The sequence below is a fragment of the Tinamus guttatus genome, unplaced genomic scaffold (genome assembly GCF_059628265.1).
Source record: "Tinamus guttatus ecotype Peru unplaced genomic scaffold, ASM5962826v1 Tinamus_guttatus_pri_ptg000563l, whole genome shotgun sequence".
NCBI classification, from domain to species: Eukaryota; Metazoa; Chordata; class Aves; order Tinamiformes; family Tinamidae; genus Tinamus; species Tinamus guttatus.
In genome coordinates this window covers 489,082-628,144 of record NW_028289097.1, presented here as the reverse complement: position 1 = coordinate 628,144, position 139,063 = coordinate 489,082, and the positions used below count along the sequence as shown (strand labels likewise).

Sequence of the window (139,063 nt, the reverse complement as noted above, 5' to 3'; positions counted from 1 at the left end):
TGGGGAGCGCAGGTGTCACAGCCACCCTGCACCCACGGGAGCACGCAGTGCTCAGAGGGTGCCCAGGGACCCGCGATAGCTGCAGAGAAAGCTGCTTCCAACCAGGCTGCCGCCCCAGGGCCCTCTCCCTGCTCCCCTGCCCCGGGCAGACCCTCTTGCCCAACCTCCCTTTCTGCACCCAAGTGAGGGGGCTGCTCTTGGAGTTGGAACAGCCCCAGCTAGCGCTGCAGCAGCAGCAGTGATGACGACCCTGTGCTTTAATTTAGCAATGCTTGCTCATTAAAGCCAGGGCGAAGCCTGCCTTGGCTCAGGGCCGCTGCAGGGGCGCAAGGAAATCAATCCTGTTATTAGAGGCTCTGGCTGGAGCAGCCTGTCACGTCCCGGCTCCTGCCCAGACGGCCGCCCTGGTGCAGCCCGTGGGTGCTCAGCACAGCCGGCTGCTCGGAGCCCTTGGGGCCGCGGGGCCAGCGGCCGGGAGCCGCTGCGCCGCGGTCTGCCCGCGTGCCAGGGACACAGGCTCCAGGGCGAGATGAGCGCGTGACTCCCAGCAGAGCTGGGGACGCTCGCCTGCTCCCTATCTGCAGCATCCAGCCGCCCCCGGCACCTTCCAGCGGTGGCAGGAGACAAACCCGGCACACCGAGGTCCCCCCATGCCCATGGGTTTCCCCCCGTGCACCCAGCTCTGGTGGAGAAGGGGATCCTGATAGCCTCGAGTCTTCATGGATGCCCCGGAGTGGTGCAGGAGCACAGGACATCTGGTTTGGAGAGGAGATGGAGGTGGTGGGGCAGGAAGCAGCAGCATCTTCACCCATGATGTGCCATGAGCCCCAAGTCCGCAGAACTTCTGGGGAGCTGGCTTGGAAATGAAGGTCAAGATAGCAATAACAGAGTGGATAAAAACTGAGTAATGAACTAGACTCCAGGGATGCATGGGATGCACATTGGCACGCAGGCAAGTTTCAGGATGGGTCTATGTCATCAGTTCTGCTCTGCATTGTGTGTTATGTGCCCCAGTCAGGCTGAGGGGACCGCTCTGAGGTGACGGGCACCATGAAGGGGACTGGCATGGGACTCGCTCTGAGGTGACCGCTCTGAGGTAACGGGCGCTGTGAAGGGGACTGGCACCGCACTCGCTCTGAGGTGACCGCTCTGAGGTAACCACTCTGAGGTGACAGGCGCTGTGAAGGGGACTGTCACGGTGACCACTCTGAGGTGACTGCTCTGAGGGGACCGCTCTGAGGCGACGGGCGCTCTGAAGTGACTGCTCTGAGGTGACTGCTCTGAGGTGACCGCTCTGAGGTGACCGCTCTGAGGTGACGGGCGCTATGAAGGGACGGTCGCGGGGACCGCTCTGAGGTGACGGTTGGCGGCGCGCGGGAACCGCCGGCGGGGGCTGCCCGGGCGGGGCGGGCCCGGGGGCGGGGCCTCGCGGCGGGGCGGGGCGGCCCCTCGGCAGTGGGCGGAGCAGCGCGGAGCCGCCGCACGCGAGCCCGGAGGGGCCGGGGCTGCCGCAGCGCCCGCGCCCGCCCGCAGCGCCCTGCGCCCCGCAGCGCCCCGCGCCCCGCAGCGCCCCGCGCCCCGCAGCGCCCGCGCCGCCCCGGCCCGGCCCGGCCCGGCCCGGAACGTCCCCTCTCCGCCGCGCCCGGTAAGTTTGCGCCTCCCGCCCGCGGCGCCCGCACTCCCGGAGAAGTTTCTCCGGGGCGGGGCGGCGGAGCCGGGGGGCAGCGGGCGCGGGGCCGGGAGCGGAGCGGCGGCGGGAGCGGCTCCCCGCGCCTTGCGCCGCGGCCGGGAGCGGGGCAGCAGCGGCGATGCGGGATGCCCGGGCCCCTCCTGTCCCCCTCCCGGGCGGGGGAGCGGTGCGGGACGCCTGGGTCCCTCTCCTCGGGGGGCTCCGCACCGGGGCTGCCCCGGGGCGCTGCTCCCCCTCCATTCCCCCAAGCCAAGTTGGTGCCGAAGCAGCTCGGGGCGCTTTGCCCGGTGCGGGGGGTGCTGCGGGGCTGCCGGGCGCTGCGGGGCCGGGGCGAAGGTGCCCTCGGGCAGCGGAGGCGACACTCGGGTCCCGGGCGCCCGCACGGCTCGGTCGCAGGGGACCCGTTGTCCAGGTAAAAGTGCCGCTGCTCCCGCAGGCCCCGCGGCTCGTCCGTAGTGTCCTGGCCAGCTGCCAGCTCCGGCGGGTTCCTCGTGTGGGGGCAAATCCTGCCGCGGCACCGACGGGATCGCCCTGCGCTCCGCGGCGGGCAGGAGGTGCCGGTGCCGTGGGATAGCGGAGCCCCGGCATCCCCAGCTGCATCCGAGCCGTCCGCTTGCACCCGCCTCGCCGCTTCCCTGCCGCCCGCTTCCCAGAAGCACAGGGAGAAGCTGAGGACATGTCCTGGGGGCACCCGCAGAGCCTTTCTGCAAGGTGACCGCGGCGCCCTGCAAGGGGCACCCATCGCTTTGGGACCCCCCAGCCCCGCGCCGCCCTGGGGTGCCTCTTCCCCAGCGAGCAGCACGCGCGTCGCCTCCCCCCTTCCCGCCCCACGCCCGGGCTGTGGCAGCCGCAGGTCCCCCGCAGCAGCGAAACTTCAGTCCTTGAGCGAAGGCGCCCGCGCGCCCCGCGCCGAGGTGCTGCTGCTGCTGCGGCTGTTGGAGTCTGGAGCACGAGCTGCCGGCAGGAGTCGTCGCCCGCCTGCTGCATTGCTGCTCGCTAGCGCAGCGGCCTCGCCGCGCGCCGCCCTGCGCTCCTGGACACCCGAGCTGCGGTGATGCAGCCCGTGTGGACGGTGCTTTCGGCCTCGGCTGCCTCCTGGGGTTCTTTTCTTTCTTTCTTTTATTTTTTCCTTTTTGCCAGGGTGGTGATGAACATGCCTTGTGGTGTTTTCCGTGTTGGGGAGGCACCGAGTGAGGTGACGCGGCCAAGGTCATTGAGCCCGGCCGTGGTGGCGGTGGTGGCAGTGGGTGCCTGTCACCTGCGCCGCTGCCAAGAGCCTGAGCTGGCAAAACACTGATGCTCTGCTGCAGCCCGAACCCCCCAGGCGCTCTTGGAGCGCTGCCCCATCCCCTCGTTGCGGCCGGGGAAGTGCTGAAATGAGACTGACCTTGCCCCAAAGAGCCGGAGTTTCCCCTTCTTCTGCCTGGCGCAGGAAAACTGGGAACGGGTGACTGCGATGCCCAGATGCGGCATCGCGGCCCAAAGCAGCGCAACAGACTTGGTGCTTGGCGTCTGCCCTCTCGCCCTTGGGTGCCGAGGGACTTATCCTCTGCTGCTGGTCCCCTGGGTGCCGCTGCCCTCCGCTCAGCGCCCACATCCTCGAGGTGCCCTTTGCGATGGCAGCGACTGCACTGGTGCGGCTGCTCTTCACGCCTCCCTTTATCTCTAATGAGCTCTCGATAACGCTGCTCGGCCCCAAATATTGGATGCCCCTGGCACCGACCCCTGATTATTAATCAAGCCTAAAACAAGGCAGTGAGTGGCTGGGAGCTGAGGTGCCCCCGTGCTGGTGTGACGAGGCTCCCGCGGCAGCAGGGTGCCCAAGGGCCCCGTGCCCCTCTTAGCGGGTCCCTGGCTGGACCCCTTTGAGCTTGTGCCAGCAGGGCCTGACTCGGCGCCGTGCAGGGACCTGCGACACTGCTGGAGCCGGTGGCGGGGCTGGACAGGGCGAGCGGCTGCAATTGCCGCATGCCGGGAGCCTTGGAGCTCTGCTTGTGCCTGCGGCTTCCTGAGTGCCCAGCGTTTGTGCTGGGGGAATGTCATGTCCCAAAGCGGTGCGGGGGCCGAGCTGGAGCTAGGAGCAAGGTCCAGGTGTCCCGTCCCTTACGGTGCTTTATTTCATCTGTGCAATGAGGCTGAGCCGCGTTAGCTCTCCAAGTGCCCTGGGAGGTGCTTGGTGCTGCATTTCAGATGCGCTGGGAATGCTGCAGCTGCGCAGGCTGAGCTGCATCCCTGGAAATCGCCCTTCAAAGCTGCTTGTGGCTGCAAGGGGGGATGACACTGTGTTTGTTGGGATGGAGAGCTGTGCAGGGCTGGAGCTGCTCCTCGGTGGGTGCTCACCCGCCGTCCTCTCCCCTCCAATCGATCCGGCTCGTCTTGCTTCCCTCCTGGATCAGCTTCTGGCTCTTCCCCAAGTGTCGCCTGGCTTGCATTTCCTTCCCTATTGATCAGGAGCCGTTGCTGTTTCGTGGGACTGCGCTGGCTCTGAGTTGGGGAGCAGGGAGACTCAGAGACCTCGAGGGCCCCCGTGGCGGCTCCGCACGGTTTTAATAGCTCGGCCCGACTCCTTCTGCTGCCCTATTTAGCTGCGCTCGCCGGCTGAGCCCGCGTCACCCGCGCGGGGCCGGGCTGGCAGCACCCGCTTCCTTGGGAGCTGCTGGCCCTGCTGGCTGGTGCAGCCGGGATCCGCGCGACCCAGAAAGCTCCCGCGCCCGGACGTCTCTGCACCTCCTTGCCCTGGTCCCGGCTGGCCAAGCAGGACACTGTCCCGCGCGCTCTCCCGGGTGTCCTAGTGCCCGGATGCTTCTCCAGGACTTGGGACACTGCTCATCGCCAGCCTGCGGCAGGGCCAGGGGCTGAGGATGGGTCCCCGGGTCCCCGGCCGGCTGTGCCTTTGCCTCTGCAGGTGTCTGCCCATAAGCTGTAGGAATCTCAGCACTCCCTTGTGCTTCGGTAGGAATCTTGGCGCTCCCTTGCAGCTAATTAGTATCTCCCCTGCATGGGGTGTCTGAAGCTCCATGAGCATTGCAATAGCACCTGATGGAAAGGGAAAGCTGGGAGCGGAGGGAGGGGGAAGCGAAAGCGGTTCTGGCCCGTTTGCTGCTGCAGCGGCTCAGCGGGCAGCGGCTGCGGCAGCCGCCACGGCTCCCGCGGGAGCTCCTGCACCAGCCCCACTTTCATCTTCCCGGCCTCCTTCCCTCGGTGCCTCCCGCAGCTCCAGGTGCTCGCGTGGGCCGGGGAGAAGCGGCAATGGGGAGCAGGGAGGTTCGGAGCCCCGGCTCTCCCTGCTCCTCCTCCTCGGAGTGGATGTGCGGGAAAGACGTGGTTTGGGAGAGACTGGGGAGAGCAAGCGCTGCCCATGGGTGCTGCCTGGATACCCAGGGAGGCTGTTTCACCAGCCAGAGGGTTGTGGGGCTAGGAAGAAGTTGCTGCAGAGGATGAAATCGCCCTTCCTCAGAGGTGGCACCTCTGCCCGCGGCCTTCCCGGCTGCCTCGCGGCCTCCTCCTTTGCCCAGAGGCCTGAGGCACCGTGGTGCGATGCGACCTTCCCTCCGAGGTGGCCGCTCTTCGAGGAGGAGCCAAGGATCCGTCTCGTGTGGGGCGGCGGGTGGCCTGGGCTGCCCTTGGACAACGGCGATGCCCGTTTTGCTGAAGTTTTACTATCCCACGTGCCAAGTCTCCCGCTTTGAACTCCTTTAGGCATTCAAACCACCTCAGCAGGGCTGACGGGAGCCGCCGTAGCGCATGGCAGTGCTTTGAGGAAGCAGCAGTCGCTCATTTTGACTTAGGGACAGCATAAACCATCAATCTGGTATCCAAATGATGGATTAAGGCTACCTTTAAGATGGTATTTTACTGTTGCTTCTCATTTTTGCTCTCAATCATGTTGCCGCTGTGACAGGACCCTTGTAAAAGGAAGGCGACCTGCCTTTAATGCACCTGGTCCTTAAATTACTTTTATGCAGTCTCCCGTGGGAGCTGAGGCCTCGTTCCCCTTCCCGCCAGCGCTCTTGGCTCCGTCATGGGGAGGAATCGGGAGCTGGTCCTGGCCCTGGGAGCCTTAGGGGCTGCAAGGCCACGGCAGGGGTGGTCGGGCCAGGAATTGGTGCTGGGCTTGGGGATCATGAGTCCGGGCTAGGGGACAAGGTCACCCTTAATTCCCTCTGTGCTGCTGCAGCTTCTCTTCCTGCTTCTGGTTAGCTCAGGCCCCTCGGCCGTGTCCTCGGGGTGTGCGTCCCAGGGGGCCGAGCGACTCCGCTCCCGTGCAGGGTGGGAAGTGCCATCCTTTTCCAAGCAGTTTTCCCCAGAGTGAAACATCCCAGCAGCCCATGTCTCGTGAGGACACTTGGTGCTACCGGGGCCGCAGCATCTCTCCACCAAACGTGCTCCATTAGCCGAGTAGCTTCTGTTTTCCAGCTCCAGGTATGAATATCCTTCCTGAAAAGCCCATCAAGGAGCACCAGGGCTGGAAGGGTTGGAAACCCCTCTCCTCTAGGTGTGTAACCCGGGAGAGCAGCACGGGCAGCAGCAGGATGCTGGGTTAAGGCACTGTCGGAGCTGACGGTGCCTGGGCACCAGGCCAGCACCTCGGTGGAGTGGGTTGTGCTGACGGAGGAGCCGATCCGGTGACACTAATGCAGTCACTCCATTTGTGTGTGTGGCGGGGAGTCACGGAGGGTTTTGCCACAGTGCCGGAATGAACCATCCCTGTGTCATGGGCCACTGTTTTGGGGTGCGGTGCCACATCCCCTGCACCCCGCGGACCTGGGGCAGGTCTGGAGCCCTCAGGGCTCCTGCAGATTCCCCACGTGCTACAGATCCTGCATCAGAGGGGGCTTGGATGCCTTTGCTGGAGAGGGAGATGCTCCATGTCGGCCCATTCCTTCCTGGGGACTGTCCCTGTTGTCTTGGGAGCACCAATGAACCGGCAAAACTGCAGGTGACTCAGCCCAACCATGGGATCTCGGTGAACGGGAGCTGTGGTCTCCTGGGGCTGGATGTGAGCGGGTCTATGACAGGGCTGGTCGCAGGGTGGTGGGAGCAGTTCCTGCCATCTCCAAGGAGGATCCAGGTAGGCTCCCTGAGGATCAAGTTTGTAATTTTGGCTTCTTCCACAGCTGGAAACTTGGAAAGCTTTGGAAGGACCAAAAATCCTCTGTTAATTAAATGACCATTAGAAGCCAAGTCATGTTTTCCCTTAATTAGACTCTGTTCCCCGTTAGGAGCAAAGTCATACAAATGGGTTCAGCAGGCACAGTGCATCTCTGTAAACGCCACAGCCTGAATCATTAAACCTTCTTCATCTCTCCAAGCCTAGTGGACTTCGTCCTTGCAAAGGGTCAGCTCCAGGCTCCAGCCCGGGAGAGCCGGATCCCTGGATAGTGCTGGGAGATGACAAGTGGATCTCGGGTGGAGCGGGACTTGCAGGTGATGTCTTTGATGGCCTTGCAGAGCCTTGTGAGCCCAGTTAGCAGGTGGGATCCAGGGAAGGAGGAAGTTGGGTATCTGGTCTGATGTCTCTGGGGAGCAGCACTGGGAAGGCTCTGTCTCCTCTGATGCTCGTCTACCTGTTGATGTGCTGTTTGACACGAGATGTGCAGGACCCAAGCAGTGTGGGAGCTTTCCTGGTATCTTTCTGCTTGTGCAAAAGGCCAGCGAGGTGCCCAGGCATCACACCAGTGGGACTTCGGGCTGAGCTTGATCATCTCCTTCTTGGTCTTCTTAATTGCATTAAAATTAGTTTCTTAATTTGATGTGTCTGGAGTGATGGGGGTTGCCCAGGTCTCCTGGGGCTGCTGCCATCCCCAGGAGGATGATTTATAGCCCGTTGGCCCAGGAGCAGTGCTGAGCTCAGGCTCTGGGTTTGCCATCCCAGACGATAACTCATTGCTCCAAGCCCAAGTTTGGAGGAGCTGTTCATTATATAATGACCTCCGGGTATGCATGGACAGCTCCATGTCTCCAGGTGCCAAGGGCACCAACTGCTGCTGCAGCCAACAGCCTCTGGGCGCAAACTCGGGATGGACTTTGCTGCATTTGGAGAGCAGAAATAAGGCACCAGCCTACCCGGGCTGCCCAAAACACGACCCAAATGTGATTAATTGCTGCATCTCGCTCCCCTAACCATTTTCCAAAACGTGCCGCCGCTAATTACTGCCTGCACTTCATTAAGCTTAATTTAATTCTTTTCAGGATTGCTGTTTTCTGCCCTTCTCCCCAGCTCCCCAGCAGTGAGGATGGGAGGGCGGGTGGAAAACCTCCCAGTTCCGCAGCAGCCGGGATCGCCTGCCGGCAGCGAGGGAGAGGTTCAGGATGCGCGCCGGCCGCGGCCGCCCCCGCACCGCGAGCGAGCGGGGCTTTTCCAGCAGCTGCATCGCGCTGCCCGCGGAGCCGCATCCTGCACCGGGCAGCCGCGATGCGGAGCCGCGGGCCGGTACGAGACCCCCGCGCGCCCTGCAGCCCCCCGGAACGTCCCCGCGCCCCGGAGGGGAGCGCGGAGCCGGCTCGGCGCCCCTCGGCCGCCCTCCCGCGCGCTGCGGGACCTGCCGTGGGCTCTGCGGCTGCGCTGCAGCGAGCGGCGCGTGTTCAGAGGGGCCCTGGGACCCCACGTGTCAACCTGCTGGGGGTTAAATAACCATTTATTTAAAAACAGAGCTCAGCACCATTGCATGGGGGTGCTGGTGATGCCCCCAGAGCCCTGTTCTGGCTTGCAAGGGTGGCTGGATGTGTCCTGTGATGGGGTCCTTTGCCATGGGAGTGGGAGGGATGCTGGGGGTGCCAGCGGGATTTCCCTTGGCCAAAACCACTCTCAGGATGCTGGAAACACCCCGGTCCGGTGCCTCGGGCTGAGGAACGGTGCCTGCTTGTGGCAGAGCATGAAGGAGCCCCCTTCAAAAGTGGGATCTCCAGCCCGACGCCGCAGCGGGTGCCCAGCAGCGCCTGTAAACAAAATCCATCACAACCCTGTAGCCGCTACCCTGGGTTTTTAATTAAACCAGCTGCAAGGGCTGGGGAAATGGAGAGACCGGGACTCTCCACAGCTGAGCCGCAGCCAGCTCCGCCGGCGCTGCAGAGTAGTGACGGGATGCAGGAGCCGGGAAAGCACCAAAGTACATTCAGGGCTAATTCTAAGTCACCCTGTGTCTGATTCCAGACCTCTGTCACAAGGTTTTGGTGGGTACCACTGCACACAGGACTGGGACAAGGATTTTGGGCACGGCTGTGTTTGCTCCGTGCCTCCGGCACGCTGTTCCCTGTTGGAGACGGGAACCAGGGGGAGCTGAAAGCGGGGAGCAGCTCCCGCTGGTTCCCGTCTCCAACAGGGAAACCTTGCTAATGCCTTCTCCTCCTCACATCCCTGCCGTGTGGCGCTCAAGGTCACGGGGAGACCGGCCGCTTCATCTCGCAGCGCTGCAGGCTGCTTTGCAGACACGCATCTCCCCCCTTCCCCGTGCGGGCGGTGCTGGACGCTGCTGAGCGCTGCCGGGGCCGGGTTTGCGGGTGCTCGGCCTCCTGCAGCGGGTTTTCCGGGCGCTACGGCTCGTTCGCTGGCTGTTTGCTCTGTTGTTTGATGGTCTCGCAGGGTGCTCGGGGCTCCAAGGGGAGGCAGAGGGTTGAAACCAGGTTGGATCCCAGCCAGCATCCGCCCAGTGTGGAAAGGATCTGGGCTCTTGGTGGCAGGAGGGGAGGGGACGACATGTCGCTGGGTGCAGGATAAGGCACTGGGGAGGACTGGGGGCATCGTGGTGGGGAGGATGGCAATAGCACGGGAGGGATTTGGGGTAAAACTCTGGGAGATCTGGCACGATGTGCTGCAGCGTGGGGTGCAGGGTCATGCCTGGGGACCTGGGGGTACAGGGTAGACCTAGTGGTCATGCAGTGTGAGGCACAGGGTGGACCTGGTGTCCTTGCAGTGTGGGGCACAGGGTGGACCTGGTGGCCTTGCAATGTGTGGCACAGGATGGACCTGGTAACCATGCAGTGATGTGGGATGCCAGGTAGACCTGGTGGCTGTGCAGGGTGGACCTGGTAGGGTGCAGGTTTGTTGGTGCTTCTTTAACCCATCTTTGGTCTTGGACCAAGGTTGGGTATGGTTAATCATTTATAACCATCTTTATTTCTTTAAGATACGTTCATCTTTCTTGGCACAGAGTGATGGTAGGGGGACAGTGTGTGTGTGGGATTAGCTCCAAAAGATGTGGTTTTGTCAAATAAACAGAAGCCTTTAAGAATCTGGAGGAGTAACAGCAGTTTCTCTTGAGCAATGAAATTCTCAGAGGATGGTGGGACTTCTAGAACACCTACCCAGGGGGTTCCTTGCGAGTGGGGTGACATGTGTCAACCCACAGGACTAAGCAGGGATTGAGCTTCCCTCTGTTTTGGAGCCCTGCTACCTCCATGTGTGCAAACCTGGAGACAATGTCAAATCCCTCACGGCAGTGAGATGCCATCCTGGTAGCTCCAGCCTTGATGTTGCTGGTGGTTTCTGTAGGACCTGAGTGGTGTTGCCCTGATCTGACAGCAATCCCCTTCATCAGCCTCCCCTCCTTTGGCCTGGGGCACCCTGAATCAAGTCCTGCGGGAAGCTCCTCTGTAGTTAAATCCCCTTGGGCCTTGGTGTCTTGGTCCCCTGGGTGGGACTTGGTCCCTCTGGAGCGACCGCAGGCTCAGGGATGTGGTTGACAACCTCATCTGCTTAGAAAAGACCTTGGGTTGTCTTTGCCGGGCTTTGGGGGCTGCAGGAGGTCACGGGGTGACATGGGTCCTCAGCACTGACGCTCCTGCTCTCCTGGGGCTCCACCAGCAAACCAAGCTGCAGGGGCAAAGCTCTGGGCTGGAGGGAGCAGAAGGTGCCTTAACCCAGGTGGCCGATTGTACCGGGTCCTGGCAGGCGGGTGCCAGAGCCAGGAGGGTGCCCGGGCGCTAAGTGGCGGTGGGGACGGCCAGACAGTTCTGTGGGCACATGACAAGGGACCTCATCCCTCATTCTGAAACCTCCTGCCGCAACTTTTGAAGGGGAAAAAAAAAGAGAGAGGAGAAAAAAAAAAAAGAAAAAAGAGAGAAGAAAGAAGCCCTACGATCACTGCATTGCAGTGCCTGCTGCGAGCGCGCCCGCCGCCCGCCCCCGGCTCGAGCTGCTCCCGCGGCCCCGCGCGCCCCAGCGTGAGCCCCGCGGCGGCCTCATCCCGGCACGGAGCAGAGGGCGGCCCAGGGGAGGCCGAGGGGGGACTCGAGCCCGGCGGGGCAGGCGGCTGCGGCTGCGTCTTGGGTCAGCGGGTGCCAAAGCCAGGCAGCTGCGGGGGGATGGAGGTGGTGGCCGGCTAGGATGGTTGTCCTGGGATTTCCGCTGTGGTGCCGCTTCTGAAGGGCACCGGGTGATGAGGATGGACCTGCTACTCTTCAGCCCCTGGAGGATCTGCTGCTCCGGGTGGTGGGAGCTGCTGCTCTCCGGCCTCAGAGCCTGGGCTTCCCCGCTGCAGCTGGGGAGGGGACACGGCCAAGGTCACCCCGCAGCGGTGCTGGAGGTGGCGTCAAGCACTCAGCATTTCCGAAAGCCCTGATGAGGTGGTTAAGTGCTGATCAGCTCCTCTTTTATACCCGCTGGTGTGGAAGCGGCACGAAAGTAGTTCCCTTTTGGGGGCCAGAATTGGTTCGCTTTCAAGGTGAGCAAAAGTCAGCTTCTACCCAAGGTCACAAGGCTTGGCCTTCACGTGAAAGGCCTTGCTTTTCCTCGGGCTCCCTTTTAACCCCCAAAAATGGATCTGGGAGGACTCCAGGGTGCTGAGGCCCCTTTTCCTGGAAAATTTCTCCAAACCAACCCTTCCCCATTGAGGTTTAAGAAGAAGTTGTCGTCGTGATGGTTTGTTCCTTGCATGGCATTGGTAGGTGGTGGAGTGGACAGTGGCTCCTTGCTCTGCTGCTCCCTCCAGCTTCTCCTGTGACCTGCTTTGAGCTCCTCAAGCTTCCATGGGACTGTCCAGATTTAGCTAGGACAAAAAGGACCAGAAGAGCAATTTTGGGAATTTTCAAGTTGGGCATCAGCAAAGACTGGGTCACCCTCTGGAGGGCAATGGGCTCCATTGCTGCCCAGGACATGGCTGTGCCAGCAGCCTTGCTGCACCATGTGCACCAGGGGGGGTTCCTTGAACGTCCAGAGGAACCTTCTGGAGATGATGCAGCAATGAGCTGTGAAGCTTTAGAATGGGGAGAAGTGGTAGAGATGCTCCAAGTTTTCTGTGGAGATGTTTTGGGCAATATATCTTGCTTTCTGGCTTAGGGAGGTTGGTATTTACAAGAAGAAATTGGAGAAAGGAAGTTTTATTAAACTTCCTTTGCTCAGATCCTCAAGACTGAGACCTCCAGGTGCCCCTGGAGAAACCTTCCAGGTGTCACCAACAGAACGGGGCCTTCACGGCTGCCCCCATTCCAGAGCCCCTCCTGCCCCACGTGCTGCTCTCCTGCCCCCTACACTGCCCCTGTTGCCCCATGTGCCACCCTACCCTGCCCTCCGGAGCACCCACAGCCCCACACTGACATCCAACTTGCACATCCCCATGCCGGTGCAATGGCCCCTCGGTGACACTTGGCGCCGATGGCCCCATTGAGGACCGAGAAGCCCCTTGGTGCTTGCTGGGGTGTCGCGACCCCCTGGCCCTGCCGTGGCTCCGTGCCCTGGGCAGCACCACGGTGATTCCTGGCCCTCTTCCAGGGGTTCATTAGGAGTGTGTGGCTTTCTTGGCACCCAGCTGGGAGGTGGGACTGGGCCACGGATGGACCCGAACGCTGAAGTGCGCGGCAGCAAAATGAGCCCTCCGGAGCAATTAGCTCAGTTAATTAGCTGGGGAGCAGCTAAAGCAGCGTGGCCTGAAGACACAGCGGTGCTGGCAGCAGCTCCCTGGAGCCTCCAGCCCCCAGGTCGGTTTTCACAACACTTGCAGTCCCCGCTGCGCCCTGCGCCAACACTCGATGCTTGCGGAGCCGCTCGGGCACCGCGCGCGCGGGCTGCAGCCTCAGCTGCCTCCTCCCGACCACAGGGATCAGCGCCCATGCCCAGCCCCTCTCCTGAGCAAAGCTGCCCGCCAAAGAGGGTCCCTCTCCCTCTCCCTGCTTTGACTACGGCCAAGACCATGGTGCAAGAAGTTGTCGTGGTCCATGCTGTAGCGACGAGGTGTTAAAGTCAAGGCCCGGCCATGCACGCTGGATTTTAGCAGGACTTTATGGACTGCTTTTCCCAGCAAGTCACGCTGTTTTGGTAGCACCAAGTGGTGGCTGACGCCTCCCCTTGGAGAAGGGCATTTCTCCCAGGCATGTGGGGCCACCAAGCTGCAGGGCTCCGAGACCATGTGCCGTGCGGGGATGCCCGTGGTGCATTCCCGTGTCCTGGCCGAGGCCCACATGGGTGCTGGCTTTGGCAAGAACACAGATGTCAACTTGGTGCCCTGTCTTTGCAGGCCCTTCCAGACCCTCTCCAGATCTTGACCGCTCCTCACATCCCTCCGGGGACATTTTCTACCAGCGCCTCTCTGCCCTCCTTAACCCGGGTCCAGCTGCTGCTCAGCCCTGCCGAGCTGCCTTCCTTTTAAAAAAACAGCTGATGCCTGCAGAGCTTTTTCAGGACATTATGCAAACAAATCGAAGGTGATTTCGTGGGCTGCGCTCTCCCGGCAAGGGGCTGTGCGCTGACAAAGTCATCGCGGGGCTTCGCTGCGTTTGAAGAGCTCCAGCGCGTCCTTCACCGCTCTGGTGCCAGCAAAAGTCCTTAAAGCAGGAAAGGGCCAGGAGGGCCATTTATTTCACCTATATTCTCAGTGGCACAGAAATACAGGTCAGATCGTTATGGGAGTGTTGCAAAAACCTCCTTCTTCTGCATTAAACTGGAAACGCTCCAGGTTTGCTAAGCTCAGCTCTTCCCTCCCGGCTTGCGCGGCTGCGTTCGCTCCGGCAGCTTGGCCCGTGCTTGGCAAACCGCAGGGCTGCGATGGCGAGGCGGGTGTCCCGCTCCTCCTGCCACTGCCCCACCGCAGGAAAACCCTCCAGCGGGACGATGGGGCGGCTGCGTTTCCAGCAACGCGGCGGCGCGTCGGAGTTCGCAATTGCGATTTTGTGGTGTGACTTTATACGCTGAGACACTCCGTTGCGGAGCCACTGGCAGGGTGGGCGCCCTTGGGGGGCTCTGCCGCGACGCAGCAGCTTATCGCACCCCAAAGGTTGTCTGCTGGCCACCCGGGCTCTGCTCTGCGCCTGCAGCTTTGCAAAGCTCCTGGTTTTGCTCCTGTTTGCAGAGCTCCCGTTTGCCCAGGGCACTGAGGCTGGGGCACGGCCCCTCGCCACGCAGAAGAGGTGGCTGGTGAGTTGGCACCTGCGAATCCTGCAAAGGACCTCAAGCAAGTCCCCGGCCGAGGGCAGAGCAGGTTGTGGGTGCCCAGGGCATCGCTGGCAGCGAGGGTGGGAGTCTGGTGTAAAAATTAGACGCCCGTGTGAGCAAGAGTGCCGTGATGCTGGCTCTAGAGCCCAGGAGGAGGGCTGGTGGTGCAAAGGGCTGTGTGGGGAGGAAGGCTGCACCAACCTTCCCCCGTCTGTCATGCCTGTGCCCTGGAGACCAGATGGAGTTTGGAAACGTTTGCACGGATCATGATTAACCTTCAGAGGAGCCAGGCAAAGCTCAGTAGCTGCAGGGCGTTGAGAGTGCTTATTAAGCTGATCCTCCCAACTTAGCCCTGCTCTGTTTGCGGCTGAATTACAGGAGGTGCCAACAGCCGGTGATGCCCCTTCTGACTCCTCCACTCCATGAGGGTGGTTGTGTCCATGGTTCGGAGGCGGGAGGAGGTGGTTGAACTTGGAGAGCCACCAGTGGGCCTGGGTGCAGGGTTGGGGCATGCCGTGGTGGACAGGGGAAGGGGAGGCTGTTCTCATCATTGCTGGTGTCTTTTCCCATCCTAAAGGATTTGGAGACATTCGAAGACCATTTGTGGGATTTAGGTGCCATTTGCCCTTTGGGCTATGGTGCTTTTTTGCTGTTGCTTGCATGGAACTCGCCAGGTTGGATGCCCAGGGCCAGCATGGCCACGGTAGCTCGTGCATTGGCCATGAGCCCAATCACGGGGCTTTCCGACCCCACGTGCATCCGCAGCCTGAGAAACTGTGATGTCTGCTCTGGGCACATGCACGGTGGCATCACGATGGTCACCTAACCCCTGCCGTGTCCCTGGCACCGAGTTGGGCTCCCGCGCGGGCTGCTCTTGTCCCCATGCGCAGCCGTGAAGCCCAGCAGTAATTACCTTCCCGGGGCCCGGCGACACCGGCCATGGGAATTTTTCCAGGGAGCCGCGCTGAGCTCGGGCTCATCCGTCTTGCTCCTGTCAAGCCTCCGCCGCGGCCAGCTCAGCTCCTGCTGCTGACAGCCACCCAAAGGCGTGATGAACGCGCTCGGCGCCGCCGCTTTGTCCCCTTGCTGTAACTGCTAACCTGCCGCCTGCCGCAATGAATTCTCGCCGCCAGCTTATTCCCTTTGGACGGCACCAAATTCCAACAAACAGCAGCCCTTTGACTGCTGTCAGCGTGAAGTGAAGCTGGCGCTCCCGGCGGGCTGGCACTCCAGCGGCAATGGGAATGGATCAGTCAGCCGGGTCCTGAGCGGCTCCGGTCCCCACCGATCTGCCTTCTGCTTGGGCAGCGGGATGGTTTTGGTCCTGTCCATCCCCGGCCTCGTGGGCTGGGGGAGAGCAGCACCCTGCGGCCTTCGAACCTTCGATAAGCTGGGCTGAGGGATGCAAGGTGTCTGCATGTGCCCGTGCGAATGCTGACACGTGTGTGTGCCTGACCCAACGGGAAGCGTGTGAGGTTGGAAAGAGTTTCCAGGAAGATACTGAGATGTTGGTGCCCCAGTTGGTCTCTCGCAGCCTCCGCCTGCACCCACGTCATGGGGGCACTGCTAGCCATAGCCCAGAGCACTTCCAAGAGGGAGCAGCTGGGATGTTAGCGTGCAGCGGCACGGGGTGAGCTTATGGCCATGCCAAGGCATGGGGTGACAGGGCAGTTGGTGGCTTTGATGGGCAACAGTGGGTCTTGGGAAAGAGAGTTTGATCTGAAACCTGGGTGACGGGAGGTGAGGGTTGAGCCTTGGCTGAACTTCTGAAGAGCTTCCCATGCCTGACTGTTGTTGCTGGTGACATTTCCCAGCGTGTTCTTGATTCTTCGTCAATGCAAAATTGTGGGCTCATACCCTCAAGCGATCAAAATTCATGACCCAAATCTCTCAAACCCTGGAACCACGAGGTTGACCAAAACCATGTCTTTTGGGATTTGCTTCTTTTCGCCTTCCTCTTAACCCGCATCCAAAATGCTTAAGGGCTCATTTGAGCAAGGGAGAAAGAAAGAATTGATGCATCCTGCCATCAGGTGACTCCAGGGGCTGGAAGATTGCGTGCCAGCCCTAAATTCCGAAATTTCAGCCGAGGATGGTGGCTTTGCTTCGCCGTGCTGCTCGCCTGGCGCCGGCGCACCCTCCTCGCCCTGCAGCTGATCTGTTGCTCCATCTGGCCAGGGCCAGGTTTGCTCCTGGAGGCGCCGCGTCTTGGGCACCAGCTCTGCTCTCCACCCTGTCTTGCAGACACTGCTCGGCTGGCAAAAAGCAGCAACACTCGGGGATGGCACAGAGACAGCGTCCTCAAACCCGTTGTTTTCTCCTGGGCTGATGGACGCCCATAGTGTTTTCTACCCACCTGTCCCCTCATCTCTCAGTGATCATCAACTTGCATCAATTGGTGCAGTTTTCCTATCGAGTCCTGATTCTTCATGCCATTGCCCTCTGCCTCCATCGCTGGCAATAAGTTGATCCTAAAGGAGATAGATAACTCCAGTTCTTACTTCCAGTTCGAGATATTCCCTCCTCTCCCGTGATCCCGTATTTCTGGGCATCACCTTGCTTGCTTGCACAGATGATGATCTTTCGTGGTGCAAATCCAGATGTGCTTCACCTCGAGGGGTCCCGAGGCTCCCTGCACCCTGGGCTGAGCTGGATGTGTCCCGGCACGAGGCAGCGACAGGGATTTTCCTCCCAGCGCAGCGTGCAGGAGCACGGCAGAGGCACAACCCTGCACCTGCACGTTGCCTTTTTCCCCGTGCATTGCACGGTCCTGTTTTCTCCCCTTGGTGACACAGTTTTTGGTGCTTTCTGTGACAGATGGCCAGAAACTCTTTTGATCAGCAGTTCAGGGAGAAAAATAACACAGGAGGTGGGTACCACCATGGCCCTGTTCCCTTGTGCTGGTTTCTGGATGATAACAAAGGTTGGACTCGTGCTTTCTTCCTTCTGAAGGCAGCGAGGATGGATGGCGGAGGGAGGAATTGCATCTCCACCAGCAGCGCTGCTGCCGGGCGAGAGGGGGCCCGTTTCTCCAGGCAGCTCCGCGTGCGGCTGCGGCAGCCCTTGGAGCGGTGCCGGGATCTGCCCGGGGCCCTGCAAGGAGGATGCGATGCCGCCCTGCGCTGGGGCAGCCTCTTCCCAGTGTGCCCGGGGCTGCTGCTGTATTTTTATTAAGAAGTCAAGTAGCCGTGGAAATCTCAGCTGGGCCTATGGGTTTCAGAGCTTTTTAGAAAAGGCAGTGAAGTGCACGGCGCTTGCTGTTAATGGCCGTGACCTTGGGCTGCTCATGGCGTTTGTCTTGTGGGTCTAGTTCGGGTTGGCTTTTTGAGACAAGGATGCTCATCTCCAAGTCCGTTTTTTCCCATGGTTTCCTAAAGCCCGTGCAGGCTGTGCTGGCCATAACCCCTCATCACTGGGCTCCAGTGGGATGAGGGCAGCATAGCCCGGCTCGCTCGGATGAACCCGAGCTGATGGCTTACGGCTCGAATGCACTAGCGAAGGTTATTGTCCCTGTTGGAGTTATTTATGGCATTATTAACAGAATTATCTCTCTGCAGTCTTTCCAGTGCTGGAATATCTGCAGGGGACACAGGGGACGGAGGAGCTGTGGGGGCAGCAGCATCGGGTTTCTTGTCGAGGGGGGAAAGGGGCTTCCTGCCCTGCCAGGGAGGTCCCTTGCCCCAGCAAGCCCAGCTCTCTCCTCGGTTATTCCCCTGCGGAATATCCTTTCATTCTCCTTAGCCCCCTGGCACTGTTAATTTGCCTGGCTTGCGGCCACCTCTTATCTTTCCTTTGCAAGCTCGTTGCTGACTCTGCTCTGCCTCTTTTTGGAGGAGCCCTATGGGATGGAGGAGTGCAGGGGGTGCTGTCATCCCTCAAGGGTCATCTCCAAAACTGCTGAGAGCTTCTCCCTGTGACACGTCCATGAGCAACCACCGCACAAATGTCCCTGTAGCTCCCTCCTGGCTGGGGCGCCAGGGCCACCAGGCCTGTCCCAGAGGGCTCTGGCAAAGGGCGCTCGGCTCCACAGTGCTCGGAAGGTGGGAAGGAGCCTGGAGCCCTGTGAGGACATGGCACCCAGCTGGCAATGAGCCTGCAGACTTCACTGTCCTGCTGACACTGCCAGAAAGAGGTTAATGATCAGGCAAATGAGATGTCTCACCTTCACATGGCCCCGCAGAGGCTCCAGCATTTTTTGTGCTATGATCTGATAAAAGGGAGGGATAGGATCAGCTCCCACAAGAGGCCATGATGTTGTGCAACCTCATCCGTGCGTGGGGACCAGGAGGGCCAAGTGCCCTTGCGGTCTCCATGGGAGAGGGTTGATGGACACGCGATGCATGTGCTGGTCTGCACCGGCACCTGCGGGCATGGCCGAGGGGGCAGCCTCAGGCCCTCGCCTGCTCTTTCCCAGCCCGGTGCATAATCCACATGGATCGCCAGGGTCTGGCTGGAAGAACACCCACAACGGGCAGGTCCCCTGTGCTGGCCGGGTCTTCATCAGTGCTGTCGGTGCAGGAACGGCTTCAAGCTGAGCTCACTGTCCAAGCTGAAAGGGTCACGCGTCCAATGTCCTCATGCCATTCAGGGCAGCTTCTCCCCATCACTTCTTTCTAGCTTATAGAAGAGCCATTGACAAGCAGGGGGTGCAGCTGTCCCATGTCCCCCTCCCTGGGAGCGTGACACCAGGAGCATGCCTCAGGGCACATCACAGCGGTCTAACTCACCCTCTTGATGTGCTGCCCTTGCCAGGCATGGGCTTGCTGATGCTCAGCACCCCATCCCACTCATCCTTCCTTGGATGAAAGTGCCCCTTCCCACATGGATTCTCCAGGCAAACCTCCTCCTTAGCAGCATCGCGGATGTCTGCAGGAGGCTCCAAGCACCAGGGTCAATGTGTTTCCAAGGAAGGCTGAGACAGGGCTGCTAGAAAGGAGAGGTGGAAAGGGCCGGGAAACCAAACATCATCTTGACTTCCCAGAGCCACGAGGGTACCGAGGAGCCCTGACTCTCATAGCCTTCCTTGCTCTAACAATTAGACTCCACAGCCATGAGAAAGAGATCAAGCACCTAACTGTCACCCTTGCTGTAAATGCAGATGTTGTCCTTGGTGCAGACAGGTGGATATCCTGCAGGATGAGCACAAGGTGACATTGTGTTTCAGGGAATCCTTGACCCACCATGACGTTCAAGCAAGCCTCCATGATGGCTCCGGAGGCCGTGGCCACCACGATGCCCATGGCAACGATGGAGAACTCCACCGAGGCCGCGGGCCCGGGTGAGAGCAAAGAGGACATGTTCGCCAAGCTGAGGGAGAAGTTCATGAATGAGCTGAACAAGATTCCCTGTGAGTAGCCGGTTCGTTTTCTGGGAGCAGCCTCCGTGGGGAGGCTGACGTGGGGAGGGAGCTGTGAGGCTGACTGGGGCACTGGGTTTTGTCCACAGTGCCACCCTGGGCCCTCATCGCCATTGCTGTGGTGGCTGGGCTGCTTATCCTCACCTGTTGCTTCTGCATCTGCAAGAAGTGCTGCTGCAAGAAGAAGAAGAACAAGAAGGAGAAGGGCAAAGGCATGAAGAATGCCATGAACATGAAGGACATGAAATCGGGGAACCAGGTAATGCTCTTCTTGATGGCTCAGCTGTGTCTCACAGCTGTGGTTTTATAACTATCCTTTTGGTTGAATTATGAACCACACTGAGCCTATTGGTCAGGCAGCATCTCCAGGATGGAGCAATTTAGCCTCTCCTAATGTGAGGTGTCAGTGTCCTCCCTTCTCTTCCCCAGGGCCACGTGAGCACCCTGCCCATCAGCCGTGATTGCCTCCTGGTTTGAGGCTTCCTGGTTTGAGGCTCCTGCTGCTGTCTCTCCCCTTTCAGTTCCCAGTGGTCCAGCACAGGACCAGCTTCTGGCTGGGCTGGACAGACTGAAAACTGAAGTTGAATCAGTAATACTTAATTAATTTAATACCTTTCTGTGCATTTATTAATTTAATACTTTTGTACTCAGAGGTGGTCTCTCATTTCATGAAGCTCAGCCAGGCACTGCTTTTAGGAGAGGGAGGAGAACCATCAGGCCAGAAGTCCCACTTCATTTTGGCATCCCAAGCAAGTAATGATCAAAAGGCATGTGCTGGTCTGAAGAGCAGAGCTGGGACTGTCTCCTTGTCAGAGGAAGTGACAACTGGAAGAAGGCTTTGATGCCACCAAGTTTGGGATGATCCTGGCCGTTTAGACTCATCGGCTCAGCACAGGGCGATCAGAGAAGGACAGGAGTTCTGGGGAGACTGTTCCTGCTGTTTAGAGCCACGCAGGATGATGTGGACACCATGGGCACCCAGGCAGGACCAGACAGATGGGTGTTGAGTAGAGACACTGTGAGGAACCTTCCTCCACCAGACCATCTGCACCCTTCCATAGCAATAGGAGATACAGGGGTGCTTCCCCAAAGGAGATGATGCTGTCTGCTGTCCTCCCCAGCCCCCTTCTGACCTTGGGTCATCACTGTGTCCTGCGGCAGACAGCCCATCACCACCCCTGGTGCTAGTTGTGGTCCATGTTGCCTGTAACGTCATTCTCTTCCCTCCCTGTGCTCTCGTTGCCCACCTTCTGTGTCGTTCCGTGTTCTCACTGTCCTGGGATGCTCTTCACGGTAGGTGCCACGCTGAATGTCCCCTCTCTACCAGCTCCTCTCAAGGTGGCATCGAGGAGCCACCAGCTGCAGGCATGTCCACGCGCTGAGGAGCTGAGCGGCTCCCGCTGCGGGGCCGTTGCTCGAAGGCACCAAACACATCCTGGCATCTGCTCTGGAGCGCAAAGAGGAAGCTCTGATGAGCGGCTCCTCTGCTTGCCTGCTTTTCCGTAGGCTCTTGGCGTGTGGCTGCTCTGTGCTACCGTCCTGGCTGTGCTGCGTGTCAGCCTGGCGGAGAGACGTGGCCTTCTCTCAGATGCAGGAGAATTAGGCTGTATCTCTACTCCCATGTCTGAGGATGGCCCTGCTGAGCCACCCGCACAGGCTGTAGCTCTCTCCCTAGCACAAGTCGGGAGCGTCACCCATTTGCAACAGGTTGTTTGCATGCAGCGGCCCCGTGCAAGGACCAAACCTCCCTGGCTGTGGTTGGCCCCAAGCTCCTGGCACCCCGTGGCATCCCTCTGCCTCCACATCATCCGTGTGGCTGTGAGCACAACCGGGGCCACCTTGGGCTGCTCCACGGCTGCTTTATTTCCTGCTGGGTCTCCTTGCCCCTCCTGTGGAGGACCCAGGGCCTCTCTGCGCAGAGATGCTGAGATGCCAGTCGTGCTGGAGATCCCCAGGGGTGTCCCCGCTCTTGTGGTGTGGGTGTTGGGATGGGCTGTGACCCTCCTGGTGAGGAGCCGCTGTACTCGTTGCTCCCGGCTGAGCTGGGCGCTGCTGCTGCTGTTGCAGGACCAACAGGATGACGATGATGCGGAAATGGGCCTGACAGAAGGGGAAGGTGAGGAGGAGGAGAAGGAGCCGGAGAACCTGGGCAAGCTGCAGTTCTCGCTGGACTATGATTTCCAGGCAAACCAGGTGATGAAGGGGAAGTGGGTGCTTAAGGAAATGCAGGAGTGGGGTTTGCGCTGGGTGTGTGGGAAGTTTGAAGAGGAGAAATCTTCCTGTCCCATGAGGATTCCACCATGGTGGCTTGGGAGGGAGCTCAGTGCTGCCCCACAAGACATCCTGCTCCGTCTTGCGCTGGAGGCGACACAGGAGCCGAAGTGGGGTCAGGGAGTTAAGCGCGTAGCTGGGCTGTCTTGCTGAAGACTCCCCTCTTTCTTCCCAGCTGACAGTGGGGATCCTCCAAGCTGCCGAACTGCCAGCTCTGGACATGGGTGGCACCTCGGACCCATACGTCAAGGTGTTCCTGCTCCCTGACAAGAAGAAGAAATATGAGACCAAAGTGCAGAAGAAGACACTCAATCCTGCCTTCAATGAGACCTTCACCTTCAAGGTGAACCCCTTTGTTTCCCACAACATGGGACTACATCTTCTCCATCCTCCCCTTGTTTGTCAGACTTCCCTGTCAGCAAGACATGAGGTGCCAGGCTGCTCCCTGGTCTGAAGTCCTCTGAGCCCATTGCCAGCCTGATGGCTCTTTTTGTGCAGGTCCCCTACCAGGAGCTTGGTGGGAAGACGCTGGTGATGGCCATCTATGACTTTGATCGCTTCTCCAAGCACGACATCATTGGTGAAGTGAAAGTGCCCATGAACACAGTGGACCTGGGCCAGCCCATCGAGGAATGGCGGGACCTGCAGAGTGGTGAGAAGGAGGAGGTGAGAACTGGGCCAGCGTGAGGCCCTCCACTGGCTCCTACCCTTGCCCTGCAGAGCTGAGCTGTGGGGTGACCTTGATCACCAGGGGAATGCTGCTTTCTGGGCCATTCCCACAGGTGCTGTGATGGGACTGGCCTGCCTCAGACCCAAGGGAACAAATTTTGTGGCAGGACATGGGGTGCCCGCTTATGGTGGCCTCACATTTGTGCAGGCTTGAAGGTTAAGCCGGGTTTGGGAGGAGCTGCATGCAGGACTGCGTCCTCCCTCTGCAGTATCATAGCAAAGCTTTAATATCTGCTTCCTGCTCTGCTTGGCAGCCAGAGAAGCTTGGGGATATTTGCATCTCCCTCCGGTACGTGCCCACTGCTGGGAAACTCACTGTCTGCATCCTGGAGGCCAAGAACCTGAAGAAGATGGACGTTGGGGGTCTCTCAGGTGAGTGCAGACTCGGAGTCACCCCACTGCTGGGAGCATGAGCCCTCGTGCCCCACCGTGGTGCTCGCAGCACCCTTTGCTAAGGGAGGACCTGGGTAACATTTATGGGAAGGGCTTAGGGCAGCTGTCTCCAGAGTCTGAGGCCTCCGGAGTCGGCGGGAGCTGAAGGTCTGGTTGGGGCTATGGGGTGAGGAGAGAAGAGGTGGTGGGATGAACCTGCTGTCCCTTCAGAAGGATGAACTGAGTGGGGTCTGCTGGTATGCATGGGAGGAGGATGGCGCAGGAGCTGGGTGCTAAATGGCTATTCTGCCATTTGCTGCTGGTCCCGTTCTTCTTGCCTTGGGGCTGTGGACAGAAGTAAGGGGCAACCCAAGTCAGTGGCATGTTTTGTGTCAGAAGAGGCATCTCAAATCCATTGCAGGCTGAAATCTTTCACCAGGAGTCCTCATCTCTTTCCAGGCCTGGCTTAACCACAAGAATGGCAGTATTTGCATGACCAGGAAGGTTTAGCTTTATTGCTGGGGGTCCTACACTGGAAATGGTGAAGGGATGATAGGCAGAATGTAGGCCAGCACCCATCAGTCTCACTCCATCACCTCCAGACCTCCTACATGGAGGCCCATAGTCCTTGGGATACAGAAGAGCCCCATTCCTTGGCCAGTTGCTCCTGTAAATGCTCTCCAGCCCAAATATTTAGGTTTTGGTCTCAGACACCAGCCTTAGACACCTTTATCTGCCAGACAGCAGGGCCTGGGAGGTGCCCAGAGTCAAGGAAAGAGAAGGACTTTGCTTACCCCACTGTTGTGAGAGCTAGTCAGGGTTCCTTCCCTCACAGTGAATCTTGTCCCGGGCTAGAACATGTCCCAGATCATCCCGTGGGCACCTCAGCCCTGACTGACACACCTCCCCACTCCCCCAGATCCCTACGTGAAGATCCATCTGCTGCAGAATGGCAAGAGGTTGAAGAAGAAGAAGACTACAGTCAAGAAGAAGACTTTGAACCCCTACTTCAATGAGTCTTTCAGCTTCGAGATCCCCTTCGAGCAGATACAGGTTCATATGCTGAATTTATTGGGGGATGATGGGGGGTAGAGAGCGCCTGGCTGGTCCCATGGCTGCCCTGAGCACCTCTTGCTGTGGGGGCTTCCTGAGGCCTGGCAGGACGCCGGCCACTTCTTAGCATCAGGGTGCCCTGTGGATCTCCTGATCCGGCCACCCATGGAATACAGCTGGTCTCAGCCTGACCTGGGGCAGATGCTGAGGGCGGTTGGGGCAGAGATGGGGTACCAGCCATGGGAGAAGCAATCCCAGATGCAGGCCCCAGCTCGTGGCTGGAATGGAGCTTTCCTCTGCTGCTCTTCCCGCAGTGCCCAGCGCTGAGCAGCAGGGACCTGGGGTGGCCCCGGGGGTGTTTTGGACATTTGGTATGAGCCCAAGCTCCGTGCACAGCGGTTCCCCTGCACATGTGTTGGGTGTCCCGCGCTCAGCAACCCTCTGCCAGCCCCTCCATGGTCCATCTCAGCCTCTGCACTTGCCTCTCGGCCCAGCCCAGCCTCAGCCAGGCAGCATAGCCCATGGCTTGTTCCCTGTCCCACGCTGTCCCTTGGGCCCCTTTCCCAGGTGGCCACATCAGGATGAGCAGGGTCCAGCTGTGGCTGGAAGGAAGCTGAGGTCACTGTGGACATGGAGGGCACCCTGTCCCCAGTGGGGGTCGTGGGGGGCTCCATGTTTCAGCATTCCCGGGACACCCCTCAGAGCTGCCCCAGGGCCTGGGCCAGGCCTTGGAGGCAGCGCAGAGGCTGTGGAGCAAACCCGGCTCTGTGCCTTTCCGAACCTCTAAACCTCGGCTTCCTCTTCAGAAAGTGCAGGTCGTCATCACAGTCCTCGATTACGACAAGCTGGGGAAGAACGAAGCCATCGGCAAGATCTTCACGGGCTGCAACTCCACGGGCACGGAGCTGCGGCACTGGTCCGACATGCTGGCCAACCCCCGGCGGCCCATTGCCCAGTGGCACTCGCTGAAGCCGGAGGAGGAAGTAGATGCAGCTCTTGGGAAAAACAAATAGGAAAAATCTGCTGGCCAGCACGGCACGGGCCTGTGGACATTTTAAGTGACCCCGAGCTACTGATACCTCAGTTACGCAACCTTTGGTTTTGTTGTTTTTTGTTTTAAGCTGAAATACCCTTTGAAGGCTGTGGAAGGGTTTTCAAACAGTCCCAATAGCTTCAGGGGAAGAGGTGAAAGACATGGATTTATTTTTTGTTTGTCAGCATCGCTCTGTTCTGCTGCATGTCCCATTGCCTCCCCTCGCTGTCCCGTCCAGGGTGCAAAGCAACCGTCAGTCCTGGGGCCTTCCCAGGTTGCAGCATCACCAGCCCACAGCAACGTTTCCTCCATCCTCCCTCTCGGGTTCACACGGGGAACCGTCGAACATTGCATGGAGACGATACCAGAGCCTGGTAATGTGAGATGACCAGACCCACTGTGCTTGCTTGGGGCATGCAAACCTCCGTGGACATCAAAGCGATGGAGAGACCTGGATGCCTCCCCTCTCTTGCTCTGCCTCCCTTCACCCTTCCTCGTTGGGAAGGGACAGAGACCTGGTGGTAGGATGAGAACACCTTAGTCCCACAGCCAGCTCCAGGTTCAGCTTTTTCTGCTGGGAGTTGCGCAGAGCTGGTGGGAGAGGCGTTGAAACAGCCCCGCGTGGGCTGATAGCCCGAGCACTGGTGGCCCTGACGCCCTGCTTGGAGGAGCAGCCTTGTGGGCTGTGCACGGCCACCACCTCCGCCGAGCGCTGGCCTGCGCCAGAGGCCGAACGAGGACAGCTCTGGGGCAGTTTGCATGCATGTCCCGCTGTGCTTTGCACTGCCACGTGGCTTCTGAAGACACTTGATAAAACCCAAGGATCCAGCTGTTTCCACGAGGAAGGTTTGCACCGAGAGGTCTCCAGGCGCAAGGACGGGAAGCCGGCAGCCCCGTGGTGCAGGTCTGAGCTCGGCCCTGTGCTTGACACGAACCGCGGCCATTCCAAAGGCCAAGCGCTTGTCCCCGTGGAGCTCCCACCGCACCGCGACGTCCCACCACCGACGGCCACATCGGTGCCCGTGGGGAGGGTGACAGCGAGGCCATGCCCAGCAAGGGACCAAAGACCTGGAAAGGCCATCGGGCAGCTGCTCCACACAAAGCTGTTTGTTAGTTGCCAAATGCACCCGTGTCCCTCTGCCCTGGGGGGTTTAAGCCATATCCACGTTGCTAATGTCAGCCCTGGTTGGGAGGAGCTGCTCCAGGCTGCCCCGTCCCCGCGGCTCCTCGCTCGTCCCGCACCCAGTGGGGGCCCCGGCTGCCCCCGGCCCCTGCTGCAGGTGGAGGAGCCATCAACCCGGCCCGGTTCAGCATGGGCCGTCCTGGAGCACCGACCGCATGAGCTGCCGGCCCCGATCCCCCACGCACGGCGCTTGGCTTCGCTCTCGTGGGTGCTGGGCTCCTCCTCCAGCCTTCAAGCCTGTGGCTGCTCTAAGGACTTTTCACCCCTCACTAAGGTCCCTCCAGTGTTTGCCGCAACATCCCGTCCTCCTGCCAAGAAAGCCCAAGGAGCCACGAGGTTCCTTGCATCCCTTTGGGGACAAGTTGGCTGAGCCTCTGGCCAAGGTCCCTGGGGCTGGCCCTCCCCTTGTGGGGACTGCTCAAGGTTTTGGCAAAGGTCCTGGTGGGAAGAGCCCGGTGTCTGCGTGGCCCCAGTGCTTGGAGCTTTATCTTGTGCAGTCGGTGGGTCCTGCACGGCCGCCTTGGTGAGCAGGGCTGGCATTCCACAGAGCTCCGGGGTGCAGGCGGGGATGGCACTGGGGACACCTGCACCTTGCACAAGGTGGTCACCCCCACGGGCTACTCGCAGCGGGGGGAGCACGTGCCCAAGCTGAGCTCACCCCAGCGCCGTCCCCATGCAGCCCCCGCTCCCGCGCGAGCCCTGGGGCGGGCGCCGGGTGGTCCCTCCGTGGGTTGGATGTTGCTGCACCCACTTTGGCTCCTGCACCTCCTCCCCTGCTGGGGGCCCCCCATGGAGAAGTGGAGGGACCTGGGAGCTTCAGTCCAGTGACGAGGAGAGGCCAAGGGGATGCAATTGGCAGCTAAGGAGCAGGTGATGGAGGCAGATCTTGGTGGCAGATCTTGGCAGGTAGCGGACACAGGCTGCAGAGTGGGCAGCAGCATCAGGCACCCCTGGGAGGGAGGTTCAGCCCTCGGACAGGTCTACAAAGAGCAGAAGCTCCATCCTGGGAAGGGTTCCAAAGCTCCACTAGCCAAAGCCATGGCCTGATGTTGGGAATAATCCTGCTCTGAGCATGTGGTCAGATCTGGGACCTGCAGGAACCACTGGTTGGACCAGAGACCTCTGCAAACTGCTTCCCCCCGACCTTCTGCTGTGCTCGGGCTGTGCCCACAGGCTCGGGCAGCCCCACGCTCACCCTGCGGTGCTGCCGCCAGCATCCCCCAGTGCCACCCTTGGCTCCAAGCAGGAGCAGCTCCCGGCGTGGCCGGGGGGCCATGATGGGGGTCCAAAGGGCCCCTGCAGCATCACCAGGCTGTGGGGGGTGACCCCCACCCCGGCCGCCGTGGGGCCGTGCAGGAGCTGCTGGGTGCAGGGCGGCAGCGCGTGGAGCCGCGGTGCCCCAGGGCAAAGCGGGGGGACCCGCAGGGCAAAACGGGGCTTTACCGAGTCCCTGCTGCCCCGCGGCTGTGTCAGGGTGTTAGCAAGGCCCTGCCTGGGGCTGCACCTGCCTGTAGCCAGAGGGAGAAAGAAAACACGGATTTTTCGTAGCTGGAAAGATCAGGTGGTGGGTGCTGCCCATGGCACCGGGCCCGGCAGGACTTGTTCTCACTCCCTGCAGCCGGGGTTTGGCCTGGCTCGTGTTTGTATGCGGGGGAGCAGGAGAAGGACAATGCCAGGAGCTGGTGAGAGCCCCAGAACCTGCTGTTCGTGGTATGCGAGCGCGCATGGGCCGCATACGCACGCGCACCCTCCGGTTTCCCACCGCTCCCCGCATCGCCCCGCGTCCTGCGGGCACCGCTCTGCCCGTGAGAGCAGCGTCCCGGCCCTGCTGTTTTCCATTCGGACTCAAAGCCTTTGGGGTGGGTGGGGGGTCTACCAAATACATAATAATTCTTTTTTTTTTTTTTTTTTTTATAAAAAAGGGGAATACAACCAACATATTAAAGCCATCTGCGCTGCCTCTGATCCCCCTCCTGCCCCTTAGCTGTATGTACTTAAATATAGGAAGACGTAGGTATATATCCCCACCATGAGCAGTGCATGAGCCGCAGCCATAGATAAGTAGCCGCATGGCCAGCGCGGCGGGCGCCATCGCGAGCTCTGCCCAGCGCTGGCCCGCGCGCCCCGGCCACGTCGCTCCCCGCGGGGCCGAGCCGCTGGCGAGCAGGAATTCCTCCTTGCCAGAGTGCTCTCCACCGTCCTCATTCTTTTCTATTAAAAAAGAAAAATAAAGACAAAAATAATGCAAAAGAAGAAAAATAACGCCAAGAAACTAAGCATGCCTAGGCCAATGCAGCTCTCGGCGGGCGAGTTGCCGCCGCCGTGTCTTCCATGTGTGTCTCGTGCCTGTATCTCGTCGCCTTGCGCCCGTGGCCGGGCAGCGGCACCATCGTGGCTTCGGTGTCCTGTGTCGTGTTGGTGCATCTCACCGTGAAAGCAACTTTAGAAGCCATATGAGACCCCGGCGCGGCGGGACCCCGGCGGGGAAGGGCCCGCGGGACAGCCGTGACCGACCCCAATCCCAGATTTCCCACCTCCGTGTGTCAGCCGTTTCCTGGGTCCCGCAGGGCTTGGCCATGGAGCCGGGTGGCACCTGCTGCTGCCTCCTGTCCGGGGCTGCCACTGGGCAGAGCCGCAGGGCTGGGAGAGGAGGTTTGGATCGGGAAACGGCCAGGAGCTCCCAGTGGAAAGGGCTTTCTGGAGCCATCTGGGGCGTTTCTGAGGGTCTCCGTGAGCACAGCTTGCTGCAAGGGACTGGCCAAGTGTCCGTCTCCAGCATGATGGTGGTGGTGATGGTGGGGAAAGACCCACCGGTTCCGTTCCTGGTGGCACCCGGAGCGCCCAGCGGCAAAGCCGAGGCCGGAGGGAGCAGCGGGTCCAGGCAGGACCCTGCGCTGCCCTGGCTGGTGCTCGGGGCGGCTCCGTGTCCCGGTGCTGCCGCCCGTGGCGCTCAGCTCCGCAGGAAGCTGCTTTTAAAGCCCTTCCCTCTCGTGTGGACTCCTCGGTTCTGTCTCGATGTCGGATCGTTATTTTGTAACAATATCTGTCTCCTTATTAAAGAAATGAGCTGAAAGGAGCCCCTGGCCTCGTCCTGCTTCACTCTCACACACGGCGCCGCTGCGGGGAGGGACCGGCCTGGAGGCCGCCAGCCGGGGCCGAGGGAGGGAGGCTGGAGCCGAGGGGGCCGGGACGGGGCCGGAGCGACGGCCACGGTCCCCGCTGAGCTCCCACACCCCAACTGCCACCGTTTGGGTCCTGGCGCGCACATCGGGCTCACATTCAGGATGCGGATTTGGCCTGGGCACCCACGACCCCCCAGCGCAGGCGCTCGGGTTGCAGTAACCGCCTCCACGCGGAGCTTCCCAGCAACCTCCCTTGAGCCCCAGGGTGCAGACGGGGCTGCGGCGCTCACGGTTCAGCCGGAGCTCCCGCGGGGAGCGCGAGCTCCAGCATCGCGGCGGGACGGCGCCGTTGGCAGGGAAACGCTTGGCCGTTTTAGTGGTTTGCATCTGGCTCCTAAACCCTCCAATTCCATGTCCAAGAGGCCTCCCGCATTGCAGTCCCTTGTCCCGTGTGTCCCTGTCCCGTGTGTCCCTGTCCTGGGTGTCCCTGTCCCGGGTGTCCCTGTCCCGTGACCTCGGCGGCTCTGCTGGGACTCGAGGGCTTCGCAGCCGGCTCAGAGCAGCTCCCCGCGCTCGGCCCTCGGGTCGGCGCTGACGTTTCAGCCGATCTGGGACGAGGCTCTCGCAGCGACGCCGCGACGACAAGAGCCCGAATTGCAGGTGGCCCTTGGGAGACAGATGCTCAGATACCCCTACTGCAAAACAGGCGCTGAATAAAGCAAAGCTCTGGAGAAAACGGGGACATAGGGAAAAGAACGAGGAGCTCACAAGGATCCTCTGGGCTTTTAGTTTCGTCTTGGAAGTTACAGGTTAATGAACCCAACTGGCCACCACCAGACCCGCGGCCGGCTCTGCTCCTCATCCGTGCTCACCGCCTGCTCCTTCGTGGGGAAAGACAGAAGCAAAGTCCAAGTTTCTATTTTATCAACTCTTATTTTATTCATTTATAAATACTGTCGTGTTTACAAGCATCATAGATGTGAATATTATTCCCAAACTTTCAAACACGTAATACTTATAATACTATATAACAACAACCAGTAAAACAAATCATTCATCTCAGGGTTTGAAAGGCCACTCAAAGTTGCATAAAAATACATTCTCTCCCCATCTCATAAGCTCAGTCCTGCTTTCTCCAAGGAGTTTATTTACAACGAGCCCTCAAACTCGCAGCTGCGATAGGTGGGTTCACCCCAAGCAATAAAAAGGAATTCACCCCAAGCAATTGCTTAGAAAAAAAAACAAAGAACAAAAAAAACTTCCGTGCTCTCCAAGGGAGAGCACCTCTGGCAAATGCTCTGGATTCAAACAGGGATCAGGTTTAAAACCGGCTTGCTCTGCACTCTGTCCCAAGTGCAGACACAAGGTATCCTACTATTTTAGCTCCTCAGTGCACTGGTTAGGTCAGCCAGGGTTAACTGAGACCAAAAGTCATTTGCAAGAATTTGGTTTTCACTTAACTTTTGTCCTTAGAAAATACTCACAGCTTTGGCTAGTCACTGAGACTACATATTGGTGGGTCCTATCAGCTAATCAGAGCTTAAGGATGCGAATCCAGTGCGAAGCAGACACTTCATCTAAAGTGGTTTGGCTTTGGAAGGTGCCACGCAGGGAGATTCAGCCCTCTGCACCCTTTGCCTATTGTCCCTTAGGATAAAACGCAACAGGAGTCGCCTGGTAGGAAGGGGCAAAATGTCAGTGCAAGAGGGATTTGCCAGAGAGGGTTGAACCCTCTCCCTAGACAGGTACCAGGTTCCTTCACCCCTCCAGCGACCTCCCTCATGAGATCGGGCTCCCTGCGCCGCTCCTGTCCCTCGTCCCGCTGGGGAGGCACAACCCGAGCTCCAGGTGTTGCCGACGCCGCCGGCCGCAGCAGCCCCGGGGGCAGCGGCTCCGTCCCCGCGCGGGAGCGACGGGAGCCGGGAACGCCCGCGGCGGCAGCGGGGAGCAGAGCCGCAACGCGGCAGCGTCACCAAACGCAGAGGTGAAATCAAGCAGGGTCGAGGTAAAGGAGGCGGAAAGGATGCCTGGACTTGCCCGTGCGCTGCAGAACCCTGATGCCATCGAGCTGCTCTGGTCTCTTCCTCTCCAACGCGCCACGCCAGGGGCTCCGCGGGCCGCGCGGCGGGACACGAAGCTCCGGCTAGACCTGCCCTGGGAAAACTGGCAGCTCTCGAGGGACCAGAGGGGGTAACAGGCAGGGTGGGGAGGGGAAGGACAAAAAATGGAGATTTAGGAAGGAAAAAAAAGCCAGGGAGCAGAAAATTCATGTATTTCCTGAAGCAATAACCAGCGGTCTCCAAAAGCCCAGGAGCTTTTACCCTGCTGAGCAAGCTCAGGAGTTACACTCGTGTTCAGGTATCACATCCATGTTGCTCGTAGCAGAAAGATCCCGACCACCCCTCGGGATCTGCATGCCAAAGTCAGCAGAAACCTGGGAACGTAGGGAACGGTTCTTCATGGCGACCTACAAGTTCAATGACTGCGACCCTAAGCCTCAGCCTCACGGAACTGGGTCATCAAAGGGCAAAGGAAAGAACGTGTGGAAGTGGTGGGGAAAGAGGCCTGGATACGGGAAGAAGTCTCTGAAAAGGGAAGGTCTCTTTTGCGAGGAGTTTATGAGGAGGAAGCTCAGCGGGTCTGATGACGGATTACTGCTGCTAGTCATCAAAATCACGCGGAGGAGGCACCATCCAAATGCCCATGGGGGAACAGAATCAAACCCTTCCGAGTCCGGATAACGCAAAAGAGCCTTTTGAGGCCTCCCTCAAGGTCAAGTCTTACTGCCAGCCTCTGACTTCCACCCTAGAGATAGGGCTACCAACACGCCCGGGGTCGCTCCTTCCTGCCCTGATGCCCGCACACCTTTGCGAGGCCAACGGCCCCTGCTCCACGTTCCTGTGCCTTGACACCGGCCGTGTCCCGTCCTTCTCGCTGAGGGATGCGCGGCGGACGCTGCCTCCATCGTCCCCTCTCTCATCTCCATTCCCCGAACCACAGCAGCGCTGCGTTTCCTTTGGTTAGTCTCACGCTGAACATCGAGGCCAAGCACCTGAAATACCTGACCCGACTCCTCTACACGGCTCTTCCTCCATGTAACAGCTTATCGGGAACAAATTCCAGACCACCGTCAGGAAAGGGAGGTTGGATTCTTGTGCTGACACAGCTACCTGCAAGGTGATTCACGCCCAGCTCAAACAGATGGATGTGGAAGTTGCAGATGATCCCTACTGGTTTAAGCTCCTCCTTGGGAAACCTTGGCCAGTGTCTGTGACACCTCCAACCCAAGGGACAAGAGTCCAGGCACCATTAGCAGATGCTGCTGACTGCACAGCACCGGAGACAGGAAAGCCTGGAGCCCTGGAAAGATGGTACCGAATCACCCGGACGGCAGAGCCCGAGCAGGGTGAGAGCCACGGGGGCTGATGCTGAGATGCGGCACTGACGATACTGAGCAGATTCAACACCTTACATTAAATAAAAAGACTTGGTCTACCGGGGCAAGAGGAGAAGGTCTCTGTGCAAAGCAGCTCTCACCAGCCTGTCTCAGAAATCAGCCTCGTGTCTTTCACGGCATCTTTTTTTTAAGCAGAGTCCTACATTTTAGGTGGGCAGCTGACATGCATTCACAGAGCCACGGCTCCTGTTCACATTCCTCACCTATGAAGGGTTTGGACACGCTGGATCCCTTCCTTAGGTATTTCTGCATCGCTTCGAAAAGCAGAAGCTACCTGCTCCAGACCGGAGTCGGGCACTGAACACTGGGCTTCGGGAAGAAAAAAATTTGGCAGCTCAAACCCAGTCCTGACGTTTCTCTTCTCCCCCGAATAAAATGTTCGAGATACCACGACGTGCTTAAATTAAAAATAATAAAATGGCAAGGGCGTGTGTTGTGGGGGAAGCAAGGGCAATAGGGGAATGCACAGCAAAGGGCAGGGCGAGGCAGGCGTGACACATTGATCCCATGGCTGAAATGCTCGCTGCACTTTGGGCAGGAGGAAGAGGGCTGGGGAGGGCTTGGTGGCAGGGTTGGCAGCTTGTGTAGGACACCCCTCCTCGTCCTGCCTTTGCTCGGGCTTCCTATTTGGAGAGCTTGCTGATGACCCGGATGAGCGCCCCGTTCTCGTCCTTCAGCCGCTGGTTGTCCGACTTCAGCTCTGTCAAAATCTGCACAAAGAGAAAGACAAGAGAAGGACAGAGCCGGGTGAGAGCGGGTGACACCAGGGCGTGGGGACAGCGCGGAGGCGCCGGGGCCGCGGCCACCACCTTCCCAATACGGTTGCGCCTTGGAGCGCGGGGCTTCCTGCACCTCGGAGCGCCCGGGGCCTTCCAAGCTGCTGGAATCTCCCTGGGACGTCCCCATGTTTTTTCAGGCCTGGCTCTCAGGGAGACCTAAGGGTGGAGGGGACACGGGGACCTCGGGCCCAGGAGCCAAGGGAGCCCTTGGAATCGCTGCAGCACCAGGTCAGGACCAGGCTGGGAGGACAAGGACCTTCCCCAAGTTGTCTCATCCCCAAGTTGTTCCCAGGGTCTAGTCAGGGCTCAGCAGAAAAGCAAACCATCAGGACAATTTTCTCAAATAACTTCTTTTCAATTTTGTCAGGAAAGAAAATATCTTTCCACTCTGGATTTCTGGCTCAAAACTGGACCGACCTTGGGTTGCAAAGTCTCTTTTAGAATAAAAACAAATCTCCTTGGGCTCCCACAGATACTTAATGCAAACACTCATGCTGTGGCTGAAGGACTGGAAGAACATACTGACATGGGAGACACTTCGGGGGTGCTCAGTGTCCAGTCTTGGAGTTAAAACAGGGGTTGCAACAAAACCCCAATTGAGAATGCTTTTTTATGGGAAATGTAGGAAGAAATCACTTGGACAAAACCTTTCCAGCATTTCCTATTGGCCAAACAAGCCCCAATCCCCCCATTTCCCACAATGTAGGCGCTTCAGTGGACGGCTCCACGGGACTGTCCCCATCCGTTCGGGAATGGGAAGGAGATTCCCGAGAGCCCACGTGCCCTGTCTCAGGGTGTAACACCAAAGGAGCAACACGAAAGACGTAACGTGAAAGGTGCAGCACTCATGAGGGGTGCCAGAGCCCCGCGGGCGGCTGGCAGGAACACGCAGGGTGGCTGGGGTCACATGCAGGCACGAACGGCCCTGGCACAAGCAGCGCGATGACTTGTCTACATCATTGCGGATCTCAGAGACAGGGGGATCTCCGCAAACACGAAATCCTGGTTGTTATTCCCCACGGAACAGCCCTGTCCTCTCCCGTGTCCTCCGGTACCGATGCTGTGGGATGAGGCAGCTCCCCAGGGGGAGGCACACGCAGTCCCCACTGCGCGACAGGCATCGGCCCTCACCAAAGTGCTAAGGGGCTACAGTGAAACGGGGAGAACACCCGCTGTGTCCCTGCGTGTCTCCACGTGCTCCTCAGCCTCTTCTAAACTCCCCACAAAAGTGCAGGGCCTTCAAGTCCAACATCCTGGAGGTATTTTAACCCCCAGCACAGTCTGACGTCGGACTGTTCCTCTCCTCTCTACATCCCTGCTCGGGGAGCCCTGTCAGCTTGAACGTGTCCCTCGCTCTGGTAAGAGAGTGCTCTGAAATCCTGATCGTTCTTTCCAGGCTTTGGAAGAGCCAACTCTGCCACGGGTTCCCGTAGGCAACGTCAGAGAGCCACGAGTCCAATCCCAATCAATGGGGATAGCAAGGACCGAAACCACGCGCAAAGCATTCCCGTCGGGAAAAGTCTCACGGCTGCAGCGGGACTCCATCAGCTCGCAGGGAAGCATTTGGGAAGCGAAGGCCAACCTGGTGATATTTCATTCCTCCCAAGAGGAGGAAAAAGTGACGCGGATTTTAGGAAAAACGAGATCCTTGAGGAAGCAGCGCGGCTGCGGCGCAGCAGTGGAGCTGTCACAGTGTCACGGCTGCGACGGCCAAGGGCCCAAGCGAGACAAGGTCTACGGGGAGCAGTAACACCCTTTATTACATCTGCTAGAAGAGATTAAAAACAATAACCAGGTGAGCTGGCAGATGCACAACCCTGCTTCAGCTCGGCCCGAAGCAGCAAACTGCAAAGCACAAGCTGTGAACATTTCTATAGGGCTGCAGTCTGCACGGGAGAAAGGGAGGAGGCACCTTCGGAGGAGAGAGGACGTTAGCGGTGATAATGTGATTATATCCAAGCAGAAAAAGCAAAATATGTGACTTAAATTTGCAAAATACCTTTTCCCCAAGTCTGGAGGGAATTTGGTAAATTCTCCTTCCGGGATCTCAAAGCAAGGTAGGCAAGAGAGTAACTTAAAGTCACCGTTAATGATAATAAATGAGTCTGTGACAAACTCAAGAATGTTTTCGGAGATTTGAAGCAGAAAGATGATTAGATCATTGAATGTGACCATCTGCACTATTTGGGCTAGAAAATGTTGAACGCTGGCTCACGTACTCAGCCCACAAGCATGTGTATGAAAAAACAGTTTGTCTTGATTTGAGACTCCTGGAAATGGGAAGCCACAGCTCCCCTGGTGGGTTTGTTTCTATGATTAATCATTTTTGCTATAATTTGTATTCTAAGAATAGATTTGTTCCATACCCTAGTGCCACTTCCAGCCCATTAGAGCACACTGCTTCATTTCTTTAAATAAAATAGCTGTCCAAAGGGGCCTGGACACCTCCCTACTAACCTGCAAAATCCTGGTAGGCTTGGAGGAAGAAGCTTTTTTCTGTGCTACTTCAGCACTGAAGCAAGGATGCAGCAAGAAAGGATGAAATTTCACTGCAGTGCACATGAGCATCAAGCTTACCGAAGGCTCATCCTTGGGTTTCAAACACTAATTATTCTGCGGTGAATTTAAAACACAAGACGAAAGATGAAAAAGCACCCGGTCTGCCTCCTATCTCTTTACCTTCCTTGTAGCCAGCCCGCAGAAGGCAGAGGAGATGCTGCAGCATATAATTTCAGAGAGAAAAACTCTTTAAAATGAGGGGAGGATCTTGTTTCTTTACTCAAATGATCAAGAAAATCTGCTGAGAAGTGGATTTTTTTTTTAAATCGCCTTCCTGCTCAAGATGTGCATATTTCATAATATCCCCCGAAATGCATTAAATTATTAATTCTGGCTTTGGATAAGCTTATTTCCTAGGTGCCGGTTTCTCACTGAAGTAAGTCAAATTAAGTGAGAGTTCCATTATGATCAGACACTTGCCATGAAACACACACATTTGGAGATAAAGTTGTGGGGAAGGGGATGTTGTCTGACCTCTTGGCACTTACAAGTCACCCCACAGCCATCAGCCAGGGCTAAGGGACCGGGAAGCTGCCGACCTCCTGCTCCTCAGGACCCTTTTTGGTGCCATCTGCTCCAGCGTCTCCGCCGGAGCAGGGATGGACACGTCCTCCTTGATCTCCTCGAGATGATGTGCTCCAAAAGGGAAAACCTTTGGCAGCGGGTGGTTAGTAAAATGGCCAAGCTCAGCATCTTCTAAGCCGAGCCCAAATCAGCACAGCTCAATGCAAACGGTCTGCGCCGAGACCCTCTGCCCAAGCCGGGAGGGAACACCAGGCTTTGGGTTTTCTAGCTGCCAAAAACTCCTTTGCCACATGCCGGGTTGGAGCCACAAGCTTCATGAGACCCCCATGAGCAGCGAGGTGGGGGACACCTCGGAGAAGCAGAGCGGAGACCTGCCTGGAAGGGTGGAAGAGGGAGGCGAGATGAGCCGGAGGGAAAGCAGCTACAGCTCCTCTGATTCGGGGGACCTGGCAGACACCGAGAGTCTGGCCACGACCCGGGTCAGAGCCCTGTTTTCCGCCAGCAGTTGCTCATTCATCTGCCTCAGAGTGTGAATCTGTTTGAGCTGGTGGAGATTCTGCAGAGTGACAGGAAAGGACAGAAAGAAAATACAGAGAAAACGGCACGGAGACAAAAGGGGCACAGAAACGTGGATTTAGTTCACCAGCAGTGAAGGAGGAATAATAAAAGAAAAGTCAGCAGCAGTGAGTGCAAGACGGGCAGCAGCTCGCATGTACGCAAGGGAAGCCCAACACCACGCCGAGGACACGGCAGCCTTCAGAAAGGTCTAGCAAAGCCTGGCAATTGCACATTGCTCTAAAACTCTTTCTTTTTAATTCCTTTGCTAAAGCTAAAGCAGTCCTGTGTAGTGAAGAGTGGTCACAGCTCACATCCCTCCTCGCTGGGTCACCTGAATTACGGCTCTGATGCTGGCTCTGTTTTCAATGCAGCCAAAGGGGGTGTGTGTGAGTGTGTATGTGTGTTTTTCTGTAGATCTTTGCCCCAATTCAACTCTTCTCTGCCATTCTTCTCCATTAAATTTCTCTCTGCTCTTCAGAGGGGAAAATTTAGGGATTTAAACTACTCCTGTGAACTTGAATGGCAGCTTCAATGGCAGCATCTTAAATGGGAGGCGTTATGGACAGAGGGCAATCGATCAACAGGCAGAGGACACGGCACAAATAAAGCCCGGCGAGGCAGGGCGAGCACAGTCAGAGCTGCAACAGGGAGATACAGAACATAAAAGCAGAAGGCAAAACAGCAAAGCAGTAAAAGCCACATGGACACCAGCCATTTTTGGGGACACAGGAGACTTCTTCCCAGTGAGACTAAAGCCAAACCCTGTGCTGGGGATTTATATGGCGAGTGTCAAGAAATAGGGAGGGCTGGAAAGCTGCTTTTTGGACAGGCTCCGTCCCTGCTCCCTCTTGGTAGGGAGAGCACAGACACCGAGTAGAGGGAAGGCAGGAAGGGAAACATCCGAGAAGAGCAATCCTGAGGTCGAGCACAGAAAAACCACCCTAGCTTGCCACCAAAGCAGCTTCCATCCTGTCAGGAAACCCACGTGCTCTTCCCTGTGCATGCCTGGGAGACGAAGGAAGGAATGACTGCTGATTGAATTCTGGTTTTTTAAATCATTTAAGCAGTCACAGACAAGTCGCTTATCTGATGGACTAACCACTTTCCTTAACCAGCAGGACTGTTGATGCAGCTGTTGGGAGAGGAAGGATTCGGAGCTGACTTGCATGGCATGGAGCTGGCTACACTACGGAGGGACTCGCTGCATCCCGGCACCTTTTTGTCCCAGGGCTCCTACCTGTTTGGAAGAAAAGTGTTCCACGTCGCCTCTACCCTTCAGGTCCTTCCTAACTACTCCAAATCACTCTATGCCCAGCTAAGGAAACAAGATATCTCATCTAAAAGCCTCACAAAACCAACTGAAGGAAGACAGATGGTGGCAAGAAGCTGGCTAAAAAGTTGCCTACTGCTACTTACCCTTCCATAGTAACCAAGCCTATCAACTTCAGCCTCCAGCAAACTTTTGACACCAGATAAAGTGAGAGCTCCTGAGACAAGAGCTGCAGCCGGCGAAGTGCCAAAAGCTTCAGAGAAATCTCGATGGTGAAATTTTTTTTTTTTTTTTTTTTACCAAATTTTAGTCCAGCTCTCCATCACTTCATCTACCCTATCTGGGCAGGCTGCCCCAGTGTCCAGTAAGGAGATGCTCATCCATGTTTTGAGGTGTCGATCTTGTGATGAATTAGACCTGGAGGGGCAGGAGGAAGACTCATACCAGAAGAGCCCTCTATTTTTGAGCTGTTACAGGTTATAAAATCTCTCTGTTTAACGGCAGAGAACTCACTTGAGCATCTGGCTGGCAGAAACTGCCAAAGACCTGAACACATGTGGAACAGGGAGCAGGGAGACACAAGATGGAAAGGAAGAGGGTTGTTTCAGAGACCACCTGTATTTTGCAACACAGCACTAAGGTTCCAAGCGGCAGGATCAAACACACGTGGTGGCGGGAGCATCCGAGATGCGGGTGCTCCAGCCAGGACTGCCTCTGCTTATCACGCTCGGAGAAAACCAGCAGCAGCCAGAAAGCTGGGCTTGATGCCAAGGGCAAAGAGCAGAACCTGGACGATCCTGCTGGGACTGCTTATCTCTCTGCTTGAAACTTGGCCTACACAAAGCCAGCTTCTCGGTTCAGCCCTCAATTAAAGGATATGGTGCCCAGGGCACGAGGGGAGATAATGGTGCGCGAGGCCAGGAGGGGCAGGGCTGCTGCAGAATAAAGAAGCTTCTGTGACCTTCAAGGGAAACTGCAGTGTGAAGTTGAGACCTCAGGCACTTGGCATTGCATTCTGTTCAGTGCAAATGCTAATTTTCTTTCTCCTTTTTCCTGTACCTCCAGCCAAATTCTGGGATCACCTAGGTAAATGCAGTACTATCCTGTCACCTTTGCAGGAGCAGGTCTGCAGGAGCAACTCTGGCACCAAAGAGTTCTTTGAGACCACTTGTTTTGTCTCACTCTGTTTCTTGATGGCTTCATTAGTGGTGGTTAAACTCAGGCAGGGGACAAAGATCTTATCTCAAGCATAGGATGAAGTACAAAGTATTTCTTTCATAGAAACCCAGGATTTTCCTGTAAGCTGTACCTCCTCTTCCTAAGAAGTCACCTGCAAGGAGAGGAAAACCACTCACATCGCTCTGGCCAGGGTACCTGATAGATAGAACTGGACACAGTGCTTGACACAAACACTCCAGACTCAAACCTCATGTGGGCCTCAAATGTCTGATTTACTTCAAAGCTGAGTGGGAAAAAATGCAGAAAACTGCAATATTCCCAGATGATGTTTGCTTATTCCCCTCTGTGCTCTTCATGCTAAATGCAACTAATGGATTTGCTTAAGCTACTTCTTCCTTCTTATTTTGCTCAATAGCTATCCAATTAGATGAAGTAATCGGACTGCAAGTCTAACCAGAATTAATAGATCGGTTTTCATGGCTCTGCATATACGACTGGGATTAACACGGACGTTCTCTGAGGTTATCTCAGTCTGTGCAAACTGATTCTCTGGCTTTAGGGCAAGTGGATGCAGAAAGTCTGCTTTCCTTACGGAGCTGAGCACGCCGAGCTGCGTCTGGCTGAACATTTTTATCTTCACAGACTTTCAACCGCTTTCTGGTGAGTGGCTGTCAAGAAAGAAATGCCACAGAGCACAAAAGGATGCTCAAGTTTTTGCAGAGTGATGGAAAATGCAGCAGTACCCCAGGAGAGATCTTTTCAAATTTCACATCTTTTAGTCTACTAAAGAGTAAGGGTCAGTCTAGGGGATCTGATAGCTCACTATCCATCAGCTTTGGGGTCTTCTGTTAATAGCAAATACATTGATCAAACCAAAGGCTCTTCTAGCTCATGTCCTGTCTCCAACAGGACCAGTAGCTTTGGGGACACTATAACAACAAGTCAAGTTTCCAGCAGTGTTTTTCCCATTGCACCATCTTGGTTTCTGCTGATCTGCAGCTCTGGGCTACCTGAGCCCGAGGCAATTTCTGTGCATCCAACAGTCCCCACAGGCACCTTCTCTCATTAATTGCTTTCTGAACTAAAGGAAATGCTCAAAACTGACGGGCCACTAGAGGACACCAATTTGTCTTTTTACTCTATGGACTGAACTGTTTTTTGGTGTGATCAACACAGCTACAGAAACATTTCTTCCTGCTGAAAAATATGCAGACTGCTTTTGTCTGTGTTTTCTCCTGAAGGTCATGTTTTTGTATTTACAGAGAAGTCTCCCTGGAACTGAAAGCTGCCACCTGCTAAGTGAACACAGAATACTGAATTCAGGCACCTTGAGTCCTTTGTCCTTCTGGCTCATACGTCCACATTTACTCTCTGCTCATTGAAGGAACACAGGAGCCTGTATAGCACGACTCCCACAGACTGTTCTGTTACTTATTGCAGCTGAAGAGCGCAGCACAAGCCAACGGTTCCTCTCAAAGATGTGCTCCTGGTAGAGACGCAGCTTCAAACAGAAACACGAAGCTGGAACCTCTTCCAGGCTGGCAGGAAACTGCTTCCATCAGTGCACTGTGCTGGAGAGGTCTGCGCTCTCAGCCCTGAGCTGGCTCCTTCCTTGCTCAAGGGAGGCAGTTTGGTCCCACCTGGATCATGCTCAAAACCACAAGGCGCAGAACAAAGAGCATTCGGTGACCACGAGCAGTAGAGGAGCACAGAGCACAAACTGACGTAACGCTGGTGCGGCCCCAGGCAGCCAACCGTCCCGTTCCTGGCTCTGCGGTGCTCCCCGCTAGCCCGGTGCTCGCAGGGCATCCAAGCCATGGCAGCAGGACGACTGTCCTCTGAAGTGACCACACAAGAGAGAGGAGAACGCGAAGGAGCAGTCTGTGGGGCACGTCTGTGACAGTAAGCCATGCCACACACTTCACCAGGAAGCAAATCCCTCCTTGCTGCAAGCCTTCCTGGCTGGCTTACTGACACAGCCTCCCTTCAACATGCTTTAGGAAAGGAATACAGAAACATCCGTGTTTTCCCCTGGCTAGTGTGCGTGATCTCCAAAGCCAGCTTCGCCTTCTTACCCATCTGGAGGGAAGCACAGGGGCTTAACTTGGGCCGCAGACTTTTCAGCGCACAGAGGATCAGCACACTGAAACTCATCGATGCCACAAAAGGTTAGTTTGGGAATGCATTTAGGGAGAAACAGCTTTCACAGTTCTGAGATCAATCAGCGTAACAAATAAACATATGGTGCAATCAGATGAATGGTAACAGAGCAGTTTTATTAGTACTGCGTGTTCAGAGAACACGGCCATTCATGTAAACTCCGACTGCGTAAAGGGACACACTCAGAGGTGACACACGAGTCCCTTCCCATGTATACCTTAACTAACCTATTTCTATGCCACATTTATTGGCATGACAATCTCAAAAGATGTTAAGACAAAGCATAAAAAAATGGATTAGACAGAGGTATTAGATTACTTCATACCTTCATCTCCTCTTCCATTTCAGAGAGTTTCCGCTCCAGGGCTCGCTTCTCCTGTTTGGAAGGATTTGAAACACAGATGATCACGTGGGTTTAGAAGAAAAATTCACAGTACATTTTTTTAAAAAACAAACAAACAAAGCAAACACCCACAGTCCTGTATTTCTATAGGGGCATTCACTGCAAAGCATCTCAAATCCTATACCTTGAGAAGCTTAATCAAGGGTTTCAGACAGGCGTAAGGATGCTCAGCTGAGCATCTGAGCAGTGCCATGAGCCCACGGGGCACTTCAGGAACCTGCCTAACTTCAACCTGTGCACTATACGGGGAGGTAAATCACGCGCTTGTAGAGGGTGCTGATGTGCTGTGCCTAATTCTGCTCCGGACCTTTGAATATCTTGAATGTGATCTACTCTGGAATACCCCTAGCAAATCCCCAGAAGAGTTTACATATAAATAATCACAGTCTTTCATGGTAGGAACTTAAACATTTGGTTTGAGAAAGCAAAAAAAAATCTTAAAAATTCAGCTATGAAGCATTTTAGGAGGATCTAACAGCAGTTTTCCAGTACCTATGATCATTTACGACAGTGATTTAACAAGGTTGGCTTAACTTACTGCAAGGTAGGCTTAACTTACTGCAATAATTTGACTGCTCAATTAGGAAGAAGGAGCATCAAACACTCAGATTTCAAGTATAATCACACAACCCAGCTAGTGTTATGTTTTAGTTCCCTTTTGCCTTCTCCATTGAAACAGTCTTTCTATTTATCAGGATGAAAAGACTTTAAAGCACAATGGATCAGCAGTTAGGATTAGCACCACAAAATGTAATTTGTAAGCCTGCAGCTTCTTGTAACAAAAGAAAGAAATTAGATTTAGTTGATCTAAAGGCTAAGCAAAAAAGTCTCAGACCCAGGAAAGGTCAGAACACAATTATCACTGTGCACCACTCCATGAGGCAAAAATACAACTCATCTTTTAATCAGCATTTCCTTCCCAGAAATTACTATGCCCACCACAGCAATATGAGGCAAAGACTGCAGGGATGCTCACCCGTTTTTCCATCTCCAGCATGCTAGATCGGTCAGAAGTTTTCTCCTGTTTCTGCTACACAAAATAAAAGTAGGAAACTGTTAAAACAATTCCCCATGCTAGAACTCACCTTGGCTGGTCATCAGCCAATGCTCATTTTTTCTCAGTCTAAAGAGCCCTCTTTTGCCTTACCTGGGCTGCTTTTTCCAACTTTGATTTGATGTCAGCCAACTCAAGCTGGGCTTCCTGCAGTTTCGATTTAAGTTTTTGATTTTCAGACAGGGCACTTTCATATAACTGCAGAAACAAACAGCATATTTGAATTAACAAAGCTGCTCTTCAACGGACCCTGTCCTGCCCACACTGCTCCAGGTAGACGTGTGTCACCCTCAGCGCTGAACAGACACAGCTGCAGGGTTTGGATTGCTCCTCCCTGTCAGGACGGTAAATGAAGGGCAAACAGGCCCAGTCTGAATGTTCTACTACTGGTTTCACAATTCCCATGAAATAAGAGTTGGTCAATTTTACGAATTCTTTAAGCATAGCCAAGAAGCAATGAAAAGTGGGGATTTAATCTAGGTAAGCCAGCAACACCATAAAGAACTGCAGTATTCCATACAGAATGTATGTATGTTGAACGTATCTAAATCTATGACTCTACTGTGCTCCCAGCACAGCACACTTTAGGTGCTTTTCTGTGCTTTTACTTCAAAAAGGAGGAAAATTCAGGATAATTTTAGGCCATCCCTAAATAGAAGATGATAATATTTTTCCTTCAGTTGCCTCAAACCAGTAGAATTTCCATTGCTTTGAGAAGACAAATTAGGCAGAGTGCCTGTTTCTGCTGGAGAAACCTGATCATAAGGAAGAGCGGAGAGCTGTTTATCATGCAAGACTTTCAGGTACCATAATTTTTAGTTTAATAACCACTTAACAATTCAGGTCATCTTAATCTGTTTCCTTTTTGCATCCTCTTTACATTGTCCTTTCTGGTCCCTTTGAAAGGCTGATGCATTCAAAAAAGTGTGATTTCCAAAGGCCATGGAAACAGAAACAGGCCTTATGTTGGCTTGGCTGATAGCTTGCAGACTACATGATTTTTTCATTTGCAATGAATGGAAGATAAAAACAACCTTTTCCTTTCCAAAGACTCTCAGTACAGGTTTCTGCAGCAACAGGCAGCTTCTAAGGTACATGCAGTATCAGTGGTACTTTGAAGCAGTCCTACTTTTTTGTAGTCCCTGTTACTCTCCTCTTCTGTTCTGGCGCTGAGGGAGGCTAAGCGGTTCTCTCTCCGCGCGTAGGCACTGGAGCGGCTGGAAGCGCGATCGCCGTAGGAGGAGTCGCTCGTGGTGGGATTCGTAGCTGCTTCCAACCTAAACGCAAGGACAATTTAGCACCAGGGAGGGGCATCAGGGTGGATCATCATTAAAAGACTGGTTGGGTCTCAGGGCTGTGCCGGAGAAGGCAGAGAACAAGCAGTGGGATTGCTGAGAGCACTCTCCACCCTGCAGGGCAGGATGTGGCCAAAAGGAGGGTAAGGAACCACCACCATTTAAAAAGAAAAGAAGAAAAATCCGGTGGGTCTCAGTCCAAACCCCAATAGGGTAGTGATTTTCCATGCATTTCCCATCCTCATGATAGGAAGGGGCCCATTCCCATAGTACATAAATGGTTTCTCCTCTACAGAGTAGCAGTGAAGTAATTTGGGGAGCAAAGGATGAAGGAAGGACCAACAGTTCAGTCAAGGAAAGAACTGAATGGCCAATTCCAATCGCAGCTTATGCCTTTGGCTTGAAGTACTGGGAACCCCCAAAGCAAACCAATAATACACTGCCCATAAATCTTCAGAAAAAAAAAAAGAAAGAAAATTCTTACCTGGAAAGTCTTTCATGCTGAAGGAAGAATTTAAAAAAAAAAAAGAAAAGAAAAAGACAATTAATTACCAGGAGAATTAAACATCGAATTCAAGAACTGCAGAGATACTGCACGGGGGCACTTTCCTATCTCTGATACAAGTAGCATCTTTTCAATTGCTCTAAACTATTTCAGATCTCATTTCTTCTCCTAACCTAAAAATTACTGAACCTTGCTGTTCAAATCCTCCTTTCCAGAACTGAAACCCATTCCTCGGACCAAAACTAATCTCTATCTTCCTTTCTAAATCAAACATACGCTCTCTGACTTTGATCACTGTTCTATACGTGATGCGGCTGAGACCGATTAACAGACCATGCAAAGACCAAAGCTCTTGGCATATTTGTGTTTAACTCCATTAAATCACAAACGGTCTTTTTTCTTCCTGGCCAAGGAAATGAGAGTTTCATTGCAGCAAGGAGAAAACAGTAGAAGCGACATGTGGAAAGGAGAGGAGCTGGCCAAAATGTTCTCCTTTTCCCTATCCACGGCCAAATCACTGCGGTACAATCCTTAACACCATCTTTGCTGCAGCCCTCTTGTGCTTATAAACCAAAGACCAGCTGGGCCAACTTATACATGGAGTAGGTTAGAGAGAAGTTTTGCTTGGCATAATAACACCCTAAAGGGGCTAGTTGTGGTAAACCACGCTCGTTAATACGAGTTTTCTGGATTGGACAGTGTGATACGGGATACAAGGCACAAATCCGTCGCTTCCTTCTCAGCCAGCTTTCCCTCGGTCCAGCAGATGTTCCTGCAGACTTGGAGTCCAGTCTAATGCTTTTGCAGGCCCTTCAGCTGGAAACTGGGGCCAACAGTCCCCTGAGAGTATCTACAAGTGAGTCCAAACCACCATTAAGCTCTACAAGTTATTACTCTAGATGCTTTTTAATAAGTGCAAGAGTCATCACAACAACAACACCACGGGGAACAACAGGCATTAGATTTTTAGCATCCAGACACGCTCGTGTTGGGCTTCATGTTGTCTAGATACACCACTAAATGTAGCGCTAAACACCTGCTGGGGAGACACACTGCGGCCTGCCCAGCGCCCGCTGAAACAGCAACAGCTAAATCCAAAGCTCACCAGGAAGGAGGACAACCCAGCAGCACGTTCACGCTCCGGCCGTGCCTGCCGGGTCCCCCGCGGGGTCCTCGGGTAGGTCTGGGTGCCAGGGACACGGAGACGCGGAGCCCGCGCGCCGGCAGGGAGCCCGGCCGCAGGGTTCACCCTGAGCCTCTCCGCAGCCCCGAGGAAGCCGCCGTATGGGTGAGGGGGCAGCAGGAGGGCACCTCAGAATCATGGAATCACAGAATGCTTAAGGTTGGAAGGGACCTCTCGAGGTCATCTAGTCCAACCCCCTGCACACACAGGGTCACCTAGAGCACGTGGCACAGGACTGCGTCCAAGCGGGTTTGAAGGTCTCCAGAGAAGGAGACTCCACAACCTCTCTGGGCAGCCTGTTCCAGGGCTCTGGCACTCTCACTGTGGGTGCTTCAGTTTGTGGCCATTACCTCTAGTTCTGTCGGTGGCCACCACTGAAAAGAGGCCGCCCCATCCTCCTCACGGCCTCCCTTGAGGTACTTCTAGACACTGCTCAGGTCCCCTCTCAGCCTTCTCTTCTCCAGCTGAACAGGCCCAGCTCCCTCAGCCTCTCCTCACAGGGCAGATGTTCCAGGCCCCTGATCATCCTTGTAGCCCTGCGCTGGCCTCTCTCCAGCAGCTCCACATCCCTCTTGTACTTACACCTTCCGCCACAGCCGAGCCTGCTGCACTCCATGAGTGATCTAGGACGTGGTGCAGGAAGCACCACAAACCCACCTGCTTACGGACTCCGTGCTGAGCAAAACCTTCATGGCAGCAGAAACCAAGCAAGAAAAGCAGAACCCGAGCAGGTCTCAAGCGTGCTCAGGCACTGGCAAAAGGACGGCAGAATTGTTTTTATCTTCCCCAGTTTTATCCCGTAGGTAGCGAGCGCAGCAGCGCGCTTGTGCAAAGGAAGGCCGGGATAAGAGAATCGTTTCAAATGCAGCTATTGGGGACCACAAAAGATCCAGCAAACCAGATTCTTGAGGTTGTTTAATGACAGCCTTGCTGTGATGGATGCTGAGCTGCAGCTTGACTGCTTGGGGCTGCAGTTATCTCTTGGTAGAAGGTTAGACCAGAAGACCTATCACTTAGCTCCATTCCTCCACCCTGGATAAAGGTTTGATGTAGAAAGCACTGCCTGAACACGAGGTTGCAGCAGCTGGTGGAAACAGCCCTGCTGCAATGAAAGCTGCTGAACAGTTTTCATCAGCAGTCGGTCTTCCCTGTGCTGCTACCTGCAGGGCAGAGAGGGAGATTTACTGACTGGAAAGCAGGTTTTGACTCAATAGTTCCCTGGGTTTTGCATAAAGGCCAGTGTTCAGGCTGATGTTTGAAGGAGCAGTTTATTCCATTCAGCTTTTTTAAAAAATGATGATAGAGGAGGGAAAAAATGCCTGAATGCAGGAAAAAAAAAGCAGTTCCACTTTCCACCTTCAAAAAAAAAAGCTCCATCTAAAAGAGGTGATGTAAAAAGCAGCGGTTCTTAGCAAGAAGAAAGACTTTGAAGCCAATAAGCTAAAAGGGTGATTGAGAACTTGCAAACTCAGGATCCAGTTGTGTCATTCAAGAGAGATCTGATGGAGAGACAGGCCAGTCTTCTCCAACCACCGGTCCTCGTGTAAAGCCACTTCCAAAGGACAAAAATCCAACGTTTAGGCTCAGGAATCATTAACAGCCTCACTGCGTGGCCTGTGTAAATAAGGAAGAAGGTGGCTCCGCTTTGGGATGCCGACCCAGCCCGGCGCACCTGGAAACTTGGGAATCCAAACGTGAAGGTCAAAACTTTCCCACCTTGATGTCCTGAAAGGAGGCAAACAAAAGCAGAGGCTACCAACGAACGCTGCACAACCTGCTATGGTTAGAAGGGGATGCCGGGAGGCAAGGTGGATGAACAGCAACAATTTATTTTGTTCTTTTTTTTTTCTGTTAAAATGACACATTTGGAATTTGGACCGTCAGTTTTACTCAGCCTTTTCTAGCAGCCAGTGTCGAGCCAATATCCTGCTATTCCCCAAAAAAAGAGCACCGAGACCTGACAGAGGATGTGTTTTAAAGGAAATCTTAAAAGTCGAGAGCACCTGGGGCACGTTCAGCAGCTCTCCTGCATGGGGTCAAGACAAATGCAACTCATCCGAGATGGGCTGCAGAAAGAAAGGAGGAAAGGGGCAAATAGCAGCAAACCGGAGTCTCCCATGGGTGCTCTGCTCCTCCTCCTGCACAAGCCGCTTCCTTCTGGGCTCCCTGTTTGGCTCTGATTAAAAGGCCATGCTCCGTATTGGCAGCTTTATTCCCTTTGGAAAACTGGGAGGGTGAAAAGCCCTCGGGTGGGATTTTTGAAATGGGTTTGGAAACACAGGACACCTCCCAGAAAACAACAACAAAACCAACCTGCAAAGCTTTCGCAGCGATTGGAAATGCAGTAAATTGCAATTCAACCCAAATCCTGCGTGCAAGGGTTAAGAGAAAACGCGGCCCTGAAAGGCAGGGCCAAGAGGAGGCTCAGCCGCCTCCCCAGCGCCAAGTCGCAGAAGGGGCCTAATCGCTTTCAGTTGCGTTTTTCTGCGGCTAGGATCCGACCCAGCAAAGCCGGGAGAAGTCAACTGTTTACAGCTTTATTCTCCAAAAAAATAATAAAAAAAATAAATAAAAGCAGCTTTGAGAACATTTTATGCTTCTTCATCTGGCCAACCTTGGGAAATTGTGCACTATTTTAAGACAGTTCTCGGGGCATTTATTTTGGTGTGTTTTGCTCCAGAGATCGACGCTCCCAGTTAAATAACCACCGTTTAACGGGATGCTTCCCGCTCTGCTCCTAACCAAAGGTGGAAGTTTTAGGGACCTCTCGAATTCTGCTCTTCTGTTGGCAAATAACCTCTTGGTGAGTCCCGTTTGTTTAAGAAATTAAACGTAAAATAAAGCCAGCTGCTTGTCGGGTCGGTTTTTGCCCACATCTGTGCAAAAAGGCCGCCGATGCAGGGGGAAGCGGCTTGCCAAGAAGTCATCGCGCGGCCTCCCGTCTCCTGCACCCGCCGAAGGTTTCTGCACTTGGCCCCACTGCTGTAGAGCAGCTATAAGAAGGACAAGCTCCCCCGTGGGTTGTGTTGTAAGAGCTCAAAGTCTTATGGCAGCTGCAAGGGAAGAGCTGGAGCGAGGAGGAAGAGCGGGGAGGAAGGCCCCCTGCTCCACATTCAAGCCCTCGGACAGGTGGAGCAACCCTCCTGGCAGACACAAATCAGATCGGTGTTTCACGGTTCTTCAACCCAGATATTTTCAAGCTCAGGTTTTCTGGTGCCTGGAAAAGTTTGCCTTTTAATCGGGTACAAACGTAATTAGTAGATTTGCTCTGACTTTTGGAATCGATAGCGGGTTTTGAGGTTGCTGCCTCCCTGGGAAAGCTGCCCTGCTGCTGTTTGCTATAGCTGAGGTGACAAATGTTGCTGGCTTCCACGTAAAGTTTGTATTTGTGCAAACCCCAGGATTACAAGCCCTGTCCATATAATTAACGAACCAGCCTAGCCAAACCACCTCCACCTAAAAGCTTCCACTCTCCAAAGCCCGGCGCAAACTGTGCTTGCGCAAACTGTAAATCAATAAAATGTAATGCAAACTGCTCTCGCTGAAGCGTAATATTAAAAGATCCTCCGAGAAGGAAGAGTGGCTTTGGCAGCTGGCTGCAGCGGGGATCACGTTGTTTGCTATTAGGATAGCCCTGATTTAATGGGAACCAAAGCCCTGGGGCTCTCCGGAAGCGGCGACCGCCTCTCCTGCGATCCCAGACACATCTCAACATTTTGCAGCTTGACAGGGGTTTGTGTTAGCGCCAGCCCGGGCCCCTCGCACAGGGCCCTTCGGCTTCGCAGCAGCTGCACTTTATTACCGCCGTCTCTCGGGGATAAAAACCAACCCTCCATGTAAAACGACAGGCTGGACTGCATTTTCATTTAGCCAAGGCCACCATTCACAAACCTGAATGTTGCTCTCAGTTCTCCCCCTTTTCTAAGAGATCAAGTTTTACTGGGGAAAAAATTGAATTTTGCAAAGCGATGCGATCTCGCAGAAAACTCTGCAGACAGGAGGAAATAACAGGCAGGCAGGCAGGGGACACGAGGAGAGCCCGACTCCCAAAGCCCTGCAGGGCGAGAAGGCCCTGGGGCTGCAGGCAGCTTCTTGCCCCTGCACACACTTTGCTGGGACATTTCCAGGTGTTATCATTGGGTTTTGGAGCACCTCTTTGGAGAATGGCCAGAAGTTGAGTGGTGGAAAACCAACCTGGCAGCTTTTCTGTGTGAAGCCCTTTCTAAAGCAGCCTGGCAGTTACCTCCTCCATCCTGCGGCCACACGGCATTCCCGTGACAACTGCGACAGCCACAGGGAACGCTTGCATGGAAAAGTGATTAGGGCTGCTTTAAGCACGCTGAACTGTCTATATCAAGCTAAGCATCCCGGGCTTTTAGAGCTGAGACGGTTATGCAGCCTCCTTCCCTTCTCATTTGTTCCAGGCTAAAATAACTCCGGACCAACTGTCAGCAGTGTGAACCTGCTGGGTCTCGCTGACCACCCTGAGGACTCTGCTCCAAAGAGGATGGCAACCTCGGCAATGCCGAGTCATTAGAAACAACGTGCGATTCCCTGCAGAAGTGTAACAATTCCCCAAAGCGAGTCCAGATGTGGTAGGAACAGATAAGAGGTAAGAAACACCCCTTGCAGCACTAGACACCATCTCCACGAGCAGAAGCCTCCAAGTCCAAGATGTGGCTGCAGAGAACAGCACAGCTACAGCTGCTCGAGCCTTGGGGACATGGATGGATGAGCTCTGTGTCTCTCCTCGCCCTGTTTTCTATGGGTCTGTAGTTGATTTATGAAAGACAACACTGTCTGGAGGTGGTTCCTGAAAAGCAAACACTGGTTTCCAGTTGAGCAGTGTGAAGAATTTGGTGGTTTCCTGCCTACAAGGTTTCAATCCACCCTCACTATCACTTCTCTCAGCCACTTGTTCCCATCCCATAGCACCTCCCCATCCTGGCTGAGCCATCCCACTTGGTTTTGCTCTACGAACTGACCCAAATTACAGACAACTCCTTTCTCCTGATCCTCTCCTCCTCTTTCACAACACAGACCCATTCCCTGAGGTGACTCCTGCTGCATCCTCGTGTTGTCACTCACACGTCCTCTGAACCTCCAGCTCCTCATCCATCTAAAGGCACCAGTTAAAAGGCAGAGTGATGACAAGTCATTTCTCTCTGGCTGCTAAACCAGCTTCTTTAAAGGCACCATTGCAGCGATAGGGAGGCAAAGGGAGAGTTTTTAAATGACACTGGAGTAGCAGGTTGCACATTTCTTTCTCTGCGACCAGTTACCAACATAGCCGAACCAGCCCACAAAGCTGGCGAGATGCCTCCAGGACTTGGGATGCTCCATGCGAAGCTGCACCCTGTTCCTCCAGTCTCAATGCTCCCGATGAATCCTCACCCCCAGAAGCTGTGCGCGTATTCACAGCGGTGGACGAAACCACGAGCTATTTCAGGACGACCGAGTTTCATCTGTCCTATTAAACGCAGCAGAGCCAGGGCACTGGGGCCATGACCACGGGCCTGTTTGCTTTGCTAACAGGCTCCCTGGTAGGACTTGGCTTGGATTAACTTGCTGTATTCCTCGGAGGGGAGGAGAGTTGAGGCAGACCATTTAGCCAGAGGGAGGCAAGCTGGAACGTGCTGTTTCAGGTCCGAAAATGAGCCCCAACCCCTTTGTAATTAAATGTTTAGATGTAGTCAGTGATAGAAGAGAGGTTCACAGGGGAGAACACCTTGCTGATGGATGATCCATGAAAGACCAGAAGATCACGGTATCCCTCTAGCTGCAGAGACAGAGGACAACACAAAAACGAGGGACTAAACTGAATACAGAAGGACTTGGCCCTGATATCCACTGAGGAACATGATACTTGCGAAATAACCAAGGATCAGATGTGATAAACAAAACAGGGGACTGCAGAACACAGGCCAAGGTTAATTATCTTAACATTCAAGTTTCAGGATGCCGCATATTATCCTGGCTAAATGGAGAGAGGGGGTGAGCGAACACGTATGTATATACACATATATGCATACATGTATACTGTAACTAGTCAGCAATGCAGAAATCAAAAAGAAATATGTCATGAGACAACTTATTTGACTCCATTTCAATTTATGCAGCACCATTTTTTTTATCCCAGCTAGAACAAGTTCAAGGCACTAACGGGAAAACCGGGACGATAAAAGTTTCCGGGATAAACGTTTACTGAAGACGCTTTATTCTCTAACACCCTTGCAGCAGCAGCAGAGGCAGCCAAATGATTCACATGGTTCTAGCTAATGTGAGAATAAACCTGTTACCATTAATATCTGGAACAGGATTAAGCTTGCTGCAAAAGGAATGGCCATTCCAAGAGCAAACCGGCTGCCAGGCACATCCATATTCAAACCTCTCCGGAGGCTGCGATCCCATCAAGCGCCTCTACCTACGGCTCTCCCTCTCCGATGGAAAGCAGCCTGTTTTGGCCGCATTACTGGACCTCTTAAGATTTTAGGCCATTATTTAGATTTTAATATCCAAAGCCTGCTGGGTTATTTACATAAAAAGCATCCACAGCTCAAGCGGCTAATGATTTTGTGCATTTTTTTTTTTCCCCCTCACTTTAAGACTTGGTTTGGACTCTAAAAGCACACGGCCACATCAGGCACAGATTAAAACCATTTGCTGCCATGGTAATCACTCTTTAGAACAACTGCAGACTTCATTCAGAGACAAGCTACCAGACACTGCGAGTTGGGAGCCTTGTTTTCTACGCCCAAGTGTTACTATTGAGCGGTTTAAGTGAAAACATATGGCCCGTGCAAGGTGGCAGCGCTGGCATCACATCCACCGCGCCGCACGCGACTGCTCAACGCGCAAGGTAGATTAAAATCAATCGGCACGGACGGCTGAGGGCTCTCACTGCTTTATTACCGAGCTCACGCTGCCAAAAACCTGCCCGGGAGAGGCTAAGCTGGAGACTTAGCGGAGGGCTCATCCACCAGCGGAGGGAAGCGGCCGCGTGCGGAGGTAGCGGGAGCGCACGGAGCAGCGAGCAGGCGGCTCCTCAGCGGGGACGGCTGCCCGAAGAAGCACAACTGCTGCTAAGGGTAAGAAGCGGGAGGTTTTAAGGATTTGATGTTCTTTCTGCAGGACAAAGGGACAAGAAGCGCTCTGTGAAGCGAGGAAGGTTGGCAAAGAGGTAGGAAAGAGCCAAAAAGCTGCGTTTTTGGTCGGTGGAGTGGTTGGTGAGTGCTCCTCCTCTTTGGTGTTCATGGGCCTGCCTTACCTGGGTCACCTGGAGGAATGCAAGGGTTATGGAGCACCAAGAAACGGAGGGGTGAGCCTAAAATAGAAACATGGGGGCCTTGCTACGAAAAATCAGCTGCCCTGCTCTGAATAGAGTCTTAAATAAATAAATAAAACTCATCCCCGCTTCTACTCTAGTCCCTTCAGTGCTCCCATCAATTTGCAAAGCCCTCACGCTCCTCGGCTGTGCAGTTGAGGATATCCCATCAGTTAAACCAAGGGGAAAATAAACGCATGCAGTATTACCCGCAGGCGCAAGGAGGAAGGCTGCAACCAGCAGGGCCAGCACAGCAGAAAGCGCTTTGCAAACGACTCCTGACTGCAGCTCTTTGCCCGTGGGAGCTTCATAAGCAAGATCTTCTCCGAGAGATTTACCTACATGTCCTGCAGAGGGGAAGGTTTCCTATCTGCCCATCCGTTTTCTCCCCTCATGCCCAGCTGGGAACTCCAGGTCGCCGGGTGAGTTGGTATCAAATTGAACTGGACCAAGAGAGAAGGGCTCGAAGCTGCTGCGTTCCTACCTGGTTTATCAGAGCTGGTGGTTAGGGGTGCCTTGCTGCAAGGGCTGCCAATATTGTGGGCATGGGGAGACACACGCACAGACACCTCCCCACTACCTACAGGTCACGAATCAATAGGAAAACGTACTTTATTGCTGCTCTTGCTCACAGCAGACCTAACTCTCCCGGAGAAATAGTTAACTAAGATGCCTTGTCCTAGCCTCAAGTCAACCCTTCCCGAATTAGCCTTTTAAGGCATCGGCTATTTCCATAACCCTGATGGGATAGCTGCTTCCTACGCGGACTCGTGAGCAACCGCTGCCACTGCTGGACCCTTCCACGGCAACGCCCTGGGCACTGCCCAGGCGGGAGGAACCAAGACCTTTGCCCTCAGGTGTTCCCTTCTGCCACCACCGCAAGGCCACGAGAGGCTTTGGACAGCCCTTTGCCAGGTTTTTGATGTTCTTTAGGGTCTTCTCCATCCTTAGCAGCTGCATCTGCCACCCCTGGGAGCTCCGCTGCTTCCCTTGGCTCTCTTTGGCCTGTACGAGAGCTTGCAGACTCATCACCGCTACCGCCCGAGGAGGTCTTAGCTTGGACCAAGGTGCCCACGCAATGGGCGAGCCAGTGCCACCAGCCGTAGCCATGACGAGATGTTTGTCACTTGTTTCTATGCCTACAAACATATATGGACGGGAAAAAATGAGTCAATCTGAGCCTGCAGGGCAGGAGTGCTTTCAAAGCACTCCAGAAGTTAAAAAACTCTTGGTTTTTAAGAACGTATCTGAAGGGTTCCCCACTGACTGTGAAGCTGCTGGTCAGCAGATTGGTGATTTACCAGGGAATGGAAAGCCCAGCCGTACAAAACTGCTGAAGATGGAGCATTTCAGCAGGCGACGGACAGCTCTAGGTTATCTAAAAACTCCCAAACACCCCCAGCAAAAGCAGGGGCTCCTGCCCCTCCTGGGTTAAAGCGTGCACAGCCCAGGGACGAGCAGCAGCCGCTGCAGACCGCAAAGCTGAAGCTTCCCGAGGTCAGGGCCACTTTCCCTTGGCAAAGCGGCAGCGAGTTCAACGCCCTTTTGCAGATTTAGGGCCGTGCTTTCTCTCCAGACAGCGATTTGACACTAAAAACGAGCAGGCAGAGCATATCTGAGGGGAGCAAATGCAGCGCTCGGATTAATGCAATGCCTGCAACTAAAATTAGCCGGCCTTCTTATTTCCCCCCAACTAATTCCTCTGAGCTTGACGACGGCAGGATAACTTTTCCCGCCTCGGAAGAGGGCACCCGGCTAACGACACAGACTGTGGAGAGGTCCATGACAGCCCAAGCTGTTAATGACACTGTTGGAAATGGCGCTGCTCGGAGCCACCTCACAGTGTGGTGGAGGAGCTGCCCCGACGTGGCTGCGGCTCCCGCAAACACGGCACGGTTCAGCACGGCCCCGAGGAGGAACACCCCGCTGGGGAACAAACCGCGCTTCCACAGCGGTACCAAACCGCTTGGGAGAGAGGGCAGCTTAACAAGCTGGACAGGTTTTGCCTCATTGCCATCCAGGTTTCTCCTAGCAAGAGATGCTTCTGCCTCCTGGGAGAGCAGGACGGGAGGAAGCTCCTCGTCCAACACCTCCCTCTAAGCCCCAACGCCAACAACCCCAGGGCGAGACCTCCAGGAACTCACGGCTCTACGACCCGTTGCCGCAGGGGAACCTTCCCGAGCATTTCTGCCAAGGAGCCGGCGCGAAGCTCCCGCGCGGGTTCTCTGAGGGGAAGACACCAAGGCAGCAGCCAGAGGCTCCCCTCGGAGCTGCGGCTGAGCGGGACTCGTGCGGTACAGAAAGGAAAAGGCTGCTTACTTTGAGCGTCTTTGCAATCGGGGAGGGAGAGGCCGGGGGAGAATCGGACTGAGATTTCCTGCTCCGGGTATAGTCCTTGCTCCGGGTGTACAGGGACGACATGGCCTCTCAGGCTGGCGATGGCTTTGAGCAGAGTCTTGGCTTTGCCCTGGCTGGGCAGCTCCTTCTTCTGAGGTCAGAACTAACCAATTAAACCATTCCCAACTCCTGGAATTAAAGACCGCTGTCTGGGGGGCAATTTTAGGCATTCATCTGCTGCAGGGTGAGCTGAGGCTCCGCGAGGTTTCTTGTCGGTGCTGAGGAGAAAGCGTCAAGGGCCGGCGTCGCGCCACCCTCAGCAGCCAGGCCCGCTGCCGGCGTTCCTGCTACGGGACATCTCCCTCTCCTACGGAGTCCCGATGTTCCCGACGCCCTTCCCTTGTCTCGCAGGTGGTGACGACTCCAGCCTCCAAGAAGCTGCCGAATCGGCCGGGTTAAGGCAGCGCGAAGCTTTGGCGGGACAACGCGGCTGCCTGCCGGGCCGGGCCGCGGGCTCTCCGGCGGGGCTGCGCCGAGCCGCGCGGCTCCAGCGAAAGGCGAGAGCATAAATCAGGAAGCAAGCAGGGCTTTGGGAAAGGGGCAGGCCCGCCGGAGCGGTGTTTTGGTCCGGCCTCCTCCTCCTCCTCGCGGCCGCCTTTCCACGCGCGCACGGGCGCTCGCCTCTTCCCGCCCCTGCGCCGCGCTCGGACGTTCCAGCTCCTTACGCGCGCCGCGAGGAATGCTGGCGGCTGGCCAGCAGCCCGGGTTCGCTTTCAGCTCGGGATTCGGGCTGCCACTTGTAGGAAAAGAAGGGGGAAAAAAACAGAAAGAGCTTACAAAGCTCCCGCAGGCCCGGCGGGCTCCGAGCTGGAGGCTGGGGACAGCTTCGATGCACTTTGCCAAGCCGGGATGGTGGCGCGAGCGGGCGTCTTGTGGCCGTGGTATCTGAATGTTCACACCATGAAAAGTTCACAGGTGGCACAACAGGATTGGGGTGTTTGCTCACATCTTGCTCGGAGCCAGGAGAAGGCGACACTTTGCTTAGGCAATACATCCTCCTCCACGCCAAAAGCTCTTCTAGACAGAGGGGAATGGCACTTGGAGAAGAGGAAAATGGGTACAGGGAGCCTGCACCTCATTCTGGCAGCTCTCTGGACTGCCGGACAGCTGGAAAGAGGCTCCTGGCACCATTAACCGCGTCTCGGAGGCCACGAGACCGTCCACTCGATGGGCAGAGCGCCGCTCGCATGCCCGCTGAGCAGAGGCGCAGCGCGGTCCTTTGGTAAGTGCGGGGGAAACCTGCCCCGTAGCACGCGGGGTGCAATGATTTAAGAGCCCTAAATGCTAAACTCCATCCGGGAGTATCGCAGGAGCTGTAAGGTTGCGAACTACTTAGCTGGAGCGGCTCAGGTGTCCGTGCTGGAGCAGCTCCAGCAAACCCGTTAATTTTACTTAAATACATAGCTGGGGAACGGTGCCTGGAGTAGTGGCTGCATTTGTTTCTCCCACTGTGCAGCACCTTGACCACCCAGGAGCGATGCAGCATTGCTGTGCGGCCACGGAGAGAAGGAAACGCGGCAGTGGGGTTGTCCCTGTCACGCAAAATCACTTTGAAATCAGTTTCTGCTTGATACCCCATCAAGAGGGAGGACGGGGCTTGTCACCCAGTGCAGGTGAGGAGGGTTTGGAGAGGTCTAGTTTTGCCTAGGGATATTTTTGTGTTCCCTTTTACAGGTACAGAAATGAAGCCAAGGCACATAAGAAGCCAGTGACAGGCACCCTGCTGCTCCAGGAGACCATGGCAGGACCTTGATCTTCAGAGCCTCCCTATGCTGCACCCATCAGGCCCATCCTTCTGCGTTCGCCACAGTGTGGAGTTTGACTGTACCTTACAGCAGCAATAAAGTAATTTGGACATTTTAAAATGCATATTTCCAGAAGGTGCACACAAATGTTAGCCTTTCTCACCAGGCAGATTCACATTGATACATATCACCGAAACCGGGCTAACCTGTGTGACAACCTGCACACTGGAGTGGCACAATAACAAGTCCAAGTCTGACAAAGTCCAGCTTAGTCACTGAGGTGGGGTTAAATAATTCTATATTGCCTGTTTTTAAGCTTTCTCTCCAGGCTGGTCCTAGACCCACACTTGCTGCATCTCTCCATAGTCAGTTTTCTACTGAGGAGGTGGCATGAGCTCTGAAATCAATATTAAAGTACAGAACTCACAGCTTGAATCTCAAACCAAAACAAAAACTAGCTTTCTATTCCCTACTAATTAGAAGTTAATTAGTCATCCAGTGCAGATGCCTCGCAGATGGACAAAATGCATCTTGGTGGACAATAACTCATTTTCAAGACAAGGGATAGCAGGAAAATTAGCACCCTTATTAGCTAGCAGAAAGAGTGCAGAACGGGATGCAATATGGCAAAATATGCCAGGTTTCACCACCACTTCAATGAAAGTGCCTAATTTATGAATTTCTTCCTGTCATTCTGCACAGCTTCCTTTCAAGTCTTCCCCTGTGTAAGTATGAAACCTGACTCCTCCTTTGCAGCTCTGCTGTCCTCACATCCTCATGTTTGTATATTCAAGGTCATGGTTCGGATCTGGCTGTTTCTGTCTCTCGAGAATGTTCCTAAGTTAGCAGCAACAGCCTGCTCTGTGTTGTAGATGTGAAGGTGCTCGTTCTGCTCAGGAATACTTAGAGAGCCATCAAGGAGTACATGCAAATCAATCCTTCTCGAATGCTGGACACAAACCCCACCAAGAGATTCTGCAGAGGCTCATGTCATGCTGCAAGGCATTTGTGGGCAATATCACCTTGAAGTGTCTTCTCATTCTCGAGGAGCAGCACAAATAGGCTCTGCACTTAGAGCGATGGTCTTGATGATCACCACTCTTCCAAAACCAGTCCTTTCCCTGTAAAATGGTTGGCCTTTCCCTTCCTAGATATTTCAGACAAAGACAGGAAGCAGATGCATAAACGAACCTGGTAAGAATACCTGTGTACATATCCAACTACACCGTATTTTTGTAATTAATTTGAGAGGAGGACCCATATCCAGGAAGGCTGTGTAGGATTCCAGCTGATGCGAGCCCATGGCATGTTGATGGCAGCACAGTGGAGAAAGAAAGAAGGTTCCTTGGGAGACGAGAACTCTAATAAATCTCACATTGAAGGATGACACAGATTATTTGGTAGCCTTGGGATAATTTGTTCCATAAATATCTCCTCAAGGTCCTGTCATTTTCCAATGTCAGGTTTACTGCAACCTCTTGAACACCTGCAAACATCCACATAGGCACGGAATTACTCCCCTTTCGGCTGACTTCTCTTTCATGCCTAGCCAAAGCTCCCTATCTCCTCGAAGCAGGCACGGAGCAGATTCCCTTCTCCAGCGACGCAGGGGTGGCCGGCAAGGCTCAAGAGCTCAGCTGACAGCAGCTGTATGAGGACAGGAACGGGGCCACGCAGCACCAGGACGATGACTTTGGGTACCTCCTGGCAGGTCCCTTATAAATTACACAAAACTAACTGCAAGCAATGCAAGGTGAGAACGATGGTGCTGCACTGCAGAGAGGAAAGATGTGAGTTTTAAGTGAGAAACGGAGCAAAGTGGGAGAAGCAGGCATGGGCTTCAAGTTTCCCTTCGAATCACTCGGGCCATTTTGCTCACTTGGCTTTGAGAACCCTAACAGGACTGCAACGAACCTCAGGACGCGGCTGGCACCTCTTCCTATGGAATTTAGCTGATTGCTATTTAATTAAAAAACTTTGCAAGCCTCTTCTCTGGAAGTTACACCTGCAGGAGGAGAGGGCACTCTGTATGTTTAGTCATGCTCTAGCTCATGGAAATACTGAAATCTATAATTCATATTTTATGCAATACTTAAATCAATTCTAAAGTCACATTTATTCCCAGGATATTTCTGCAAAGAAACTCAGTGAAATAAACTATCATGGCAGGAGTTTCCAGGAGCCAGGCTACAAAACCACTGTGCCTGTAAAATAACTCTTCTGGGTCTAAAGTAGTTTGTAAAAATGCCAGAGAAATTCAGTTTAAACATGAAATACCCATTAACTATTGAACTATTGGTGCAGGCCAGAGAGAACAGACTCAAGATTAGATTACCAGTTGCTTTCATGTTACTCATTTGGCATACAAAACAGCAACCCATAGTGCAAGGGTATTTATTGCACCTCTCCTCCATATGAACAGGAATTTAAGGATAGTTTATACTGTGGGAAAAATTCAATAAATCCTATGACTGCATCCACCACATGATATCTCCTATATTTGTGATTATTTAAGCCCTAAATAACAGGCAGTCTTCGCACATGCTAAACTGCACCATTGCTTTCTCCCAGAAGGCAGATCTTATGCCTTGCATTTGTGTTTTGACTGCACTCAGAGCGGATGCAGGTCTTGCTGCTTGCAAAGGGAGAGCCCACGATGAACGAGAGATTTGCTCTGCTCTTAGCCAGAAATCCTGTCCTGCTCCATCATTAAGGGCCCCACTGCCAGATGCCAGGTTGCAGAGGTAGCTGATTGCTCTATTGCAGTAACGAGGCACAAACCATTTGCTCCCCTACAAGGGATCTCACAGGGAAAACACCAGAACATTACCCCAAATTCTGAAGCAGAACTCAGGCAAAGAAAGGCCTGAATTATAGACAAGCCGCTGCTCTTGGACATCTGTATCCAGAGGTCCCATCACGTTTTGTGTACAGAATTCCTGCTGGTTCTCCAGGCAAACTGCTCATCACACTGCACAACCGATTGCTTTAAAAGCACAGCACAATTATTTGGTCCCAGAAATAGGAGGAAAAGTCTGTCTTAAAAGTTGCAGTGCCAAACCTTGTTACTTGTGCAGCAGCCCTCCATTTTCCCCGAACTCTAATCCAGCTCGCAGAAATACTGCCACAATCAAGGGCATCGAGTGCTGGTTACGTGGGACAATCCCGGGTCAAAGCTCAGCAGCTGTATTGACTACCCTACCCACCCCCTGCTATTCTGCATAATGAAAAGCTGACTGTGAATACACACTATATAAAAACCACTTTGAAACACTGTAAATAAATCACTGCAAAATTATATGCAAGCCTTAACAGGTTCAATTACAGCTTCCCAAGGCTTATTTGGAGCTGCAAAAGGCAGCAGTGGGTTTGTTCGGCAACAGAAGGCTCAAGGACCGGAGCAAAGAAGCGACTGGGCAGGCAATAAAAGCGCCGTTGTAAACGTGATGTAAAGGCAGGCGCTGCAGCAGTTTGCCATAAATGGAATCCAAGCCGGGAAGCGGAGAGGCTGCTCATGGGCAGCGCCCTGCCCGGGATTCCCGGGAGCAGACTTGGCGGCGGGTCTTGCGGATCCGAAGCTCTGCAGAAGGAGAGGATCTTCCCAGCCTCCTAAAGGCACCCATCTGATTATCAGCTGACAATCTATATTTGCCCGTTACACTATCATACTTCCCCCGCTGCTTTATTCCCATTGCTAAATTTATCATAAAAAGGCTGGAAGCTTTACCCCCTCACACATACCTGGATTAGCACTGAGCAGTAGAAGCAGATAATTTTAGTGGGGGCTGAGAATAGCATGTTTTAAATATAAAACTTCAGGATTCTTTTCTTTTTTTCTTACAAACACAGAAAGTAAAAGACAGGAGCGATGAGAATTAAAAAAGCATCAATCTGAGCACAGAAACTTAATTTTAGCACTTGCAAGGGTCAAATGAGGCATGCAGGAGAAAAGTATTCCAACAGTTCTGCGGAGCAGAATTCACTTTTGGAAGAAAGGATGAAGCACCTCGAACATTCAAACAGCAGCAACCGAAACGGAGGGGTGTTTCACTAAGTGGTGAAGGGTTTTCCCTAGCTTCAGAGGTAGGGAACTGAACAGGATGATGGCAGGAGGCTACAGAACTAGATGACAAAACGGAACCAATAATCAGAAACAACCAACGCCTCTGCTGCAGCCGACTGTTGTTGGAGGGAGACAGATGTGGCAGTGACTACTTTGCCTAAAATAAATGTCTCCAAGACCACAGATTTGATTCCATTCATGGCTGTAATTGCAATGGTGGTGATGAGCCCGGAGGCCCAAGGCAACCTCAGCAACAGGATATTTTCATGCTGTAACTCTCAGTGTACATGTCCAAACACCGGTGGGAAGACTGATGCCTACAGTTATTTTGCTTCATGGCCATGCGAATCCGGGTCCTAGGACGTCCAGGCACTGCCTGTGCAAAAATCTTGGGATTTCATCAAATTACTGCCGTTATGGAAAACACAGGGCTAGCGCATAATATTTTCCAGTAAAGGTCATTCAGAAGTTGCACTTGGGAAATGTTTACTGATCATTTCTCTACTCCTGATTCAGTCTTCCCTCCCCATTGAAAAGGCGGGAGCAGCACAAACATGTTGAGTTACAAAAGAAGCCTGGAGCAGCAAGTCCCAGAGATACCAGCAGGCCAACAGAGCAAATGAACACCCGTGCGAGAAGCAGATGCAAACACCATTCCAAGTTAACGGGGACTTTCCAGAATGTGACATGAAGACAGAGGTGACAACCTCAGAGGGCACTCGGAAGGCAGACGTGCTCCTTTCTGCTCTCTAACCCACGTTCATCAGATGCTGTGTATTTCCCACCCAAGCCAGCTGCCCTGTGGTTATAAAACCTTTGTATGAACTTGTGCATGGAGCCAAGCTGACACTTGCCAAAAGTTTAGTGTCACTGGCCAAACAAATGTATAACTTCAACACATTCCTATCTTACTGTGCTTCAAGCCTATTTCTGGCCTTCTTTCTCAGAAGCAACAGGCTCTGGTGCAGTGTTCGAAGGTTATGTTCACTCTCAAGGATGAAATCTAGGAGCAGTGGAAAAAAAAGATTATATAAAAGCAGTGTCCAGCACTAGCTATGTACTAGATACTTACTGAAATGAGTAAGGAAAATGAATTGAGGAGTGGAAGCCAAAGCTGGTGACAAATTTCTGCCAGGAAGGAGTTTATAGCTTAAGGACTCTACATATCTTCACATACTAAATAATAAAGCAGCTTCTGCCAAACATTATTTACAGGAGGGAAACTCCATGTTGAAAAGCAAACAAAAAACATGACATTTCAAATACGACGCTTCTTTCTGAACAGAAGCACGCAGGAGAATATAAACTGAGAGTAAAAAAGCAACCTTTTAAAGACAAGGGTGACAAACAGCATCAACAAGCTTGAGTCACTGGAAGGCACAATTTTTTCCTACAGGGGCAGTTTCCAAAAGGGTACTTTATTCTCAGAGGATTTGCCTGCAGTTTTCCAAACAAACGTAGATTATTCTTCCCTCCTTGTTGGTCACATGGCAATGCAGCTGCTGCTTTTTCACTCCTTCTGGCCATATGTGGGAGAACAGATCATTCACTCACTAAACAGGAGACTGCACCATTCTGCTGGGGCCTTGTGAGCTTCACAGGGGCTTGGCTATGGACTCAAGGAAAAGCATTTGCCAGTAGGTTGGTGAATGAAGAACAGAAAGAAAGGAGCGCGATGCATCCGAGCTAGACCCGCTGAAGACACCTCCATTTCCTGCACCCACAATTCATGTTCTCCGCGTAAACGTGACCCAGTCATTGACGCTATGCAGACATCTACTGTTGTTTCCAGGGATTCTTCAGCTAATTGGATTTTTTGGAGGATGTCTCCAATTACATCAGGACAGATCCTCCGGCCTACTGGAGGGCTGACAATGAAGTATGATGGTCAGCTCCCCGAGGGATGGAGAACCTGCGACAAGTTAAGCGGTTAGAGACACTTTTCCTTTCCATAAAGGAAACTTTCAAAGTAAAAAAATATTAACACAGATATAAAAAAAGGTGACATGTGTGCCAGGGAGCAATCCTGTTCCTCAGGCCCACTGCTCTAAGCTAACAGTCACCCTAGCCATGACCAGAGCCCTCTCGAGGAGGAGCCGTGGATGCATCCACACTGCAGGGAAGATGTTGAGAACACACACATACTCATGGCACGAACTTGCCCCATGCTGCCACCCTACCCAGACACGGCCATCGTGTTGCTCTCGGTCCCACCTGGATCCCAGGACACCTACGAGATGGCTCCTATGCAGACTCAGGGCCACAGCTTTAAAAGGAATTACTGACGACTTGGGAAGATCAACCACTTTGGACTAAGCCAGAATTTTGAGGTAATTTCCTAAACAAAAAGCTACAGTTAAATAGTTAAGGCTACATGACCTTGCAAATCATTCCTGGAGGTCTCGCTGTTTTGCCTCGTCCTCCCAGGACTTGATTGGTTTTTAGCCGGTTTTGTGTTATTCAGCTCTATTGCAGGCACCGCTTCACATGACACCTTCTAATTCAGCAATCCAAGGAATTACAGGAGTTAACGTGGCCGTATTTTGCCGCAGCCTTGCGGGCTGCACAGCCCGCCTGGACCGCTTGGCTTTAGGTGCCGGGTGCCCTCCTGGCACTGCGGGCAGCAGCGGGGCAGCCGCGCGGGCGGCTTCGATGCTGCATCCTGGGGAGAGCAGAGAGCAAGTCTCACAGCCCTCCCGGAACACCCTCAGGTTAAGAAATACCAACCGAGGCTTATTTGGCTACAGAAACCATGAGACAAATTATCTGTGCAGATGTGAGACAGCTTTTGTGGAAATATTTGCAGGATGCATCTTCATTTCTATAGTGTCTCCTGCCTCCAGCTCCCAAAGAATCCAGGGCACTGCAAATGCAATAAAACTTCCCCAGCAGACTAACAACTCTGGGAAAATGCTAACTCATGTCCTTGCAGCAATTTTCTGCTATTTTAGACTCAGCTTTACATTGCTAGCTGCATGCATATTTAAAAATCTCCTTTCCTCCCAGCATACTCAACCCATTATAGCATTTTGTTTATAACCAGGACTAAACAGAAGCAATCTCTCTTAGAATTAGTTTAAACATAATTAAATGCCCTATAATTTTGCTATAGCCTTGCAAGTGACACCACCTACGCTACCTTGGACATGGGCCAGATGGCTTCCCTCCCACGTCACACTGCATCTATGCTAGAAGTAAATATTCAAGGGTAAAACCAGGGAAAAAACGCTTGTGTCCTTAATTCCCCCAAAGGGACCTGGGCTAGTAGCACCGAGACATATGATAAATGGGATCATATATTGCTATGCAGATGAAGAGTTTTCCCTTTCATATCGGCTTGCAAGAGGTGCACCTATTTTGTTCCCTTTTCCTAATCAACTTTCCCTCGTATCCCAGCAAAACAGCGCAGCGGCGCAGACATACCTTACCATATTAGGCAATCTGAGCCCAGAAAGTGGAGGACTCGGATGCTTCCTTAGCTTAAAAAGACAGTCCTCTGTTGGGGCCACAGCCTGCACAGTGCTACGCTTCACGTGGCTGCAATGGGGAAATAAAAGGGTGATAAAATAGTGCAAGCCGTGGTGCTTCTGAGGACGTCTAGGGCTCCGGGGACGTGCAGCCTGACTGCAATGGGCAAGTGGCAAAGCACTAATGGAACCTACTTCTGATCTGCTGCTTGTTTATCCAGTTCAAAAGATGAGTTTGATAAACAGCTTCATTACAAAAGTTAAACGGTAATAAAGTGCCATTATAAGCAAAAATACAGGTGATAAATTGACTATATGAAATTCAGGGCTCCCGAGCTGTAGGTTCTGCAACAGCTCTCACGTTATGATGTTTAGTTTGCACAAAGAATTTTCCAGTTCATTGGTCTTCCCTAGAATCCCCAGTTTAGAAATTCAGTCCGTGCAAGCTAAGAATTCAGTTCTCATTAGTATCCACTTGCATCTGCTGATTTCATGTTAATAACTACAATTAGGCAGAAAAGGTAATGTTTACAGAGTGGGCTGAGCGGTGTTTTGAAGACTTTAAAATACTCAAGCTTCATAAATCAATGTGCAGGGAGACAGGGATGGAGCTTATTCAATACCCTTGCTGTGATCTAAATCCATAAACCATACATTTCAGTGCTATTCCTGCAAGAAAGTTAATTCCATTAACGTGTCTGGGTTTTCTACTGTGCTATACAGCCTGTCCTAGGGGACGTTCACAAAAGCAGCTGTTTTTCTTTGACACTTTTATTGCCCAGAGAGTTGTTAGTTCACAAAATGACACTCAGTGCACTGCACTGCATTTAAACCTTTGTGTAAGATGTTGCAATAATCCATGCAATTATAAGGCAGGGTATTGCACAGACCTAAGTGCTACCAAACCCGAAGTGTCCTTGATAAACTGTACAACACATGGGTGAGACACATTTTTAATGTCACCAAAGAGATATGCAAGGAGGTAAAATTCTTTGAATTATTACAAGTGTTTTCCTACTTCTGTTAGGCACTGTATATCATTTAAAAGCCACTTTTCTTCCACATATGTGCCCAATTTCTCCTGCTATGCCATAGGGATGTTAGATGTCACCTATGAGTCAAAGCCTGAAGAGCCCAGGATAAGGAAAACCCTTTTCCAGAATGTCACACAGGATCATTCTCTTCCAAATGCTACATCCCAAACTAGAGCCAATAATTCATATAAAACTATAAAGATTGTGCAGATAAGCCTCTAATCTCAAGACTCCTGAATTCTCAATGGTATTTCACAATTAATGGCTTGCCATGAGTAGGAGAGGATTCCTTAATACGAGTCTATCCACATCGTTCCAGGCTGGGAATGCTAATGCAATCTTTGAGCTTTGACTTTCTGAGTAATAGAGACGAGACGGAGGCCAAACTCTTTTCTCATCCCTGGTTTGAGCTCAGGTCCCCTGCAGCCGAACAAAAGCTCTTCCCTTTACCAATTCTTCCCAGTGCAGCTATGCAGAAAAGTCTCCTAAAGCTGCTTTCCCAGAGGCTTTTTCCAGCTGAAGCCCTCGTTCCCTTGAACATTTATTCCACAATAAAACATTGTTGATGCTTCCAACTTTCCACAATGTATTCCCGCAGTCTGCATCACGTGGAGGAAGGCGGAGTTGGGAGCAAAACACATGAACGTGGCCTGACACCTCCTGTTAGAGGCTGCTCTCCCCTGCCTACAGCTCAGCCAAAGCGTCTGGGCTGGTTTCCCACCCTGGTGCTCAAAAGCTCCAGCCAACCCAATCCATTCCCTTTGGAGAAGCAGAACAGCATGTATTTTCTTGCTTTTCTTTCAAAAATTGCATCTACCTTTCCTTGCTGAACTCGTGCTGCACATTTTAGAAGGGATTCAAGTAGGGCCTTTTGTGCTGCCTGGGAAAATCTTCCTAATATTATCTAAGATATTAACCAGGGGGGAAAATGTATCTGCCCACATGAACTGAGAGGAGCCCTGTGAGTTCTGCAAATCCAGTGGGATATTGCAGGGAGTTGGAGTTCACGACGGTGATGCAGGCACCTGCTAGCCCAGAACTGTAACGTGGTTATTGATGAATGAATGTGTTTTTAATGGTGTTTCTTGATTAAAAAAAAAAAAAAAAAAAAAGAAGCTGCTTAGTGGCTCCTGCTGAATTGATGGCCAATTAGTAGGACAGAAATTTCACTGATTTGAACTGTAAAATAAATTGAGAAAGAGTGACCAAGATACGATACCTGACCCTGGAGGCAAACGGTAAAGGAAAAAGATCTGGAAACTGAATAAAACAAAGAGGACTTGGAGAAAGGGGGGAAACAAAAGGAGCATCAGAGTAGGAGCGTCTAACCTAGGCTCCAGTACATGTGAGGTGCATAAGCAGAAAAAGGGGGACTGCTGCCACAAAACAAATGCCCCAAAAGGCCAAGAGGAGCGCAGGGAAGTCACTGTGCATTCAGGGGGAACCCACAAGAAAACGGTGGGAAGTGTAAGACCAAAGTGGAAGGTTTGACTACGCTGTACACACCATGAACACGGTCTCCTGTGGAAAGCGCTCGGCTCCTTAAAACAGCTGGTGCTTCCTTTGTAGCATACACAGCAAGAAGGAATATCCTGCAACTCCCACTTGCAAGGGTCGGCACTGAAACACGAGCACGTACCAAGAGCCACCATAGCCCAAGCCTCTGGTCCCCACAAGACTAGCTGACTTTGTCCCATTTGTACTCAATATTAAAAAAAGGAAAAAGCAAATTGTACCCCAAAGGATATAACTGAAATGTTGCAGCAGAGAATCAGTTCACTTTTCAGTAAAATGATGCTTCGATCCTTCTAAAGCACAACAGAGTACCCAAAAAGGCTCTTATTACACTGAACCTTTTCTACCCAAGTTCTACCATTACACAGCATGCCGACTCCCTATGCTACCTTAAGATTGATATTTTCCCCAGGTCTTGCACATATTCCTTTAACTGTTTGGAAACTTAGCTTAAATCCATTGTCAAAGTCATGCTGTCAGCTTTGGACAAAGAGACAAAAACAAAAGAAACCACGTCAATTTGAAAGGACTTAATAATTGTTACCAAGGAAAGAATGGAAGGATAATGGGACCACTGCAGTAACAGGGAAACAAAGAATGAGCTCTGCTGTCTTGTTTGGCAAGCCTATTTCCCAAAAGGAAACAAATCCAGGAGGGGACAAGAGAACAGACTTTGGAAATTCAAAACACACAGTGCAAAACAACAGCGCGAGAACAGTTCTGCAGCACAAGGTCACGCGCGTTCCTCGGGACACCCGACAGCCGCGGCCGCTCGTGACAGCGCGCTCAGCCGCGCGTCACCCCGGCTCCTGCCCAGTCCCTCTGGGCTGCAGAGCTGCCTGCGTGGTTCATGAAGAGCAAACTGCTGAGCTTAGGCCAGTCTATATAATTTTTTTTTTTTTGGTCAGAATAAAACTCAATAAGCAATCTGCTACTCAAAACTACCCCCTGGTTTGGACTCAGAATATTCTGTCTCATTAGAGCTTGAACCTCTTTGATCAAGAAAAGCGAGGCCATAGAAGACCCCTTGCCAACACCATTCAAAACAGCAAAGCCCCCAGTATCCAGACATACATTTTTACTTACCCGAGTTTCCTTCACCTCCTCGTTTCCATCAACTTCATCATCATCCTAGCAAAAAAACAAAACAAAACCCCACTATAACTAGGCAGGCTTGGGATTAACAACGTTTTTATCACAGCAAAATAACACACTGCTTATGATCACAGAGGGGTCCTCATAAAGCATCCATGAGAGACTCCTTATAGGTAGGTGCTTGAGGACTGTCTTTAGGAAGGAAACCTAGGGTAAATTCTGCTCAGAGTGCACCAAAGGAGAACACAAATGTCAAGTATCTTCCCCAAAGTAGTTAAAACTATATTGTATCAGCCTACTTGCAACAACCTTTAGCAGGGTTAATTTGACAGCACACCAATTTTTCCCGTGTGTTAATAAGCTTAGCAGATGGTCTGCCTGCTCTTTGGGAGCAGAATCAGACCGAGCAAAGGGGAGATCACTTATCTCCTGATGTTCTGTACAGGTAGCTGAATGACTAACTATTCTTATTGTGGCATGTCTGCAGTATGGGAATGTTTGGCAGACTTATTTTTTAAATACAAGCACCCACAATGACACCTATTTGTAGAGTGCTTTCCTCCAAATTCTCTTGGATATTAAATCCAAGAAAAATATCTGCCAAAACAAATGTCTGGCAGGCTGCTATTGGATTTGTAATTTTGGTATTTGTCAGGTCTGGTAATCTAGTGGCCATTTAGAAGATTAGTCCCAGGGATAGAACTACTCTCTTGAGATGGCTACTGTGACTTGAGCGCTCCTGAAGATCAGACTCTAGTCATTAGGAGAAAGAGTAATATTCCTTAACTTGCTTTGGAAACAAATACCTTGATGCTTGAGATGACAACACGTCTGAAATGTCAACATAATACTGAGTTAGAGAGAATACCCTCCACTTCAAACAGACTCCAGAAGGAAAGAATAGCCATGCCAGACAACCTGCATTTCTGCAGATACTTCCCACTGCCTCTTTATAACAGTTCCAGAGCTGTTCTTTGGGATTTTACACAGCAATGGCAGATTGTCATGACATTGCATCCAATTCCATATAGAAGATGAGATATTGCACATCTTGTATCTAAGGTCTCATGTAGAGTTAACTGGGGAAACAAAAACCTCTGAAAATGATCTTCCTCCTGCTCTGAAGCCAGTAATGTTGCTATGATAATCCTGTAGGCAACTGGACAAGCTGCAAAACATTTAACTAAAGAAACATAAAAATAAGCAAGAAATCACATTGGGTACCCACGTGTAAAAATCAGGAATTATTTGAAAATAATCAAAAAGGGGGTGTTTTTGAAACAAGTCTTCTGCTGGCAGCTCTGACATTTCCAGCAAGGTCCTGTTCAAATTGTAATTCCAAAGATTCAACATATCTACAGAAAGACTACTGAGTGTTTTCATAGGATTGTGCAGGAAGCCTCCACCTCTTGAGTGGCAGAAGGCAGCCCAGGTGTCCACAGCTGGACTAGAATCATTGCAGACTTCTTAACAATGATTTTATAGTGTTTATTCCCCCGCTGAAAAGACGATCCTGTCTCCTACCTGATTCTCTCACCAAGGTTTGAAGGACTGGCCTTCTTCCCTCACACTGGAGAAAATCCCCTTGAAAGCAGGACTAAGAGAAATGGCTATGAGACACACAGCTCTTCCACATTATATGCTGTGTGTGTTCTCTGATGCTACACCGAGGAACCAGACACTCGTTTTATTCTTCGCTGTCTTCCCTTTTGCAAGGGGGGGCTAAAGGGCAGCCAGATCTGGGCTCAAGAGGAATTTGAAAATACTTCTAGTGGCTCATGACCTCTTTCTTTCAAAGACTAAGACCTCTAATCTCTCTTCTCCTATGTGGGCTATTCCAGAATTCTGCAAGAATTGCACTGATTTGTGGTTCAAAAAAGGGCCTCCCAAAGCCTGCTGTTTTGATTTTATATGGGCCAAATGGGGAAGTGATTCCTGTGGAAGTGCTAGTCTGACACACTGCTGGAGAGGGAAGGGCTAAGGCAAAAACCAAACGACTCTTGGAAAAAAATCTGAATGTTACAAGTGGAAGGAAATTCACCTCAAGTATAACAGAATGAGTTCTTCCCCTTTAAGAAATTAATACTCACATCTTTTGTTGAGAAAATGATGCCAGTGCCTCTTCGCCTCTCTTTGGGCCGCCGCCTCTCTCGGATCGACTGTTTGTTTGGAGACCTGTCGTCTAAGTCTTGATCTTCACACTCTAGTCAAGCAAAGAAAGACTGCTTTGGTTTCAGTGATTTACATCTGTGCTTTTGCTAACGCACCAGGGTTCTTTTCAAACTGATCAGGGTCATCTTGGGTTGTGTTGTGTTACCCCACAGTTATTAAATGAAATGGAATCCCCGTTATCTCGAGCTACACATATATTTTCCTTTACCAGAGCAACACAGAGATTACTCTATGTGTCAGCTCTCCCCAAACCATTCTAGTTTAGTTTTATACTGAGAAGACAGGCTATACTAGAGGAATCACTCCAACACCAAGACCTAAAAGCTCCCTAGACTACTACCTCAGTACTTAACCCAAAAGGGAAAATGTCTGTTTACCTCTGTTATATGGAATAGGTTGTGCTCTGCTCTGGGTCTGTATCCTAGGTTAGGAATTCCATTTAAACAAGTAACATTTCATACTGATTCCCCCATAATAACAAGTTAACTGTGTCTGTATGTACTGAAAGCTCTAAAACTCACGAAAATCCCTAACTTTACACTTTCAGATTGTGCTTCATTCTGCTGGATACACACCATTCTTCTCCATCTCCGTGGCTGCACTTCTGAAGTCTGCTGGATTTACAGAGTCAAGATCCAGATACTTGTTTGTTCGAGTCAGGTAAGAGCTTGTATAAAGGAGAGGTGCTGATGTGGAGGGAGATACAGGTGTGGTAGGTTTGTCTGTCTGTCCTGGGCACCTTAATCGCCGATAGACAGTCTATAAACAAACAGCCACGACAAAACATTAATAGAAGGGAGAGGAATTACAGGATGTGGGATTGCAGGTAACTAGATACTGGACAAAAAACTTTTAGACTGCTTTCACTGTTGCTGATGACTTGCATCTGTGAGATCAGATCATTCCATCAGACTGGGGTGCACATAAAAACTGTGGTGTAGCCACAAAAAGAGAGCACCTGCCCATCACTAGTGAGTTACCAGTCTGCTTGTCCCTGCCACCACCATCCAGACAAACAAACCATCTCATACAAACAAATGATTTAGAGTTTAAAAAAATATAAAAAGAGTGGTGGCAAGGGAGAACATTGGCCTCTCTGGCTTCCAGTTACATGCAAATATCAGTGGAAAATGTTAATGTAAAGCTTCAGCCCAGTCTGTACAACAAGGGTGAATTCACGCCACAAATCTCTTACTAAATAGAATTATCTGTGATTTACCAAGTTTCATCTTCTGGCAAGAGATAAAACGTTGGTATTCTCAGAGGAGAGCAAAGGACCAGCTGACCTGCAAGACCTACATGTCCACATTCCTCATGTGGATTGCAGCACTCCTGCACTATTCCCTTTCCAGGAAGTCAGTCCCCTCCCCAACTAAACAGAGAGAGATCCCTAAGGAATTCCCGTTATCCTGACTGCATTCAGTGTGACACCATGAGAAGCAAGGCCAGGAGATCACCTCCTCCTCGGCGCTCCTGCTCCAGCGGGGCCGGCTCTCCTGCCTGTCGCCGCCGTCCTCGGCGCGCTCCGTGCGCTCCGCGCTCTCGCCCTGCTGCTCCTGCGCCTGCCGCTCTGCCCGCGAGCGGCTGAACGTTCGCTCCGCTTCCTGGAGGTCCGTGAGCGTCACTCCCTGCACGCAAGGGGAGAGAAGGAATATTCTCTGGTGTGCAATCAGATTCCTGGTCTTCCAGGTCCTCAACTTCAGGCTAACACAAAGAAAAAGCTCTCGTTGACTTTAACACACTTCTTAGTGTACTCACGCAGCCACTGGGTCAATTTGGCGCAAATATACATGATCAAACTGCAAATTTAAGGGCAGATAAACTGCAGAAATGACAACTTTGAACTCTAACTCATGTTATACCTGGAGGATTATTTTGATCACTGTGCCAGAATTTTGCCAGCATCTCTCCAACATTTTTATGGTAGAAAAACTCCTTGTCCTAAACAGTAGATTAAATCATTTAAGAATGTTTTCAGCCTTTTGATACAATGGGGAAACACTGAACACATGGAGAAAGTTAGTTTCTCAGATGTGAGATCTAGAGAGCTGACAATTTGCTAACCAAATTGTTCTCATTCAGAACTAGAGGCACCTATAACTTCGTAGTACATAGAGGCAATGTTTCCTTTGCTGTTATCCTGCACGGGAACATGAAGAATTCCTTCCTTTTACCTGTGTAGACCTGCGAGTCTGTCGGGCCTGTCTGGATCGTGCCTTCCTCAGGGATTCTGCTTCCTCATCCCGCACCGGAGTCAGATATGACCTAATTAAAAAAAATTAAAAAGGAGAACAGAATAGGTTAAAGCAAAAGAAATGCCTTGCCTTCTTGTCTCTGCAAGCTCTAGAACAGTAATGTTATTCTGCTTCATATGCACAAAAGTCATTTTAGTTTCATCTATCAAGACTACTTTTTTTCTTCTGTTTTGGGACAAATTTCCTATGAGTAAGAGATACCCAAATGTTCAAACTGTGTTCTCCTAACAGTCTCTAAATAAACATTTTAGTGTTGTGCATGTTCTGTTACGATAAGAGTAACCATTTAGTATATTATTTGTACCATTCTATGTCTTATTGCATCATTTAAAAAAAGAAAAAGTCCTTCTCATCCACATTAAGATCTCAAGAACAAAAATCCTGCAGGGGCATCTCTCTCCCACCCTCCTTCCTGCCATTACATTCATGATCATAGTTCTGCAATACGCGGTCCCCATCAACGAGAAATCTGTTATAACAGAAATCAGCTGAACTACATGCATCTCACAAAGACAAAATACGTTTAAAACAGTTAAGAAACACATTAAAGAAATGAACTCCAATTACACTGGAGGAAATGGAGTCCCTTAATGCAGAAAAAGAAAAAAGAAAAAAAAAAGAATAGAAAAGAAAAACCTCAGATAGTTGAAATATGGAGTAGAACACAAGTAAACTTCTTCAAACCTATGAGGTTTCAAAAGGAATTATTTGTATGAGGATATATCAACTGAACTGTCTGCACTGGCATTCAGGGGGTTAGGAAGTTAGAGACATTCTTAAGTGAAAATTTCTCTTTATCGGGGACAAGCCAGAAGAGCAGCATCAATGTGAAGTTTCAGCAGAAGTCATTTTAGGACAAGTCAACAAAGCCAACAGTAACAATCCACCAGGACTCCCTTCTGTTTCCCCCAAGTTTCTGAAGGTCAGATGTGAAATGTTTAACTGCAGTTGTAGCTTCCACTAAAGAGGCTTCAGTGCTGGCAGAATTGAAAACAGGAAATAAATCACAATTTTTAGACCGTTCTCCAGCAGGGAGAGACCACAGAGCAGTAAGGCTGATTTCCAGACTGGTGGAGTGGCTTCCATCAGAGATAGGATTAATTACACTGGACTCTTCAGTCTTGTTAATGGGACTGATTATTAGCAGTGTCTCACAATACATGATCGAGGGTGTCTGAAACAAATGGTCCTAGAGGTTTGTCACCGCTGCGGGATAACGAGTACTGAAGATCTGGACATGTTCAAAGAGTAATTAGCCAAGTGACAGCAGAAAACCCTACCAAGGAACGTGCTTAACTTGTTCTTTGTTCAGCAGAGCACCCTGAGGGTCTCCCCACCTGCAATGCTTGGGTATATCTGATCAGACAAATCATGGCCTTGACTTCCCTGACTGCAGTCCCAAGATCTCCAAAGGGTACAAGGAGAGCGTGAAGGATTGGCCATGAGGAGATGGCCGCACTGCAGACTTCGGATTGGAGGGGCGATGAATCATGCCCTAGGTGCTGGCTGCGATGGAGATGTCTACCTCAGAGCTGGCCACACTCACTGCACTGCACTTGCAGGGTGCAATTTGTCACCTTCAGAGGGAGCCTCCAGCACCGATCCTGTGGGTGCATCGCAAAGGAGCTCATTTCTTTCCATTGATTATCCAGACAGGAACACTAGCCGTGATGGATATGCCAACACCGGAATCATCTAAAATGCAGAGACACGATGGCCTCCCAAGAATTTGCTGTTTCATGAATGAAAAAGCTGCTGTTTGACGAGAGAAAGCAACTCCTAATTTTGCTCCTCTTCTCCTCCCCTTGGTGCAGTGCATATGGGCTACCCAGGTAATCGCACATAAAAGGAACAATAAACATTTCCTACAGCTTTCAACACATGCAGAATAGCTGTGATTTGCACAGCATCCATAAGCAATAAGCCTCCTACAGGAAGAGCGCGTTCGCAAAATATACTGCCAATTAACTTCAGAATAGTAGTAGAAAATGAAAGAAAACAAAAAAACTCAAAGACATAAAGTAACTAAATTTGTAGTTAGGTGGTCAGTCGAAGCAGCAGCTTTGAATTAGCTGCATTTGCAAGTCCAGTACTTTGGATGGTTGCAGGATTCAGCAAGGAGAATATAGTGGCATGAAGCTACCACCGTGCAAAGGGGAATAAGAGGAGGAGAGATGATGACAACTGCCCTTGCCTTGTTCAGATCAGCTCCTAAGCACAGCAGCCCCGTGTGCCTGGTGGGGCAGGAGAAGGGCCTGGTGATGGGGCACAAGCAGCAGCTTTGCAGGAGCGCAGCAGGTCTGCAGGATTCCCCTGTTTCAGTCTCTCACTACAGCTTTGCGTGCAGGAAGGCAAGGGTAGGGATGGAGCAAGCACGGATGCGGCACGGGAAAAAAATCACTTTGCATCTCTTTGTCCTCACAGGCTTCTTTTTTTTTTTTAATTAAAAGATAGGCATATTTTCAAACATTATTAGCAATTTTGGACACCCAACCTGTAGCAGTGACCTAAATCTTCACGGCGAGCACATTTTGCAAGTCAGGCTGGCTCAGGACATGCTGCAGTCTTTATCGATTGCCAACTTTGGGCTCCTGTTTATGCAATTCGCCACCGCCTGGCGCTTACCCAAGGCCGCTCTACGAGCATGAAATAACTGAATTTTCTGATACAAACCAGCAGTGCCACTGCATCGTGACATAGCTGGTTTCTCAGAGTAGGCAGCCACAGCCTTTTGCTGTTAATACGAGACGGTGGCTGTGCTGTAAACATTTCATATTCAGACAGCAAACACCCCACCTGCTAGCAATCCAGGCACATTTTTGCTTGACTTGTCAAAGGGTTTCTTCTTTTTAGGGGGGATAAAGACAGGTTTTACAGTTTTGGCTGATGCTTCACTTTGCTTACAGGCTGAATATTAAAACACACTAGTGCGCTAAAAAGGAGCGAGCGAGCGGACGAACCGGAGCGAGACGGCAGGTCCGGAGCAGCCCCAGGAAACGCTGGGGAGACCCTGCGGGGAGAGCAACACGAGGGCTGAAGGAGGGGAAAAGGACAGAGCGGAGCAAGCTGCAGGGGAGGGACAGCAGGCAAGGCACGAGGCAGCCTGGAAACAGCCTGCAAAGTTTGCAGTTACCTTGTCAAGGGAAGAGGTTCCTTATCAAAGTGCAGCACCTACATTATGAATTCAGGCAGCAAATAGCACTCGGTCCACATACACCTTTAAAGAACCGGTCTCAAGGGCTGCATCTCTTGCAACAAGCAGCCACCGGGGAGATCAGCTTTTCCCCAGACCTCTGGTTGCAAATGTTAAGCAGCAGAATATAAATTGTTAGAAACGTCATGTGAGAGTCAGCAAAACCACTGCAGAGGTTTGGAGTTGCTGCTAGGGCAGAGTGTGTTGCCACCAGAGAGCCATGAGCTTCTCCTTGGTGCATTAGCTAGAAAAGTTGGGAACTGAATGATGAATCTGGCTCCTGTTTGAGCCCTCCTGCACTCCAGAAACCACCTATTTTCTCTGTTAACTCTTTTAATCAGGTCAGTGCAGCATGGAAACACAGATCCCAAATGCTGATCGACATCTCTGGCCAAAAGGAGCGGTAATATTCATCCAAGGGGAGATGCAAAACAGGGCAAACGCAAGCTGGGAAACCCAAAACAGGAGAAAAAGCCTGTTTATGGGAGAAGCCCAAAGCAAGGAAAGGGACAAGCTGTGGAGAGGACCCCCCTTTCTCCAGTAAAGTAAATGATGCAGAAGTCCCCTGTTCACTCTCCAGAGATGAACACGAAGAGGGTTTTTTTTTTCCTGTGAAATGCAGCAGCTCCTGGTAACGTAGCTGCGACAGCAGCCTCGTCCCCATGTCCTGAGCTCGTGCACGGCAGCGTCCGCGACCAGCCCTGCCTGCGGCGGGAGCTGCAGGGATCCAGAGCCAGCACCTCTTCCCCCAGCAGCTTCGGTGAGAGCATCCGAGCAGCATCCAAAACCCTGTGGACACTTCAAAGATCCTCACGGTTCGGGCTGGTAACGGCACGAACCACCCCACAAACTGCAGCGAGCCAGCTGGCTCCAAAGCCTCTTATCTAGACCGTTCAAGCCGCGAAACCTAAGAAAAACACTCTGTCCTTCTCGGCTGCTGCAAGCAGACCCCATGGAAAAGCAAAGTTACTACCTAGCATAGATCTTATTAACAGTCTGAAGTACAAGGCTGCACTTAGGTAAAAAGGAAAAAAGGTACAAGAAGATCAACAAAAGACTGATCCTGCCCCTTGGGAAACAGCTGGAAAAGTACAGGATCCCAGCAACACAACCCTACAAGCTGGAAACTTGCCATTAGCAAGTGTAAGCTGTGTGGGAAACCGTGCTGAGAGCAGAGCCCGAAGGACAAGTCCTGAGGATGGATGCTAAAATTCAGCGGCAAATCCATCATCGCCAATGACCCAGGGGCCAGCAGAAAAGCCACTTTCCTGCTCTCACGTCTGAGCAAGCAACAGGTTGCTGCTCCTTGCTGTATTATCCTTGTGCTGCCACGTTTAGCCTATCTCAACCGAAAATACTCATTAGAAAAGTGGATGCAAAAAGTTGGCTCATGATCATTTAATGGTGTTTAAGGTGGTTTAATGGGCAGGAGAGAGGCCCAACATGTCAGACCCTGCAAGTGCTTGAGCTGGGGATCAGGGGAGAGACAGGCAGACCCTGTCCTGCAACTTAATAAACCTGGGACAAAAGGAGAACAAGATTTCGGGATGAGCATTCCTCACGTGGCTGGAAAGGGCTCCCTGGTGTGTCCCGGTTTCAGGCCTTCACTTTTCTCCTGGCTATTGTGAACTGTCGTTTTGCTTCAGTCTGGATGCTGGATTCTCAAGTCACAGATGTTTGAACTGCCAGGGTCTATTTGCAGCACGATTAGCAGGTTAACAAGCACAAGATGAAATTCTCTGTTTGAGAGAGCTTTACTTTGCCTTGCCTGATACGTTCAGATGCTCGTTCCCAGGGATTAAGAGGCTTGTGATCTTTGTCACTTGTTAATCAAAACAACAAGCACCCTTTATCCCCCCTCAAAACTTAGGCTTCGATGTCCTCTTTATGGTGGGTTGGAGTTACACGTATGGCAGCTGATGCTCTAAGGAAAGCGCACAACGCACAGCACTAAATGCTCTTATTTTGTGTGTGCTTCCCCATGTGCTCCCATCCCAGCTGCCACAGGCTCTTCCCGGAGCAGAGCTGTGCTCCCACACCAGGCAGCCCAGGGCAAATCTTCCTGCAGACTGGACTATTGCAATGCAAAAATGAGTAGGGCTTTAATCACTGGGAAAACGGGAGAGCAGGAGAAAAACAAGCAGATCTGCAAACACAAGGGAACAGAGAGCAAAACAGAGCAAGCCGGCAACATAGTTTCTCCGCTGAGCTTCCAGTTACTTATTGAATACGTTTTGTTCGGGATGGCACCAGCTTCCCAGGCTGGAATATTTTCCAAGAGGCTTCAGCTCGGCAGAGGACACTGCGTGTCAGGAGGCAGCGCGGGGCAGCCCAGCGAACAGCGCGCGCTCGGCTCTGCAGTCTCCAGAGGCTGAATTTTTGCTAAAATAAATAAATAAACGAAATTGCTGCATGAGGTGGAGCGGGATGAGAGGCAGTTGCTAACCCGCCACCTCCTGAGGAACGGAGCGAAGGACGAGCTCCATGTCCTGCTTCCCTCAGAATTTCTCATTTTGAAGCGAGCGCAAGTCTGAGAACCCACCTGGACTCGCCAGAAAGGGTTCACCTTCGTGCACCAAAACCCCCAGGAAAAACGCTCGCTTGGCACATAGGGCTAAGAAGCCTCCGACTGCCACCTCGTGGAAGACTCTAGCTAGCAAACGTCGGAAAAGTTTCAAGGAATATAATCACGGAGCAGCCCTCCAGCTGACTTACCGAAAACAACACGGAATATTAATAATGTATAACAGGCTTCCATTTCCAGCTGAGCTAAGATTGCAATTTCTTATCATGTGCCAGAGGCTCCGTTTCCTGCTGTTCGAAGGGAGAAGAGATTGATTCAGTTTGCTCAAAACTTTTCCTATGGAAATCCCTACTCAGCTTCATTTTCTTCTCCACCTGTAACCTCCACATGTCAGTGCTGGGGAGCAAAGAATTCAGCAGAATTGGAGATTTTGTGTTAATTAGTCCTCAGCTCTGCTGCAGTACTTTCTCAAAAATTCATAGACTGAAATCCGGGCTGCAGAACTTGCAATTAGACCAAGGTGCTGTTCGACACAGCCATAAAACACAGAAAGGTGTTGGTGGCTGCAATGAGTAAGCAAAGAAGCACAACAAATTCTGCAGAGGGCCGGGGATGGGGAGAGGCGACGTTACCTGCTGCTCGTGCCCTGCCGCCCGCTGCAGATGGCTCAAACCGCGTAGCTCGAGGGGTCGCCGCTTGCTTTCCTTGACCATTCCTGGAGGATCCCGCACATATTCCCCCCGGGCCACCCTGGAGCCCGGGCTCCTCCGCGCAGAGCGGGCGGCAGCGGATGGGCCCCCGCGGGCAGCCGGGCGCGCGGCCCGCACCTGCGCCGGGGCCATCCCACACCTCCACCTCGCTCCAAATTCAGAAGAGGCAGCCTGATTTCTGCGGCACAGGAGCCACCTCGGCTCTTCCCAACATGGCAAATCCCAACGGCCGGGCAGATTCCTGCCCTCCCACGTCATCTGTGCCAGCAGCCTCTTCTAAAAGAAGGCCCCTTTATCAAAAAGAGATTAACTGCAGAGTGGGGCCGATAGCTGCTCTTGGCAGCAGGTGCCGGACGACTCCGCTCTGCCCTGCGAGCGAGGGGACTTTTAACTTCTTGTTGTCCATGGGGAGGACAGTTCTCCCTTCCCGAGCTTGCACCAGCAGCCCCCACCGCTGTGGTCCCCAGGGTCCTTCCCCAGGACAGCAGGAACACCCAGGTCTGGCGTCACCCAAGGAGATACACCAGAAAGGTAACAACTCCAACAAGTCCATCAAGGTGGGAATGAGAAAATGCTCATGGTTTTTTTCCCATTAGGTCCCCCAGAATGACATTTAAATAACCCTGGCAGGCAAATCCCATAGTTTAACTCTTAAGGAGAGCAGTGCTTCGTATCTGCTGTCACTGAGGGGTCACAGACCCACCAGGCACCCGCGCTCACCTCGGAGGAGTCACGTTCTGCATTTGGACAGGACAAGAATCACGAGGTAAAAGGACTTGCCAAAATTGTTCATCCAAGAGTACCAGTGGAGGAGGATTCAGCTATTAATACAAAATTAGAAAGCCTAATCTACACGCTAGTATAATTAGCAGCCAGGTCCTCAGAAATCTCTTGGTAATGAAGCAGGAGAGAGAAAATATTTGCTAGATGTTTCTGTAGCGTGTCAATGAATTTTGTACACCTGGAAAAAATCACTGGGCAAACTCCAGGAGAAGATGGCAGGCAGAGTCCTCAGGCCCAATGCTCCTTAAAAAGCAAGTCCAACCAGCTCTTATCCTTGATTTCTCTGCAGAACTGGCCAAAGAGCACATTAAAAAATAAGCAAGACAGATGTATTTCCTGTCTCTAATGAACAGCCTTCCTGATCTCCAAGCATTACTATCCTGCTGGAAGCTTCCTGATCAACAGGAAAGAAAAATACAATTGCAAAATGCAGTTATACAAACAAACTGCCTGAGGAAGAGAGAGAGGCCCAAATTGAACTCCTAATTCTTACAAAACCAAGGCACATTTTTCAGTTCATGGGTGGCTTTTCCAAGTGCTCACGCTCCCGAGGACGCACACACTTGAGACGTGCCCCGGAGGTTTTCCAAAGCCCGTGGTGGAGGCTCATCCTACCCACCCGACGGCCGACTACAAGTTGTGAATTGTGGCCTGGCCTTGCAATCCGCACTGGGAAGCCCAGCAGGGATATGAAGGGCCTCAGAGTAGCCCCAAACCGAGACCTTCCTTTCGCTGCTAAGTGTCTCACAGCAACATCGGACGAGCGGGTCAACAAGGCACATCCCAGCTTGGCAAGATCTCCCAAAGAGCCACCTCCGTCTGCAGGGGACATCGATGCTCCTAAGAGCCGAAGTTGTCTCTGCAGGTGGGAAGTCCCACAGAAGGAATCCAGCACCTGAGGAGAAGAGCAGTGGCTTCCACGGGCTCCTGGGAGGAGAGGCGAGCGCAGGGCCCTCACGGGAGCGCCAAGGGCAGGAGCGGCCCCATCAAGGATCCCGGAGCGGCGCTAGAGGCCGCTGTCACCTCGGCTAAGGGTGGCCAGGCTGGCAGCGGCCGTGGGGACAGCCCGGAAGCCCGGCCGGCCGCCCGCGCCAGGCGGAAACCAGGACAATGTTAGTTTTGTACCGGGAAGAACGGGATCTGTGTGAGACGCGGCCCGCACTGCACCGCTGCGCTCCTCGGCACCGCGGTGGCCGTGGCTGCTTCGATAAGTTCATCCCAAACGTGAGACAAGCTGACGCCGGCGGGAGATCACCAGAGTGGCCAAACTTTGGCCTATAAGAAGGCCTTCCCATAAGAAGAACAAATTAATGGGCAGAAACAGTGACTCTAGAAGACAGCACATTCGCTACCTCGTAGCATTGGCGAGCTGCAGCTGCAGCAAATTAAGCTGGGCACCTGCAAGCAGGCACAGCAGACACGGCCCTCACACCAGGCAACAACCCACCGTGCTCAGGCCGGGTGGGCAGCTTGCATTAAATTCCTCCCAACCAATTTCTCCAGCGCTGCCTCATTTTTCCCCCCTCTTTAAAGACCCGGGACATGATTCCCTCTCGTTTGCAATTACTGGATCATTTGCTGACCAATTTAGTCAGCCAGCAAGCAGCAAGTGAAACACCACGGAAGAACCACTGGAATGAGCGAGGCCGAGGCGTCCCGGCCGGCGGGCGATGCCAGACCAGCTCCCAGCCATCCTGCTGCTCGTTCCTCCCCAGCCCACGGCGAGTTCTCTGCTTTAACCTTTTGGCTTCGGCCGGACAATTTAAGGCTGCAAGTGAGGAGATATCGCTGGGATCTAATATTAGATGATAAGCTTGTTTATGTTTTTGTTGCTAAGAGAGAGCTGGGGCTTTGGAAACACTGAAGCAGTCCAAATGCTACCACAACAGCTGCCGGTGGGAACTGAAATCCATACAGTGCTTTCCTGACAACTGTTTGCCATTTTCTTTCTCCTCACCTCCCTCCCCAAACGGGCCTGCTTCCAAAATAACCTTTTCCCATTTAGGTGCCCCCTCTTGTTTCTCTAAGTCCATACTTCCTAGTTGAACACGTGCAAGCAGCTACCCGCTGGGGATATTCTGTTGTTAAACATCCCTCACAGGCACGAAGAGGCATCTTTGCTGTGTTTTTTACCTCCCTTGGTAATTTCAAAGCAACAGTTAAGGGTGGGAGGAACTTTTCTGGTGTTTCTCTTTGCATATTGCTAAGTGATGGTTCACTGCTAAAAATGCAGGAGACTTAAACAGATCTCCTATATTATTTATAGAAACTCATTCGGTAATAAATGCCAACGCAGTAATATTAATAGATGCTCTTTTTGGCATTTACAAGGACTATCACAGTCAAGCTCCCTATCTGGAGATGGTGCCAACAGTCTGGTGGGCTTTGCCGAGCCCACATTTCCTGGCAAGAATCTAAAGCTTCTGCAACTTTATTGAGGGCTTTCCGAACTGGAGATAGCAATGAGCTAAGGTGTGAGCCGAATGCCCATCACACAGCCCGTCCTCTCGTGCACAACCCCACTGTGCAGCAGGAGGCTCCTTAGGCAACTGATCTGGATTCAACTGCAAAGAAAACCAAGCCAGCCGACCCTGGCAAACAACGGGAACATGCAGAAGCACTCCTGATTTTAGACACAAGCATCCTGCTGGGCAAAGAGGATGCCCTGTAGTAGCTCTTTCAAATTATTTCCCTGCACAAAGAAATGCGGAATACGGTTCACTCAGAGAACTTGTAATATCGTCAAAGCACTACCTACAGTACCTCAAAAGTCTGAAGGGTTTCAGTGATTTAAAACAGCACAGTCTGGCCTTCTTTCTTAGACCTGCTGCAGTTAAAGCCAAGAGGAGTCCACAGCAGGACTGCCCTCCCTCCATCTGAGAGGCTGGGCCTGGCTCTAAGACCACCTAGCACTTCTGAGCTCTGCCATCTTCATCTTTTTAAGCTGGTAAACTCTATTTTTACTTTTCATATCCTATCCTCACTCACAAAGTTTGGTAATTTAAGGAGAGCTTGTTTTAGTTTGGAAGAAAGTATTTAATTAAAGAACTTCATGAACTGGCTGATGATTAGAGCACACAAACCATCCTTGCATTGCATTTCTTAACATTTACTTTCATCAATGCCATCAGAAGAAACAGATCTTGCAAAAGTTAACTTGTTTGCAAGAATAAACATGGATCATTTGATATTCTGCACTTAAATGCACAAGGTAAACTTCCTTTGAAAGGAGCACCAGCTATCCAAGCTTTGTATTTTTCCAGTCTTAAAATAAATGTGGTAAGAAAGTGGTATGACCAGCTACATTCAGCATGAGAACGCTGCTGCTGTTGGAACAGCCGTGGTGGTACACAGCAGAACTAGCCTTCCCTTACAGTCAGTGGGAAATATATGCTGCTACAGCACAGCTCATCATCTCCTCCTGTATCATACATCTGTAGCACCTCAACTAAGTCATGAGATGTTGTTCGTGAACGAACCTAGAAAATGTTTTGCTTGCAACCTTAAACACAGAGGGAGTCTAGGGGACTTGTGCAGTAAAGATGTCTCCATCTGGGCATATGTAAACTTAGCTGAGAAGAGGGGTTTTTTCCTGCCTGTGTCTTGATCCAACACTCATGTCAAGATGGGATTCACGTTACCAAACCTACTGCAAGTGGCTACTGTGCTGTGTCTCCCTACACAGAGGCTTTCAGGATTGAGATTAGCAGTTGAGACCAAAGCAAAAGGCTGAAACATGCTGAAAACACAAGTAGAAAATTATGAATCTAAATTTCTCCTACAACCCAGTGATGAGTCAGTCCAAAACTTTAAGCAGCAGTGAGGGCAGCAGACTGTAAGTCCATATCGCACCTAAGAAGCGGTTCTTACATACCCACCATCACCAACACGTGACATCTGCCACACAGGAGGAACGGGCTCTCTTCTCACTAACCTTCTGCGCTCCCTGGCTTCCTCAGCTGAGAAGTCCTTTCCTGTAGTTGAGACAGCACCGGCATTGGCAATACCATTGGCAGAGCCGAGTACAGCACGATTTGTGATTACACCTAGGGGGGTGCTAGCAGAGATGCCCTCTGTATTTTTCTCTACAGCAGAATCAGTTTGTTGCCTGAAAGGGGCTCTGAAATAGAGAAGACATAATGGAAAGCAAAGCAAGTGAACGCGGCTGCCAGCTGAGCGCAGACACCTCGAGGGAGCACTGACACTTCATTTTTCCGGCTCTACGTCTGGTTTTGAAAGGAACTGCACACATTAAAATGTTAAAAAAAATGTAGAAGAATAAGCGGGAAGAATTCATAATCTTGACATCCCTGGTTGTAGCAAAAAAACGATTAGAAAATTATACTGGTGATTAAGCAGGAGGAGTGAGCTCCAAGAGCTGGTAAACCGAATTCCCAGGAGCAGCCAGAATAAATGACTGCCTGTACCAGGGTAGGAAGAGTGCAGAACTGAGCACTCAGTGAGCAAAGGAGCTAAGGTCCCATATAGAATTTTAACTGCTTCCCAGCGCACAGGCACTCCTGGAACACCACGCTGGAACACCTTACCCAAACTTCCCGCTGGGAAGGGCATTTCTAACCCCCAATCCGATCCAGCACTCTGACCTTCCAAGCCAGAGGCTGCTCTGCTGTGGCGTGCTCGGAGCTGCGAGCTGTTACCTGGTCGAGTGGCGGGCGGATGCAGTAGTGTTCGCACCGAGAGATGTGGGGCAGGAAGAGCCAGGTTGCCACGGGGTGCCCAATGAGGTAGATGAACCAATGGTAGTGGGTGAGGTAGCTAGAGATGTATTGCGACTGCTTGAAATGTAGGGACTGTTGAGGTCACTACTTCTACCAAAGGAAGCACTGTAAAACATCACAAAATCACGTCCTTCAGAGCACAGTTAATATTCAACAGAACATCACCCCAGCTGGGCTCTCAGCTGGAAAGGGAGGGAATATTATATCTTAGGAAAACGTACGCAGAGCACACCTTTGGATGAGCCCAGCCGAGCTGCAGCAAGAGGGAAAATGGTGCGGAGGGGAATTGGTGAAGACTGGAAGGCAAAAATCCTACCGCCCTGAAAGCAGCACACATTGCACCCCTGTGCACGGGAGAAGGGCAGAAGCAACGAGCAAGGAGCAGATTGCTTCAAGCAGGGAAGGAAAGAGTGACAAAAGCAGATTTGGCTGCAGCCCCTCCTAAGGATGCCCAGTACTTCCAGTTTTAAGAGCTTTTTTTCAGTGGCTTAGAGCTTTGACCAAGATGACTGGTTCAGGCCCTGATTTTCTATGGGGAGCATTTGGCACAAAACCTGTGCATTTGCAAAATTGTTACCAAAACTATCCAAAAATATTCAAGAATAAAAGCTGACCTAGAAGAACAGCAGCAGACTGGCACAAAGAATGGTAGGTGTGTGGAAAGCTGGAGTAAACAGATTGGAACTGGTGGTGAAGCCTGGAGCATGAGCCAGATAGGGCAGCCTGAGGCTGAAAGAAAACTGGAAGGGGACAGGTCAACTATGAGGGACCGTTTGGAGGAGGATCCAGCCCAGGTCACTTTGGTACCCAATTTACAAACAAGTTTCATCGGCCAAGACCACCAGCCAGCCCAGGAAAAGCAGCTGGTCACTCTATAGCCAGAGCAGAGACTGATGCAGCCTGGATGTTCTCCCTTTTACATCTGGGCTCTTCATTCCATGGCTTTTTGCCATAGTCAGGTCACAAAGGAACAAGTGAGTTACTGCCAGCAGGTAACAACCCTCCACCAGATCTCAAACGAAGCTTCTTCTAGAAAACTGGCTCCGGCTCTGGAGGACTGAGCGAGTCCTAACAGGAATCACTGCCTCCCCTTGTTGGCTTTTTGCTCAGGAGGAGAAGGCCAAGCCCTGAAGAGGTGCTGGGAAGAGGGTGAGAACACGGAGCTGAACGTGGCTGCTGCGGCTCTGCAGGACAAGCAGCTGTGAAGTCACAGAAACGAGGGCAAGAAACCAGGGCCCAGCAAACCAAGAAGATGCCGGTGGTGGAACATGCGCGAGGGGGATGACCAAGAGAAGGAGCAGGGGAAAGGCTGGGGGCAACCGTGGGGAGCAGGGCCCATGTGGATGTTCAGACCCTCCGGCAGACACCAAGGATGCTAAGGTGCAGAGGTTGGGGTGTGAGAGGTGGCTGGAGAGAAAGGACTTGAGGAGGAAGGAAGGAAACATGGGGGTTATGTAGAAAGACCTGGGATGGACTGTTTTTTCAAAAGGGAAAAGGTAATGGGTGGAAAGGGGAGAGGCAGTGGTTAAAAAGAAGAGACAGCAGAGCAGAAGCAGAACCAGGCACAGGGAGAACAGAGATATGAGGGACTTGGGAAGGGAAGAAGAGGGAGCAGAGGACAAGAACAGGGTGATGCTCCTCAGTGTGCCCCCTCCTGCACACCCAGCCCCGCTCACTCCTGCTCACGGGAAGGCAGCCAGGGCACTGCCAGCCGGGCGGGAATGCCGCTGCCCATCCGCTGCCTGGCACGGAGCAGTCCCACACCCCCACGGGGACTCGGATGCCTCCAGTCAAGGGTCACGTTTGTTGTTAACAGGACCAGAAAACTACACGAAAAAAGGTTAGTTGGGGAAATCTCAACACCCATGTCCGTAAGAACTTCTAAAAAGGAAGATGATGAATTTATGGTAAAGAATTTGACATCAGAAATACAAAAATAAAAATAAGATTAGATTTTAAAAAAGCACTCACAGATTTACGCATTCTCTACCATAAACACCAGGGAGTGGGTGAGGAGATGGAAAGCAACATTTCCAATTGCTAAAAAGGAATACTTCTGAAAACAACTCTCTTCTGAGAATCACCGCCATCAACCAGTAAGGCAGGTGGAATGCAAAACTCTTTGCATGCTTACATGAACACTTCAAATGGGAATAAAAATAAAGAAAAAGGGTTGCACAAAGTACTGAGGTAGCTTTTGGACACACTGCCATGGGGTACTGCAGAGAGCAAAATAGATTTGCTTAAGGAAGTTAGACATGGTGGCGGCTATTAAGAACAACGGTCTCGGTGTGGCCCTGGCTCCTAACTTTTGATTGCTGGCAACAAGGATTTTGCAAGCAGGGAAAAAGGCCACTCTTAAGCTATCCTAACTTTTGCACCTTGCTTGTCAATACTGGTTGCTTTCAGAAGCAGTCTAGGCTGCTCGGACTGGTGCCCTGACCTCCTGCAATGGTTTTTATGTGGAGCAAAACCAGTAAGATCATGTGCCTGCAAATGCAAGGAAATGAAAAAGCTAAATGCATGAAAAGGTGGTGTCACCTTGGGGTCTGCAAACCCTTCCCGTGAGGCATCTCCTAGCAGATGATGCCAGACGAAGGATGCTGGACTAACGCAGTGGCTAAGCCATTTTCCATCCAAATCCTTTTACATACAAGCAATGCGAATGAGCTGTTCCAAGGCCAATATACCCCAAACTGGAGGGGAGGCTGCCAAAAAAAGGCTCCGTGAAATCTTTAGTGATATGCACACAGGGAAAGCATGAATGACAGCCAGTATCATCAGAGAGGGTTAACATGTGCTTCAGCTAACCCTGACAGACACTTGCAGTGTTACTGCAAGCCATTTTGTGCCCTTTACAGGAAAAGAGCCATTTTTGATGTCTTATAATAAAACCTGTTGGTCATTGCTCACTCTTTATCTGGGGGTCATAAGGAAGGACTTCCAGCATTTAATCAGATGTCTTTATGGAGATTAGTTAAATGCTAAAGTAAAAGGGAACGCAGATGTGCAGGAAAAGTCCTGTCAGTAGCATCCAAGTATGTCACGTTCACCTTAATTCCTCCTCTCTCGGGATGAGATTTTAGCTTTTTGAATTGCATTTAGAGTTTTATTAATACATGGAAGTGACAAAAAGCTGATTCTTAAAGGGCAGCCTGGTCCTTTTCTCATCTTAGAGACTGACACCCAAGGCTGGGGGAAAAAAAAGCAGAGGTTCTATATGATTAACTGCTCTGTGATCTTCTATAGCAAACAATTACAGAATAACAGGAATATGAAGATTTTACTGTTTATCCATAAAATGCAAAAACTCCTCAGATCTTAAAACACACCCTATTTTTGATTCCTATCATACAAAGCTATTCTCTGTAATGGCTCACAATCCAACGCAGTCCCACAAAAGGCCCAAATTCTGCCTTTGTGACAAGAAATCAGTTAGTGCTGCTCAAAACCTTAACTACTCCCAGTACCAAGGAAATACAGTACAACTTTGTGGATCATAATACTAAATCTGGCTCTTAATTAGTTGAAATAAACTGTGAAATTTTGTAAAATTTCTACAGTTAGTGATGTTCGTGACTGGACTGTTTCAGAACAGGCAGCAACAAGGCAGGCCAGCTGCAAGAAGGGAAAGTTTTCCAATGCAATCAGCTGCTGCTTGTTCGACTGCCTTTGGAGAGGCAAGCTACGGAGGTTGGCCTGTCATCAGGTCCCAGGATAGATGTGAAGTCACTGGAATGGATCAGCAGAATGATAGATGTGAAGTCACTGGAATGGATGTAGTGCTCAAAGCAGATATGTTTCACCCTTTGTGGAAACCTGTCTGCATATGCTCAGCACTACCAATATAACCAAATACGTGTCCCCTCCTGAATAACTTAATTGTTTTGTCTACTGGACAGTTACACAGTTCAGGATCTAGAATTTGGTGAATCACCATCTAAAACATTAAAAGAACTTCTGGCCTTTTCATTAAGTACAGACCAAATGGCTTTGCAGCATGACATGTTTATACACGATGTTGTGATGGTTCTTGGTACCCCCTAATTAAAGATGAGGTGACGGTGCAGTGCTTGTGCATGGGAGTGGTTGTCCTTCTCACACCAGAGATGAAAACCCAGTGACATATAATTTGCCTTATTCCAGCTGCAGGCCACTTGTTCATCTTATTTTCATGTCATTCAGAGGTGGCCATTAGCTGAGGCTTCAAGGAAACCAAGCCTCTGCCTTCCAAACAGGGAAAAGATTCTTCCAATTAAAAGGTTATGTACAGGATTCCTTTCCTGATTCTTGGCTAGTCTACCAGCAATCAGAAATCGCCTCTACAGTTTCAAACACACTAGAAAGAAAACTTATTCTTTTCTGTTATTCTTTTACTCCCATAAGAATTTGGTTGGAGACATGAGTCATTAACAAATGTCATCACTAATACACATGAACTCTACTACTATTCTACTATTTTTTCACAATAATTTTGAATCCATAAACATGCACTAATACAAACCAAAGCTAGTGAGAAGCTGTAACTCACCTCTTAATAGTTTTCTGAACAATGATTTCACAGTATAACTGGTTTAGTCTCCATATATGATCAATTTTATTATCTAACTTTTATTATCTAACTACAATACTAATGTAAAATTGAGACAAAAAGATTTTGTATTTGAATTATATGAATTATAAGAACAAGAGTTTTTAAATGCAGTATTATAATTTACAGGTCAACAAAAATGATGGTCTTTAAAAGGACTATTTAGCATGACAAACATAGGCAAACCTATTTTTTTTTCCTGCTCCCAGCAGAGGGTCCCAAGGCCAATTACACTGATGCAGAATACAGAAAGCAGAGGGATGAAGCTTGCAAGGCAGGTGAGGAGCAGATCTGGTTGCTTAGGTATCCATACAAAACAGAGTTGGCCATACCTTTTCAAGTAGGTAGACACATAGGTGGCTGGTGCACTAGAATTGGGGGCTTCATTTCCCTTCGATTCCTCCCTCCAGGGCTGCCGGTTGTAGGAGCCGCTTCGCACCAGGTTAACAGCTGATTCTCTAAAGCAGTACAGAGCAAAGATTGGTTTAGAAAAACTTTCAGCCTGATTTTAGCTTCCCTACAGTGTCTCTCTCTATTTACAAAAGAGAGCCTTCTCCTCCAATTAGGAGTACTATTGTGTACAGGCCTTAATATTTGTTTCTATGATTACTAGCTGTACAGTTAAGAGGTGTAAGAAGATGCAATGTCCTGCCTGAGGAGGAGCAAGACCTTTTTTAAAACTTTGAATATAAGTTTAGTTTGCCCATAACAATACTTTAATATATTAAATAATGCAATCTGACATTCTGTCTGCCACCTTGCATCACACAACATTGCAGGCAATTATTGCAGCTGTAAGGAGTTTTTACTCTCCAAGCTATCCAAACAACAGAAGTAAAAGTGACTCAGTTACAGCATATCCTTTGCAATGTTCAGAAGAAGAAAACATGTAAAATATCTGACAGTATTTAAAACTGCTTGACAATTTACAGATAAATTATTAGTAGTAGTACTTATCATAGTTATCTGAAATTAGGGCTCACTCTCCCAGCTCCTACATTGGCAAAATGACTTCTCTAGCCAAGGATGCGACACAGCGCCAGCCGAGAGTGTATGCAACACTAGCCCATGTCACAGAATCACAGAATGGTTGTTAACTTGTAATTATTTTTCATTTTTCAACTGCACTATTGATTCTGATGCCCTTTCAAACACCTGGAGGCTCCATGAAGTGGTAATCATGCTGTTTTGTAAGGAAAGAAATTTGGGGAAAAAATTGTACTGCAGGGGATGTCTGGCCACCATCTGTCCATGCAGTCCAGTCCTCCTCATTCTCTATTTTACAGAGCAAAGGACACTTATCGGCAGTCACTTGGATGTGCCACTCAATCCGTGCTACTGCCAAAACTACTCGGGCTTATCAGCCATTCAAACACAAATGGTCTGCTAAATTCCAAATCACAGTGTCTGGCTGAGATTAAGCAAGAAAACAGCAGGGAGGTTCCAGCAAAGGATCAGTGAAGAATCTCAAACTGTGGTAAAATTCTCTCTCAGGGCCATCTCCTCCTATGACTTTTTCACAACAATTACAGTTCAAAATGACATTTCTGTGCACGCTTTTCTAATACTTCTGTAGGAGTGGTTGGAAACGAGACTAAGCCTGAGTCTTCCTCCCTCTTGCACCAACTGCGAAGAATCTATTTGGAGGGATTAGCTTCTCTACCATGTCCTGAGATACGTGAAACCTCTATCCCATTTGTATTTTGGTTCTGTCCAAGGGCAACCATATGGAATCACTGTAAAAACAGCCCCTGTAATCAAAGCAGTTCCATATACAAGACAGTTCACAAGCTCACATGAATCAAAAAGTGTAATATGTGTGAACAAATAGACTGAAGGTAAATATTAAGCATATTACAGAGGTGCAAGTGCAGATGCCACCTAAAGAAATCAGGAATTTACATATAAAAGGAAAGAACAGGCATAAACCTAGATTACTGGATGGACATAGTATCTTTGGGATATAGAGGTGGAGAAGCCAGCCTGCTGTTCTGCTCATCTAAATGTAGGCCACTTAATAGAACATTCTATAGCTCAGAGACAGTTTCAAACATTGTGAATACCTGTGCGTTTAGGACTGCTGGAAAAAGATATGAACCATGATCAGGAAAAAAGTTATTCTGGAGAAACAGTCTACAGGCTAGAAGCCGAGTTCAGTCAGTCTTACCTGTTCTCTTTTTCCTCTATATCGCTTGTACTACTTAGTCTTCTGGGGGCTATCGTGGCAAGATAGCTCTTGTTGTCTTTATCCTGATGAAGCAAAAGAAATATTTCAACTGCAAAGCTGTCATATTTCCAGTGCACTCAATAACAAGAAAATTTTTGTTCCACTTTCTTCAGTTAAGATAGCATTTTCCTCTCAACCAACAACTGGTTTAAGGCATTTTTTGGAGAAGTCTGACAGCGTGAGTTTTTGAAACATCCATTTTGAGACAGGTTTTCTGAGCAGCATGTTAGTAAATAAAATTGGCTTCTAAAAAGGGCTTTTCAAGGACGATTTATAAATGGGCAGCAGTGCTAGAACTAGTGCAAAAAAGCAATAACAAACTCGAAGGGAAAGTCTGAAACTTCTGAGGCAAGCATTGCACGAGTGGCATGCACCCAAACGTCTTTGCTAGAAGCCAAACCTTTTCTTTGTTGTCTAATAATGCAGATATCCGAGGACTGGATGAAGAACGATAGATAGAAGAACTCTTATCTCTCTGGGCCTCACGTGTAGCAGCAACTTCACTCAACATGTTGTGGCTGCCCGTCTTCCGCAGACCCAACCGCCAGGAGGAAGGTGACTCATCCTTCTGCTCTTCTGACTTGTTGAGCCAACTGAACTGTAGAGGACAGAGGGGGATATTTGGAAGAAATAAGGGCACTGCAAAGCGCAGTGAAAGAGTATTAACAAGCCCCAGCTTTTGCTGGGCTACACTTGAAAGCACAACACTGATTTCACTTTGAGTCAACTTGATTTCCTGCTTGGGTTTAATTACATGACATAGCTTGAGATGAGCTCACAGGGAGGCAAGCTGCTGGAGTGCCCTCAGCCCCAAGAACATTTAATGAAAGAAATCTTGTGTCACTGTGCAGCTCCCCTCACCCACGTAATGTCCTCTTGCTGCTCTGCAGTGAGAATGTAAAGAACAATGGAGCTTTTCTTAGCACTGGTTTAGGAAGGGGGAATTATTCAATAAAGGCAAAAAGAAAGAAAAAAAAGTAATCAATTCTTTGAGGACTAGCTGCAAACCAAAGCTTTGCACTGACTGTCAGCCTGGAGAGAGTCCAGCAGAGGCCACTAGGACAGTCAGGGAGCCAGAGCACAAAACATGAAAGGGGAGAGATGGAAGAAATTTGGCTTGTTTAGCACAGAGAAAACTAAGCTGAGGGATTTACACACTCACACCAAGTGCTTCCCCAAGTCTTAGAGCTTCTCTGAAAATCAGAGTGTGCATTTCCCTGTGAATCCTACTGCTTTCGAGCACTGTTGGAGTCCCCATGGACTCCAAATTCACTTACTCTTCTGGCAGACGCAGTGAAGGAGTTGGGCTCCGGCGGTGGTATTTGTTCAGTGATGGTAGGCCTGGTTTCATGGCTGGAGTGGTTGGCAAAGGACTCTTCCTTCCTCACTACAATTTTAAACAAGAAAAGAAACCAAATCTTTCAGTATTGCATTTCCAAGGCTCTTCTTTAGAAGCACAAGGTGTACTACCCTCAAATTCAGAGTTACTGTGACCTCAAAATGCTTTAGATCCTAAAGACAATTTCAGCACCACAGCTAAGCAGCCTTTTCCTTTCCAGCAAGGGATTTTTCTATTGCCTTATTATTTCCTCAGTCACAGGACAGACAGGTTTGTCGAGCAAAGCAGAAACAAACCTTTGAACTTCACCTCCACAAAGAAGCAAAAGTTTTGCAGCAAACATCTTAAAATTGTGAATAACCCTGTTGTCCTGTTTATTTCCTTTTCAGTGATTGCTTTTCCCTTACAAAACTCAGAAAAAAAAAAGGCAAAGCATGTCAATACTATTACAGCATATGAGTATGCATTAAAGCATCTCCTGAGCGAGCCTGGTGGTGGATTTCGTTACATGGCTCTACTGCAGCCGCTTCTGTTCGTAGGCATCAGGTCCTCCCCAGGGATATCCTCTTCTCTACATGAAGCTGGGACTGATTCCCCAGAGAAATCCTTAGCAAGACTCAAAATAAGCAAACTGAACTCTACCAAAGCCCACAACTGACTCACTGCTCATTAGACAACTATAGGGGGCCAGAATTAAGGTTTCTTTGTAGCTATGCACCAAGGCTGACACGAGAACATTCGCCAGGCTTTACTGTGGCACAGAGACACCAAAGATTTTGCTTCAGGCAATCTGCTCAAATACAAAATTCAACAAGCAAATTCTGTTCAAATGACAGAAGTGCAGAGGGCTTTGATATAGGCTGCTTACAAAACACGGTCATGTGCAACATGCCTGGGAAACGATGCCCTAAACCAGCAAAACATTCAGTTGTTATATATAAAAAACAAGTTTGGTAGGGAACATCTGTGAAGATGGTGCCTCAGAGCATGGAGCTCAGTCTTTCTGAAACAAACCTTCTCTCCCCTATAAAATAGGATTCACAGGACAAAAAAAGAAGAGCTAGCCATGAAACATTTAAAAATAGCAGGCAGTCAGCAGAGTGACAGGGCTAGGATTAGGAGGCAACGTGCCCATCCCCTCGGATGCTGAGGTTGACCTCACCTCCACCTGGCTCGGGCCCCTTCCCTCTCGTTGCATCATCCCAGACCTGCTGGAAGTCGCCTGCATCCCGGATTTTTCATTTCTCCAGCCTACCCTTCTGAACACTGCACATTTTTAGCAAGCAGCAGTCGATTTGTTTCTCCCTGCAGGCCTGGCTCAACTTACAAAAAACGCGACACGCTGGCCACTTGCTGATTTCTGGGGACTGGAGTCTGTAAAACATGGGGCAAATAACGAACTGCAGGAAGGAGAGAACTATAAAGCAAATGGATCTGATCTATCCTGTGCAACGTGGCTCTGGGTGACCCTTCTAGAGCAGGGGGGTTGGACTAGGTGATCTCCAGAGGTTCCTTCCAACCTCAACCGTTCTGTGATTTGACCCGACAGCAGAGCTGATGGGCTGGACTGGACGGGGACTGGTGACCCACTCTGGAAGTTTATATTGCAGAGAGCAGGTTTTAAGGCGAACCTTAATTACAAGGGCAAAAGCCCAAGTGCTAATGACAGGTTAGGAAACAACTTTAACTGTGAGCAACGTGAATGGAAGGAGTCAACTGCAGGCAGAAGAGGCAACGGAGGATCACAGGCATCTTTGTCTTCAGTGTAATTACTAAAATGTGAGTGATAAGTAGGAATTCCAATCAAAGGGAAACGGCAGGATTAGCTCAATCTCCCCACACTGAGCTTGGCGAGATTGCAAATTTATTTCTTGCTTTTAGTATACTAAGGCCTTCCAAAACATGGCAGGAAATTTCAATCTGAGATGCCATTTTTCTTGAGGGTTTTTTGAAGCATTTTGAGTTGCCCAGGCCTGCTTTAATTTGCAGCGATCAACTACTGCAATAGGTACCCTCCAGAGCAAGGTTGTCCTTGCCCAAGCTAATGACCACAGACCTTTATACACATCTTCCTCTTGGTTATGCATAGCCCAATGCAAAACTTTTGATTATTCTCAAGGTCAGGGCCATGGCATTAAAGCGCTTTGCTGCTTTTGCCTGAAAATCTACAGACTGCAGAGAAGACCACGATAGTCTGAGGCGCTGCAGCAATTTCACCCCTCAGATTTCATAACCTCCTCCCTTGCCTGCAAATCCCACAAATCTAACGCAATCTGCGACTCTACAAAGACATATTTCAAAATAAACTCCTGCATTATACTACCAGCTTGAAATTTAACAATATTTTGTGTTTTTTTCTTCTCTAATTCTTAATTGATTGCAAGTGTGTACTTCATTTATATATGTGATGACAGCTGCATCCACAGCCCCTTGGACAAATTCATGTTCATTTTCTTAGAAGTTTGAGGAGTGCATGGTGTAAGCTTCAATTCCAACTGAAATTTCTCCAAGGGGCTGATAATCTCTCTGAGAAAGAACAGCACAGATGATAAGGACTGAAGCCTGATTCTTAAACTTTCTGTCTTCAGACTGATTTGGCCTCAGTACTTTGACTGCAATGTGTTTTGCTTAGTGAATTAATTCAATAAAAACATCAGCTTGGGCTTCATATAAAATTTCATGCTGTAGTGCTTTTCTTGCTAAAGGATCACGTGCTGTTTTTGAAACAGTCAAACACATGGAGCTCCGTTTCTTCCAGCTTTATCCACTTCAGAGGTGTTTTGGCCAAGTCCTTGCCATGTTTACAAGAAGCAGGACATCACTACACAGGGCAACTGTCTAGTAAAACACTGATTTATGGAGCAAATAAATGTGACTTCTACTTCATGACTGCTTCTGCCACTGCCTTCCCCACTACATTTCCTTGATTTACAAGCCAAAAGACTTTTCATCTTGTTAATGTTGCATCCAAATAGCTTTTGTAACTACCAGCTCTGCAAAGATCTGCCAGGATTCTCCACACCCCTCGAACTGTGATAAACATTGTTATTCACGCAACTGAATAGAGAACAATTTTACTGATACCACCAGTAGGACAAACTTTAAATTATACCGTGCTTGCAAGGATTTATTTATTAGAATACTGAGATCTAGGCCAAAGAAGCTGATGTTCAAAGCAGTTTAATCATTAAACACGTCATAGCCTAAGATCTCTCTCTCCTTATAGAAATACTAAGCACAGGTATTGGCTTATTGCAAAACTAAGGTTCTTCTTATAAACTATCCATGCTGCACATATATGCTGCTTAAACTAATTAAAGTAGCTTTGGAGATTATGGAAAAGGAATGGGATTGAAAAGAAAGGAACAGGATGCCGGCTACACGCTATAGCATAAAGCCTAACATCACTTCATGCACTTAACCTTTATTTTTCCACTTTGCTCTGTAATTATTATATGTTACGATCAGGAAAAAAGAAAACAAAACAGAAAAGGAGTTCCTTGTCTCAATAACTGCACAGAACAGTTTCGCACCTCATTTCAGTGTTGTGATCCAAACACAGCAGATTGCTACCCTGCCACGTGTTCTTTTCTACAGTCTTGTGGTATCTGAAGCGTTCACCCCAATTCAGCCAAGTAAAATAGAAAGAAATCTGTTTAAGAGAAACTTATGCAATGCTCTATTAGCTTAAATCCAAGTGAATTGGAAGTAGAAGCTAAAATTCTATCCAAAGCTCTTTTCTGCTGATGGGGGAGTCAGCAAAGAGAAAGGAAATACATTCCTTTTAGGAAAGAACAGCACTGGGTTGGAACACTGAGGAAATCAAAAGGGAGGTGTTTTCATGATGTCAAATGGTGCTACAGGCACTGTTTAAAAGCACAAGAAATTTCTTCATTGCCTCAGAATGTCAGTCATTCTGAAAGTGAAAGAGGGGGAGTTTTTCATATTTTAAGGAAAATATTTCTAATAAATAATTTCGGGGGAAAGCCACAGCTTTGACATTTATTTTTTTTCTAATACATGAGCTATAAATTTCTCTATACTCAATACACTGAAAGAAAGATTTCAGGGTGTCTTTAACAATTAAACAAAAAATGCAGTTACTGCTCTGCTAATGATTAAATCTGAGACTATGTTTTACCTGACTCCTTTTCAGCATCTGATTCTGAAACTTCGTCTTCTTCAGCTTCCTCCTCCTCTTCTTCAGAACTGGAACTGCTAGAGTCCTTGTTCTCTTCCTCCATTTCCATGGATTTCAGCTTATCTTCCTCATAAAGAATCTTCTCTTTGCTGAAAAAAATAGGAATTTCTAATGACTGCCAAGCAAGCGAGATATTTTTGAATTCTACTTTTTCAAGACACATACATGATTTGCTACATATAGAACAAGAAAAAGGACAAAACTCATCTACAGACTCCACCTCCTCACATGCCCATTGCCCATTTGTTGTGGATTCCAATGCCAGCCTCACATTTCCTAAGTCTGCGGGCATTTGTTCAGCCAAGGAATGAGGTGTCTCCGCCGAGGGCAATGCAAACATCGGCTGGGCTGCACGGTTCTGTACAGCTGCAGTCAAGCTCTTCTCAGCCCAAAGGTCAAAATGATACTCAGAAATAGTAGAGCCCAGGGAACTGGCACCACCAAGCAACCCAGCACCCACAGCCTTATTCAAGAATTTGAAAGAAATATTAAAATGGACGTGAACAGCGACATATTTTTAAACCAGTTGAAGCAAACCAGCCACTAGCAGATGATGCTGCCCTCAGCTCTGCCAATGAAAAGGAAGGAAACCTACTTTGTGAAGAGCCTGCTTTGAGGCTTGCCGTTCATGTCCGCTTCTATTAGTTTATTCCTCGTCTCCTTCTCACTTCGCAGCTGTCAAAAAGCCCAAGAAAATGGAAGAAAGAGTCAAAACACACATTTTAACAAGCCACCTCAGCCCAATCTGAAAATTATCAAAGCAGAAGGTCAAGGCAGACTTGTTGGATGAAAAATACCTGCCCCTAACATAAATGCAGATGTGGCTTAACAAGCCAATTCCATGAATAACGTGTCTGTAAGAGTGCTGGGTATCTTGGACAGAAGCTCCTTCAGGACACACTGAGCGTGTCCTTAGGAATCAGTGCAGCTTCAGTTCAAGATCTGCTGCCTCTGCAGCTAATATTTACCTGCTCTTGGAGGACCGTGTTTAAGTCTGCCCTGCACAGGCAATGGATGGATCTCCCGTGAGGCTGAGTCACTCCTTAAATCCCTCCAGTTCTGGCACAAGCCATTGCACAAGAATATCCGTGATCACCACAGCAACGACGCATCTTGCTCAAGGAGCAGCAAATGTGAATTTTATCAGCAATGACGGATAAAACTGTATGTGCAAGGTTATTTTGGAAGCATTTAGCACAGACACAGTTGAGTTTAAAAAAAAGAAAAAAAAGAATTGCAATTAGCGGCTCACTTTCAAGCCTCTTTTTTTGCATCGTGTCTACTGTAGATAGTCTTCCTCTTTGGATAGGAGGAGCTGACTTATGGCACAAGAAACAAAAGCTCTCCAGTTTCTGAATGCACTGGGTCCAGTTCTGAACCCATGCACTGCAGTGAAGGACCAAAATTTTAGGGTAATTTATTAAATGAAATTATTAAAAGAGCATAACAAAGGGAAAGGCAAGAAACAGCTTCCCAGGGAACTCAGAAAACAAATTCCAAAAGCAAAACTAATTCCAAGACAAATTCAAATGAAAAATCTCCAGCAAAGAAAAATCCTCATTCAGAGAATCCCAGAATGGTTGAGGTTGGCAGGGACCTCCAGAGATCACCTAGTCCAACCCCTGCTCCAGCACCCAGAGCACATGGCACAGGGTGGCATCCGGGCGGATGCTTCATCCTTAAATACTGCCTTTTTAAAAAAAAAAAAACTTTAAATGACAAACACATGATAAAATGACATTTCTGTCAAAAGAAAAAATGAGAGTCATTGAAAAAAACATGTGACAAGTCTAGACTCTTCTTTTCTTCCCCATTCTAATACAGCTTGCTATAATCACTTAATAAACTGGGAAGGGCTTTATAGAGCACTGCTACACAGAGAACGAGGGCTGCTTGTCCCTGCTAAGCAGGGCCAGAAAGGGGCTAGCAGGTACCTAAGAACACTCTGGTGGTTGTTTTGCTTTTCCTTTTCTCCTGAGGGCTGCAGTTATCTGCAGACTCCTGGGGTAATGTAATAGGAGGAAATACTCTGCGTTGCATTTTGTATTTATCAACACCTCGTTTAGGGAGAAGCTTATTAATTTTTAAAAAGATTCTGTGAATGTTAGGGCTGCTATTTAAGGATGACAGCAGCTGTGTTATGATCAGAGCTCAAGTTCTCCACCCACATTGTCAGTTCCTCAAAATACTTGACTTGGTTTTATCAGCGACGTTCTCATTAAGCATGTTTCCAAAACCAACATTTTAAATGATACCTTGTGATTTGGTTTTGTTGGTGGTGGTGGTTTTGTTCCTCTAAAAAAGGTTTGTTTCTTGGAAACACCCAAATGAACTGAGTAGAGCAGATGAAAAAGAAAGCAATCCTAAAGCCCAGTGTGGCTTTACTTTGCTGGCTTTACTTTGATCAAGATATTCTTTGCCCTCCTTCTTTTATACTAGCTTTCTACTTATAACCCTTTCCAATATCTCCTTGGTGTTATGATAGTTTAACATGGTTTTTGAAACCACTGAATTTTTCAGTCTGCAACTCCACAAAGTTTCCTCTCAAATAAATCAAAGGTCTCACAACTCTAAGGGAGACACCCCCTTTCTCCACACTGACTCCATGCTTCTTAAATACCAACACAAAGTTGATGAGGGCAATTGTTCATTAAGCAAAGAGCCATTCGTCAGCTTGCAAGCTCCTCAGCTTCAAAAGCCACTAAAGAACAATTGCAGTTCTGAAGATGAACTGCACATACCTAAAGAGCGTACAGAATTCTGCATGCCAATAATCTACTTACTTTCCTGACTGTCATGCAGTTTTCTGGATTTCTAGGTATTAAAAATGCTGGCATAATTAAAGATATCCTAATGACTAATGTAAAAAAAATACTGAGGTCTCGGCGTCATGCTTGCGTTGAGATTGTAAGTTTTAGAGAACACCCAGGCATGAAAGGGTACTTGGAGAGGCGCGGATTGAGCACGCACAAACTCACCACAGTCTGTTTCTTCTGCAGCATTTCTAAATGCTCAACCAGTCCCTCATCAGCCACGTCGAACGGCGTCTGGCCCTGGTGACACATGCAGTAAGAAAACAGAAGATGCAATCCAAGGTGACGTGCCAAGACGCTAGTAATGCCAAGATGGCATCAATGGGCACAAAAGCATTCTTTACCCGTGAAGAACAAACAACGTATTCCTCATCCTCCATACCCAGAGGCTGGGTAACAAACTCTGTTTCACTTCTTTCACTTTAGAGAAGGGAAAGCAAAGCGATGGTGATGGTATTTTTATGACACCACCCATAATCAGACCAATCTCAGGCGCAGAATTGCAGCTTCGACACCACCAAAGCTATATCCACTTTATTAGCACGTGAATAATGAATGAAACCTGATGGGTAGTGACTGAATTAATATAGATCATCTGGGTCATCTGACCTGGACTGGGAACATCAAATAACTCCGTGCCGCAAACAGAGCCGTGTTCGCTTCTTTGCGGGTCTGTCACGACAACACACTGAACATGACAAATCCCCTGTATTTTGGAGGCCAGAGAGTTCACCCTGCTAAAATGATCCTTCTCATAGAGCTGTTTCTTTTACACGAGTTTCCAGGACAGACACGCACTCGCAGCATACAGTGCCACATGTCCCTGTCAAATCCCCTTGTCTATTTTCATTTCCTGATGCTGCTCCAAGCAAAACCAAGTCCACTTTAACTCTTGGAAAACCAATTCTTCAAGTAAACACCCTCATGTTTTTACATGGAGGCCATTTTGTTATTATCCTACTTTTTTTCCTATTCATTTCTCAAAAACCCAAGTAATTTTTTTTCCGATCTTCTCTGTTTAGTAGAAGAGACAGTAAAACAGGATGGATTTAAAGTTATCAGTTACTCATGCGTTCACTGGTTTTCAATAATTCATACTTTAAATTAGTGCATACCATTATGCACTCCACAGCTGACTTTTGCTTAATTTATCAGGACTGCGGTAAGGAAGGAAAACATAAACTATTATCTATCCCTTCTTACAATCTTGGTCTTCAATATCCGTCAGTGATTTTTTTTAGAATTACTTAAAAAAATTTTTTCTGTCTTTCTCCAGCAAAAATCCTTTGTTTTCTGGTGCTTTTAAACACTCTACTCCACACGCCATATATGAGAATTGCTCACCAACTAACCTTGCCATGCTGCTGGATCCAGAGAGAGGCAATAAAATATGTGCCTTGCTATAAAAATACATTGCATAAAACACACCAACATGTGTGCTCACTAACCAGCTTGTTTCTGATGTCCATATCGCACAAGGCCTCCGCCAAGATGGAGCAAGCTTCCTTCACCCCCCAGTGCGCGGCAGCGTGCAGGGGGGTCCAGCCGTCGTTGTCCTGGACGTTCAAATTAAAGCCAGCCTGGATCAAAAGCCTGAGGAAAAAAGCAGTATTGATTTCTGCTCTTAGGAGAATGACTCTGCATGGAAGAATTCATGACATGAGTGCTGGAGTAGGTGGCGCGGTATAAAATAAGCCAGGAGCTTCCCACCGTGGTGTTCACCTAAGCAATATGCACTTGACGTGGTCACTCAGAAAAGGGGGAGTTAAATGAAAGGACAAGCGACTTCTGCCACTGGAAAAGCTGTTGGTAAGTGTCTAATTTGTAAGATTTCCTTTCAGCACGTCTGAAATTGGGAAAAGCCCTTCATTTCTAAGCAGGCATTAGTGACCCAGCCTGAACTCCTGCGTCGATGGCCACGAGACACCACAATCTGCCAGGCACCGAGTGGATAAGCAGCATCTCTGCAGACTGCAGTGGCTGCAGTAACAAGCAGCCAAGCACCTGGCATTGAAAGGGCATTTAGTCACTGGAGTCTGGTGTTGGTTCTAGCGGCAAAAAAAAGGCTGCACTGTAGGAACTGTCTGTAAGGAGACGACATCTCTGCTTCCTGCCTGTGCTACTGCCTTGCACAGTTAAAGCAAGTCGCAGTGGAATGGAGCTATCCTCATGCCACAGTGCCCTGCAAACCTTCCAAAGCACCGGCGTTTCCTCGTACCTGAGGCTCCAAGATGTAAAAATAAAAGTAAGCAGAAGAGAAACAACTGCTGTCTGAAGCGTCCCAAGTGTATTTGCAGTTGTACACAAATGATCTGGTTAAAGTCCTGAGTAGTCCCCCTTCGGCGCAGGGGAAACCCAGCATGACCCCAGAAGGGCATTAACAGTTTGAAACAACTGCAGCTTTACACCGACGTGTTATCAAACCCAGTCCTCACATAGCAGAGTGTTTCTCCGTGAAAGAAAGTCTAACTCAGCTCCTGGCTTTATGTTGATTTTCCAGCTGGCAAGAGGGAGGAATATCGCTGTTAAGAGACTCAAGGTCACAGACTAATTCCACATCTCCCCGGAGCGTTCGCAAGCCCCTGGCTTTCAGCCCTTTGGGGTTGAAGTCACTGAAGTTACATACTTGAACTTAGAGGGTGGCCATAAAACATGCAGGAGTGAAACAATATTAGTTCTCAGCGAGCTGAGAGCTCTCATTATAACTTCTGTTGCAAGGGGTGGCTGTCCAGGACTAATCTGCTTGCAAATGGTGACTGCAGTTCCCATTCAGTGCTGGAAACAACAACTCTCCACTGGACCCACACCCTGATTTCAGGAGATGCTGCATTTCTATTTAACAGGAGCAGTGTTAAACTAGTGTTCTTGGGCATTCCTTCCTCAGACAGCTTATAACTCAGTAATAAGCTCTAAGGAATAGGGATCACAGAGGACAACAAACCTACCAGAGCTTGAGAAGCAGCAGCTACGAGGCATCAAGTCACAACACAAAGTTAGGACATCAAGCATTGACATAGATGAGCATCTCCAGGAGCATATTAACCCAGACAACCAAGCAGCCTTGCTATTTCTGGGTAGTTCCACCCATACATAAAAAGCAGAGGAAAAAGCTTTATTGTTGGAAACCTTAATTTGGCCTGACCTGTAAGTATATTAATGTTTTACTGCCAGGAAAATATACGTGAAGACATGGGGTGGGCATTGCATTTTTCCACTAGACTAAGCTGGTCATGTTTAGTGCTGGGGTACTTGCAATCGTCCCGGAATGCATAGGTTGAAATTATACGTTTATCCAGTGCTGTTTAGCCTGCTATTCCCAACTGGTAGTGCTGTTACCTGATGAGTGAAAAATCAAACCTTCTACCCTTAGGTAGAAGGTCTTAGGTCTTAGGTCTTAGAAGGTCTTAGGTCTTAGGCTCTGAAAGGCCTGCATCACTCTAAGGGCCTAGAGAAATGAAAATCAATCTTCTAGGTCTTTATCAATGAAAGGCAAATAATTCTGTAGTGCCCTTTGGGAAAAAAAAAAGTGTAAAAATCTCAATACATCTCTCATCTATAAAGCTAGAGAGGGCAACCTTAACTCAACGGAAAGGAGTTCCTACCTCATGACTTCGGAATAGCCCTTGGCCGCAGCCACGTGAAGGGCCGTGGCGCCCGTTCGAGGCTGCTTTACATCCTCGATTCTCCCACTGTTCAGCCACTGTCGGGCGTCCTGCAGCATCTGCTGCTCCTCTTCTTTTCTTGCCAGGTCTAGGTCTGCACCTAGGAAGGCCAAGTGTAAGACGAGGGATTACTGAGTGAAAGTGCCATGTATTTATTAAACGTATGCAACATTTTGCTTGCTGTACAGAATTAGGAATCTCTTGGTAACCCTCAGCAAAAGCAAACACACCAACAGCACAAATATTTTACAGGAGTTAAGAGAACTCATGGATCACTGACAGATAATTCAAAGCTGTCTTGAAATAAAATTCTGAAAGGTGAACAAACCAGCCCAATCACCAAGGAGCTAAACTGTGAACCAATACTGGGTGGAAAGCTTGTATTCTAAACATATAGTGTTCCCCGTTTAAATAATCAAACCATGAACAACAGCACTGCAAATTTAATTAAACGATAGTGCGAGTATAATCTATAAGGTACATTTGGAGAGAAGACCCTCAGGAAACTCCAAGACACAACCTCAGACATGTACTTACTTGAAACTCAGTGCAATCCATTTGTAATGCACCAGAGCTATTTACAAAATGCACAAAGAAATAGATGGCAAAAAAAAATCTTCTCTCGTGGCATAAAAGATCTGCTCTAGAACAAGTTAGGCTGATAGGACTAGAGGAAAAGTCCACAGACTGAAATTCCAAAAGTTCCACAGGAACTTAAGGAAAAATTTCCTAACAGTGAGGGTGCCAGAGCACTGGAACAGGCTGCCCAGAGAGGTTGTGGAGTCTCCTTCTCTGGAGATCTTCAAACCCGCTTGGATGCAGTCCTGTGCCACGTGCTCTAGGTGACCCTGCGTATGCAGGGGGTTGGACTAGATGACCTTGAGAGGTCCCTTCCAACCTTAGGAATTCTGTGAAGTGAGTCCATTCGTACAGATGTTTGAGGCTTTCTGGTAACAGGGGGGACCAGTTTCCCACTCTGTTACTAACAGGAGAGGCCTGGTGGTTCTGGCCTGGTGCTTCTGTCACTAAACCAACAAGAGGCAGAACTATTTTAGTCTTGTTTTGATAAGTGGATATGACAAACTGAATAATTTTTCATGTTAACAAGGTCACATAAGGCTGGTATACCAACCAGAGGTAGTGGAGCACAGCTTCCATACAATGGCAGACTGAATTGTTAGGGCTCTTCCACTTGGAAGCAAAATATGAAGAGGCATATGATGGACATGTCTAAAAATGAAGAATGGTGTGAAATGAAACTACTCCTAGACTATATACTATACTGAGATTAGTTCTCTCAGTATAAGGAGGTGATGATTCCCCATGAAATTGTTGAGCATTAGGTTTAAAACAGAGCAGAAAACAAACAAAAAACCCCACTTATCAACTCGGTCTTAATTACAAAACCCACAGCAGCAGGATGCTGCAAAGATTAAAATCCAAATGGCTTCAAAACAAGACATTAGACAAATTCAAAGAGGGGTAGCACTGCATCTGCGCCCACTGAACAGAAGGCTACACATGCTAATATTTTCCAAGGAGAACTGGGCAGCTTCACAAACAGAGATCCGCTGGGGATTCCTAAGCACATAGAAAGCCCATGTGGCCCAGGGATTCTTTAAGACATGGTAGTTGGAAGTTGGGAAGTTGTTAAGGAGAGGAATGGTACAAACTTACCCTGTTCTTACAGTTTAAGCATCTGCTTTTAGCTACTGTTAAAGACAGGCTACAGAGCTAGGTGGGCACTTATTGGAAGTTTATAACACATTTATTCCAGCAATTATGATCCTTTGAAAGCGTGCCAGGGCAGAGCTGCTCAGAGGAGACAGATGGTTGTTTTAGGGCATCCCAGCAGGATACCACTAATGTGGCAAAGCCAGGAAAAAGCCGAACACAATTCTAAGGAGTGTCAGGCAAAATATCTGCAATGGAGACCTAATTACTGCCTTGTAAAGCCTCAGCCATGCTACTACCATGTACAGCTCTTATTACCCACTTAAAAGATGGACGGGTTCATCCCAATCTCTTTCCTCCTGGTCCTCCGAGTGGTCTGACTGCCGAGAGGAGGGAGAGGTGGCCTGGGCAGCCCAAAGGCTGCTGCAGACAGAAATCTGTTCTTAAACATGTGAGCAGAGTAAACATAAATGCAAAGAACTATTTAAGCTTATCTCAAGGTGGGTTGGCGGAAGGAGGAAGGAAACAGAATAAGCTGAGCACAAACACAGCTAGGGCAGAAACTGAAAAACAGTGCAATCCATTATCCAAAATAAGGATAATTGGATAATTTTCTTATCTGCTTCATTTTTCTCTTGACTGTTTCATCACTTCCCAATAAGTAAAGAAAAATGCATCCTTCAAAAACATTCTTGATGAACTTTCTGGATAGGTTTTCTTCCTGTGTGAATGCATAGACACCTAGTCCCCTGCACATGATCACAAAAATTTTACACTGATAAAGCATTTCTAAATGTTGACACATGATACACTGTTCAAACCACTTGTAGCAGTGATGTTTTTGCAGGGACAGCACAAACAACAGCACTTCAGAAAGGCGCATCTGGTGAGAAAAGTCTAAGGAAGGATCAGCATAGAACAGGTCACTCCAGGCCAAATACATGAATTTCCGGGTTCCCACCCTTACAGGGATATGGATCTCACCTCAAAATTATTTCAGCAATTCTTAGTGAAACAAGAACACTCACTGACACTACAAACCAGAATTAAACCTCACTCGGAAATTAAATGGACCAGCTGGATTAATTTTCAATATTGTAGTATCTGGCTTGTAAGAACCCTATAGGAAAATGCACATTGAGCTTCCACTGTCACAGCAAAACTCCTGGGCTGGATTTCAGCTCTCGGTACCTACAGGCAGGCACACAGCCTATAGAATTTCCTTATAGAAACTCATAAGGGCCTAACACACACATTGTCATCCCCCCTGCCAATTTACCTTGTTTCTTTACTTGTTCCAGCAGCAGGTCCTTCATGGCTGCCTCCTCCGCGATGTCAGATGGGACTTCACCTTCACTGTTCACAGCAGCCACGTTGGCTCCATGACTAATCAGGTACCTACATGAACGAGACCATTGCATTAGACCTCACGCACAGGCTTCAGTGCAACTTGCACAGAAAATCAAGTGGCAGAACAAAATACTTATTTTTCTTCTTCATGTTCAATTACCAAGCGAGTGGTCCATGTACTTATCAAATTTCCAGTCCAAAGTTGTTCATGGCTAACTGCAAGGTCCTCCCTTCTCTGCTCAGTGGCTCATGCTAATAGTTTCTGCTTCTCTAGAGCCAGTTAAACCTTCTAGCTCTTATACTAAGAGGGTACCTTATTCTTGTTTTTTTTAAACAGGAAATGAATGCAGAGAAAAACAAGCCTTTTTTCCTCCTGTCTCTTTGCAACTAATCAAAAGTTCATTGAAGAGCAAGTAACGTCTTGTTCAGCCTGTTAATCTTGTTACAGGTACAACCTTGGGATGAAGAGGAACTATCTATTTAAACACAAATCTAGGAGGGCAAGGTAGGAAAAAGAAAGTTTGGATTGGTTTTGAATTTATGGTTAATTCCTTCCAGAAATAATTGTTAGTATTCAAATGAGGCTAAGTTTTTAGTTGCTTTGGTGGCATAAATATGTAAGTGCAATAGTTTCTTAAATGAGAATAATGTATTTTAACGGAACAACTAGCATTTAGGGAAAAATAAACTGACACGGGATCACCCAAAGTCAAGATTAAGAGCTGACCCAGGAGGAGAACACAGAAATAACTGAGCTGCAGAAGATCTTCCTTTGGATCTCTTTTTGTGCAGGACAATCTTGTTAGTGTTTTCGTACATTTTTCTAGCCTGTGATGCATCTTCACAAAAAGAATTCAACCTGGAAAATACCACTTTTTGTGCCAATGTGAGCAAATGTGCCATAGATTTGAGTAATCTCAAAATATCAGAGGCACTTGCTGGTGCACAAGAACAAGTCTGGTATCAGTAGTGCCTCCAGGATAAGCAGAATTATGAGTCTTGTGTGAGCACAATGAATGCAGCCAGATATATCTGCTGTCTCTTCTTTTACATATACTCTATTTTTCACTCTCTATGTACTCTGTTTAGAGTGCTGGTCCTTACCAGATTATATAGTCTCTCTATGGCCAGGCACAGCATTTCACCTCCCTATATCCGTCCTAAACCTACTAACATGTGTTGTAAATAAAACACACAACCACCCAGCAACATAATGCTTTCATTTTAATTGGGTTCATTAACAAGTAGTTACTTTTATCTACTCCTCCGTCTTTGTCAGACAACACGCAAGCAGTGGAAACATAGGATCTGAATTTGAAGAAAAAGAAATGATGTTGTTAGCATATTGGTGACTCTGAAGGCCAGAACATCACACTTTTCCCTTTAAAGACTCCCAACAGCATTTACATTCTGCTCCCATATGTCTATCTGCATTAAGAAATACAGACAGGCACTTTGCAAATCTTCTGAACAAGGGTAAATCCATCTCTGAATTATTTTATACTGTGCAATGCATCTAATATTTGCACTTCACACCAGAACAGCTATATAAATGTAATTACACTAATACACATTTCTGTGTCACTCAGGTACAGAATTACTTTTTATTAGAGAAGTAAAATCCCAAGGCCCTCCTATGTAACGTTTAAAATCGTACTCGGGTTCCCCTGATGTCAGAGCCCAGGGAGGCAGCTCTGTGGCAGTGGAGCTGCCCTTCACTGCTCTTCTCTGCCCATTTACGTGCCTGCCCTGCAGCCACCGTGTCTCCCTTTTGCTTGGCATGTTTTTAGCTAAAGCATCCAATACATCTACACAGCACAGTAATGGGAGCAGTAAAGGGTAACAGGTTCCAAGTTCTATTACTATCTTGACAAATTAAGGGTGCAGTCATAGGAGAAAAGCAAGTTTCTCTGTTTTCTTTGCTTCCAAGGTGTTCTGTAAATCTCAGAGCAACAGCTCTACGTGCCTGTTCCAAGGAGAAGGACGCAGAACACGTTATAAATACCCACAACAGCCTGAAACTCACTCACTCTGCTATGTTCAGGTAGCCGCACGATGCCACGGCATGAAGAGGGGTCCAGCCCTCGTTGTCCTGCTGGTTCACGTTGGCTCCATTTTCGACAAGGAACTTCACCATGTCCAGGTTCTCATCTATACAGGCCTGTGGGAGAAGAGGGACACAAAGGGAAGGGAAGGAAGGAAGAGAAGAGGGGGGTGGAAAAAAACAACAGTATTAAATCAAGTGAACAACTTTCATTTGTAGTTTATCAGTAGCAGAGAATTCCACGACCGAATTTCCCACGCTGTCACAAAGATGTGAAATAATGTGATTTTTTTTCAGAGCTTTCCAAAATTAATTGCTACTCAGATGGACCACCTCTGAACTGGCCCAAGCTTTACTTCGGATCAGCCGATCTCTTTTGCTTTCTCTGCCCCACACTTATCTCCCTGGAGCAGAGCAAGAGTTGCAAAATGACTTAATCTGTGTTAGTCTTTGATATGGTTTTGGTGTTGCTGGAAGAAGACCTAGCTGGGTTTTGACGTCGCAGCACTTCCATTCAGTGGAATTCCTCTTTCCTCGAATTCCTGGCTCCAGCACGTTCTGTATTTCACTTGGTTTACTGCAGGCTGCTATTTAAGGATGAGCTGGCAATTTAATACATACTTCCAACTACGGTTGCCCCAAGCATGACTAGGAGACAAACAGACCAGCTTTTACTTAGATGTTCATCTACAGATAGAAAAGTAGTTCCTCATCACGAGGGCTGGAATCAGCTTGGCCAAAATTGATCCAGAATGGAGCACTTGATCCTTTTATATGGCTTGATGGGAATGTATCCATCAGCTACAGAAGTCCGATGACATGAGAAGATCCTTCTGAAATGAGCAACACTGAGTATCCATTCCTATGTTGTTAGAGGCAAGTAACGAAAACAAGGAAATTGTATTTAACAAAGAAAGAAAAATTAAAAGCAAAGGGTGAGAGAGAATCCTGTAATTTCTAACACATCCATCTATGCTGCACTGCTTACTTCAAAAGAGGGTTGTGCCCTAAACCAGGCTTTCGTATTCAGTATTTGTGCAGCAAGTGGAAACACAAACTAGACTTTTGCAGCGCGTTCATGAGTTATCCATATCACAGAATCACAGAATCATGATGGCTGGAAAAGACCTGCGAGATCATCAAGGCCAATCGTGAGCCCTTCAGCTCCACGGCTGCTAAACCACGTCCCTAAGCGCCTCATCTGCACCGTGTCAGATGCTCCTTCCATGGGTCCCTTCCCGCTATCCCGTGTCCCCAGCTTCACTCCTCTGCCCTGGCTTTGGCTGCTCGCACGGCCTCATCCACGTGGTGCTTCAGCACTGCCAGGGCTGGTGCCTCCACCACTGCCCTGGGCAGCCGCTTCCAGCGTTTCACGGCTCTTTCCATGTAGAAATTCTTCCTAATGTCTAACCTGAAGCTCCCCTGGTGCAACCTGAGGCCGTTTCCTCTTGCCCTATGGGTAGTTATTCTGGAGAAGGGCTCAAGCCCCGTCTCACTGCAACCTCCTCTCAGGCAGTTGTAGGGAGCGACACGGTCTCCCCGGAGCCTCCTCCTCTCCACACTAAATAACCCCGGCTCCCTCAGCCGCTCCTCGCACGCTCTGTGCTCCAGCCCTGCACCAGCTTCACTGCCCTTTTCTGGATACGCTCCAGCACCTCCACGTCCTTCTTGCAGGGAGAGGCCCAAAACTGAACACAGGATTTGAGGTGCAGCCTCGCCAGCGCCGAGCACAGGGGGACGATCCCTTCCCTGCTCCTGCTGGCTACACTATTCCTGATATGGGCCAGGAGGCCGCTGGCCTTCTTGGCCACCTGGACACACCGCTGGCTCCAGTTCAGCCGGCTGCTGACCAGCACCCCCAGCTCCTTCTCTGCTGCGCAGCTCCCCAGCCACTGCCCCAAGCCTGGGGCGCTGCGTGGGTTGTTGTGACCCAAGTCCAGGACCGGCCCTTGGCCTTGTCCATCCCCAGCCCAGGTTGGCCTCAGCCCAGCGATCCGCCCTGTCCAGACCCCTCTGCAGATCTGTATGTCCATTTGGTGCCGAAATAGCTAAGCAGAAGGTCAGCTTGGGAACCCTTTCCTCCAAAGGGCGCCTGCTCTGCAAACACCCATTGCACCTTGGCCAACGCCAGCAACCGCTGGGCACCTCCGCGGCAGCAGAGCAGACCCGGAGCAGGAGGCCGCGGGGCAGCCTCGAGCAGCTGCAGCCGCACGGGGCTTGTGCTGCTCCGGGCAGGCTTCCCGCGGACTATTTCAGACACTAAAACAGGAGAACAAAACCCAGCCCCTCACTTTTAAATAAGTCTGGGGAGCTGAAAGGCCTCCCATTTGGCTCGGAGCAGGATCTCTGAGCCAAATACTTCCTCTGCACCCGACAGACATGGACTAACGTGAGCCCTGTGCACAAGGGATCATTTGAAGCCATGCTCTGGAAAACAGGCTCTCCAGATTTTCTTATATGTGAAAATTATGCAAGTATTTATGTGTGTGCACATATATGTGCACATATATGTATACTATTTATATATATAAATAACTGTGCTCTTAACAATGCTTTCAAATACTGTCATCAGGTAAAGCATGCAATGCACACCGAGCAAAGTAATAAATCCCACCCTAGGATGAGGAGTCATTTTTAGTGAGTCTGAGCCTACAAAATGCAGAATTAGCCTGCATTTTATATTTTATATATATTTTATAGTGCAACATAGTTCAAGTTGTCCCCCAACAAATCTCAGATAAGTTGCATGTACTGCTTCACTATTAATTATTTACATTTTTGACCTATAAACACAACCATCAGGCATCAGGCATCACTTCTTAAATAAAGCTGATATCATCTAGGAACATATTGCTCTATGAATAATGAGGATAAGTTTGTCCATGCAGTGGTTTCTTTTGAGGACCAGCACATCTGGCTCATTACAAAAAATCAGAGTTCTTGGTGCAGCTCTGACCAAAGGGCCAGGCAGTTCCTCACCTGCGTGTCCTCACTGCCAAATGCTGTATTTGCTTTGGAGTGTCACCTGCAGCTTAAATGCAAATCTAAATTTAGACTCCAGAATGTTTTCATACTGTGCGCTTAGTATTTATCTGATAGATAATTATATCTACGGCGTTAATCATTCGAGCCCCACAAATAGCTCCCACCCACTATGTCTGCGCGTACTGGAGAGAGGCCACAAGAAGATTTTCCCTCTCAAGCCGCTGGACTGACAGAACTCCAAAAAATATCCGTAAAGATGCAAGAAAAGCAGCCCCTGCCCATTCCTGCAAATTTCGGCCAGGATTGCCCTTGCTCCTGTGGTGGTCCTTCTCCTCCCGCACGGATCCTACGGGATGCATGTGCGAAGCAGAAGGGACGACGGGATAAATCCCCAGCTGTCCCTGCAAAGAAACGGGCAGAAACTTGATGCACCTGGCTGCCAAAGCCCTAAAGCGATGACAGCAGTGACAGAGCTACGTGGGTGCTGGCACCCAAGGCCCAAGGAACCAGAACACGAGTGTTTTCCGTTCGCTCTCCCAGCCTGCCAGGGAGAAAGGGTTGGATGAAAAGATGGATTAAGGCCTCAATGGAGCAGCAACGCAGCCTTTAGTACCTAAGGGACATAACCCTCACTCCACCCTTTTGCACCACAAAAGGCTGCTGTTCCCGCTCTTTGGCAAATATTTATTTTCATAGTAGCTACTGACTTATGAGAATAGAAATGAGCACGGGGTTGAGCACCACAAAGTAGTTTTATAGAGAAAGGAGGCTGAGTTAACACGAGTAGGGATGATTCCCTGCCTGCCACAGGCCTCAAAATGCAGGAATTGCTTTTGGAGATGTATATTACATAATACTAATTATATTGGCCAAGATTTTTAAAGGTGCCATCATGAAGGTATTTCATAAACCTGCATTCAAAACCAGGTACTGAATAATGCCAACCTGCTTCAGAAGATCCTACCAGTCTTTCATCAGAAAGCATCAGGCATAAGATTTGCATCACTTTTTAAATAACACTTATATATATTTTTATAATATATTTTACCCATCATGGGGCAAGAAAGAGGAAGACATTGGTTGGGATAACAGCCAAACACGACAAGTTCAAAAGATCTTCCAAATCACAAAATCCTTTAAAGACACGTGTAACAGTTAGGACTGATGCACTGGCCTCTGTGGGGTCGCGCTCCATCGCTGCTCACACTTTTGTCTCTCAACCGGGTCGCATTTCTCTCCAAATTCATATTCGTATACATGTTATTGGCATTAATAGTCTCATACATGAGATCACTTTACCAGGCTATAAATTACAAACCAGAAGTCTCTGGTGTTTTCGACGCTCTTGGGGACACGCACTTGTCCACTGCACATTTTCAGAGCCCTGGGTGCGTAGAGCCTGGCTCTCCTCCAGGACAGACGGGCCCCATTTTACCCAGCAGAGCTGCCAAAATCAAGCACTGCGGACACGCCACGTACAAATGCTCTCCCAGAGATGCAGGAGGTAACATTCATCTCCTGGACAAGATTTCCTGGAGGAAAGCAAGCCAAACAGTTAGCTGAGAACTACCATCATCTTTTAGGTGATGTTTTGGTCTCCCTCCTCTATTTTGAGCTTATTTCTTTCAGTTTCAGGCGCTGCTGACCCGCAGCTGCAGTGGTTTCACATGCACCAACCACTGCTAGAGTAACGCAAGGTACCCACAGAGCACAATATTCCCAGACTTCCTTTAAATGCTGATTTTTCAGTCCTACTTCACCTTTTGCCCTGAACCTGCCTGAGATACAAGGAGCTACCAGGGGATGAGACAGGTGGGGAGGACGTCGTGGATCCTCTCGCCCCAGCTCTTCATTGGGCCAAGCTCTGGCCCCGCTCGCGCTTCTCTTGGCAGCTGGGTGACTCCAAATGCCTTGGGAATAGCAGTAACATCGACTCCAAATGCCTCGGGAATAGCAGTAACATCGACTCCAAATGCCTCGGGAATAGCAGTAACATCTTACAGCTCGAGCAGCCTTTGATGCGAGCTGCGTCCAGCGCCCAGAATTACCCACTAACCGCTCACAGAAAAGTTGGCCCCACGATTTAAATCCCCGGCATTGCTGGGCACGTCTCCATCCCGGCTCATGGTGTTCCTGCTGCTCCTGGCAGGGCACCAGCTCGTAGCAGTTTTTCCATAGGGAGGAAGTGCTCAGTTTCTAAAATTTGCAGCTACGGCATATTAGCTTCCCCCTCTTAAATAACAGGTGTCGACCTTAACTGCCCGGGACACTCGCTGCATTTCTTCTTCTTCTTCTTCCTTTTTCTGCCCAACACCTGAGCTTCACATCCTGATAATGGAAAGGGGATACCAGGGAACACGGAGCAGCTCTGTAAAACTCTCCTCACCTCGCAAGGCTTGTTCAACCCCCAGCAAAACTAAAAATCTGATCTTTATCATCAATGAAAGCTCCTTATTATAATGGCACTGCTGAATATTGCTCCTTCCCCAATGGGGGCAGATGGTATAAGAGTTTTCTAGCTGCTGATGAGGGATCAGCAATGCAAAAGCTCAAGGTGGCAGCTGGTTTGCATCTCTCCTGAGCATCCCCCACAAGACAGGGCTGGCAAGATCAGGGAGTAAGAGGAGCCAGACAAGATTGAAACACACAGAGGACTTGACTGGCAATCACACTCCAACAGGCAACAACATGGACACAGTAAAATGCTGCTGGTTTCCCCACTCCGGACCATGAGCAATGTCAGAAAAGGGCAGCTACAATTAAGGTTATTCAGGTTCGGTTCCGGGACAGACTTACTTGACTTCTGATAGGAATTAGACACCAAAACACTGGTCAGTCCAGCATAGGGTCCCTCAAACAGGGACTGCCTCCAATCTAGTAGAGCCCTAAAAAACCCCAAAGAAATTGCTCAAGTTCAGCTGTTGGAGAAGAAAATGACCCCTTTGCCTCTCCAGGGACAAGTGGGGACGGCCAAAAGCGCAGAAGAAAACAGAAGCAACGGCAGGAATGGCCACACAGCGTCACCGTCACAGGGCCCGGCGCTACCCCAACCGCTTCCTGTCCAACTAGCACAGTTTCTTGACAACTTCTTGACAAACTCAACACAAGCGCTTCCAGGTAGATCAGCGCTCACCAGTGCTCCAACGAGGGCTCTCGAGGAGCACGAGCGCTGGAGCTGCCTGCCCAGCTGTGCCATTTGGGAGCGCTGCACACACTGCAGGACCAGGCAGGCTCCAGCAAGCAAGAACTTGGCAGAGAGCACGTTGCATTTCTAAAAGCAGTCCCATTGAGTAAATATTTAGTTTACAAACAGCATGTCACATCGCCCGGTGTCATATGAGCACGTAATAAAATAGCAGCCATGTGCACACAAGAGTCTGGAAGCAAAGTCAGCCGGGAATCCCACAATATCTCCTGTGGTTTTAATTCTAGCTATATTTAATTTCCTGGTGTTCCCTCCTTCACAATTAGGATTTAAGAGAGGGAATCTATGCTCGTTTTTGAAGAGGAAAGATGCAGGATGGGAAAAGAAGAAATGGTTTCTGGCTTGGGCTTCTGTGTTGCATACGCTTCTACTATGAACCCGTCCATCTTATGACAGTGTCCTGTCCTGGGGCCCTGTGCTGTGCAGAAGAGTGAAAACGCACTAATCCTACGGTGTCACATTCCCAAGTAGCCACCCGCCTGCTTCCCACCTGGCAGTCCCACTTGGCAGCTCCCCTGGCACACGCAGGCAGAGCCCGTGGCCACGTGTCCCCTTCCCGCTGCGTGAGCGGGGTCGGACCTGGCGAGGCCGGACGGCTTCATCTCGTACTGACGCCAACATCCCCAGCAGCCTCGCGGGGAGGCAGAACCTGCCGGGCTGTGCAAACCGCCGCAGTACAGTCAGCCTGGTCACGAACCGCCTGCGCCTGCTCCTTTTCTCAGCTTCTCCTGCAATTCGAATGCAAACGTGGCCATGAGTTCAGTGCTCTGGATAACTGCAGCCCTGCCCTCTGCTCCATCACTGTTCCCAGTTTCTGTGATTCAGGAGTTTTATTTTTGCAACTGAACAGCACAGCATTGTCAGGACCTTCACCGTAACTGAGATCCTCCGGAAAGTCTCTCCAGTTTTCTATACGGTGGAGCAGTCTGCGCAGATTTGGATATTGTTACCTGCCCTTTTCAACACCTGCATTTAACACACAAGACCCTCAGAAGAGGCACTGCCGAATACGAGGTTTCCCTCCGGCCAAGTGAGGAGCTGCAGTGAACACGGGCATTAACCAGCACTAAGCCAAATGCAGAAAGTCCAAACGCTGTCCCGAATCCATTCCGAGCCCGCAGAGCAGCTTAGCAAGGTTTAAGGCCAGGCTGCCACGGTCCCTCCTTCCTCAGCCATATGGTCCCACACCTGGCCTCGCACCAGGTTTGTATCAGGTATATTCTTCAAAGTATAAACCAGGCTTAAAGAAACAGACGTACCCCGAGGGTGCTGCCTAACGCAGGTGGGATGTGGATGGGATGTAGGTGGGATATAGGTGGGATGTGGCAGTAGTCACATGAGGAACCTCCAAAAGCCAAGATTTACCAGTTCACTCCCTAATCTTAGGCTTGAGATGGTTTTCCTCACCACAACCACACGCCATATGTATCAAGGAGAAAGAACGCCCATTGACTGCCTGCTTACAAGGGGCCTAAACCACTTTGAGGAGTTTTTTAGATGGTTAAAGACTTACTGCAAAGCAGAGGAGGACACTCACGCTTGCAGATATTAATTGCTAATACATTGGACTGGGAGAATTAGCAGGCCAGTAAAGTCATTCTGTCTCAACAAGCCACAGTCAAATGGCCTAAATGATCAGACTTACGTTATATTCTCCTGTCGTAAGCATGAAATATATGGAACAAAGTGAGGCTGGAGTTGAAGGGGGCCAATCTTCTACCAAAGGCAAAGCAAGAGCAAACACGTAATGTCAACACGTGCTGCCAAGAGGCCAGTGCTCCCCGAGCGAAGCCTGGTGACAGCTGAACAGCATCAGGGTTGGATCCGGGAACACAGGGAGAGGAGTTCACAGAAAACAAAGAGAAAAGCGCTCCCGAAATAGCCCCGCAACTGTCACCACTCGCAATTGTCAGCGCCGGCAGCTATGACCTTGGCATCGCGTCTCCTCATCGCAGCTCTGCACTGACAGGGGGAGCATTTGCCATAACCGGCACTAGCAAAAATCCCACGGCCGAGCGATCCTGCACCTCTGGCAGCACAGATTGTATCTGCCATCGAGCGGGGTGAAAAAACAAGTGGTTGTTGCTGCTGCTCCTGCAGAAATGTGGAGCTTCTCTGCTTTTCTCCTCTCTTCCTAGCCCCTGCTCCAGGCTATACTCACGGTTTGAGCGTCCTGCATAGGTACTAGGAGCTTAAGAGGATGAGGGGAAAAAAACTAGTAGGTAACAAGGGAAAAAAACACAAGTGCACAGACATAAGTATTTCAGAGGCAGCATTTGCTAGATGAAACAGCAACACGGGAGGAGAAGGCTTCTCAGCGAAACCCTCAGTGCCTTCCCACATGCACCGAAGACATCGACCTCTTTAAGAGGAGAATATAAATATGTGCTGCGCCAGGCTATAGATGCTCTAGGCGAATGCCTGGAAAATGCTTTATAATTAGCAGAGGAGCCGCGTTCCTGCTGCATGTCAAGGGAGGACGGAGCGCCATGGCCACCCTTGGCCACTGCTCTACCTGCTTTCAGAGAGGGAGACGTCACCTCAGCGTGCCCGAGCTCTCAGCTCCGCTTTCCTTGCAAAATAGCAACCACTGCTGCAAATAAAAGGTCGGCTGGACACACACACACGCTGCCTATGCTGTTGAACCCCACTGAAATGTTACTGAATGGGGCAGAAAGCTCAAGCTTTTACTTGCTGGAAATGGGCACAAGCAGGGGCATCGCGGTCGTGCCCTTTCTCTAAGCTCACCCGCGCTCACGTTTTCCATCAAAGGGCGCTTTGGCAAACGCAGCAGGACCGGCCACGCAGCCCGGACGTGAGCGCTGCAAAGCGGCCGAGATCAAATCCACACGACACCCTCTCCAGCCTCCTCTTATCTGTGTTTTATCCCATGTGCCCGGCAGCCTAAACCCAATTTGTCCTGCGCTCAGACAGGACCCAACGCAGCGGCTCTCTGCTCTCCCCACGGTGCTTTCGGGCTGTAATCAGTGAACTGAGTTTCCACTCACACTCAGAGCAGCACACACATCTCTAGATCAGGGACTGCCCATGCAGCCCCGACCTTAAAATCCCCTCTAGATCATCATTTTATTCCCTTCCTCTTCATCTTCCTCATCCCCCTTTTCCAACATGGTTTTTAATACCCATTATTTCAACCGTAGTCGGCAGCTAATACTTCGTGCTGCCTGAAAACAGCTTGAAACGAGGCCAGCACTTGATCAACTGCCAGCACTAAAAATAAAGTCTTTTTATCACCGAAAAGGCACGGGCTGCCAGTTTTCTGATGGTGGGGAGCAGCAGTGGCTCTTTGAGTCTCACCAGTTGAGTCATTCTGACCACCAAGTTTGTCGCTGCCTCACGCTCGGCCAGCAAAAGTAAAACTTGGCCCTTGTATTGAACAACTGAAGTAACTCGAAGTTTCATACGTTAAAAAGTTCTAATTATTCCACTCTTGGATAGAAAATGGAAGATTTAGTTACTCTAGGTTTGCTTAGCAAGGGAATATTGTGCTGGCAACTCACTTGCTCTTCAGTTCTGCAAGTGAATTCCACACGTGGCGATATTGAACCTATTTAATGAAGTTTCTAAAGGCATTTTTACAAAGTTAGCAAAATGTCTGATGGCAGAAACTGCGCACGTTTTACCTAAGCACAGATTCCAAATTTCCAAAGTGCAGCTTGATGATCAGCTTCAGCCTCCTCCATCCAGGCTAACGTTCGCCCCAGCATCCTGAACAGCCTTTAGGAGCTGCCCAGCAGATGAGTTTTCCAAGTCAAATGAAAACTGTGCTGGCAACGGGAAAAGAAATCTCTTTTCTGTCTGCCAGCAAGCAAGGTTCACAGAATCCCAGAATGGTTGAGGTCAGAAGGGACCTCTAGAGATCACCTAGTCCAACCCCTGCTCCAGCAGGGACACCCAGAGCACAGGGTGGCATCCAGGTGGGTTGGAAGGTCTCCAGAGAAGGAGCCTCCACAGCCTCTCTGGGCAGGTTCTGGACTCAGCCTGGGTATAAAGATGGGCTGTGGAGACGTGGCTGGGCCAGAAGAAGACAAGGCCCTTCCTGGCACCACCGCAGTTGGACTGGCTGCAGCAGCTTGGCAAGCTAGAGGCGAGATTTTTATGATTTAACTAGAGATCTCTCCTAGACAGACACCAACATCCTCCACTTACACTTGCAGGAAGAACAGCTGGTAAGAGCAGGAGGAAGGGCAGCACCGAGAAGGGCTTAGGCTGCCACATAACCACAGACTCTGGCTGCTCATGTCAGCACAGGCAGCTCGGGCTGTTCATGAGCTGGGGGAAAAAAAACGTTGTGCAAGAGAGAAAGCACCCAAATGCCTCCAGCAGCCAGTGCTGCTTTCACACAAACCTAGATCTTCTTCAGCTTCTCCAGGACTCCTGTGAGGGAAACGTCATGAGCTCCCGTGAACGCCAAGGCGGCCCCGGTTCACACTGAGAAAGGGTTAAAGTATGTGAAAACAGTGAAACAGCCCCGATACGCAGGAAACTTTGTACTGTGACTGCAAGCGGAAAGAGGAGCTGCGTTTCTCCTCTTCACAAGCAACTTACTGAGCAGTAGAGTATCACACTTGTGTTTCCCTGTCCATCGGCCGCCAGTCACGGCACGTTTCATTTCAAGCTGCGATCACCCTCCTTTGTTACCAAAAAAGGAAAAAAGTAACTCGCTTCTGAAAAGAAAATAAACATTTAGTAATTATAGCTATTCATTCCTACTCCAATGCATGGAGAAACATTAATTTTCTTCTTTGCAGTTAAAGATTTAGATAGCAAAATAATCTCTTAAAGACAGGCCTGTGGGCTCCTAGGAAGTCAGCAAAAAATCACCACTAGACAGTTACGTAGCAGTTTCCTGTCCTGTGCAACCAAGTGCCTTCACATGTATGGAAACAAGGGAATGTGCACATTCACATCATTCCTGCGTGTCACCTGAAGAGGAGACACGTATGCAGCCACCACGGCTGGGCTGCCGCAGCAAAAGGCAGCGGTTCCAGAACACAGAATTATACTTTTAGAGAGATAATATAGTATCTTTATAAAGTATTTCTAGACTTTCTCCAGGCAGGCCTAGGGATACAATTTTGTCTGTATTTGTTCCCAGGGCAAACAGCTGGATTTACTACACTGCTAGATATGGTGCAGCCTTTAGCAAATGCTCTATTTTAGCTGCTAATAAGACCTTGATGACACTTTTGCTGCAACAGCAAACTAAGCTATACGTATTTTTAAAAACGGAGTCAACAAAACTATCTAAACACAGTAACTAGGTCTGATTGTTTTAGACCGGCAGAGGAAAGAAAACAGGAGTTCAAGGCCTCATGACAAAGCCTGAATGCTCCGTCACAAACTTTTCAAGGGCTCCAAACGCTGGAAGGCGGCAGGCACTCGGTTTGCAAATGTCCATTCTGCTTTTCAAGCAGAATTCCCTTGACCTTGGCCCTTGACCCTATTCGGGCCACTCAACCTGCAGGAATGTTATTTATTTTTTTAATCCACCACCCGATTGAAACAAACTAAAGCAAACCTCAGCATGTCCCCACCGCCCACCGAGGGCCTTGCGGGCGCATCGCCCTCGCGCTGCCATCAGGAGCCTGAGCAAAGGTCAGGGACTCTGGTGTCACCGTGGAAAAAATGAGAAGGTGGCAGAGCAGGGTATGGAGAACAAGTGATCCATTAAAGAAAAGGAGCTGCGGGATAAAGGCTCTAAAGAGGGACGAGTCCTGCTGGAATTGGCGTCCTTTGCTTGTCCCTTGCACAAAGACACTTTTATGGAGTAGCTGAAGACTGTAAATGTATTAAGGATGGTGCCACGTACTGAACTCTTTTCAAAGCCTGACACCAGATGTCTTGCTAGCTTGAAAGACAGACAGAACCAAGGTGTCAACTTTCTGCAGCAACAGCAGTAACATGAATGAGATTTTGAGTCTAATAATCAGGAATTGTGCACTCTGGGATCAAGGAAACCCAGAGAAACTCATCCTTGAGTTGAGTTTACATCAGGACTTTTATACTGTCCAAAGAGAAATTTAAAAACAAGTTACTTGCTCCTATGCAGAGTGCATGTCCTACGTGGTTTGGATGCTGATGGCCCAGCACGAGCTGCAGGTTGAGCACTCGGACAGGGCTTTAGGTGACACATGGCCCTGGCCAGCAGATGCCAATAACACACAGACAGCATGGACAGAGCAATAAGCCTCCAAGGCAAAGGGAGCACCCGAGGTGGGGAGCAGCTTTTCCATCTCTGCGACTACCCGGTGTAGAAGCAGCTTCCAGACAGATGGACTGCGCACAGACGTGCCCTAGAGCTGCTACTCACCCTTCAAGCAAAACAAATGCAGGTGGAAGTCCAGCTATGGATGGTTGTTTCAAAGTTTATTGCACTCTGTCACCTGGGCAATTGTCTGCTGTCCAAGCGGGGCTCCTGGGCGGCAGCTCAGGTTTAGGAGAGGGAAGAGTTTGCTGAAGTAAAGCCCCACTTCCAGGGCCATAATTCAGTCTCGCTTCTGAGCTGGTCTCCCATTTCTGTTGGGTAAAAAGAGGAGCAGAGGGGTAACATGAAGAAGTCCTACGGTGGCGGAAGAAGAGGTCATGCAGGAAAGGTTGTCACAGCAGAGCCGGGGGGCTACCGCACTGCAACACAACCACGGGCCCCCACACATGAAAGGGAAAGAGAAGCTTCCAGAAATGAGATGTAAGGTGGCAGGGAGAGAGCTCAACACTGGGATTTCTTGAGTGTCACTCCTGGAAATCATGTCCTCGCCATAGGCAGGACGAGATACAGCGACAAGCAGGAAGCACCTAATTGCACAGGTGGGGGAAGAGTCTCCACTAGAATTTGGGAAAGTCCTGAAATGGAGAGAGGAAGAGCTCTTATCATAACCACAAAGCAGCAAGCTGAGGGCACTTAAATTAGCAGATGGTGTAATACAGAATTAGTGGATGCATGAGTAATTGTGATATTTTGGAAAAGAGACACCAAGGCTTTTAAAATTGGAAGTCATATGACACAAAGCTACTGGAATTCTTCAAAGATTAACAAGCCTGAAGCTCAGGTGACAAAAACCACAGGGATTTCCACCAGGATTCGGACCTGTTCCCTCACTAAAAGTTCTTAAAGACACTAAGTTAAATGGATAAGAGGGAAGATCCGTGCATGACCAAATATGTTTACACCATGGGGAGATCTCTGCAAAATAGGGCATGGGTTTTCCTGCCACAGATCCCTCCAGAAACCTTTCCTGAGCTCTGTGCCACTTGCTGTATTGGATAAAGGATTGTGAAGAGGAGGAGAACAGCGAGATGATAAAGCTGGCTGATGAGACTACCCAAAAAAGTAAAGAAGAGAACCAAGGGGCAAATAATTTTACAATACTGAGCAGCCAGGGGTAAAACGGCCCCTGAAATTCAATGCAGGTAACTGCAGAATGAATTGTGGACAGAAAACACACCTCACATTACAAACAAAATGAAAAGCTTTGAACTTATTATCACCATCCAGGAACAAGCTCTGAGGACTGTGACAAAAAAGCTGCATGGAAACGAGAGCTCCAATCTCAAAAAACACCCCGAATGTGAGAATTATTTTGAATGTGACACACAAACCAGCAAATACCATTTGGCCCCTATAGAAGTTCATGGTGCACTTGTACTTTCCGGCATCCTACGTGGTCTCTCCAGCTGAAAAGGATGTGCTAGGTATGGAGAGGTTGAAAATCTGGGTCTGAAATGGTATGAAAAGTATGGTTAAAATAAAAACATCTGGGGAAACAGGATACCTGGCACCTACACTGCGCACTCAGCTGGAACCTCTACCCACAATAACGGCACCGGCAGTAACTTGGTCCAAGTGTGAAGGCAGAGGGCCCAGCAGAGATCCTAAAAGCTGGAATCACGGGATTTGGGACAGGCTGCAAAGCCCTGAACCCGTGTCAACACTGGTCTGGTTAGTCGGCATGATGGGATTATTTAAGGCCCAGCTCTGTTCCACCTTTTCAACAAACCCAGAGAAAAAGAGATCACGTTTTACCAGTGTATGGTGAAACCAAAATGGAAAAGTTCAGAAATCCCAGAGGACAAAACTGTGTTTTGAAGCGTTCCCCTGGAAAGACAGGGAAGCAGGGAAATTCCTCCGCTTAGGTGGGCGGCATCTAACACCAAGAGGCAACGCAAGGACAAACAGGTCGTGGCATTAGGGCGGATCACCGACTAAATATTACAGCTCCCTGCAAGACAGCCCGGGCCTGAAAGCAGCTTAACGCACCCGGTGCCACCGTGAAACGGGCCTCGAGCGCGGCCCCGCGGCTCTAATCCCACTCCTGCCAGGCCTCAACTGCCGGGGCTAATGCCCTGCACTGGCACGGAGGGCCAGCATTAAATAATATATAAATAAATAAAGCAGATCTTCTGGGACATGTTCAAGACAAACGCTGCTAGCAAGGCTCAGGAGGAATTGATTCTGCGCAGAGCTGGAGAGCTCTGCTCCGAAGCACCGCGCTCGGAGGAAACCCAGCAAGGCTCCCTGCGGGTTTAGAAGACATTACTTAGGCAGAAGGATTATATAAACTGGATTTAGCAAATCTAGGTGAAAAAAAGGAGTTTGAGAACAACAAAGAGTTTGCCAGTCCTGGAAAAGCTGTTAAAAAAGGAATAGTGATTGCTTGTTTTCTATAGCCGCAGAGCAGAACAAAGAATTCAGCCTCATTTGCAGGAAAATGGAATTAGGTCAAACACTGGGAGAAGCTTCTCAAGGCCTGGCTGGCCAAACACTGGGACAGGCTTCCAAGGAAGACACAGGAGATGAACTTCATGAGAATGTTTGGCCATAGCAATAAATCGTGAAATATAGAAAATAAGAACTAAAAAAAAAAAAAAAAAGCTGGTAATTTTGTTAACACACAGTTTTGGCGCCTTCACAGTTCTTGCTCTGTTGCCCAAAATATCCGCAACCGCAGTGGCTTCACCATCATAGCACTCTGGTTTAAAAGGGTTACTCTAGAATCAAATTACATTAAAATGCCATTATTATTTATGCAGCAGCTCTTGTTTTAGATGAGACTTGACTTTTTCTCGTCACCAGCACAAGCTGCAAGAAGCCGGGCGTAACTTCAGCACATGGAGCTCCTCCCAACGGCTACAATCAATTCTTTGTTCCTTCTTGGGTTTCTGCAGTGTCCAACAATTTGCTGGAAGATAAACGGCATCTAGACTAAATAGAAGAAGCTGGATTTTGTGCACCAACTAGGCTGCAAACTGAAGGCAAGCCAATACTCCAAATAACCATAAGAATATTTGGCCATAAGCATCAGGCTCTTTCTATAGCAACTATTAATAAGGGATCCAAAATAACCCAGGCAATAGGCTCCGAAGTTCAAACCATGGCTCTGCTGGCGTACGGGCTGGCACCGGCCTGAAGTCCCTCTTCAGCAGACAGACAAATCTACCATTTCTCTCCTTTGGCGGTAGGGAAGGCTCGTTCAGAGTGACTCAGGTGACACCAGTGGAGAAGACAAACCGTTCAAAGCTGTGAAGGGCACACTGGGTTTGTCCAACGGCCAAGAAGGAAGAAAAGCTGCTGCAAACAGCAAAGGATGCCAGGCATCCCTTGCAAGAATGCCCCCATAATGTGGTTATTCAGATATATTTCAAGGGGACCCCTGTATTAGTTTAGATTTTTGCAAACTAAAAATAGGAACAAAAAAAACCCAACCCACTGCTCCCCAAACTATGGATCAGGAAGGTGGTATCCCACACACGCGCATATTCATCCTCCAAGGTTAGAGGATGCCATAAAATATAATCCTCAAGCTGCTGCTGCAGAAACTTACCAAAGATTCAACAAAATTGCCTGCTAAATATTTATGTAAGATAACAAGATATCATACTTAGTCCTTTGCAAAACAAACAAACAAAAACTTTGAGATTTAAAACTACTGCTTTAACATTGAAAAGGCAATTTGCCACATTAGACCTGTCCTATCTTCTTTCTCTTCTCAATTCTAACATGTAATAATCCTTAATATCATGCGGGTCAGCTGTCTGGTACATGGTTCGAGAGGTTAACACATCTTAGCTTACAGCTTTCTTCAATCAGAATTTATACCCATGATTTTTTATCTGGATCACCTTGCTGTCCTTTCCTGTATCTTTTCTGCATTTTTTTTCAGATAGCAGCAAATTAACCCATATGGTGAAACCCCTCACAATCAGTTTGCCTTTTATTGTCCTGAATGTGGAACATCATCAATAAACTTTGCTACCTGGCTCTTTATTCCCTCGACTATCTCACTTCTAGGTGCGCGGAGCAGTCGGGGTTCCAGGAGGATTCTCAGACAACTTCCCCTCCTGCTGGAAATCATTATTTTGTAGCTTTCGGTTAGCCATTAATCAACGACATCTCTTTTGATTTCACCACAGCTTTGTTTCTTGGGCTTCCAGAGGCAAACCTTGCCAAAAGCCTTGGGAAAACCAAGGTATTACCTCAGCTGGGTTTCTCTTCATCAACGCCCGACAACTTCTTTGGGAAACTCTTTTGGGTTTATTTCCCACATTCTTCTCGGAGCCTCTTTTGGAAACTAGCATCACCTGGAGAACCGTCAACTCCCACTGGTGTGGGGACCATTTTCCTGGTACAGAGACAGTGCTCTGGGATTCAGCTTATTTAAAGCAGGATGCTCTACACCACCGATAATGAACGTAGTGACTCCAAACACAAGTTCCTTCAGACCCCTTGAAGAACCATCCACGGTGCTGAAGACCTGATACTGATTTGACCGCACAATTTTGAAGCCTCTTGCACCAACACCTCAGCATGGTAGAGCTCTGAGAGGGGAATGACTGCTTTTCCTTTTGGAATCGGTACAAGGAGGACTGAAGGGCTGCTGAAACAGGATCGCTCTGCAGCGACACGAAGCTCTCCGGCACACAATGGCAAATCTGGGACAAATCCGTCATTCGAAACTCTTCAGTTTGGCTGCAACTGAGACTGGAACTGTCCTAATAGTGTCCAGGAAAAAAAAAAAAAAAAACAACAACACGAGACTGTGTGCTCCCTGAATGCTGCCTGTATCTATTACAGCCACGATGCAGAGGAGAAAGCACAGATGCCATCCCATCTAAAAGACGGTATGTCACGACGGAACAATGTGCCCTTCTCTCAATTTTGAAATAATTAGGATTTAAATACTCCTAACCCACCCAATTCTCTATTTTCTTTATCAAAAGCCTCTCTCATCCATATCAACACAAATTGCATTTGTTTGCAGCAAATACCTTCTCCCTCCTGCATGCGCCTCAATAAAAACACAACGCCCAGCATTCCTGCAGTTAAACACGTAAAGGAAGGGATAGAGGAATATATGTAATATGGACAGAGAAGGAATGAGAGGGACAGCAAACCAAGCAAAGGGGAGCCAGATCCCTCCATGGATGTCCAGGGGAATACTGAGCAATAGCAACTTGTCAAACACTTTTTCCTCACCAGTTCCTCCCCTTCTTAGGGGGAAGCTATTCAGCCTGGTCTAAACCCAGAGATAGGGTGAGAAGCAATGGGCACAAGCTGAAACACTGGAAATCCCATCTGAAATTGGGGAAACAAAACAAAACACCTTCTTCACTGTGAAGGTAGCAAAGCACTGGAACAGGTTGCCCAGAGATGTGAAGGAGTCTCTGTCCATCCTTGGAGTATCCCAAAGCCGGCCCAAAGAGCATTTCCTATTCCGGCCCAAAGAGCATTTCCTATTCCCCCCACGGCAGGGGAGCTCACCCCCAAATTTTTATTACAAACTCACCCCCTGTTCTCTTAATAGGAACACTGGTGAGATTTCCATGACATAATGGGACAGAGAAGTTACATGGAAAACTGGCCCCAGGGTCCATCTCAAATCGCAGGGATGAGCAGTGCCCAGGGGCTCCCTCAGGAAGTCAGCACCGTGGCCAACATTCCGGTGTCTTTATTAATCACATTTATTATTAGCATTCATGGGGCAGTGGTACCAAATTGGCTGGTGGGGCCGATATGCTGGAGGACAGAGCTCGGTGCTGGGTCCCTCAGCACAGGACAGACACGGACACGCTGGAATGGATACATGGAAAGATGGAAAGAACTGGCTTAAAGGGAGGATCTCACGGCTGCCTCCAGCTACCCAGGGGGCAGGGGTAGAGAAGACAGATCATTCTCCAGGATGCAGAGCAGGAGGATGAGAGGCAGTCAAGAAAAGTGTTTTTACAGGTTATCTGTGTGTCTGGAAGGGACTGACACACACGGGCTTTCGGCTAATCGTAGCTTGCTGAAAATCTAACAGCTGTCAGATTGAGGGGGCCAGGCTGCCAGGAGCTGCTAGGTTTGCAGTGGATGCAGCTCCATCTCCTCCTGAAGAGCATGGGAGGAAACATGGAGCAGGACGAGAACCCAAAGGATCGAGGGATGAAACGGGCTTCAAAGCTCTACACAGTCTTCACCCCTTTTGGGGCGCAAGTCAGTGGCCCTCTCCAACCTTCTTTGGCAAGAGCTGTTGTAGCCATTTCAAGCAGAATTATGTACACTGAACTGCTAAAAAACCTTGTGCACCAAGACGACAAGATGCTTTGGTAACAGGCTGGTACACACTGGAAATACCTTCCCTGCAAAACCAGAGCAGAGCTGAACAAATAGCATAGCAAAATACCATTTTTCGTACAAGTTTAGACTATAACATCCCCCCAAAACTCAACTGTACTTGAGGAAGTTACGTGCTGTGACAACTGCTCAGTAAAGCCTGTATCTGTCAATGGTGCAACTCAGTGCAGCGTCTTAGCAGCACCAAAACAACTAGAGCAAGTCCCATTACTCGCAGCCAAGGCAGAGTTCACCTTCCTGAGGAATATTCAAGGCAGAAATCCCCATTAACGTGTCTCACACCACATATCAGCTTGTCACAAGCCGTAGTTAATAACAATATTGGGAAAGGCTGCCATCTGTATGAACACAAATCCTGGAAGGGGAGGAGAAACCCTGCTTCACGCTTTGCTTTTAAAATCAAACAGTTGCAGCAGTAGTTAGCAAATAACACCAGTTGAAGTGAATAAGAGAGTTTGGTTAATCCGGTTCGGCTCTGTGTGCAGGCCGTATTCCCTTCAAGCTGGTTTATGTCCCTGCGGACCGTGGTGCTGTATTTACAAGTCCAAACTAAACAGACGCGAGCCAGGTTAGGCCAGCAGAGCCCACACACAAAGCGGCAGCAGTTCCCCAAACCACTGCAAAAAGAGCCGCATCTTGTGAAACCAGCGGTTGTGTTTAGACAAGGCCTCGTTCTCCGAGTTGCTGCCATCGCACAATTTCAGGCCTAAAAATGCAAAAAGCTTCGTAATAAACAGAATTACCTGTCCAAGAAGGCCAGGAATGACAAATTATAAATAGGAGGCGGCTTCAGACAGATTCCAGAAACGGATGGTGGGCAACCGCTGTGTCAAATCAATGCTCCAGCTCAGAGCAGCAGAGAGGAGCTAGGTCGGGTTTTCCCCTGAAAAGGCAGTGACACATACAAGGCTAATGGCAGGTGGTCATTCTGCATTCTGGACATTTCACAAAGATTTATGAGGAAGGCTGAAGGCCAGAAAAGCGACGCTGAAAACTGCTCGTGTCCCTCTGCAAGGTCAGTTTGTTGTAGGATGGAAACACTCCAGTGCGACTCGCGCGAGTTGAGGCTGTGCTGGTTTTTTCAGCTAGAGGAACCACCAGGTAAAAACAGTACCAAAAACAGTATGCCCAAAATGTACCATGCCATTTATCCTTCAAGAGTGATTCTTCAACTATTCTTAATGAATAAAGATAGGGGAGACTTTCAGACTGCACAAAGTTGTACTTTCTAAAACACTATTAACTTGCAATTACTGTAAACTGTAATTAATGCAAGTGAATGCTGTCTTGAAAAATTGTGTACATGCCTGAACCATGAATATTCATGGTCGTGATTTTCAACAGCTTGATAAGGGAACAAGGATGATGCTTGGGATTCAACTTCCAGTCCGGGATATGATTTGGGATATGATTCTTACTAACCTCACAATCCAATAAAGCAACACTTCCCTCTAAAACGATAGCCAAAGTGTGGAGAAGGGGCCAGTTCTACAGCATCCACAGAGGCTGGCTCCATCGTAGCAAGAGATGCACCTTCGGAGCGGAAGAGGAAATTAAATTTAGCACCTCCAAGCTTTGCAGGTAGAGCCCTGTCCCAGTCATGCTCTGCAAAGTACTGACAGTTTCAGCAGATCACTCTGTCCCCGCTTGCAGGAAGCCGATAAAACCTTGTGTTTCTCTACACAGGCCTGCACAGACCACACTTACTACTAAATTATTCTTAATTCCACTCATGGTGTTATGGGAGCCACAACAACAGGCTCCTAGAGCCTCTCCCCAAACACGTCCCTCTTTGTCCTTACAAACCAAAATGCTCCCACCGAGGCACATTGCACATCCACCCCTTTCATCCCCGCGTGGATCAGTTTGCGGTGACCCAAGAAAGGAGATGGCAGGGACAGCTGCTGCGCCTCCCCTCCGAGGGACAGCTGAAAATAAACCGCACACCCCGAGCCCAGGATTTGGCCTGGGCACCTTCCTCCCGCGAGGGCCGGGCAGTCAGCTCGCGACACAGAGCGGCAAAGAAAAAGACACCAGACATTTCCGAGCGTTTCGAGCTTCCTCCTCATTTGTATTCAGAAGAGTTAGGAAGAAAGTAAATAAATCGCAGCCGATACAGCTGCTTACATAATATTCCCCTCTCCCAGCCTCCTTAAAGACTGCTCCCATACACACGCTCTGACAGGTCTTTTGGATGTGCAGCGCAACCCTCGGCTCAGGGCTAGCACATCAACTCCAGTCCCATATTTTCATGTTAATCAGTTATTATCTCAGCCCACGACAACACGCAGTACTCCCTTACTACCCAGCCCGAATCCAAAGGTTTTCAACCCGTTTGTCGCAGGAACGGCTCCCGACCCCCAACACTCGCTCGTCACGCAGCAGGAGCCGTTAGAGCCTGCAGCGATAACAGCAGCTCGGCAGCCCTTCCACCCCGCTCACCCCTGCGGCCTCGGCGCACGAACGGTGCCTCCGGCGTCTCGATGGGTTTCCGCCGCGCTACGGGAGCGGCCTGGTCGCAGCGGGGCCTTCGTCGCTCATCCCTTTCGCTCAGTCTTATCGAGCCAGGTCGATGCAGACGTGCGTTTAACAATTTCATTTGCAAGAGTTGGAAAGCTTTGGGACACATCAAATAAAAGCTTTCCCTAATACGCCACTGTATCCCAAAGGAGCTTCCCCAGTGGGAACAGAGCTCTGGATGGTCCAGCCGCAGGGCTGCCGAGGTGACAGTTTTCCCATCAGCTCTAGTTGTTGCCACTAAAGAAGCTGTAGCCAGAAATCCTACAGGTTCACTTGCCTGCTGGTTAAGAGAGCAGCAAAGCTGGATCCATCATCTAACCACTAAATGGGACAGATAGAGACAGAGGAAGGATACAATGAGGATGCACATTTCCCACCACAAACATCCACCCACCTAAAAAAGATGAGGGTGAAGCCAGAGTAAGTTTCCTCCCAGCAGCCAGTGTGCAGGCTGCGCTTGGTTGGATGGTCTCAAAAGCGAAGCCAACAAGCTGAGAAATTGCCCCTAAATGAGAGAAAACTCCCCCCGAGCGTCGTGCTGAGCAGCAAGATTGGAAGCCTCCAACTCGTTCCAGCTCAAGGTTGGCTTGTTTAGTCTAGAATTAATTCTGCCCACTTGGGAGGCTGTTCTGAACTAAAGATACAAGGGACGGGGAGGAAACAGCAAGCCAAAAAAAGAGACCCAAATAGTCAAAAGCAAGATAATAAAAGCATTAATATTGGTCAAATAGTGCTTAAGATTTTAGTTACCTTTGTCTAATTGCTGCAGTATTTTATGTAGCTTCAAAGCTCTCACAGTATTTAGAGAACACACTGCTGTACTACTATTCATCAGTGAAAAAAAAAAAAATCACCTACCCTACTGATAAAACCTATTTTTGACAGTGTCAAATTTCAATTTTGACAAGAGGCGTCAAATATAGCATGAGCAGTTTGCAACTTTTATTTATGTTGGCAGTTGCATATCCTGGGAAAGAAACCATGCAGAGGATGGTGGAAAAGGTACGATTCCCCTTAGACAATCTTCATTTCTATGAATTCACAAATTTTTAGGCCACACAGCCACTCTATCTTAAGAAAATTTGCCTGGTGTACGGCATTCTCACCACTTACTGAGGTAGACCAGCTCCTGATGTTTTAAAACGCAGCTGTGACACCCAAGCTCTCTAGTACGTGATGTTTTAATATCCTCGTGTTCTAAGGCACAAACTGACCTTTACCTTTTTGTGATTAAAGGAGGTCTCCTATAAGTGTAACTGTTCTGAGCGGTTGTCACATCGATCCTGGTTACCTAGAAGGTAAATCCAGGCTGCCCCAGCACTGCTGTAGTTCTGATAGACGATGCTCTTAAATAGATCTTTAGAATTAGCAGTCCCAGGCCCCACACTCCCTAGCACAGATGTCCAATTAGCGCCTCTAGCTATAAACCAACAGCAACACGGAAATCATCTCTTCCTTCTCCTCAGCCTCACGGATTTTGGGCCAACATTACTGTCTCACCATGCTCCTGACTGTTATGACTGGGGAAAAGGGTCTTCCATGCACTACCCTACCTGTGCTTTTGGGTTCTGCCAGAAACCTTGGTTGCCTTCTGCTTTCCTAGGACTTTTCCCACAAAGCTTGAGAGAGAGCAAAGGGGCAAAGCTTCTGAAGGGCAATCGAAGCCTGAGCAGCCTCATTTTGACACGGATACAAAGCTCTGAAGGGCAGCTAGACGTGCCTGCAGTTTTCCGGCTCTGACTCAGAAGCAGGAATAACAAACTGGCGCTGCCAGAGAGGTCACAGCCTCAACTATCCAGTCTGAGATCGCCGCAGCACCTTAAAGTAAATCAAACATAAGTGCCGGTCAGTTTTAAAAGGAGAAATTCAGGAGTTATTTTACAAGTAACTTAGTTCTCCATGGAAGGGGCAAAGGGGAAACAGATGGAAAACTGTGAAAGAGCAGATGAAGGATAAATGGTCCTTTCTGCTGTCACCATTTGTAAGAGAGTCCTTAAAGACAGGAACGTGGTGCTTATTTCATGGGGAGGCTGCCCCAACCAGACTCTTTTTCTTAAGAGTCAATTTTTGCAAAAGTTTGGGGATTGATGTTAATCCAGAAGTATTCTGCAGTCACTGAGGTAGAAATGCAAACAGAACTAAAACCCCAGCAAATATAACAAGCCCTGACACTGGTCTTGGGTCTCGGTTTAATGCTGCATCTGAAACTTGCAGAGAGGGCAGCCACCACAAGCTGGAGGCTCAGAAATGGCACTTGTAATTCAAAGGGTCATTTTCAAAATACAGCTTCCCAGACACAAGCAGGATCTCCTTCCCTCCACCATGTGGTTTCATAAGTATTACAGGTTAATGATAGGAGACGGTCACTACCATCTGTCCACATCTCAAAATGTTACATTTCTAATGCTAACAGAAGTTATTCAAACAAAAAATGCCATGTAGTGTATTTATTTCATTTGCCAGCCAGCAGTCCACAGACCCTCAATTTACTTGACTCCAACTGATGGCTTTTCCATAGCCAGTACCTTTTCCCAAATAAAATGAAAGCAAATATATTCAGAGCAACACGTTCAGCGACAAGGAACTGAACCTCTCCAACCAGGTAAGATCAACTTCCCATTCTGCAAAGCTTCTGAAGAAGCAATTCATGCAGAAGATTCGTTTCATTAGCATCTGCTCAAGTACTTGCTTATCCGCCTGCTTTTCAAAGCATCAAACCCTAAATGATACTGTTCAATATATTACCTGATACTCTCACTTCTGAGACACAATTCTTTCCATACACAGGACTATATTTGTGGCCTGCTTGGTGGTTCTGTCTTGTCATACACTCAAGAAGTTTGACTTGCTACAGTAATCTCCCATTTGAGCAGAGCCTGATGAATCTAATGGACTTCACGACATACTGTTGGCCGAGCTGTACGCTGATGCATCAGCACAACACAGTATCAGCACGATATTTCTGAAGAGGTCGCAATCAACCTTGGCCCCAACACCTGGAAAACCCTCATGAAGTCATTCCAACTCTACCATGCCTCCATCCGCCTTCGATTCAAGCTTCTTCCTATATGAAAATACCCCCGATATCTACCTCTCCAACACCTGTCTCTTGCGAGGGCCTAGGTGATTGATTATTTCTGACCATCATGAGCCATTACAAACTTCCCTACTCTCTCCACTGAAGTTTGACTCATCCCAGTGCCCCACGTTGCAGAATCGTAACGGAGTTTCAGAACTATGGAACTGAACAAGAAGGGACCACCGCTCTTTGCTCACCAACAGGCACGAGGATATGACCTAACGAATCAAGATCTTCAGTGTCCCAAACGTTTCAGACCAGTAATGCCAACCAAGCCACAAAAACCTAATCAACTCAATTACCGCCTTTCGATTTGTGCTATTAAAGTATACAAAGTACATTGCGCTATATTCACAAACACATGAATTCCAGATGTTATTCCTGGGCCGCGCTCCCCTCCGCAGGCCCGTCACCAGCACCATGGCTAATCTACGTGATGTCGAGTTCTGAGGTTTTCACCCCGAACGCGGCCTGGGCTCCGATCGGATCCGTTTCCCTCGCCAGATGCAGCAATCCGGTGAGCTGATTTCATGGGCTCTGCCGAACTCCACAGCACTCTTGGATACTGTTCAACCTCTTGATATCCAAGGACCACAGTTTCACATATTCCCTTACATTCGCGTGAATTTACCCAACAACAGCAAAAACAAGGGCTGAAACACAACATGTTCCTCCAGATAGGCAAGGCTTTGCTATCCCAAAGCTAAACTTCCCAGATTACTTGTGGATGATCTTTAGCCCATTTAGATGTGTATTAATAGAGCCCACGCTGCTTATCTCGAGCGCTGGCACTTTGTGCCCTCCACCAGCGATGCCAACAAGAAGCAGCTTGGGGAATTTTCAGGGCAACTCCGATATAAGACAACCCCGGCGGCAGACGGAGCCGCTTGCGACCTTCCCAAAGCCGCAACCTTCCCACGGTGGGGAAGTTTTCCAAGCAACCGCTGCTATTTCATCGGACCCCAAACACACAGGCGCAAGGTTTGTTAAAACAAGTGAATCAATTAATGAATTAAATCACAACAAACCGGCCAGCTCTCCTGCAGCTCCGACAGCCTCGCGCTTCGCCCCGCGGACCAAGCGGCTCCTCGGGAAGCCGCCCCGCGCCGGGGCTCCCCGCTCGGCCGCGGCTCGGCCGCTTTGTTCCCCCGCTGCTGCCCCGCCAGCCCCGGCCTCCGCGGGCCGCTACCTGGTGCAGCGCCGTCAGCCCGTCCACGTTGGTGGTGTTGATGCGGGCGCCGCGGCCCAGCAGCCGCTTCACCTCCTCCGTGTCGCCGCTGGAGCAGGCGGCCAGGAAGACGGCGCCCTCCTCGAAGCGGACGCGGGAGCCGCCGGCGCCGCGGTGCCGCCCGCGGCCGCCCGCCGCCGCCACGGGCTCCTGCTCCGTGAGGGAGCCCTTCCAGCGCCGCAGCTGCTCGGCCCGCCGCAGCCGCGCCGACTCGGCCCGCTTGCCGCCCAGGTGCTCCGGCTCCGACATCGCCGCCGCCGCACTGAGGCGCAGGGAGCGCGCGCCGCGCCTCAGCCCGGAGCGGGGCGCAGCGCCCCCGCCGCCATCTTCGCTACGCCCCCGCCGCCGCCGCGCCCGCGCCCCGCGGCATCCCGGGACATGTAGTTCCCGCCGCACCTGCCGCGGGGCGGCCGCGGCTCCCGGCGGCCTCCGCGGCGCCGCCGCACCTGGGCGCGCTACGAACTACAACTCCCAGCACCGCCCGCGCGGCCCCTCCGGGCGGGTTGGCCGCCATCTCCGCGCCCGGCCCGCGGGGCCCTGGTGGGGCCGTGCCGCTCCCGGGAAGGGCCCGGGCGGCCCCGCAGGAACCGGCAGCCCCGCGGGTGCCACCCCGAGGGAGCCGGGGGAAGGCGCTGCCGCAGGAAACCGGGGCTGGTGCCTTGGGAAACGAGGCCCCATTCACCACATCCAGCGCCCCAGGGCGGGCGAGCTGGCGCAGAGGGTGTGGAACTAACCGGGAATTCCCTCCCTGTTCCCGCTAACCCCCGGCAGCTCCCGCGCCGAGGCCCGGCAGCACGGGGGGTGCAGCGGATCGGGAGCTGCCGCCAACTCGGAGGCCTGGGGATGCCCCTGAGGTGGCGGGAGCGTCGCCGCGAGCCCGGCCGGCACCAGCCTGCGGCTGCTCCAGCTCCGCGCGCAAAGCCTGGCCGTTTTCCGATGAGGTATTTGGGCCTCCTGCCTTGTGCCGCGGCCGAGCCCCCTCTCGTGGCTGGACCTTGGTGAGGTTCACGGTACCGCGCTGCGCCTTTGCTTGTTACAACTTCCCTTTGGATCATAGCCTTGCCTGGCTCAACAGTCCTTCCTTCTTGCCCCGGGCTGCCCCTCTTGGTCCGGGTGGTTTTGCAGCACCAAGCTGCCCATTTGTTTCGAGTGCTTCAGTACAGAACAAGCACCTGGCTAAACACTCAGTAGTTAATTCATTAGACCAGATGGCATTCAACCACGAGTCTTAAAAAATTGCCATTTTTCAGAGAGATTTAGGGAAAGCCCAGAGAGCTGCAGCTCCATGTATCATATCCACAGCAGGCACTCTAAGGAAAAAGTTACAGGCTGCACAGGGACACATATGACAGGCCAGGGGGAACACCACCACAGGGGCTGCAGTGTGTGCTGTTAAATATATTCATAAATACACAATGTCATTCTTCACTAGCAGCCCCAAATTACAAATCTAATGTTGGGAATTACTACTGCAGACCTGTTCAGAGGAGAGCAGCAAGGAAAATCTGGAGGTCTGAGGAATAACTGAGCAGACGACAACTCTTCCGGCTGGCAAGGAGACGATGGAGTTAAATGTCTCTAACGTCACAGCCTGAAGAAGGTGAAAGGAGAATGATTCTTCCCTCCCAGTGCACACAAGTAACACGTAGAGGTTCAATTTAAGTACGTCAAAAGCTCCTTCACCTAATGTGTGCTTGCAAAAAGAGCCCCTGTAGCAAAGCAGTACGGATGCTGGATGTTGAGATGGGGTTAAAAGCAACTGCACAAATTGATGGCAATAAATCATAAAATCCAAAGTCCTGGTCCTTGCTTCAGAAAGGCCTTTGCTGGAGGTTGGGATCCCCTTAGCATGTGCTTCAGAGATGGGGTGCATCATAAGGGTGCAGCTTACAGCTCTGTGGGTGCCTTCCCCACTCGTGGTGCAGGAACTGGGCTGTGGCCCATCAACCAGGCTGCCCGGTGCTCCCACAAAACTGTCTGCGACTCTCAGACATTTATCTTTCAAAACAAGCCTTTTATTTTCCTCAGGGGAATTTCACCCGGGCCTGTTTGGAAGATTTTCATCTGGAATTCCCGTACATCTGACTAAGCTCCTGGATGCTGAGAAGCCCTGCAGAGCCTGCAAAGCCTGTGCACACTGAGCCCAAAACTTCTGGTACATCATACGTCCCATTGCTTCTGTGGTGCAGAGCTGCTCAGCACGTGCACAGCTTTGCCTGTGTCCCCAGACCACAGGATTTACTTTATGCCAGCGGGTCAGTCCAGTGCTTCTCGGAAATGTCACCTATAGCAGCATTTTCCACACAGTGGAAGTCACAGCCAGAACTACAATGGCCGTATTCCAGATCCTAATTCTCTGGGAACTGGAATATATCAGCAGACAAACAAACTTGGCTGGAAGAGGGGACTGTTGTTCTGTGTCTATAGGCAGCGCTCAAATCCTCAGCAAAAAAAAAAACTTTTAGTAGTACTTTGCACCATGTCTACGTGCCTACCAACTGGTAATATTTTTAACAGCTTATTGTGAAGGCAGGAAAGCTCTCAGGTCGCAGAGAACATAAAAAACGCCCATGAGAACTGAGGTAAATCAATGCAAGAATCAAAGAGCACGAGAACTACCACTCCAATGACTTCACATTTTTCTAAGCTTTTGCCTGCTCCGATGTTATCCTGCAAAAGTTAGTCTTTTTGTTCCAAACTTTGGACAACATTTTTGATGCCTCACAACCCCCAGCTGGTTTTGCTCTCTCCTTTTGGCTATTCTGCTCCCAGCTCACCAATCCAGGACACGATTTAACTTAATCCACTTGATCATTCCCAAGCACCCAGTCGTGCAAAGTCTTGAGTATGGTTGAGCTGCACACATTGGTGAGCGCCCCATGGACAACTGTTGGGGCTATTTGTGCTGTGTGAAGCCACGTCCATGCTTATGGTTTTTGGTTGAATACAATCGGAGTGGGTAAAGATCCCTGTGAGACATTGTACAACGATCTTGCTGTGAAGCTGAGAGATCTGCAGGCCGCAAGCAAGCCTGAGTGTGAGGGGAAGTAAGGGGGGTCTCCTGCAGCCTTTCCTGCGGGTGATCCCCGGGCATGCAGCATCTCCCTGGGAAGTGCGGAGATTCCCATTCCGGAGGAACACTAGATGGCGGGAGACCCAAGGCAAGTGCCCGCAGCTCTGGCTGCAGCTTCTTCTCTCTGCTCATAAAGGAGTCGCTGAGGTGAGAACAGAGCCCTTGTGTTCTCCTCCACCCCCTCAGCCAGCCCTGGCTGCAGCGAACACAGGGGCACGGGGAGCCCAAGGCGGCCATGGTCCGCGCCAGGCGCCCCTGCTCCCTGGGAAGGCACCGGGGGTGGCAGGCGGAGGGATGTGGCCTGTCCCTCCCGTCCTGGCGATGCCCAGACAGCAAAGAGTCCCTGTGTCTGTGGACAGGCACCGCAGACCTCACTCCCCACAGCTGCCGTTGGGAACTTCATCTGCTCTCACCTCCCCTCCCGCTGGCCCCTTCCAGGACAAGGAGCCCACAGGGGATTTGACACCTTGGAGCCTGAATGGGGGCGGTGGAGGCGGTCGTTGGAGCTGCCGGCCAGATCTCAGCACACCCATCCCACCCCCTCGGAAGAAAAGCAAGAGGGGTGTTGAGCACCCGCACCCGCCCTGCCTCACATCCTTGGGAAGCCGGATGGAGCGGGGAGGTCTATCCACATCTGCTGGCACCATCTCCAACCCTGTGTATTAGACACATCATCCGAGTCATCTGACAGGGGTCACAGAACCTGGTGGAAGGTCCATGGACATCACGACTGGCCACACCTGATGACATCAAGGTGCTGCTGACATCAAGGTCCGGAAGGTCCTCAGGGAGCACAGGTGCCACAGGGGCTCCAGGGCAAGAGGATCAGAGTGGGAAGCTGCTATAGGTGCCAGCAAAGCTGTTCACTTGGCCTCGCTTCGCTTCCCAGAGCTCGCTCTGGAGCTGCTCTGGAAGCGGCTCGCCTTTGTGCTGGCCTCACAGTCAATGTGAACTTCAGTGGGTCAAATCTTCTTTGCATTACACTGAATTAGTCCTTTGAGAACCACAGCCATGTATTGTCTTCTTGGCTGAAAATACTATGTCCCATTGTGCCATCCAGCCCAGTTTAGGAGTGTGCCAGCATGGTGGGCCAGCTTGGATCAGAGCAGTGTGTCCCCCTGGGCTAGCTGGGAACGCGGTCTGAACAGGCCCACACTGGGGCTACCATAGGATGGGGTGCTCCAGAAGACCAAAAATTCATAGCAGGGAAGGGAGTGGGGATCCCCTGTGCGCACGGTGCTGCCTGTGCGCAGTTTGGCGCAGGATCTGGGCGGGCGTCCCGCGTTCCTCCCTACCCTCCTGCCAGACTCAGTCTTCCAGAGGCA

At 50.3% G+C, this 139,063-nt stretch overlaps 2 protein-coding genes across 8 annotated transcripts; one reads left to right on the top strand and one right to left on the bottom strand.

The window, feature by feature from the left end:
- Positions 1-19,228: 19,228 nt before the first annotated feature.
- On the top strand, positions 19,229-25,324 carry SYT2 (synaptotagmin 2). 2 transcript variants are annotated; one of them, XM_010213468.2, is made up of 8 exons: positions 19,229-19,401; positions 19,500-19,669; positions 21,487-21,603; positions 21,857-22,024; positions 22,180-22,347; positions 22,665-22,782; positions 23,702-23,835; positions 24,642-25,324. In XM_010213468.2, the coding sequence occupies exons 1-8, from the start codon at positions 19,236-19,238 to the stop codon at positions 24,846-24,848; spliced, it is 1,248 nt and encodes a 415-aa protein (XP_010211770.1). In that variant the 5' UTR covers positions 19,229-19,235; the 3' UTR covers positions 24,849-25,324. The 2 variants fall into 2 exon arrangements, with proteins under 2 accessions (XP_010211770.1, XP_010211769.1); XM_010213467.2 differs by having other exon boundaries at positions 21,478-21,603.
- Positions 25,325-33,025: 7,701 nt separating this feature from the next.
- Positions 33,026-134,934, bottom strand: PPP1R12B (protein phosphatase 1 regulatory subunit 12B). 6 transcript variants are annotated; one of them, XM_088534464.1, is made up of 25 exons: positions 134,627-134,931; positions 109,004-109,134; positions 106,903-107,021; positions 103,890-104,049; positions 101,736-101,880; positions 100,453-100,527; positions 98,070-98,149; positions 97,415-97,563; positions 93,212-93,321; positions 92,335-92,532; positions 91,875-91,957; positions 90,040-90,165; positions 85,036-85,221; positions 84,312-84,497; positions 73,087-73,177; positions 72,370-72,540; positions 71,488-71,671; positions 70,831-70,943; positions 68,732-68,776; positions 44,897-44,913; positions 44,247-44,394; positions 43,211-43,315; positions 43,040-43,093; positions 41,986-42,036; positions 33,026-33,340 (listed from the first exon to the last, which is right to left on the bottom strand). In XM_088534464.1, the coding sequence occupies exons 1-25, from the start codon at positions 134,912-134,914 to the stop codon at positions 33,254-33,256; spliced, it is 3,102 nt and encodes a 1,033-aa protein (XP_088390590.1). In that variant the 5' UTR covers positions 134,915-134,931; the 3' UTR covers positions 33,026-33,253. The 6 variants fall into 6 exon arrangements, with proteins under 6 accessions (XP_088390590.1, XP_088390592.1, XP_088390594.1 ...); XM_088534463.1 differs by lacking the exon at positions 33,026-33,340 and adding an exon at positions 36,898-37,049 and having other exon boundaries at positions 134,627-134,934; XM_088534466.1 differs by lacking the exon at positions 85,036-85,221 and having other exon boundaries at positions 134,627-134,929.
- Between the last annotated feature and the right edge of the window lie 4,129 nt (positions 134,935-139,063).

Bases quoted from the DNA above. Each gene is read 5' to 3' on its own strand.
- SYT2 (XM_010213467.2), top strand. From the start codon at position 19,236: ATGACGTTCAAGCAAGCCTCCATGATGGCTCCGGAGGCCGTGGCCACC. The intron at 22,025-22,179 runs GTGAACCCCTTT...CTTTTTGTGCAG, and splicing joins ATGAGACCTTCACCTTCAAG to GTCCCCTACCAGGAGCTTGG. The intron at 22,783-23,701 runs GTGAGTGCAGAC...CCACTCCCCCAG, and splicing joins GGACGTTGGGGGTCTCTCAG to ATCCCTACGTGAAGATCCAT.
- PPP1R12B (XM_088534463.1), bottom strand. From the start codon at position 134,914: ATGTCGGAGCCGGAGCACCTGGGCGGCAAGCGGGCCGAGTCGGCGCGG. The intron at 97,564-98,069 runs GTAGGTTTCCTT...TATTTTTTTCAG, and splicing joins CAAAGCAGGCTCTTCACAAA to CAAAGAGAAGATTCTTTATG. The intron at 85,222-90,039 runs GTATGGCCAACT...GATGTTTTACAG, and splicing joins GTGTCTACCTACTTGAAAAG to TGCTTCCTTTGGTAGAAGTA.